At 46.6% G+C, this 144,179-nt stretch overlaps 1 protein-coding gene across 1 annotated transcript; it reads right to left on the minus strand.

Annotated features, from left to right (window-relative positions):
* Positions 1-36,846: 36,846 nt before the first annotated feature.
* Positions 36,847-100,430, minus strand: MYL7 (myosin light chain 7). Its single transcript, XM_069618955.1, has 7 exons — positions 100,351-100,430; positions 97,438-97,542; positions 94,926-95,001; positions 62,613-62,717; positions 51,015-51,093; positions 39,546-39,594; positions 36,847-37,276 (listed from the first exon to the last, which is right to left on the minus strand). Exons 1-7 carry the CDS (start codon positions 100,351-100,353, stop codon positions 37,172-37,174), a joined length of 522 nt encoding a protein of 173 aa, XP_069475056.1. The 5' UTR covers positions 100,354-100,430; the 3' UTR covers positions 36,847-37,171.
* Positions 100,431-144,179: the final 43,749 nt, after the last annotated feature.

The raw sequence follows: 144,179 nt of genomic DNA on the forward strand, positions 1-144,179 counted from the left end.
AATATGTATAATACATTCCAGTAACAGTCCTGTGTTGATCAAACAATATTCACTTCATACTGTTTTACAGCAATTTCATCAACACATCATACGACGCGTTTCGGGGTCCTTAGCCCCCTTCTTCAGGTATGGATGTTACTTTCAAATCTCCCTTATCTGTTAACAGAGATAAAGGGTTTCAATCAATAATGTATCCAAGTTACATCCCTTTCCAAGACCAAGTGCACTTGCAGCATTAAAAACGTAACTAACCTTGTAACTCAAACCCCTCCCAATGGAATCTGTTTGGGACCTTGAGTCGAGTTCACCAAAATCGGTGGACAATGGTCCAAAGGAAATATATGTAAGATTCTAGACCTGTGTATAAGGCATGTAATATAATAATACAACCAACATGACACTAAAGGAAATAATCAACTCAGGTGCTACCTACTTGAAGAAATCTCCAAAAACTTCCTACTGAATGGTCTCCAAAGGTTTCAGACTGAACGCAGCTGCTTAGCAACCCAAGTCGATCTAAAATAGAAATCACCAATGTGCCATGAGACCAACTGTCAAAAAGTATACACCCAAACAATTTATATCCTGTTTAATCTGTTATTCCCAAACTCAAAAGAACTCAAAGAAAAAACTAATAAACAATAACAAATAAATACAAAAATGTATTTTTTTTAATTAACCCAAAGACAATACCCATCCATATTCTGTTAGCACTCACCAATCTCTGAATTTGTTCAAAAACCGAGGGCCGGGAACGGGGGGAACAGCTGCATAAGCAGCCTCCCATCCCGGGCCTCGCTTATATCTGTTTCCTAAACTAGGTCACGTGATCGCCTTTCAGATCACGTGATACATGAACATCACGTTACACCTGAGAGTAAGGAAGTCAGCATTCGTGAAAGATAGTAAGTTCGATGTTTTATGTTTGTTTAAATACAATCCCTATAACAGCGAATCTTTCTGTTGCGAGCCAAAAATGCTCCGTTATAATTTATATAATTTAGGAAAAATTGTCGCATGATCGCTCCCCCGATCACGGGACTGCTGGAATTGCAAGTCACGTGATGCTTGTCCCCATTAGGAGATCTAGACTTTTATAGTCACGATATACGTGACTATAGCTATTCTACTAGTCAGATGTCAGCATTTGTTAAATGCTGTTAACGTTCATGGCGCATCAATCCTCAGCGCTGTTTCCGCCTACAATTTCCACACACAAAGTTGAGTATTAGGTATATGGAGTCACGTGATCACAATGTTGGTCACGTGACTCAAGAATTAAATCCATAACAAATATTCTCTTTCAGATAATTGGCCCCACCAATGTCTGGGTATTACAGATTGTTTACTAAATAAATAATGTTTATAAATTATGCCAGTTTAACACTGAACAATGAACAACATATTAAAAATACTGACACAAATAAAAATGTGTCAATTTCATAATGTTTTCATTTAAGGGTTTTATGTTGGTATTAAGAAACCTATAAGGTAAAAAAAAGTTTTTTTTATGCTGCATGAAGTGCTGGTGGTACTTGGTAATGGGAAGACAGCATGAAAAACAATTACTAATACAGTCCTGCTAGAGCCTGTATAAGTACAATATTGTAATCACATTTCAATTTTTATTTCATGTTCAATCACCACTGAAAAAAATCAAAACAGAAATACATTCCATATTGGTCACTTCATTGAAGGCAGGAAAAAAGATATACACAAAACCATAACTAAATATAACATGTTAAATCAAACTCATTATTCATCCCTCTAGGTTCCAATGAATCGAGCCTATCGGTCCATTCAATTTCCTTCTGTCTCAAGAGTGACTTCATGTCTCCTCCTCGTTTTGGGGTTTTAATATGTTCCCAAATGATTAATTTCTTCTGAGCTATGGTATGATTATGAGAATTAAAGTGTTGTGGTACTGGTGAATGAATAGACTTATTTCTTGTATTTGATTTGTGTTCTGTCCACCTTATTTTGACGTTCCTGGATGTTAGACCTACGTAAAAGATGCCACAAGGGCATCTGATACCGTAAATCACATTCAATATATCACAAGTACTTGTGTGATTCAAGGAAATTGGTTTGCCTGTGTACGGGTGGTTAATGGTTGAGCCTATGATAACATTATGGCAATGCTGACAATTGTTGCAAGGCAACGTACCTTTGTATTGCTTTACTCCTTTATGCATTTTGTATTCTGCTTTAACCAAAACATCTTTCATGCATTTACTCTTCCTATAAGCAAAGGTTGGAGGATCTTCAAACAATTGTGCCAAAACTGGATCAATTTTCAACATCTCCCAGTTCCTCATAAGGATCTTTTTGATCTTATAACTTTGCTCTGAATATGTGGTCACATAAACAAGTGATTCCTGGTCAGATTTTTCTGCTGGTACTAGGCGTTGGTCCCTTGACAATAATGAGGCCTTAGTTCTTGAGTTAAGTAATAGGTCTTGTGAATAACCTCTTTCGATACATTTTTTGTGAAGTTTTGCTGCTTGAATCTCATATTCATCTGGTTCTGAGATGATTGTTTTGTAACGGAAAAATTGACTGTATGGTATGCTGTCTATGGTGGTTTTAGGATGAAAGCTGGATGCCAATAATAAACTGTTTCTGTCCGTTGATTTATTGTAAATAGTAGTATGCAATTGTCTGTTCTTGCTGTAAATTTCCACATCTAAGAACTGTATATGGCTATTACACTGGGACATGCCAGTACCCTTTTGTTAAGTCTAGAGTTGATAGAAAAGTGGCATTTCAGAGTTTATCAATTAGGTCATCGATGCGTGGCATGGGATAAGCATTGAAGTCGGAAATTACATAAACTTGGCGGAAATCTATGTAAAACCTCCAGGAATGGTCAGGTTTGGTGACCAATGCGAGAGGGGAGGATCATGGGCTTGAAGAGGGTTCGATAATGTTCGCTCTTAACATTTTATTCACCTTCTCAACCACTATCTGTTTGTGGGTTTCCGGGAGTCTACAGGGTTTCAGATTAACTACTTTTCCCTTAGGTGTTCTAATGTAGTGATTGGTGCCTTTCACTTTTCCTGGTTTCTCTGAAAATACTTCGGGGAATGAGATAGTTCAATTTTTTAAATCTTCTTGTTGTTGAGGAATTAAGTCAAAGTTGTCTACCTCTTCTGGCACCAAACAGGATAGTATTGTGGCATTGGTGGCAGATAGGTTTCCCTTCAACTCTTTTAAGAGATGTACATGATATAGATGAACCTTCTGTTTGTTGTCAAGGTGTGCTTCCTCATAAGTACAGGTTCCTGTTCATTCCAGTATTTCACATGGCCCATGCCACTTAGAGACAAGCTTGTTATCCCAGGTAGGCAAGAAGACCAATAATGTGTGTCCTACAAAAACGATCTTAAGCTCACCTTTTTGTCATCGGAAGTTTTTGCTCGATTTGGGCCTTTTCCATATGGCTATAGACTAGATTTTGAATAAGTCTCATATGTTCTCGCAGTCTGGTAGCGGTCTGTCAAATGGGAATGGATGCCTCTTCTTGTTCTTCCCAGGTTTCCCAGAGCATGTCCAGGACATCTCTAGGTTCTCTACCATAGAGTAGCTCAAAAGGAGAGAATCCAGTAGATGCCTGAGGGGGTTTTCTCACTGCAAACAGTTCCCATGTGATCATACGGTCCCAGTCCTTCCCATCCTTATCTACCAACTTTCTTAGGATCATTGTAAGCATTTTATTGAATCTCTCTAACAAGCCATCTGTTTGGGGATCGTACACGGAAGTTCGCAAGTTGGTTATTTGGAGTTGTTCCTTGACTTCCTCCATGAGCTCTGGTATTAGTCCGGTGTTGCTCACAGTGAATTGCCCATGAGAAAGTGTTTGTATCGGAAAAGGGGTAGGGGATTAAATTCCTACGTATACTAGCTGGTAGGATGGGGAAACAGAGTTATTGGGAAGGGGATTCGCGTCTCACCCTCAGGTGTCCCACTTATACTCCCAGAGGACCCCTCATCCAGGTGATCCTCCCACACTGGTCCACCCCCAGGAATTGGATCCAAAAGTGATGGCCGTGTCCTGGCCACCTGGATGACAGATCCCCGGGGACTATCGGGTAAGACATCTTCAGGTTTGTCACACTGGTAGTTGTGAGTAGCACCCGTGAGGTGGGAGCGGGAGGCGGGTCTCTTGCGGCTTCGGTGAAGTCCTGTGAGATAAGCAGGCTGCCGGAAAGGTGGTTGGCAGGAAGCAGCGCAGCGCACCGTGAGTAATAAAGTGAGCGGTGTGTGGACCCTGCGCAAGCCAACAGCGAGTCAAAGACGATCTTGTGACCCAAAGCAGGAACGAGAAAGGTTCTCTCCTCAAGGGAGGTTCTGGAAATCCAAACCAAGTGTAAAGAGCAACATAATGTATCAGCATGCCGGGAAGGAGTCTTGCTTTCCTTCGACCTGGGGGAATTACAGGCAGCAGCAGCAAAATTAGAAAGGCAGCACCATAGAGGAAGGCAGTGGGAATCCAACACGGGTGGCAGAAGATGAGGTAGATGACAGCAAATATGAAGCAAAAGGGGAGCAGGTGGGCCTCCAAGGGTTCAGCTCATTGTCATTCTGAAGTGAAGGACATCCAGGAACTCAGGTAAGATTTTCATAAGTATTTATTTCCAATAATGCAGGCCCTCCTCTATCACAGATGAATCTGTCTCTGTACAGGTGAGCAGCCATATATATATATATATATATATATATATATATATATATATATATATATATATGCACACTACATTGGAATTCTGTCATTCTGTCACGTTCCATGTGACCCTGGTAACAACATAACACATTGATTTTACATTTTCTGACAGACTGACACCAGGTTAAACAAAACATGCATGACCATGGCAACATAAATAACATGTTTATGGATGTTGTCCCAACTGCCTGACAACATGTTTATTTACTACAGTTGGTGTATATGTTTGTTTATTACAGTTGACAAAACATGTTTGTTTATTACAATTGGTTCCCTACATGACCTTATATGGTCTCACATGTGATTTTATATGTTTATTTAATATACTGATGCAATGTACAATTGTTTTTCAAATAATTGTGATTACTAAGTTTGACTAAATAACACTTTCTTTCCCTTTCAGGTATTGGGGATGAATGGTATTCTTTGTATTGACTAACAGTGACTGTATATATGTATTATATTAGCAGTATTGTGTGATAGTATTACCTGCTCTGTTAATTTTTATAGTGTGTTCTTTGGTCAATAATAAATATAGTATGTGTGTACTTACTAAGCGTAATCTTTGACTGCTTCACTATGTGGACTCATTGTGGACTCCTGACCCCACTCACCTCTCCTGAGACTTAGCCTTGACAACTCCCCATGCTACCTTGATTGGTTTGTCTACAGTTCCCAGAGTTTGCCCTGTTCACTACAACTAGGGTGGACTCCTAAACTCTGTCCACCAGGCTAGAGTTTAGAAATCCATCTTAACAGTGCACGGTGATATTGGCAGGTAGAATTATTAAATGGGAGTCTGATTATCAGATCTCCCTTTCAGAAACAGACTTTCCTGCATCATTTTATTTTTAAAATAAAAAAAATCACCCTGCCCTCACCAGATGATGTTCTGTCACACAAATACCACTTGACAGGAATCTAGCAGCTACTCTGTTATGGGGCCCATAACTTTGAGTACACTGACTTACCAAAATAAGTAATGTAAAAAAGCCAAAAATGCCTTTCCGCATAGGATCATTGGGCTTGATGCCCAAGGCTGGAGACCCACACACCACAAGACAAGACCTACAGTGACTGTTGGCTTGCACTTTCCACCAAGATATGCAATAAGTCATGACCATGCTCACGGAGCAAGGCCCTTCCAAGGGGGATCGGCTGGTGTCAAAAGGGGAGGCAGAATATCAGGTATGGCTAGATCAAGCAAAGCAAATGTTGAAAGGCTAAAAGGCCACGGATGTCAAAATGAGGCAATTCAAGTATAGCCTAGATGGAGCAGCATTAACGGGCATATGGTTTTTACACTCCACGTAACCACACCATACCACAGAAGATCTTATGAACACACAGACAGTGTTTTTCTGAAGAACATAATCAGGAACCAAGGAATTCCACACCATCCACCTGGAAAAAGGAGAGAAACATTCTGCATTTGTCAGCTGCATCAACTAGCTGGTGCAATTAGTGTACCAAAGGTCGTACAAGGCATCAACCCATAATGCCTGCTGTAGATCCTGAGAGGGGCCGTAGCAACCCTGATGATGCCCTAGCAACTTAAGTTGAAAGATAAACCTGATAGTCTGATGACACTAAAGGTAATGGTGAAAGATCAGAATATTAGAGAGTGAAATGAATGAGGGACAGTCACCCCCTGCAGTAGTGTAGCCATGGAAACCATCTAGGGAAGCTCAGTCAGCTCTGACTAACAGCAAAATGCAACAGGAACTACACTGGCTATGGCTGGAGCTTGCTGCCAAAGAAACAGTTTTGTCCATGTCTTACAGAGGAAGAGGTGAATTCCCACCATCTTGAGATAGAAGACTCCTACAATTAAATAAGGTACATGAGCCTTGAGTCCCATACACCATAGGACGCAGTACACTTTTGTTTACTTTGACACTGGGGGTTAGTCACTGCAGAGAAGTGGACACCTGGAGTAGACCAGGAACAAAAAGGGGCCCTAGAAATAATTTTCAAAGTGGTCCTATATCACACATTTTCAACAAGACCAACCCTTATTCTAGGAGAACATTTGGACATAAAATAGGTTATCATAAAAAAGAGGCCCCGGGTGCACAGGCTTACCAGAAAATCTCTTGAGTTCCCTTTAGGCCAGTCCACACCCGTGAATACACTTTAAGAATGTGCTAGAATTAAGTCAATTACGAAAGATTTACAGAAAGGTTTGCTGCTTTAACCACAGGACAGTTTTGGGAACACAAGCAAGGTCTAGAGCAGGGAGCCGCTGGAAAATCAAATGCAGTGAGCTCCAGCACAGCTCCACAATCCATGGAAAAGCACCAGGTTGCTCCCTGACGAAATCCTGAACACCACCAGCGAGCTGAGTGCCAGCAACCCCAACCAAGTACCAAGTCCCAATGTTCCTATGGTGCTGTGCACCAATTTCTCTACGTTTGGAGAAGGGCTCCATTACTTACGTATATTCAAACGGTTTGGGACCCCCTCTACAGAGAACGAACATAGCCAAAAAAAACTAATGTATGGCTAGGCTACCACTCAGGAGGGTCTACAATCACTGTAGCTTTCACAGAGGATAAATATCTATTTGCATATTAGTCTGGGCCCAAATGACTCGGCAGTCCAGCACCGAAATGCTAAGCAAGTCTCCTCTGAACAAGAGTACCAACAGCAACCCCAGACACGTGTTCCAGCCTTGTTGGGCCTCATCAGTGAGGTGAAATTCTGGCTCTTTATGCACAGTGAGCAAAGGGTCCACATCTGGATTACCCAGGGTAATTTAGGGTGACATTCCAAGTCCCTAAACATATATGCAAAAGATCTGGGAGCCTCTCTAGCGAGTTCGAACACAGAATAATGACCTGTTCTATGGGTAGGTACACACTCAGGAAGCTCCATTACTTATGGTCATTACTTACACCCTCAGATTGAGGTATTAATGACATCCCTGACGTGTATTTATAACATTGCATTCTGGCGCCTGTGGGTCATGTACCCCAATCATGGTTCCTTCCATCATACTAAAGTCTATCAATATCCTATATGACCATAAGCCATCCATACATTTATGGTTATCATCACTACAGGAAAAGGCTCAACATTCTATACATATAGATGCGAAAGCTCGATCCGGTCCAAAAGGGAGTGAAAAAGCATTTTAAAGGGGTACTTCATTAATTATTTTATTTTAAAAAATTGAAGTAATTACCAGTACCTCCATAGAGAACACAAACAGACTTGTTAAAATGCAAAATAGCACCAAAAATGTACCGTCAATGTGGTTTACAGGGGCAGCCATCTTTCCCACTTGTCAAATGGTGCCATGGCTACGGCATCGAAATATTAATAATACACTTGACTGACACTTTCTACAACAATTAGAGGCAATGGTTACTGTGAGATAGTATCAGTAATAAACTTTCAACATTGAAACACTAACATACAATTCTGAAATCGACATGCAAAATGCTAAAATGCAACAATATTCTGATCTACTTTACAAGTTAACGTTATTTTGTTCTTTTCTGTTTTGCATTTATTTCTTTATTTATTTCTTCATTTGTGGAAATTACAGGTGAAGCAATGCATTTTTGGCATAAAAAATACTTACAAAAGTTTTAACATTGATTTACAGAGCAGAGGTCCTTTGTCCTTAGCAATGGGTGAGAGGGTGTGGATATACGAACAGATGATGCAGGGGAGGTAGAAACATGAACTGAACCAGTAGAGCATTATAACTGAATGGGATAGTGGAGGAAGTGCTATGTTTAGAATTATAGGGTGTGGTCTAAGTGCCATAGGATTGTTATAGAGAGGTGGCGGGGAGGACAGGAAGATGTTGTGGCGTAATTGCTATGAAAGTGGTTTTTCAGAAAGGAGGAGAACTAGGAGGTTGGATTTAAATATTGATAGAGTCTGAGTATTGCAGAGAGGGAGAGGAGGAACATTCCATATTAAGAGAGCGAGCAAAGGGAGAGAGAGCAGAAACGAGAGGGAGTGCAAGGGACACGAGAGATGGCAAGGAGATGAACCAAGGTTGATTGCATGGAGTGGGGGGGAGATTAGTGAGTGAGATGGGCTGATAGGTAGTGTGGGGCAAGTCCATGTATAGTTTTGAAGATGATGAGAATGAGTTCACACTTTGCCCACTGTCTCATAGATAGCCAGTCTAACTGGCAACATGCTGGGCAGCTGGAGGTGAAGCAGGAAACGTTGAAGAGTGTACGGACAGCAAAGTTGAGGACTTTGTCGCAAGGTGATAAAGCATAGTTGTGAGGCCATAATGGGGCTGGCACAGTAGTCAGGTTGAGAGATTGCTAAAGAGGAGATTAGGTGCTTAGCAGTGATGAAGGGGAGGAGAAGTTTTATATATCGGATGTTGAGGAGATTAAGTCTGGCTGCAATGGTATATTTGGAGATGAAGAACGAGAAGTTGTGAGACGGGGTTGACGACACCAAGGTTAGAAGCAAAGTAGAGAAGGTGGTCAATAGGGAAGAATAGAAGAGAGCGAGAGGAAGAGATAGACTGTTTGGATAGAAAGTAGAGAACGTCAGTCTTAGTGGAGTTGAGCATGAGCGTGTGAGATGCCATCCAGTATTTGATGGTGGAGAGACAGTTAGACATTTTTGATCGAAACTCATCAGATAAGGATGGAAATGAGAAGAAGATCTGAGTGTCATCATCAAAGAGTTGACAGGAAAAGCTGTAGGAGGAGATCAATGTGCCAAGAGCAGAGGTATAGAGTGAAGAGAAGTGGACCCAGGATTTACAGTTGGGGAACACCAACAGTAAGGGGAGCGAGTGGGGAGGAAAGGTTGTGCCAGGACATCTGGAAGTGTCTCGGGGTAATATATGATGCAAACCAAGGGATGGCCTTATCCCTGCTTCCTAGAAGACATAGTGCTGAGAGAGGGTCTGAGCCGTTGACAGTATCGAAGGCAGCAGGAGGTTTGAATTGAAGATTAAGAAAGATAAACAGTTAGCATGATGAGTGGAAGAGATGTAGTTGATGACATTGAGCATTGAGAAGAGCTGACTGAAAAGAGTGTAGAGGTCGGAAAGGCAGATTGAAGAGAATCCCGGTGGTTGTGTGTGTCAAGGAACTCAGTGATGTAGAAGTGAGATAGGACAAAAGTTGGCAGGACAGTTAAGATCTAGGCCAGGTTTCTTAAGGATAGGAATGATAGTAGCGGACTTGTAGGATGATGGCAAAGTGGGACTATCAAGAGAAATGTTGAAGAGGGAAAGAAGATACAGAGCAACACTGGGAGATATCATTTCCACTATGTGCGGGGATAGAGAGTTGATGGGGGCATATGAAGGGTTAGCCTTGAGGGGAAGGGGAAGAATCTCATCTGGGTTAGTGGGGGCAAAGGAAGACATTGTCGCAGGAAAGGAGGGAAGAGGTGATGGAGAAAAGAGAACAGGTGGTGGATAAAAGGTAATTTGCAAGGGTATTTCGAATGTTTAAAATTTTAGAAGCAAAGCAGAGAGAAAGATTGTTATCAGAATGATTAGAGGAGATGGAGGAGGGCTTGGGAGGTGTGAAAATTGAGTTTAGCAATTTGTGGCAGTGTCTAGGTTGAGAGGATTGAGACAAAATGAGAGAGAGATAGAAGTCACATTTGGCAGAGTCGAGAGAAGAGTAGTAGTTCTAAAGAGCAGTCAAGTAGAGTTGGAGATCAGAGGAGTGTCTAGATCGTTGCCAAGAGCAAAGGATTTTCCTCATTGTTTTTTTAAGGGTGCAATCCAAGGCTATGGAGGGGAGGGTTTAGGAGTGAGTGTAGTAAGAGGGAAGTGAGAGGAGAAGGGAGCGTTAAGAGCAGCGTTAATCAGTGGATGGAAAGGTGAATTTTGCATTGGAGGCGAGATAGTGGTGTAGTTCAGAGAGCTAGATAGGGAATTTGGAGGAGGGAAACTTGCTCTTGGTAACAGAAGTGGTAGATGATGGAATGATCAGAGGGAGAAGTAGCAGCGGAGATGTTGTAGTCAGAGAGTTGAGAGGAGATGAGGAGAATAAGGTCATGGGAGTTACCGTTTGAATGTGTGGGCAGACAGTGGACAGAAGAGACCGAGTCGTTAAGGAGAAGAGAGCTAAAGTCAGTGGATAGAGGAGTGGAGCAAGAGGGGAGGTTAGTCACCAGTGAAGATGAGGTGATGGTCGGGAGACAGGGAGTCCATTCGTTGGGAGAGGTGGTCAACAAATAGACCAGCGGGACCAGGTGGCCAAAAGAATATATAACATTAATGCCAAATGGGGCAGTGATTTCTCTTGTGCATTCAAAAGAGCGAGAAATTGTTGGAGGTAGGAGAGTATGAGAGATAGGAAGTTTGGAAGATGAGAACAGTCCTCCACCACCACCCCTGCCAGTTGGGCGGGGAGAGTGGTTGAAGTTGTTAGCAGGTTCGTGAAGGGTTGAACGGGTTACAGAGTCTGAGGGAGAAATGCAGGTGTCTGAAAGTGAAATGAGGTCAAGAGCAATATAAAGAGAGTGAGATGTAGAAGCATAGCAATGTTGAGTCTGTAAAGTAAAGAGGTGCTGTGAGAAGGGGAAGAGTGATTAAAGTTACGGTTGGAGGGTTTTGTGAATGGAGAGTATATATGAGAGCGGACAGGGGGAGACGTTGAGGAAAAGAGATGAAAGGTAAGGGGAGAGATTTTAAATTTTTTCAGCCGAGGAGAATGAAGAAAGAAGTAGAAGAGAATGGAAGAGATAGTAAGAGCAGTGCATGGTGGGAGTAAGTACCAGGACACAGCAAAGCAATAGCTCATAGGCAAAGAGGCTGGAGGAAATGCTGGAGGTTTTCCCTTAGGTATATGATCTTTGCAGTGTTGCACCGGGCTGGGCCACCCCCAAGCAAGGATTAAAGTGGTGGTTTGGAGTCAAAGGTCACCCAAGCAATCCATACAAGGACCCTGGAGGCATCTTCCAGGTCCTCTGACCTCTGCAGGCAGCCTCAGGCAGATGGAATGAGTGCCTCCGATGGTGTCCTGATGAGCTCTGTGTTGCTCTCAGCCCAGCTGAAGCCCCTTCTGGGGACGGTAAGACCTTTAAAAGATGGTGGTTTTGCAGTCAGAGGTCACCTAAGCAGCCCGAACATCGAACCTTGTTTGTTTCCTTCCTTCATTTTCATATATACTTTGTTTTCCTTTCTTAGATTTTGTTCCTTCCCTTTATATCTTATTCCATCTTTCCATTTTCTTCCTTCCTTTTTTGTCTTTCTTTTTCTGTTATGTTGCTTTCTTTCCTTACAATTCTACATTCCTCCATTCTGTATGTGTTTCTTATTTCTTTCCATCTTCCTTCCATTCCTCATCTCTTCATATGTGTCTGTGAGATCAAAACTCTGAGGGCTCATTAGGAGTTGGGTGATAAATTGGCGCAATTACCGCCGGGTGAAAATAGCGTTACCGCCGGGTCATACGGCGATATCTACGGTGCATCACAACCTGGTGTAATTGCACCGAAATAAGAGCTACCGCTAGGGAAAAAAACAGCGGTATTAGCATTATCGCCCACGAGCCCCGCGCTAATAGCGCCAGCGGAAATTGCTTCACCGCCAGAGCAGAAAGCATTGCGGTGGCCATTTTGGAAAGCACAATCCTTTAAAATCGACACTTCCTGCAGCCATCCAGCAGTGTACATTACAGAAAATGTCACAGGGGAGGCTTCGAGGCAATGGGCCTGAACATTGGCTAAGAAAGCCCATGTTCAGTGAGGGCGAGCTAGTGGTACTGGCAGATAAAGTGGTGGGGCACAGCAACAAGCTCCATGGGCCTAGGCAGAGGAAGACCAGTGGGCAGCGGCGCGCAGCCATATGGAGCAGCATTTCCCAAAAGGTCTCAGCTGTGTCCAGTGTACTTCATGATGGTGAGGACTGCTGGAAATGGTGGAACGACCTGAGGGTGCGGGTGTGGGGACTGCTTGCCCAACACTGCTGGGAGTCCCGGGCAACTGGAGGAGGCACTGCCCAGCCACTGGTCCTCACATCATGGGAGGAAACCTCAAGGGCATCGAGGGAGACAGTAGTGCTGAGGCAGAGCCAGCAGCCAAGAGGCTGGAGGTGAGTAACCCCCCCACCCCCTCCGAATGCATACACAATGCAACCTCCCATACACATGCAACCTCCCATGGCCAAACATGCACATTTGCCCACATGTCTGAGGTCACACTCTGTACCAAAGCAATCATGTAATGTAGGCCAATACACGTGGTGGAACCATACCTGACTCCCCCACAGGCACACATGCATCGCAAGAGGCCCCAGAGGAGGAGGAGGGAGGAGGCAGCAGGGACATCAGGCATTCCTCCTCAGGCAGATATTATGCGGCATGGCACAACCAAACACGATTTTACCCACTTTCTCTGGTGCATACATCATGGCTCCATTAGTACGATCAGGGCAGCGGAACCGTGCCTTCAGGAGTCCAAAGGTACGCTCGATGCACACACCAGTCCTGCCGTGTGTTTGGTTTGTAGGCAATATCCTGCAGTGTTTGTGGATCACGCACAAGGGTCATCAGCCAGGGTAGCTGTGGGTATCCGGAGTATCCTGCATGGGCAGAGGCACAGCCCTTAGACATGGATGTAAGATGTGGGGGTGGTCGTACTCAACATCTGTTCACTGTGTTACCTGTGCATGCACATGGGCCTTCATTGCATGGCATTCCAGGTCTGTGCATACTGTGAGACTTGTTTCATGCATTGCTGCTGTTTCCCAGACACCCTGTCAATTTGTAGCATGTGTTATGTTAGCTGGATGTGGCTGACATGTGCTGGAGACATGGTGGCTGCCATGTGTGGGTGTATTTACTCATGCCTGTGGCATGCTGGGTACCCCATAGGCCCTCCCTGTGCATCTGGTGGCGATGCGTGTGCATTGTAGGCTAGAGACACATAGGAAAATGGCAGTGGAACCGGCAGGGTTGTTATGTGTGGTATATGGCCGTTTCCAGCATTGATTTGGTATGTGCTGTTGCATTATGGTACCTGGAGTCATGTTGGTGTAGATGGTTGGTACTGTATGTGTGTTACTGCCTCTCCATGCAGTTAAGTCTGACATGTGCATGCTCCATGGCCTGTAATGTTATGTTGGTGTGGGGGGAAATTATGTACATGTTTTACATTCACTTATCATGCCATCATTTATGTAGTCAGGGGTCAAGTCCTAAAAACAAAAGTGGGGGACTCAATAACAAACGCAGTGGGGTGTGTCGTTGCCAGAAATTAGCATATCAAGGTGAAATATGCACATTTCATTAAAATGGCTTTGCATAACCACCCTATTTGCACAGGACGAATGGCATTTGCCTTTCATGAAATCAACACACACACACACAAAACCAAGAGAGGAGATATTCTTCTAATAGTATTTTTTAAAACGCGGAAAGGTGTGCATGTTTTAAACGCCAATAACCAATACTAATGTTTTCACTGGGACATGCAGTACCGAAATGGGACATTTCACCTTTACTTGTTTGTTATTTTTCATCAGGTTATATAGTGCAGTGGTGAAGTGTACAGCCTGCAAACCTGACGTCTGCCACCCAAGATTGCTTTAATTCAGACATGCAAAGAAGACTTTCAATGTTTCTCATTTTAGCTGGGGAGGGGGCTGAGTCCACTCTTTGAAAAAAGTGGGTGCACTCCGCCAACCCCCGTGTAACCTCGACTTGAGCCCTGTATGTAGTCATTTGTACCTGCCCCACCTCCCCCCATTTGGGCATGTGCTCCGCGGAGCATGTGTACTGTCTTTTCTCCTCACACACTATCCAGGTCCATTGGCCTCTGTGCCTCTCCATGTATCCTGGCCTGGTAGTGTGCTGTTCTGTAGGACCATGGCATCGTCGGTGGAACCAGGGTAGGGGGCACAGCAGTGGTTGATAGTGCAGGTGACCTGCGACCCCATCCTCATCTTCAGGGAATGGTAGTGCTTGTGGTTTCGGTACACAGCTTTGTGGCCCTGGGGGGCCACCAGCGCAACATGGGTGCAGTCCAGGGCGGCAATCACATTTGGCATTTGGGCAATGGCATGAAACTATTCCTTCATGGCATTGACCTGTGCTGGGGTGGTGGGCAGTGCAATGTGGCCTTGCACTTGCCACAGGAGGGCTTCAAGCACCTGTCCCAGCAATGCGCTGAATGTTGTCTGTGCCATGCCACGCATCATGACCACAGAGAGCTGGAAGGTGCCAGTGCCAAGGAACTGTTGGACGGACATTAGCTACAGCAATGGGGGCACAGCTGTGCGGATGTTGATCCTGCTGCCTATGTTATTCTGTGTTGTGGTGAGCAGCTCTGTTATGGTCTCCCTGTTGAGGCAGAAGAGGCTGACCAACAGGCTATTGGTGAGGGTCCAGGGTGAGGGCCTAACCCTTGGATCGGTGCAGGCCTCACCTGGGCTCTCCTCATTCTCCGGAAACCTGGAGATAACTGCACTGTTTTCGGCACTATTTGCACCGGTTTTTGGTGCAAATACCGCCGGAAATGGACTTGTGATGCGGTTGTTGTGCGCCTCCTGTGGGCGGCTGTGAGAGTGTTGGCTGTATTTGCGCTGCTGTAATAGCGGGTCTGTTTTTGAAGCTAGTGGCATTTGCACCGGCTCATGACCCGGCAGAACGGTAATGGCGGTCTCATTACCATTACCACCGCTTTTAAGGGCTACCGCCCAACTCCTGATGAGGCTCTGAGTCCTCACTTTGGAACCTACATGAGGGGAAGATGTAATCATTAATTGGAGAACCAGTCTACCAGCTAGGGTTTCCTCTGCCATGGCCTGTCTGGTAGGTGTGTGGTGAAATCTCCCTGCTAAAGGTTGGAGAAGATTGACTCCATTTCCAGCAACGGAAGCGTCCGTGTGCGCTACACTCTATGTGTGTGCTCACGGTGCAGCTTTCTGCTGAGTGTGCTGTTGAACAGGCTGGTGTCCAGGGCCACTTATATGAGGACGCAAAAGGACTGCTGATATCAAGGGCATATCAATGGGACCCAACGCGAATGAGGAGCTGCAGGAGGGCCTGTGATCCCTTTGCGAATAAACTGTAAGCTGTTTAAGCCATTAAGCAATGAAGTTGTAAAATAATGATTAATTCTGCAGTTGAGCAGACAGATGCCTCTGTATCGTGCAAACAACTTCACCGCTTAAACTGGATATTTGTCCTTTTGAAAAGCGGCACGTGTGAAGTAGAGAAGTGGAAATAATAAAAGTGCTGATTTGATATTTTGGAATGAATATGGCGTCCCCCCAACCCCCTGGGAGAATGGTCCCTGATGTTGCGTGGGGGTCTAGTTGTTGTGGGCAACGTGAGCGCCGTGACTGTGTCATGACGCTCACGTGCCCAGTTAATAAAAGGGGCTCTGCTGGCGCTGCGAGGGCAGAGCAGCAGAGCCCCAGGAAGTGGCAACTTGTGTCTGTTTTATGTGTGTCTGTGGGCCTGAGGTTTGCCACTTGGTCGTGGCCTTGTGTGTGCAGCGCGGCCCGAGTGCCCTCGGAGCTGCAGCTGCTGGTGAGCGGGGGTGACACCCCCGTACTTCTGACACTGCTCCCGGTGTCCCGGGCGCTGTAGGGTGCAAACCTACAGAGGATTCGCCGGTTGCCCACCGGGGTGTGAATCCAGTCGGGTGATCCCGACATCAGCTGTGGGCTGCCCCGAGGACCGGGGACAGCCCACAACACTGGCGACGAGGAAGTCGCGCCCGCCGGTTGGTGCTTGCGGCGGGCGAATTTGAGGACCCGCGCACACGGCCGCAGTCGGCGGCCGTGTAAAGGTGCACTGAGCGGCCCTCCATTAGGAAGGAGGCGGGGCCTGGAGCTCCGGCCCGCGGCGACGCGGTACAGAGCGGGGAGAACACCCGCTGAGCACCCGGGCTGCCACGGGTGAAAACTTTGGTGTTCTATAAAAAAAAAAAAAAAAGGGAGAGAGGTTTCATTTTCCTCGCAGAGCGGAAAGGGGGCGTGGCCTGGAGTTCCCGCTCACGGCTCATGTGCAGGGCCTCATCAAGGGCCTGTTTTTCCCCAAGCACCGACGGGGAGGAGCGGAAGGAGGCGTGGCCTACTTGCGAGCCCCGCGAACGGAAAAGCAGCAGTGAACGGCCTAGTCACCAGCAAAGGAAAGCCCATCAACATCCGGGCCTACAAAAAAAACATTTCTCAAAAGTGGATCTCGGGGCTGGCTGGGCGGCCCAGAAAGGGAGAAAACTCTCTGTGGGAAGAGGGGGGGAAGGGTCCAAGAAACGGGACAAAAACCCCTCCACAGGCCGCATTTGTGCCAAGCCCGAGGGTAGCGGCTCCACCCGGAGTGCTTGTGCGCCCTCTAGGGTTCCAGAAGAGGAAGGCCATTAAACAAGGGTGTGGCCACCGGGAAACGGGCAGTGCCCCTCCACAAGCCGAACCTGTGTCAAGCCCTGGGGATGCGGCTCCACCGGCAGTGCTCATGCGCCCCTGGGCAGGAAGAACGCCAGGCACCCATCGACAGCTACCTGAGCCCGGTAACGGCAAGCGCACATCAACACTGGTGATTGGCAGATGACGTCCTCACCTGCCAGCAGCATGTCGGACGACGAAGGGATATGTAGGGGTCAGCTGGCACCAATACCCCATTTTGATGTCCTGGGTGCGCCGGCAAGCCTGGGGGCCCGGTGGGTGGCCTGGGTGGAGAACCTGGAGTTGTATTTCGAGGCAATGGAGATCAAAGACGCAGCCAAACGCCTGACACTCCTATACTCTGCCGGGTTGGCCGTCCAGAGACTATTCAAGACATTAAAGCCCCGAGATCAATCGTACGGCGCAGCCGTCGCAGCCCTGAATGAATACTTCAGACCCATGGTCAACAGGGACTATGAGAGGTTCAGGATGAGGTGTGCGAAGCAGGAGGAAGCGGAAAGCCTCGATGCATTCCATGGGAAGCTGCGCGGCATTGCATTGGCCTGTGACCTGGGGTACTTCAAGGAGGATGAGATCCGGGCGCAAATCATCTATGGCTGCAGCTCCACCAAACTGCGCAAGCAGGTTCTGAGGGACCCAGCGCTGACCCTCGATCGAATACTGGAGCTTGGCCGGGCCCAGGAACTGGCGGAGGTGCGGGCCTCGGTCATGGACTCCTCCAGACACCAGCTAAAGATGGAGGTCCCCATGCAGCTGGTGAAGGTTGAGGAGGTCGCGGCTGTTGGCAGGTGGCCAGGAGGAAGAGTAATGAGGGGAGACTGGCCGAGGAGAGACCCCAATGCCGCAATATGTCATCAGTGTGGGTGGGATCTTCCACACCCACAGGACTGCCCCGCGATAGGACAAATTTGTGGAAGGTGCGGGAAAGGAGATCACTTCGCACGAGTGTGTCTCGCTCCAGCTCCAGACAGCGTGGTGGGGGCATCAGGGGGGAATGAGGTGAAGGGGAGAAAGACCCCCAAGGTGGCGGCGTTCCGGGTGGCGGAGAGTCCCCGTGAAGCACTGTATGACATGGGGGAGGGGGAGTACGAAGAGAACATATTCTTCCTGTCCTGCAGTGGCACCGGGGGCCAGTTTGATCCCAGGATTTTCTGAGTTGGAGGACCATGTGATAGGGGCCCGTGGTGTGAGGACTGGAACACACCTGTTTTGTCGTGCAGTGTTAAAGATGTTTGAGATTTAGTAGCTGTTAGCTGGTGCACGGACTGGAATGCACCAAATGTTTGTGGTGGGGTGTTATTTGATTTTGTTTGTTTATAATAAAGGAGGGATGTTGCGTGGGGGTCTAGTTGTTGTGGGCAACGTGAGCGCCGTGACTTTGTCATGACGCTCACGTGTCCAGTTAATAAAAGGGGCTCTGCTGGCGCTGCGAGGGCAGAGCAGCAGAGCCCCTGGAAGTGGCAACTTGTGTCTGTTTTATGTGTGTCTGTGGGCCTGAGGTTTGCCACGTGGTCGTGGCCTTGTGTGTGCAGCGCGGCCCGAGTGCCCTCGGAGCCGCAGCTGCTGGTGAGCGGGGGTGACACCCCCGTACTTCTGACACTGCGCCGGTGTCCTGGGCGCTGTAGGGTGCAACCCTACAGAGGATTTGCTGGTTGCCCACCGGGGTGTGAATCCAGTCGGGCGATCCCGACATCAGCTGTGGGCTGCCCCGAGGACCGGGGACAGCCCACAACACCTCCCAGGGCTTGTGCCAAAGTCACATGTTGTGACCATGTGACGAGACGACAGTAAAAGAGATGGGCCTTTTCCCGCTTGTCAGTCAATGCAACCTGACTCCTGCCTGCTGTGTGTCCTTGGATGCAGCGCCATGCTGGCTCTGCAAAGTAGGAAGAGGGCCTGCTTCTGCGTAGTAGGAAGAGGGCCTGCTACTGCTGGGCCCTCCATCCTGAGAGTGTCCCTGCCGGGCAACGCTGTCTCTGATCCCCACCCCATGTCAGCAGAGCCCATCCTGGGCAACTCTACATCCCCTTGTTCGCAGAGGCACTGCCGGGCAACTCTGCATGGAGGTGCCGGCGCCCCTTCTGGGCAATTCCATCACCATGTCTGGTGTTAGCCTGGGTGCCCCCAGGCCATGGAAGAGCCCATGTGCTCAGGGGCTGACAGGGTGCCCCCTGACCCCAGATGTTCGCTGGGTGCTCCCAGCATGTTGACTGGGTGCCCCCAGCTTTGGTCTGCCTGGCCTGCGTCAACACAGGCCAGGACATAACAATGGCGACGAGGAGGTTGGGCGCCTGTGCCCTGGTGTGAAAGCAGAATCTGCAGCTGTGTGGTGTAGGAGCCTGTGCGACCGGTGCGGCTGTCCGGCTTTCCCTTGGCCTTGCGAGGGGTCTGCACTGGGCTCCGTGTGGGGGCAGGTGTCCACAGTGGAGAAACAGAGCCGTGCTATGGCTGTTGCATGCCCAGGCCCGCCTGGTGGTGAGTGTGCAGCCTGCTCCATGTCAGAGGCATTGAGAGTAGAGGCCCACTGCAAAGAAGGAAAGATCCCGGAGCTGGTGCTACAGGGAACTCTGTTTCCCCCTGCCCAGAGTGAAGGCTGTACAGCATCTGGCAAACCCTCAATGGCTGTCGGCCACAGCAACATTGTTCCTGACTCTCACCAGCAGGCGAGAACAGAGGACGATGGCCCTCTCAAGATCCCGGATCCAACTGGCGGTGAGTGCAAATGAAACTAGAAAAAAAACAAAAGTAAAGCAATCCGTGCCGGCACATCGCTTCATGCTGGGGCAAGAGGAAAATTGTAAATGGTTCTCTGCAATTCCCGGGGCAGCTGCCGGTGTTGCGGAAGGATGGGGACCTTGATAAGAATAGGAACAAAGGAACACACCATGTCGTGCTCCTATTTGGGGCTGTCGCATCCGAAAATGAAGGGGGTTCTGGTTGCAAGCTCCAGGAAGGAGCGATATTATGCGCATTAAAGAAAGTGCGTGGCTGCCCATGCCCACCACAGTACCAAGCCCCACGCCAGTGTGCACCTGCAATGCTGGTGCCATCCCGGGGCCAGGTGGCGGTGACTGCAAAGAAGAAAGGAAAAAGGAAATGAGCGGAAGAGGGTTGCAGCTTTCGCGAGTGCTTGTGCGCCCTCTGCCATTAGAAGTGTCCTGCCAGCAGCCCCTGTGTGGAAGGGGAAGTGAAATGAGTAGCCTGTCATCCCGCCACCAGTACCCTGCCACTGCTTGCCCCCACTATCTATGGACTAGGCCGATGTGGCCCCTGGTGCCCCCCGGTGCGGCGTTGCCGCCCCTGAACTGTGAACTAAACTATCCTGAACAGATGCTAACAGAAGTTGGACTGGTCTCCTGCAGCACCGCGATTGCTTAATATAGACTCAGTAGTCATCTCTATGAAGGCGGGGAGCCTGCAGACCCTGGACATGCTTAAAATGGCCACAGTCAAGTTGCTATGTGAAGCTGTGATCCTGCGTATTGTGGACATGCTTTTAATGGTGCCAGGTGCTAACGATGGTGTCATTCAGTGGTTTAAGTTCCACTCACCCAGTTTAATAAAGGGTTTGTTTAAATGTGGAATGTCCAACGTGTCACCAGCAATCCACCAAACCTGTCACACCACATGTATGCCAAGGCTCAGTTTATGTGTTATGTTTTCGGTGGCACTGATTGTCCCAACCTGAGTTCCTATGTACATGAATATTATCAAATATACCAAAGCCAATCTGATCGACGAAAGGCAAACCGGATTCACAAAAGGAGTGGGAGTGGAATTAAATCTACTCCTTCTCAATATGGTAAAGCTGGACGCCTTGAACTGTAAGAAAAGGTTGTTTCTTGCGTTTGTTGATCTCAAACAGGCCTTTGACACCATCAACCGACAACTGACATGGTCAAAACTCAAGGCCTGGGGCTGTCCATCACAACTATTGTCGCCCCTAATGGCACTTCATTCAAACACTACCATCCGTGTGCGCACAAACGCAGAGGGAGACTTAACTGACGAAATTGTAACAACAAAAGGCGTGAAACAGGGATGCCCGTTAGCCGCATTACTTTTTAAATTGTTCATCTCAGATCTTCCAGCCGCTTTGTCCCAAACAAGGTCGTTTCCACCGAAGGCGAATGGCAAACAGCTCAGATGGTTAATCTATGCTGATGACATAGTCTTACTCGATTCTACCGAAATCGGCCTACAAAGACTTTTGACAGCTTTACAAGTCCATGTAACTCAAAATCACCTGGCAATAAACGTCATGAAATCAAAAGTTATTGTCTTCGGCCAAAACATGCGGACCAAGAAGCCAGTCTTCACCTGGAAAGTGAATAACCAAGCGTTAGCAAAAACTGTGGTAATTCGTTATCTAGGAGTGTTGTTTAACACCTCAATCAGAGAATGGAGTTGGACTCTTGATGTTCTATCCCGTATGAAGATTTTCGCTCAACGAGGCTCGAAACTACATGCAAAGTATGGTAAATTTACTCTGCATCCTTTAATAATCTTTTTCATGCAAAAGGTAGCCCCTGCCGTAACTTTTGGTAGCGAGGCAGGATGGAACATAAATGCTGAATTTTGGACTCAAATCGAGGGGTTATTTTGGCGAAAAGTTCTGAAATTACCACGATGCATCTCAATGGTTGCAATTAGATATGAACTGGGCCTTGAGTCGCTCTACAACCAATTGGTTTGGAAGTCGCTTTCAGCGCTTCGAAAAATGCGTCATTCATCTCCTGAAAAAAGCCTATGAGATCCTATCTGCACAATCCAACGATCCATCAGCAGGCCTATTGAATAAATGGGAAGCAAAACTGAAGTTAATCCTACTCGACGCCGATATCAACATAAATATGTTGTTGTTGATGCCGCAGATAGCAAAAAAAAAATTCCATCAATGGAATTGGATAACTAATATGAACAAACAAAATGCTCTCACCTCATCATTAGATCTGGGAGTCTCATCAATGAGGCTTGGGGATTTGCCAAGATACCTTAAGAAATTTCCCTCTAGATATCATAGAAATCAATTTCTAAGATTACGTCTTAACCTTTATAAAACTCGGGAGGTGTTGACGCAAAGGAAAGATCCATATACATCAAGTAAGATCTGCCGGTTCTGTGCAAAAGATGTGGAAACGAGCAAACATTTGATAACAGAGTGCCCAGCAATCGTTGCCCAACGCTCTTTGCATTTGGAACATTTTGCACCCAAAAACGGCAATATGCAGGACTGGTGGAGTTACTTAATATCAGGGATAAACACCAAACTATCTTGTGCCACCATTAATTTCATGGATTCGATTTTTCCAAACCTCGATGTGTCATATGACATTTAGTGTCAGACTTAGCATATTCCCGTGTGCTCGTCTGTCTCCACACCTCCGTCTGTTTCATTCATCTTATTTCGATCCTTCCATTTTCTTTTGTAAGGATAGTACTATGTAAATATTGGAAAGAATGACAAAAAAGTTTTTTTTTTTACAAAACCAATGTCAATAAAAAATAAAAAAAAATAAAAAATTTGCACCTGGATTCCAAGCATTGCTGGTTGTGACTGTTGATTGAATTAATGTCCATTGGTGCTTCCCATTTGTTTGTTCTTTATGGAAAAGCAGGAGTGTGCTGTGTCACCCCTCTTGTGAGAATGGTCCCTCCCAGGGCTCATTTTGTGACCATGTAACGAGATGACCATAAAAGAGACGGGCCGATTCTGGCCCGTCAGTCAATGTAACCTGACTCCTGCCTGCTGTGTATCCTTGGCTGCAGCGCGATGCTGGCGCTGCGTAGTAGGAAGAGGGCCTGCTACTGCCGTGCCCTCTACCCCGACAGTGTCTCTACCGGGCAACACTGTCTTTGATGCCCACCCCCATGTCAGCAGAGCCCCTGCTGGGCAACTCTGCATCCCCTTGTTCGCAGAGGCCCTGCCGGGCATCTCTGCATGGAGGTGCCGGTGCCCCTGCTGGGCAACTCCGTCACTGTGTCTGGTGTTAGCCTGGGTGCCCCCAGGCCATGTAAGAGCCCATGTGGTCATGGGCTGACAGGTTGCCCCCTGTCCACGGATGTTCGCTGGGTGCTCCCAGCATGTCGGCTGGGTGCCCCCAGCCTTGGTCTGAGGAAATAACAGTGAAGTTTGTAAATGCACCACAGAAGCTGCACAGCTGTAAGATTTTTTTTAGCTTGTGTGCACGCGTTTTTCGTATCCGTTCTCAGACAAGCCTTTTTTTCTTTTCTCCTTGAGGTTTGAACCTCAAAACTAGATATTACCTTCCCTCTCCCCTACAGTCATAGTTTTGTCGGGCATAACAGCAGTTCTCTATCCTTTTAGCTAAACAATTTAAATATGCTTTTTGCTTTTTTATGTGGATTGTAAGCAACAAGAAAAGCTAAATGCCTAAGGGAGCCCTTGAACGAAAACTCGTAGCATATGTCACCAACATGAATTAAATGGAAACAAAACTGAAGGCTTCCAGTGTAGGGGCATTTGTGTAGAAATGCTTTTTGTTGCTAAATGTGTAACTATGAAAAATATCACTCGTTCAAAATGCCTTGAAACGTCCCTTGCAACGGTTCTGTGTTATCTGTTCCACCAATGTGGGAACATTCCTCCAATGAAAGAGCAGATGATTATAAGGAGAGGCCTGATTACACTTCATGGCCTTTGCACAGAGAACCGTAAAGTAAAATATCTGATATAGCCCAAAAGGCTTACAAGATCGCTGTATTTTTTGAGAAAACATCAATGATGAGAAGCTCAATTCGCCTTCAAGATGTTTAGCTCAGAAGCACGACGAGAAGGAAGCTCATTGAAGCAGTCAAAAGTGAGGTTGATTTATCCAATCCCGAGCCTCAAATTGTTTCAAGAGCCAAAGGGGTTGGCCAGTTAGCTTTGTCCGTGGCACCCCTATGCATTCAGTGTACTACAACAAATTCAGCAGGAGAAAGATGCAAATGACTCAGTTGGTCACTCATCTGTTGCTGAAATGCCTATTGTGAGTGGCAAACAATGGAGTTCCAGTCTGACAAATCCTTCTAATAAGGATGCAAAAATCCAACATTGCAATGGACTGGTCTCTAACAAAAGATATCCCTGGTAACAAAAATACATATATTACACCCTTACATGGGGCTGTGCCACTCTGTGCTACATATTTTGATTTAGTGGCCCCAGTAGCGGAACAAAAGGATGACATTGGGCTGATTAGAGGTGAATAAGTAGCCCTGGCAAATAAAGTTAACACAGAGCCTGAGGGGTAAATCAAAGTAAATTGTTCTTCTCAAACAAGTTGGACATTAGACCACGGCCAGCAGAAAACCTCACCTAATCTCCGTCTACCCAGGATAGCCAGCGAGTCGATCAATGTTAATACTGCAAAAATTAAGCAAGTTCTATGAAGGGAATTCATGCTGGTACAATCACCACAGCCAAATACCAATCTGCTGTATCCCAAAAATCATAAGGTAAGAAGGATTGTCTGCAACCTTCCCAAATATGTCCTATACTGAATGAGAGAGTCCCAGATGACTCAGTTTTTAAGTTCAACTCGGATAGTAACCCGGTCCCAAATATGGATACCATTATCAGATGGAAGCACAACATGCTAGCAATTGGGGATAAGACTATACTGGCACACGTAAAGGAAGAAAGAAATAGTATTATGAGTACTTTTTCCAGATTAACAAAGTATGAGCCATGGGAAGCCCTCCGCAGCAAAGTCCTGGTGTGATTAAATCAAAATAACAACCCTTGAACTGTTCGACTTTAAAAATGCTCAAACTAGTCCATATCCCGGAATGGTCCATTAACATAATGGATTATCATAGAATGTGGGCAAACCAGTTTGCCATAATATCTACAGAGGAACAATGAACTGAGGGGAAAGGTTTCTTTTCCTAAAATCATTTTAGCTCCTACCAACTTCAGATCAGCAAGGACGTTCTCTCAAATAGCAATGACTCATTGACTATTTGACAGATTTTATGTTATTGTTTTTTTTTCTGAATTACTTCCTTCTGTGTGTTTTGTGACTTGAATTGCTATGAACATTGATGTTTGTATACTGTGTTTGTATCATGCCTGGCACCAAAGGACATTTGGCCGAAGCGTTAAAGTAAATTGATTCCCTGCTACAGGTTGGACATATGGTTCACATGTCTTTCTTGAGGTAGACTTTCCGACATAGCCATTGCACACTCAGGGTTTTGGCATACTGTGCACCGGCCGAGTTGTGCCAAGTCCCCAAACAGTGGTCAAAAATTCAAAGTGCAAATGTCAGGGATGGCACTGAAAACACTCAGTTTCAAGGACAGTTCAAGGGTTTTTATTGATATGTTTGGGGTGCTAGGTTTGTGCCTCTCTCTCTCTCTCTCTCTCTCTCTCTCTCTCTCTCTCTCTCTCTCTCTCCCCCTCCCCCTCCCTCCCTCCCTCCCTCTCTCTCTCTCTCTCTCTCTCTCTCTCCCTCTCACCCTCTCACCCTCTCTGTCTCTCTCCCCCTCCCCCTCCCTCCCTCCCTCCCTCTCTCTCTCTCTCTCTCTCTCTCTCTCTCTCTCTCTCCCTCTCCCTCCTCTCTCTCTCTCTCTCTCTCTCTCTCTCTCCTCCCTTGGGATGTCCTGCATCCATGACCTAAGGTAAGTGCCACTAAACGGTAATCCCCAACTGCCTAAGTTCTTCTCTTATACTCGAGAGGATGCTCCAAACACAGGCCATCTTGCCTCACTCAGGGAGTGTCTAACTTTCTCTACTCTAACCAAGGTAAGTGTTGCACTTGCATGGGGCTTTCTAGACCATATGGTTCATGCCCAGTGTCCTCTGCTTCTCTACTCTTACTTCTCACCCTTCCACCTACTCCTCCCACCAATACTTCATTCCTCTGATCTTTCATTCCCCCTAACTCTTACTCCTCGCCTCTATCCAATAAAAACGAAATCAAATTGTTATTGCGCCTAGAAAGCATGAGACATTCTAGAATTGCGAGAATATTATTCGGTTCAACAACAAAAGGCAACAATGAACTCTGTTAGATAGTGAGTGAACAATTCGGAAAGAGAAAGGAAACTTCCAAATTTCTCTAAAACTTATCTGAATGACGAAACATTGTGAAATAAATCCCACACAATAAATACTTATTATATTTACTTTCCAAAAAGCCAGAAACAAAGTTGTAAAGATAAAGGCACGATTCTTAAACATGTGTGCAAACAAAAAAGCACAGAGGATGCGCTTTTTTGATTTGGGCTCATTGCTCATTCTCAAAGGTGACTTGTGCATTTCAGGAGGGGCTGCATAGGATCGCAAAGAAGTCTTGTCCCATCCCCTTGCAGACCTTAGTGTCATGACAGGGATCCAGCAACGAGCGCGTTTCACAGAGACGGGCCTTTCAAAAACCTGTCTCTATAAAATGAAGGGGAAAAGCATTTGCATCCCTGTTTGGAGATGGAAGAGCAAGGGTGATAGATGCTGCTCTTTCACTTAAAGAAAAAATCATGATAGGGCAAGAAATGATCCTGCCCTGATTTCCTCCTCCCCGTGCGCCTGTTCCCAACAGGGCCAGGGGCACGGACCTCATTTCTGCACATTTAAAAGCACATTCTATTTGTGAATTCGGGTTGTGGTTTTTAATGCTCAGCAACACCCCCTTATTTGCACAAATGTTCAAAATGAGGAAAAAGGGATTTCATTCCGATGACCTTTGTGAAATGGGCTGCTCCTTCTTTTGGCACAAGTGATGAGATTCACTAGCTCATGTCTTCACTTGCGCCCAAAAATGTTTTGAACATTTGGCCCACAGTGTAGCCCTAGATGCTTCAGTCCATTAGAAGTGTGGATCGTCTTGAGGGGCAATTAATAGTATCTGGTGTCTACACATAATGGGTTTATGAAGCTACCAACTCTTATTGGGGTAAAAAAAAATAACAATGCAGTAATTGAATGGTATTGAGGATACCAAAGGTCTGACACAGACAGATGGCTCCTGGAACAAGAATATCCAAAATATTTCTAAAAAGAAAGTGGAAGTTTTGAATGTTTACGAATTGAGAGAATCTTTCATTGTGCATGCTCGTGTCTGCCTCATGCTGTATTGCTGCTTCTTTTAGAGTCTGTTTCTACCATTTGGGCATTTGCTTTGTTATGCAATATATACTTATTCACCCTCCCAGTTCTTTTTGTCAATCGGGCAGAGGCGGCATATTTGGCTAAGATGTACTTGTCTATTTAGTGATTGGGTCATAATAACAGATGCTGAGGACCCTGCAATGTACTAATGGAAAGTCCCCCCCAAAGTAATGTGTAAAGCATTTGTAACAGCAGAGTTAGAGGGTCTTGTTTGTAGCTTAGATGGCAGTTTCTGTGCAAGATGTCTTCATTTTGTTTTGCAAACTTTTATTGGCTTTTCCCATTCTGTGAGGGGTCAGAAATGTGAGGCGGATTACTTTGTGAAGATTTTTCAAACGAAGCAACTTTATTAACTCAAAAGGTTGGATCCCTACTCTGACGAGGATTTCCTCGCCTAAAAAAAATGAAAGGAAAGACTCTACCAAAAGGTTTCTGTCACTCACACTTAAACATGCACCAACTTAATTAGGTAATATATGGCTTTTTTAACAACAACAAACATAACAGTTAAATTCACATCAAAACAATGGTTTCTCCTTCTAGTCTGGGTGAATTCCTCTTCCCCAGATTTAAGCAGGATTTTGTTTAACAGTTCCAAAAAGGTTAAGGAAATCCTGTCTTGGAACAAAGTTCCACTTCAGCTTTCTTTTTGGTTCCAACTAGATTACACAAAGTTCCAATTTGTATTCAACCAACAGTTCACAAGTATTCAACAAAGTGTCCTCTTACTTGCGATAAAGATCTTAAAACAACTTATTTTCATCACTACAGAATATTGCCTTACTTCATTGGTTTAAAAAAAAAGGTTGTCAGGATATTTCTGCATCAGTTCACAAAACCACTTGTTTGACAATATTAAATACTTCTGCAGCTGTTCACACAACACTTGCTTCAGTGATATTAATTTGTCAGGATGATTCTGGATTAATTAACCAAAATACATTAGTGATTCTTTTACTTCTTCTTCAAGGTTTTGAACCACACCACACTACTTCAATAGCTTCCACCTGGTCTATGCACCTGCAAGGCCTACTGGGGCAAAGCTCTCTGCTCTGGTGTACTCTCCTGCCAGTACAGATCAAAATACTACAACATTCTCTGACCTGGTGTGCTCTCCTCCAGGCCAGAATAAACAACTACTTGCAAGTACTTCTGTGGTAAATGTTAAGCTCAAATAGATTAGCAATGTCTTTTTCTCCACAACATGAAGTATAAGAAACTCTTCAAGAGAATCAAGAACCACACCGGTGCTGTTTGTTACAACTGTGTTATTGCCACACCCTTTGCAGGTTATGCTCCACTCCTTCTGAATATCTTCTTTCAGAAAGCCAGCCTTCCTGCCACTCCTGTATCTGAACGTTCGCATTAACCACTTGCTGATAAGGATGCTGTTTTACTTTTACACTTCTTTGGCTATGGCAATGTGATATGATATGGCATTTATAACGCGCCTATACACAAGTGTTTCAAGGCGCGACGAGGCCAGGAAGGGGGAACAGAGGGAAGACAGAGACAACGATCTTACTAGGCCAGGTGACATTGAGCTCACGCAAGTGCAGGGGGAAAGGGAAAGTGCGGGGGTCGGGGGTAAGCGGGAGGGAGCAGTGCGGTACATAGGATCATCAGTAATAATAAATAAATAAAAGAATAGGTAAAAAGTGGGGCCAGCTTTTAGCAAGTGCAGGGGTAAGTGCAGACATCAAGTGGCAGGGGCTGTAGGGATACAGAAACAGCCCCCAAGTGCAGGGCTTGCCTCGGAGGCAGTGCAGGTGTGCAGCTGGTGGGTGAGGGGACCTAGGCCAGAGATCAGAGGGTAAAATGGTGACCAGTGCAGTTTCAGTCAGGGATTCAGCAGGGGAGAGGAGGAGAGAAAGCAGAAGCAAAGAGGAAGGTATTGAGGTGCTTCCAGAATCAAAGATGGTTCTCCTCAAGTTTCCGGGAGGCAGGGAGGCTTTTCCAGAGGGAGGCCCCAGCCGAAGAAAGAGTTCTACCGCCCACTCATTGCTTGGAGAAGCGACTGACCTGAGGGAGTTGGAGGCGGATGAGCAAAGAGCTCGAAAGGGAAGATACTTAGGAAAAGAGAGTTGTAGGTATTGAGGCCCCAGGCCCCAGAAGGCCTTGTTGACAATGCAGAGGGTTTAGAACTTAATCCTCGCAGCCACTAGGAGCCAGTGCAGAGATTTCAGTCCTGGAGAGATACAATCCCTGGGCTTGTGGTCAAGGAAAAGTCTTGCAGTCCGGTTCTGGATGTGGGTTTAAGCCATTTTTTCTTAGGACCTCCTTTTCATATGGGCAATAGTTTTTAACAATACTGACATTCTCGACTGCCTTCTTTTGGTTTGGGAAATTCAGGTTCTTTTTTAATTGCCTAGATATATTTCTCTTTTGGCTTCGGCAATGATGGTTTGTTTTATCTCCTATGGATATTGCCCTTTCTTATTTCTGACTCTTATTTTGCCCCATAATGTCACAATCACACTCTTCTGGTATGATAATCCAGTTCTTATTCTGTCATCTGAACATTTTCAAATCAGCTTGGTTCACAACAGAAGAATGAACCTGCTTTACATTAGTTTGGTATTCAAAAGGTTTCCTCCTCTTTAGCATTACTTTGCTACTCTAATTTATGAGGTTCAGATCCCTGGACTTGGCCAGCGGGCAGTTACGGAGTGCTCTGGGGTCACAATGTAACAGTGAACTCACTGGGTTTGGCGTGCGTGTCCATTCCCTGTGCGGCCCAGCAACCTCTCCTTCGCGGCTTCCAGCAGCCCACGTCTGTCATTATCAGAGCTTTCCTGACTCCCACAGCTGTCTGAAGCTCGCCTGCTACTGGTGCGTGTCTGACAGTGGGAAAAACTGCTAAATGGTATGCTTTCCGCTGCGCAACCTCTGCAGCTGAAAACGCGAGCACAGGAGACCCTCTCTGAACCGGCATTCAATTTACACACCACTTTGGTCCCAGTGTCTTGGCTCACATCCGATTTATGCTGCCACGTGGAGGTAGGAAAAATCCTCTACCTTCTGCAAACTGCTCTTCTCTATGGCTTGCACCTGAGGGGGCTTTTTATGCATCCCTGTCCTCCTCAGGTGTGTGTTTATCTTTCCTTATTGAGTGCAACTTGCAGTCTTGTGCCTCTGCAGTCCTCTTCTTAGTCCCAGAATTTAGGGAATTGTGGGACTTGAAGCCCACAACGTCAAGTTCATATTTCTCAATGAAATTATCATTACCAAGTTCACTACTCGCCTTATACACAGTCCTTAAAAGATTCCATGAAGTATTTGGCTTTACAGAAGAATGGGGTCTTTCAGGATTTAAGTTGGTAACATTTAAAGACTCCTCTTCCTGATATCTCTGGGGTTCATAGAGGCTTTCATGACTATGAATGTCAGTGACTTTGCAAGGTTTTTACTTACTCCCAGTACATGACTGCTTGTAATTATCTTCACCCATATTCCGACAGTTCGTTTGAGAAAATAAAAGCTCTTTCTGACAGCAAGCCATTACATATTCCGGTATCAACGATGCTTGCTTCCTTGAGTAAGACAAATACATCCCACAAAGTCCTCCTGTTCCCCAGGGGCCTGTCTCCTCCCAAGTGATCCTCCCGGCTAATACCATCCCCAGAATCAGGAAGTGTCTGCCTTTCCCTGGCCACCTGGGAGGAGGGTTTTTGTGAGGACTATGCAGGATTCATTACAATTCCCACAAAGGGGTTACCTTTAATGCTTAAAATTGAAGCAAGTGGGGCCCTGAATCTATAATGAGCCATACGTTCTCCCTTCTGAAAAGGGATGACAACTAAAGATAGTCTCCAAATTCCCACTCCAAATTCTATCGAAGCATCCAGAGAAATAAAGGTATTTCACAAAGTGTAATGGTTTCATCCATTACAAAGCGCTACATGTACAGTTTGGTTACTTTGCTACCTTCCGATGTGGCGTTACAAGCAAGTCACAGTAACGGACTAGTGGCTAACGCTGCGGAAGAGACGTTGCGTACGGAGGTAGCCACGCCCACCACGGAAGGAGCTCACAGTATTAATGGATGGAAGACGAACATCACAGCGCGTAGCTACTCTTCAGGAGTTTGCAAGACGCTCCGTGAGTTTCGCTTCAGGGTATTCCTATATTGAGCATTTCCTTCTGGCTTCTGCCTTTCTTTTCTAACTCGGCTTTCTTTTCTTTGATCCTTAGAAAGCAGTACTCGCTCTTGCATGAAATCCAGTTACAGGAACCGTTCGGTGGTTCGGCCCATAGCTGTCTCGAAGTCTCCGTCCCTGAACCTGTTAGTTGCTTTCCGGTCCTTCTTTGGTGATCAGGAAATCACTCTGAGCCTTAATAGTCGACCTGTTTCAGCGGAATAGAACCACTTGTCTGCTTTCTTCAGGACTGGTTCCTGACTACACTAGTCAAGGTATGACATTCTTATAAAAAAGACTTCTGTGTCTCATATGGATAATGAGTTGCTGGATAGACGATCGCTCTGGCTTTGGTGCTACAGACCTTCTTCTTTCGTAAGAGAGTTGTGTTCCTCTCGGCTGCGTCGCATGAGCGCTTCCCCCATTTATGAATCGACTACCCAGACCTCACCTGAACATCCCACACGCTCTGCGGTCTTCATGGGTTTTTTATTCCCATGTCTTCCTGGTTTTGCCCTACCCTCTTTTTGGCTATGTGCTCCACCTGACAAATTCAACAGAATCTGTGATGGCTCCCTCTGAAAATTGGGCCGGCGTCTTGCTGGTTCTCTGCTGCATTGTGTGTGCTCCTTTTTCATGAAAGGCGCTTGTTTATTGGAGTCCATCAGAAAGGTGTTTGTTTTCTTATGCAGCTTGCTGCGTTCGGTTGATCTGGCAATGCATTTTGGTCCAATAGCTCTGAAAGGAAACATAACATACTCGGGCCAGAATGGAGCGTGCATGGCATTGGGTGATATGAAAGTGGTACTACTCATCAAATGTATGGCTTGTACAGGGGGGAGGGTGCAGGAATTGGGCCCTCCTAACTCTCAAACCCCATCTCCGGGGTAGGACTGGCTCTGGCATTCACTCTACTAAGCCTCCTACCTCAGGCTGGTAGGGGTCCCTGTTCCCTCCTGACAGGGTGAAACCCCTGAGTCTATCACAGACAGAATAGAAAGAGGACTAGGAGGCCAGACGTTCTTCCTCCCTTACACCACAATTAAAACCTACTGATATGACAAACTGATGAAAAGCCAATACGCCTGGGGATATCACGAGGTCCCCTGTCAGATAAGGAGGGACATGGATGGAGGTCCCTGGTCTTAAGCATAACCTCCTGGGAGAAAGTACACCTAGTGTGTAAGTGTACTGTGGCTTTTAGAACCTGGACTCTGTGTCCAGAGAGAAGAGGTAAGAAGGGATGTATTTTCGGAGCTTCCTCACTGTACTCGGGCTACACAAGCATAGACATCAAGTGTGTTAATCGACTGTTAATCTTGGACAGATTCAGAGATCATGATACGAGCCTTAGTAGATTCTGTGAGCAGGTGGGTTTTTCATTGAGTGGGCCCCTCAGCACTATCTCTCTTGTGGAAAGAGACCATCCCCCAAGTAAAGGAACTTGTAGACAGAACACCAATACTCTCGGCTCCGGCCATGGACCAGACCACACCACACCACTTCAGATAGCATTCAGTGAAACCCTGAGACTTGTTGGACCTTGTAATTACACCTTGCTACCTTGGTTACAAATGGCACAACACTTGTATTCATTGCTTTCCATGGGGTCTCTGTTCTGTAGCAAATGCTGTCTGCATTGTGCCAGTTCGAGGGACGATAACTCCAAGTGAATCAGTTGTAAAATAAAGGATCCAGGAGGGCCATCATCAATGTACAAGAAAAAGGCCAAACCTATCTAGATATCTTCTCTGCAGTCTTGCATAAGGAGGTGCCATCCCAAAAGAGACTGCGTCAGCATCTTTGATTTGACTCTCAAGGCCAGCAACTGCTTTGGGTGAATATACATTTTGTCAGAACCTGAAAAGCACCCCTATGACAGTGTTTACACATGTTAAGGACTGTTGTTCTGTAACTAAGGAGGACGCTACTGAGCTATACCCTTGCGCAGACTGGCATTGATGTAATGGGGCTATGGTGAGAAATCACTACTATGTACCCTTGATTTCTAACAACTTAGATTTACAGGGAACAATGGTCTTCACAAAACTAGACTGGTCTGGCATCTACCACCTCATCCAGGTAAAAGTAAGAGGCCCTCACACTTTTTGCACAACAGAAAAATGGAACTGTGCCTTTCAGGCAATTTAATGCTCCTTCCATTTCGCAGAAAGGTATGGATCATATCTTCTCTGATGATATATTATTGAATAGCTGGATGATATTCTCATATGTTCTGCCTCCAGGAAACAACACAAAATCTGTGCATGCAAGCACCTGCATCACCATTGCAAGAACAGAAAAATGGACCTTTGCAAATATTACCTTGTGTTGACATTAATGTGGGTGATTTAGTAAAGCATAGAGACATATACCGCTACAATCGTACAACTGCTCGAGAAAGAACAAAAATGTGTTTGAACAGAGCAACCCCAAAAGGTATTCTAGTGCTTAGAGCGTCTATTTTCTCAATCACCTATCTTAAGCCATCCAGATATAGTCAAAGCCGATGCATCAGTCACAGCAATTGAAGTACTTACACTACACACTCGGGAAGACTCAGGGAATCATCTTATTGCTCATTTGTCCAGAAAACGGATGAAAGCAAAACAGAAAGGCTTTGATTTGGAAGAAGAGATGTTACCAATCTGGGAGGAGGCTTGTCTCAAAAGTGGGATCACCTTCCATTAGGAGCCACGTTGCCTATGAATATAAGCACTGACCATAGCAATTTGAGAAATCTACAGCAGAGGCATGCCCGCAGCAGCCGTCAATACTGTTCTGTGCATTGATGTCAATACAGTTTCTACGTCACCCGTTTCCTGAAATGTGTATCTGTTTGCTAACAGTCAATGTGGACCTTATTTATTTATTTATTGTTTATTTATACAGCGCTTATACACAGGTGGAGTGCTTCCAAGTGCGTCAAGGCAGGAAGGGGACAAGGAAATACAGTAATCATTCTTAGGTCTTGAAGTTTCCGAATGATCTAATGAAAAAACGAACATAATCGGCTTGACAGCATTTCTCCTAGTGCAAGTGCATGAAGTGTTACAGTAGCGACCAAGCTAGGGAGGGGGGGGGCAGAAGGGGGCACAGGACAGATGAACTAACTAGTCCTGGTACATTTAGTTCATGCATGCGTACAGACGGAGGTGCAAGGAAGGGGGCGGGGACAAGCGAGTCCAGTCCAGCAGGGTCCTGGTCTAAGTGCAGAGGTGTTGCCCCGCTCATGGAGCGTAAGATGAAAGCGCAGTAATGCTGAACATAGTGCGGCAGCCCGGAGGCAAGTGCTAAAGACTGGCGGGGAAGCCTGGGACCTGCACTGGCATCAAACCATGCTGAGGAACAGCCAGAATTGAGTCTAGGGTAACAGATCTTTGTCTTTGTAGTAGACTTTTTCACCAAGTAAAAAACAAAACTTATAGTTTTAGCACCAAATAATTCCCAAAGTCTGCAAAGGAGAGTCAACATCTTTTGAGATGGTTTTGTGTTCTATCAAAACTGACTCTAGTTAACCTCCATCCACAAACCACTGTGTACTGGTGCCACAACTCAATGGTAGCTGGACATGAGGATTTGTGTCAGTGTAAGCTAAGGCACTGAACAGCTGAAGCATACACCGAACAAAAGAATCACTGTAAAGTAGTTGATATGGAAGTTCTTTTTGGACCCTATCAAGCCATTTATAAGGATGTAATTGTCCATTTGCCATCATCTGAAGGAAATCCAACCATTACCTTGAGCCTCTCTCCCGCTCCTTCATTTTGAAACTCTCCTTATAACACCCCTGAATGTAGCGTACCTTCAGAATCTCCACATATACTCACGCTACATTCAATCGGACCCTAAAGACTCTTCTCTGGTCATGTAGGGCCGCCCATTACGCAGTGATGGCACTGCATCGCTCTCCCTCCCAGGCCGCCTTACCTTTCTTTCACCATGTTCCCCCATCATGATCCTTTGCCTCCCCACACCTGCTTTTCTCTGCGTCACTGCTGAGCACTGCCCTTTTTAGTTCTATGTCTTCACCCATCTTTGGGGTCCGTTTAGCAACCCCTCCATTTTCTTTCAGTCTTTTTTCCCCCAATCATCCTCACTTTTCTCCCTATTAAATCTAGCATATCCTCACTAACCCCAATACTTGCACTCATCTCATATTTCCGAGCAAATACGCTTACACCTGCCCTTTTGCCATTATTATACTTTATTCACAGCCCTATGCATGCTCCTTACATCAATCCATCTGTATATGGCTTCCACTTGCATTGCCGTCAGCTGCTTCTCCCCACAGTGAGTTGGGAAAGGCCCTTGGGAAGGAATACCAATATTTGCCAGTAGGCTCCCTTCATTTCCCCCTGCAGGCACTTTTCTTTCTTTTCCCCACCAGACACCCTTCTTTTCCCCAGCAGACACCCTTCTTGTGAATCTTTTCCCATAGACCATGCTTACCTCTGGCCAAGCAAGTCCCAATCCCTTATCCCCATCCTCTGTCCAGTTATGGGCCCCACTGCCTCCGATCTCATGTGCCATCTTTTTTATAGTCTCCATGCCACAGAAATACATCAATGTATGCAGCCCACCCCACTTTCCCACCGACCTACCTGTTGTCTCCTTTGGTGCTGTAATCCCTTGGCTGGTTCAACTTTGGGAGAAACCAATAGTTCTCCTTCCCTCTACTGGCACTCATGTCTGCTGAGTTCCTACTAGGAGTTTCTTGCACCTTACTGGGTGAGGTACGCTGTCCTCGTCCCCCTTTGTCAGCTGTCCGGGAAGGGATGGCACATGCTGCATTCCTGCCAACCTCCTTCTGTCGAGCTGTCTTGGACTGTGGACTTTGGGCTGGCTTCTGCTTGTGCCATGACCAATGACTTTCTTATGGTATGGAATGCTTTGTGCTCTGCCTCCATTTACAAGTGTGTGTAGCTTGCATCAGGCCCTCTCTCCAACTTCTTAGGGTAAGGTTCCTGCATCCTGTACTGTTAAGCCTGGTAAAGATACACCGCCATCTATTGAAATGTTCTCAACTCAACTCTACTTCACCGCCTAATCGTCTTTTGTTTCTGTGTTCTGGCACATATTTTTCTGGTTTTACCCAAACTCTCCATGCAGAGAATTATGGGAGAGTAAGGTGGGTGGATTCCACATCATCGGTTCTTTTACCTTGTTCCTCTCCTGCAAGTCACTAGCTTTCCATGCTACCACTTCCCTTATGTGCTAGTGGGGGATCTGTGAAGCCAGGACTGCAATTGGACACCTGTTGTGTCTGCATTCCTGGCCATGACAACCCTTGCTCAGTCCTCATGGCCGTTGGGCGACGGAGGCTAGTTCCGCATGGCTTTCAAATTACCCTCAGCACTTCTGCAACATCATTCCACTCACCACCACAAACATTTTATTTTACCTTTGCATCTGAGGGATTCCCATCCCCATTAAAGCAGGATGCAGGACATATTTTTCAGGAGTTGGAATTACCATATTCACTTTACAAGCAAAGCCCTCACTGTTAAGTTTCAGTGCTTTTATTTGGTGTTCAAGCTGAATTGTTGTGCATGTCTGTGGAGCCAGACGGAGTTCTGTTCCAGGGGGGCAACATGGTTCCTGATACCAACATTTTTAAAACAATTGTTGTCCAGTATTTGTATAAAGAGCCTTGTGGCAAGCTTTACAAATGCAGCATCTCCTGGTGGAACATTAATGCTACGATTATACACTGCGGTCTGCATCTACTGTGACAGAAAATCTATCTACAGAACATGGCTCCCACTAGTCAAAATGGAGATCTTTGCAGAACGACCCATCATTGCCCCCAGACTTTTTCATCTTTCTCGCTAAGCATCTTCCTTCTCATCTCCGTGGGTGATAATGTAACACAGTGACTTGTAGTCAATGTTTCCCGCCACATCGATTGGCGTTACAGCAAACATCTGCTCCACCTGTGGGGAAGGGAAGAGACAGCGAAGATTAGTTCAGAATTCTAAATAGGAAATGCTTTTTTCATCATTTTGGTTTGTCCTGCAGCCTGAAAGCATGAGTTAGAAATCATCTGTCACCAGTTGTCATGAAAAGGTAATCTACAGAAAACTCATAACTTACAGTTGAGGTGCGGTCTATGGGAATGGTTTGTCTACAGGAAATTGGAAATGATGAGAGTACGTGTACAATAACATGAGTCAAGATTGTGTATGAGAAGTGTGACTTTCAGGAGGAGGTGTGAACTGAGGAAAAGGGCCTGGACAGGATCCATCACCCACGGAATACCCCATCTGTCTTAACAGTACCTCCTCAGATAAGCCTCACCTCCTTCCGTATGTCATACCCCTCCCATAGACCACACAGTTTCTTAAACATTACACCTCTTCCCACAGACCACACGACATTCCAGCCACTACACCCCCCCCAAGAGCAAACCTTCTCCCACCAATCACACATCTTCCTACAGACCACAGCACTTTACAAAGACCACACCCAACCTATAGACCAAATCCCATCAATAAACAAGACATTCTCATTATCTTTTCTGTGGACCACATCTCTTCCACAGACCGCCCCTTCCAGATACAACACGTAATCACACTACTTCCCTTCATTTCACAGAACAAACCAACTCCAACAGACCACACATCCTCCGACAGACCACAGTTCTAACAAAATACATTTTCTGCCATCGCCCACACAACCTCCCAAGACCACAACTTCTCCCACAGACCAACACAAGTTCTTACTAAGGCTACACCTTCCACCACAAAGCATATTCACAAGTGACCACTCATGTAGGCCACATCTCCTTCCACAGACCACAACGTAAATGCTATGTCTCCTACTCCTTTCTATAGATCACCTGTCCTGTCACAAACTAAAATTACTCTCACAGACTGCACGATACATAGACATCTGTTCTTCCACATAGCACATGCCCTCCTCCCACAAACCTCTCCTCCTCCCACAGAGCACCACTTCAAGGAGACTCCAACTCCACCATAGACCACCACAATATGCCAGGACTCCTCACATTCCTTCCATAGACTACACCTCCTACAATAGTCCACACCCCCGCCATAGACCACACCTTCTTCTATATAGCACACATCCACTCAGAAATCACACCATCGCCATTAGAACTCACCTCAGTTGACCACACCATATTTCATAGAACACACCTCTTTCCATTGACCAAACCTTCTTTCATTGACCACATCGCCCTGCATAGACCTTTCTGTCTCCCACACCTCCACCCACAGATTACCCCCACATGCTGCACCTTCATAAACAACTTGTTTTGACTACACTGCAAATATTCAATATCTCTTTTTCCAGACCACACCTCCTCCAACCGATCACTCCCAAAACCATACAACCGCCCATAGATCTCACTTACTATGGACCTCATCCCTATATGCAGTCCACATTTCCCGCTATAGACCACCCCATGCCACAACTCCACCTATACACCACATCCCTCCTATAGATCACAGCTCCTCCAATAGAGTATGCCTTCTTCCATAGATGACAGCTCCTCTCACAGACCACAGCTACTCACAATTACAACTCCTCCTTCTCCAAATGACACTGTCTCTGATGGACCACACTTCCTCCCAGAGACAACAGTCCCACTGACCACACCTTCTGCCAAAGAACAAATATCTTCTTGTATATTGCACCTCATTCCAGAAGCCCCATCCTGTGCCATAGATGCTACCTCTTATCACAGATACACTACCCACTCTTATACACGGCACCTCTTTCCCATAGAACACTGCCACGAGGTAGAAAGGCAAATGACGTGTGCCACTCATGCTATTTTGTAGGCAGCTGCCACATTTAATAGAATCCTCTGGTAGTGTGGGGTTATGGTTAGGACTGAGGGAGGTAAAAGCACTACTGACTGCTCTAGCACAGGTCAATGACAACCGGCCTTCACTGGACCAGAAGCATGTTCCTAGTTTGTAGGTCCTTAAAGAATTGGGGGTTGTTCTATGGAGCTGCAATGATCCTCTGATATTTTCAGGGTGGAAGGATGCTATAACTTTAGAGGTCACCTGGGGAGGGAGCAGGGGCACAGGAAAGGTGCTGGTGGGACAGATTTACCCAAAGAGACGTAGTTGACTAGTCAAATTCTGTGCCCGAGGTCCACATCAAAGCATTGCGCGGTGCTGGGATTTTTGGCAACTAAGTTAAATTCAATGCTTTCTTGCACACCCTCACCTCTTCGTCTGAGAACTTGTCAGCTTGGGTCATCAGGAGTAGTTTCAACCTAGGAATAAAGTTGAAAGTAATGTTCAGAACTGTCAGTTGCAAATAAATTGAATTCATAAGCCCTTCCACCCCTTCTAGGGGGTCACCAGACCAAGTAGGCTGTAGAAAATCTGGATGTGCCCAAGGCCACTGCATCCAGTTTATATGCTATCCTGCCAAGTCCTATAGACTGCATGTCTGCTGGGTAGACTTCTGGGCACTTATAGAAGAAGAACACTGAGACTAGTTTTGGCACGAAGTTTGATTCACATTAAATCAGGAAAATTATATTTTTCAGATGCTTCCAAAATGGCAGGTGGTTTTCCATCATCCGAAGAGACGAATTCCATAGGGGAAATTTCAAACCAGATGGACCGCCCATCAAAATATAAAAACATTTGAAGGTTACTTCACAAACCAGTGCCTCTGAAAGGCCAATAGATCACTGAAGAGTAAATCGAATGTCAGACTCACCTGGAAAAAATCGGTATGGCTGGAGCAGAGTCAGTCTCATGTCAGGCCAGTGCTTGTGAAAGGTCAATAGTGCTGGGAAAGAGTCAGTTTCATGTCAGTGTCATCTATGAAAAGCTGACAGGAAGGAGGGTTTTCTGAGGCTCGTCCTGCCCAGTTGGCCTTCCGAGGGCAATGATCTGTTGTGAAATCCCACAAGCCCGCTGGTGGCCAGTCTGCCTCTGGGTGCACGAGGGAGAGAGAGGATGCAAGGACGGTCACTAAAGAAAAAGAGGAGAAGAGAGGGAGCTGGTTGCTGCATGGGGGAATGCTATGCTTCCCTCTGCTTCTCTGAAATCAAATGGGTGAGGGGTGGGAATCGCCAATGACTGTCCTCTTTTGGGTTAGGAAACCACTTCTATGGGATGCTCATGTCCTCCCCATATTTTTCCGGCCCACAAATCAGTAAATGTGTTTCCTTAATCTGGTCTGAGTTTTCCTTTGGTACAAGAGAGGGTTTGTAGGAGTTGGAGTTGCAGCCTGTGGGCTGCATACTTGGCCCCTAAAGGACATCTAGAAATATACCAGGGTGCATAAATAAAACACATTATTTAGTGTAGTCTTTGAGTGTGTTTTGCATGGTAACCTACTTCGACTGATCCATCCAGCCCACCATGGTAAGGAAAAAAAGAACAATAAGGAACAGAACTCCACTGCACTAGAAGCGGGCTATGCAGGGGAGAAGATTTTAGGGAGAAGATTCTAAAGAGAAGTTTCAAAGTCAAAAAGACCATTAGGAACGGAACCATTAAAGGGGAACTCAGGAGAAGGAAGAAACTGTTGGCCCTCTGTGTGGCCCCGCAGGCCCTGATCTTTACCGTGGGCCCAGACTGCATGCCCGGAGCAGCCCGGTTCACCACAGGGCCCTGGTGAGAGTCGGCTCATCCAGGGGCCAGACTGGACGGGCCCCTCCTTAATGGTCCGGGGCCGCGGGTTGAAAAGAGAGGCTGAGGGAAGTCCTAGGCAGCTACGTCAGGCAGCCTGGGTAAAGCAGGGAGCTCCAGCATGCCGACTAGAGTTCCAGAAGATCTGTGGCACGCCACCTGTCCAAGATGACATGTTTGTAATGAAGTATTTTTATTAAAGGAAAGAATGTCTCTTCTATACCCATTTCTATGATGAGTTCTCTAATCTTCAAAGAAAACAACAAACTAGTGCTCGTCATGATGTCTTACAGAAATTCTTTCCTCTGCCCCGATCTAATCTAACCCGTCATCTGTCCCTACCACTACTACAAAAAGATAACAAATCTAAGCTAGGAAATAATTACTCCCCCTTTTCTGTCTAGTGGGCTAGTTTTCTGACCCCCACCCAAAGTGTTCTCAGTGCTCTCTCAGGCCCCAGGCCTCTCGCTATTGTTCAAATGTCTTTTAGTCTCTCTCTTTTCCTGGTGATGTTTGATCTGGTGTCAACCCAAGTGTTCTTATTCTTTCTCCCAGACAATTCACCTGAACAGGCCGTTCAAACAGCTCTAACTCCAAGTCTATCCAGTGTCTCTGGATGTGTGCTCCTCGTCGCAGACAACAGGGTCTAAAGGTCTGGGTTTGCCAGTATTTTTGTAACTGTAATGATCTTTCACCCCAGCTCGGAGTATCTTGTGTCTCACTACATTTCGGGTGTTTTTCTTGCACACCCCTGCATGGGTTCTGGGATTTCTTAGCCCCTCGAGGGGTAATTTGTGTTTTAGCCCTAGCCCTGCTTTGTTTCCTGGTTTTCTCACCCCCTCGTGTAGTATCTTGATTCTCAGCCCAGAGTGGACTATTTGGCTTCTTGGCCCTCTTTCGGTTATAGGTTTTCTCACCCCCTCATGGTAACCCAGCCTGGCATGAGCTATGTTGTGGTCTCACCGCACTCCACCCACTCCTTGGTCTATGCTGAATACCTGCTCTTCGGTGACTATGCTCGTTGGGGGAGGTGGTCTCTCCTGCTAGCACAGAATCGTGCCTTCACCTTTGCTCTGGGCCTTGTTGTCAGGTCCCCTGTGTCAGTTCTTTCCAGGTTGGACTGACAGGACCTCAGCATCGGTTTAGGGAGGTACTGCACTGGCTTTGGAGTGGCTTTGGTTCGTTTCTCGTTAACGGCTCCGAGCTCCTTGACTCTCGCCTTCCTGGAATTGGCAGCAGCTTCCCTGTTCCTCCACCCACAATGCTGTCTGTGTGGCTCTGCCTCCAGGCTCCTCGTGAGAGGAACACGTTCGCTCCTCTGTGCTGCTATGCAGGCCTGCTTCACTTGACCTTTGGCTGGTCCTCTCTCCTTAGGTCAGGGTACCTGGACCTTTATGTTTTTCGTGCAAGGGTAGCAACAAATATAGGCCAGAAGCCAAACCATCTACTTAAAGGGTCCTGTTCATTACTGCCCTGCTCAATCCCTATATAATAAACAAATACTTGGGATTCTATGTTAAAGGGGGTGTTAAGCGAAGGGGGTTGCACCTCCCTGGTCCCAAAGGTGAGGCTCCCCCCTTGGGAGAAGGGACGAATTCCATGCATTGGTCACAATGTTTTATATGATATTGTTGTATTTGTTGTTATTGTTGGTGTATATGTATGTACATGTTTAGAGTTATAGGGGTCACAGTTATGTTTATAAATGAATGTTAATAGTTAAGTACGGGAGATGTTTTTGAAAGGAATAGTGGCTTAGAAAGAGGGGACGAAATAGGAAAAATGAAAGGGGAATGTGCACCCTGGCATGAGGGAGTGAATTGGCGGCCTGACAAAGGCCACCTGGGGGGGTGGGGTGGGCTACTAAGGCCCTCCTCTGCCATCGCTCCCCAGTGGGTGCTGCCAGGTGTAGGTGCGGAGTCTGTTACATCAGTTCCACCCTAGGGGTCTCCCTGTGACCCATCGAAGTATGGGTGGCCTCAAACGGCAGATCCCTTTAGAAAGAACTTCTGAGAGTTGAAATTATAATGTGATTAGAAGGGTAAGAATGTTCAATATGAAAAGCTTGTGTTTTTATAAATAAACAGGGTTCCCTAAAAAATCCACCTTGGCGTCTGTCTCATGAAGGATTAAGGAGTAAGGTAAGGACTCAGGGCGTAGCCCATCTCCTGTCCTGTTAACAGCAATATTGTTTTGCAGCTACTGCGCCCCTGTCTATCCAGCTGGCTTAGGGGCAAGGGTTGGTTTCCATGGGGACCATCCCTGGCCTGGGGTGAAGGAAATGTACACCCTTATCCCCGGCTGGGCCGGAAAACAGGGGCTACATAGTCCGTTCTAAGTCTGTTGGCTGATTCCAGGTAACTTGGGTTAGTGACATATTCTCTGGCTTTCTTCTTGACTTCAAAGAGTTGGTTAGGGTTTCCCAATGGTCTTTCTTCTCCCAGCTCTACATTTGGCTCTCCTGGAATGTGGAGCGTTCTGTTGAGCTTTTCCCTCTGACCAAAGGAGGAATTCTGACTGTTGGGCATTTAGAAATGGCCGGTGTGACTTCCCCAAGTCATAAATCTGGTCTACAGATCGCAACATGTAATTTCCAGGTCCATGTTACGATGACTACAAGGTCACTTCATCACAATTTCCAGATGGGCCAATTTCAGTAAACAATTCTCAGAAGAAATATGATTGCCTCGGCTTGGCGAATGAAAAGTCGATCAGAAGGATGGAAGCATGTTTTGTGGAGTAGTCTAGTTGTAACATAAACATTTTAAATTTTACCTTTTTTTAAAAACAAATTTAGATATTTAGATGTTTTAAAAAATACATCTTTGTGAAATCACAATGCTGTTAATAATTCAGGCACATCATTGCCTCCATAGAGTAGAACATATAAATAACCCAATTAATCTAACAAGTGAAGCTAAGTAATAAAATAGATCTGCCAGGGCTCCCTTTTTCATTTTTGTCCAACAAAGTTTACTCCATGAGATGAAGGGAATGTCCATGCAAGTAATCAAATACTTATTGTATTTTAGTTAATAACACAAATCACATTTTAAATGGTATACATTGAAATAACTACATTGGAATAACATAAATCAAGGTGAAAAGCACATTTTAACCAAATTAACTCTACACAACTGTGAAAAAAGAATTGCATTCCAGTTTGAAAAGTTGCTAATCATTCTATCATTAACATTTGGGTAATTTGTTTCCAGAACTTCATTCATCTGGTGTGATATCTGAACTCCTAGATACCTGATACATGACAATAAGTCCTACAATTTTGTGGGTTGTTCGCACTTACAGTATATTATAATTGTAACTTCTTTAAGTAGTTTAGGATATTTGTCTTCTTTCCAGCAGTATGAAAAGAGTTTTAATTGGTATTTAGTGACTTCGAAAGAGTTTATAAAGTTCCCCTTGGAGTCCATCTGGTATATACGCTTTTATGGTTTCATATTTCACAAAGTTTCTTTAAGCTCATTCACTTCTATGTCTCATTGTAGGGAAGCCATTTAATAAGAACAGACAATACCCTTAAGGAACTCTTTCCAGATCCCCCCATGATGGCATACAAACGGGGTAGAGACATCAGAGATCAACTTATCAGAGCAGAAAAACCAAAAAGAACAACACAGACCACTCTCACTAAACAGAAAACAGGAACATTTGCCTGTCTACATTGCCAACATTGCAATAATATCATAAAAGGAGACCATGTGAGACATCCAAACACAGGCAAAAAAATAACTTTGAGAGATTATGCAACATGCGATACAAAAAATGTGGTTTATGCGATCTGCTGTCTCTGTGGAATGTACTACGTCGGAAAAACCAATCGGAAAGTGAAAGAAAGGTGGACGGAACATAAGTCCAACATAAGAACAAAGAATGTGAAGTCACCTGCCTACAGACATTACCGAGACCAAAAACACAATATCTCACAAATGAGAATGGTAGTCTTGGAAGTAGTCCATCCACTACAAAGAGGAGGTGATCTTAAAAACTTTTAGCACAAAGAGAACTTTATTGGATCCATAAATTAAATGCTATGTTCCCCCTGGGGCTAAATGAGGAGTACTACTTAGGCCCATTTCTGTAGACATGTCTCTAAGCATAGCAAGTGATCCCCTCTTTAGTGACTATCCTATGTTTTAATTCAAATCAGATTTATGACTAAACTATTTGTTTTTTGACCAGTCAAGATTAAAACCCCACATGAATATCCTTGATAATAGATTTACAAGGGATACACAAGAAATCAACCAATCTCATGACTAGGCGATAAGAATGTACACCCCTTAGTGGGTTAGACAAAAGTTATACATTTTACTGTATGCACAGCCCATGCTATTGTCTTAATGCTATTGTTTTTAATGCATGGGAGCCTCTTGTGGTTTTATGACAAACAGCCTTATAATATTATAACTGTGTTTCCCTTAGAAATGTTTCTTTTGATTTACCCTAACTACCTTTCAGCTACTTTTTGAGAGCCTCTTTTGGTTTTTTGACAAACAGCCTTAGATTTTTTCAATTGTGTTTCCCATAGTAATTTTTCTTTTCTGTTTCCTTTATCTTCTTTTTAGCTAAACCATTTATTCGTTTTTATCAGCTTTTATCTTCTCTCATTTCATGGCTCAGTGTACAGTTAGATCTGACACATACAGCTAATCTACATTAGCCCACATCATCAGATCAGACATTAATCATTCTCATTTACATGTAAAATGGCCAAACATCCATACTGTTGATACACAGTCAACTTAAATTGGCATTTACTATCCAGTTAGACTCCTTCACCCTATGGTCGCGAGTCATGAATAATGGCCAGATACCTTATTTACATTCTTTGACATACGCGAATACAGATAAACATACAAAATGGCCACGATGTGACGTCATCACGCGCATGTGCGGGTGACGTCACCCGCGACCATTCACATATTTACAACGTTAAACATTATCTATGGCCGCAATGTGATGTCATCACGCGCATGCGTGGGTGACATCACCCGCGACCATAAATACTCGATCCGCTTTCGTTTCTCAATCGGAAGCGGATCGAGTGTCTCCTGCCACATCTGGGAGTTCTGCAAATCCTTTTTCCACGTAAGTAGGGCCGCCCAGCCACCACATTGTGCTTCTTAGCCAATGTTTATCCCATTTTCAAAAAATGTTTTCTCTTTCTTTTTTAAACTACCAGAAAGGGACATTCTATCCACAGAGATGCAGTAGATGCCTGCCTGTGGAGCCAATCATTACTTTTTCAAGTAAGTTCCATACCATCTACCATACCATTCAACGCTTGCACTAGTCATTTTTATTGCACCACCCTAATTCTAGTATTTATCACAGGTTATTAAGAATTAGAATTCTCCACATCTCTGTCACCCATGTTTGAAGTGAACCTTCCAAACTGTGGAATCTTTTTCTACATCTTTTAAGTAAATGCTTTTTCAATTCCTCATATAACAGAGACTACTGAGTCCAGTAGATTAGTATTTTTCCACAATAACTAATACAGGATACGATTCCAGCCATTTTCCAAAATGTCGCCACCAATAGGAACCATTGGAGCTTTTTAAACCTGTTATATCCACTATGAGATCTGTTTGTCTTTCACCTTTATAGGCTCCTAGCATTAGCCAGCTTCTTTAATGAAACTGATCCTGAGTTCAAAGAATGTATTAATGATGTATATAGAAACATCTATATGTGCTTCTTACTTGTCATTGAAGAACTTTGTTTGCCTTACATGCACATATGAATATCAATATAAATATAAGATGATTAATTTAATTAATTTTTTCTCCAGTGTTTAAAACTTTATACTAAGAATACAGAACACATTGCCCCTGATGAAGAGTGAAAATAGATACTCGAAACGAGTTGGGTCAGATCATATTTTGAATGCATTTTGTTAAAAATGTTGAATAAATTACTGTCTTTTCGATAAACAGATGAATTGTCAAGTATTAATTGTGAGACTCCAGAATATTTTGCGGTCATAGCAAAGCAAACAAAATTACTGAAATAGATAACTAATTATTGTGAAAATAAATAAGGTTACTACTTGTACCCTAAAAAATAACATACGGGCCACGGTCCTTGTTGATAGTGTGCAGGGGACAGGGGTTTCCTCAATCAGGCAACCATTTTCCCTATGTATATTTCCCAGCCTAGATACCAAGGCTGAGCACTTCTCCCCTGCACCTCAAATAGTACACTACTTTCAAACTAATTACTCAGAGTTATATTTTCCTATATTCAAAAATACAAATATGAAACAGGTGTGCATGTTGATTATCAATTATTTCCGGGAAGCCATTTAATTGTCATAATTCAGTAATTAGTTAACCCTATAGCCTTATCCTATATCTTCCACCCTGAAAGCCATAGATAGCTCCAAGGCCACACTTCGGCATCCTTGAAACATGCTAATTTTCCTTCCTCAAGCACGGTGCTGACTTTTCCGCTCACAAGAGTAGATGGATGAACGCATGTGTGTGTACAACAGCCAATATGGCGTTAGGTTGTGATATCAGAAAGAGCATACTGGCCTCTGGCCATTTGTACTGTGTATCTTTGTGCTGGAAATATGGGGCCAAGATCAATTTGATGTATTGTCACAAGGGCTCAAAAACACAACGATGTGGTAATCACCAGAAACAATTATTTCTCCCTAACTACAGATCGCTCACAAAAGAACTCGACTGCACCTGCCTGAAGGTGCCTAGCCTTAGGTCTTGCTGTTGTGCTGCCTATCTAAAAGGGGGGACAGTATAGAAGCGAAACATTCCCTATCTACAACTACACATCGGTTAAAGAAACTTCCAATATGCAATAGGGAAATTATTCTATTCATCCACAGATGCCTGCCCAGAAGGAGAGTCTAGTAAAACTATAGATACAAAATGAATATGTATTATATCAGGTAAAAAAAAACTTGAAATCATGTAACAGTATCTCCATTTATTTAGAAATTGCAAGTCACAGCAAGGTCGACCAGTTTCAGCGTTATGTCTAGCTGCACCGCCTTTTTCAGGACCAGAACAGCCTTTTCCGTGGCATTCTATTCCCAATCAAATACTGCCAGACCTTTATCTGGTTGCTCAGATCATTGCACCAATTTGTAGGGGCTGTTAATGGTGAGCAAAGTATTTAGTCACTTTCGTACACCATACACCAGCCAACCACCATTGATTCTTCTGGATTTGTTTTCCTTTTGATTCAGATTAGACCTCATAGCCACAGGGATAGACCTGCTTGACTTGCAATGGTGAATCTTCGATTTATTTTTGAAGAATTGGAGAGGCTTTTACATTCTGGAAAAAGACTTGCATTTTCAGATGTCTCAGTTGCGTGACGAGGATGAAGCAGAGCGCCAGTAGGGTCCCTTTCTCAGATGGGAACTAACACACTACCTGCCTACTGCTGGAAATATGAGGCTAAGTGTCATGAGGACAGGGCGATGGAAGTGTTGGACACGGTGGAAGCGCCATTAATACACCCTTCGCGGCGCCCTTGCAGCGTTCTAGCTGTTATGTTCTGTGCTCTTCATATTGAGGTTAGCCACGCCCCCTCCTTGCGTTGCAACTGTTTCCTGTTCTTCGCTACACTGGTGCCTTTGGTTCCCGTGCCCCCTGTGTATTTTCCTCTCGACTGGAATTCTCTCTTCTATAGCGTCCTTGTTCCTGATCCTTATTTTTCCGCCTTTATCGGTGCTACTCTCGGCATCTTTCTCTTTCTGTTTATTTCCTCCGTTTCTCTGCCTGCGCTCGGGCTTTCACTTTCTGGTAACTCTGCCTCCTTTTCTCAGCATTTTCGGACTGCTTTTCCTCCGGGGCATCTTTACTTTTACACTGCCATTTTCACAGCTCCTTCTAGCCTCTGGTTTTTTCACTTTGCATTCCTCTCCGAGTTTCTTTTTGATGCTACTTTCTTTTTCTCCTCGTAAACGTTTGGGTGAGTTCATCTGGATTCTGCCTTTCCCTTTTTTCTATACTTATGGTCCGCTTCTCTGTTTCTATTCATTCTTGTCTTTGCTGCATCACGTCTAGTTTCACGGCTTCTGTTTTTAGTTTCTTTGGTCCTTCTCCAGTTTTCCCTTACACCCTACCTGCAGCCTATCCTTTATTGGATGGATGAAAGGACTTGGTTTTGCGGCCTTCTTCTGTCAGATACTGAAGCTGGACCTGTTACCTTGCACTTACCGGATATCCTGCTGCGGACCCCCTTGTCCTTATTTCCTTGTGGCGCTTACTCTAGCGCGCCTCAGTGACTGTATTCTTCCCAGAACTGAAAGATCTTTGGACTTCCATCCAGCCCTGTGCACATTCAAATAATTCAGGGTTTTTTTCTGCCACTGGCTTTTTCCCCTCAACAGGCTGTGCAGGGAATCCTCCGCCTTGGTTGATGTCTGCCTTCTTACACAACCACTGTGGCGAGTTCCCGGAACAGACCGTATCTCTTCTCTAAAAAAAAAGACTCCGGACCGGACTACGGCATCTGCTGAGGCTGAAATATCTGCCTGCGAATCTGACACCAAATCACAGGTGAGCCCCACTATTGACACTAAGATCAATTTGATGTATTGTCACATGGGCTCCCCAGTCGATCATGGTCTCCTCACTTGTCTTTCTGTGTTCTGTAAACTATTCCCCTGTGTGATGCACAAGGCTTAGGTGACAGAAATGTCCTGTAGCCAGGATCTTCTCCACTTCTTTGCATTGCTTGTTATTGCCAGGGCCTCGGTTTGAACTGAAATTGCTAAATGTTGTCTAAGTCGAAATGGCCCTGAACTTTGCACAACTCGGATTGGTTCCTACGGCTCGAGGGAGGCTGCAATGGGAGCCTGAACCATTTAACTCACGCTCATTCTCTGACAGGATAAAGCAAATGGCATTTGAGAATTGTAGCAGGGACATGACTGGCCAATGCTGGCAGTGGCACGACTGGCCAATGCTGCCAGGCCCAGGATGGGCCTGATTTCTTTTTCAGAAGGGGAGGAGAAATTCTGCTATCTTATGTCATGTTATGAACGTTATTAAATCGCATACACCACCATGGCCTCTAACCTATACAACGTATGCCATTTGACATCTTTACAATTGGAACCCGGAGCGGGCGGCTTTTACAAGAAAACCTTTAACCACTGCTGGGGATCCCAGGAACCCTGTCTAGCCCTGTGTGAATTAAAAACCCTAATCCTACCCTGAGGACTGCACATCTGGATACTGCTACAAGAAGATCAGTGTTTAGAATTAATATTATTTGGTACATTTACATGGTAGACACCCGTGTTACTAATATATTACACAGTACTCCGATTATTCCTTCTTTTGCCTTTCTGCAACATAGAGGGGCTAACTTTGTAAGCCCCCGAAGTATTAAATCCTTTGTAAAAACTATGCATAAAGGATGTACGCCTGTTGTTGCACCTGATTTAACACTGTGGGGGAAGTGTCCCCTTTTTGGCAGCATGAGAGGGTGCACGTTTCTCCCCCATCCACTCCACCTGCCAAAAATGTAAGCATTTACCTCAAAAATCTGATTCTGATGCTGGCCCAAGTGCATTGGATACCCGTGGAATCCGGCCAGTTTAGAGCAGCTGCTAACAGCAAGCGGAATCCGTAGAAATCCATGTTAATGCACTCCTGCATTACACAGAGAAAACTTCAGTGCACATAAGTGTAAGTGCAGACGTGTGTGGTCCAGTCCGTGCACTGCACATGTTTTAGAGAATGGGAGCCAATGTGATCTAGACTATATTTTGATGTAGCCCGTGTCCATCTCCCTATACTACAGACTCTCTTCTCCCTTGAAGCATAAATATTGTTCCTAAAGTCTTGCTGATGAGGCTAGTTTGGAATCTGGCACAAAGGAACCCAAAGAACTCCCTCTTGTTTATCTGTGGAATCGAGAAAGTTGGCCAGCAGTATCTGTCCTCTGTTATCTCACATCATTTGTAGTAGGCAGAGTCTTTCACATATCCCAGTGTACATATCCTGTTGCACATTACTTGTGATAAGATATAAATACTCACTCATCTTTTTTAACATTTCCAGTGCCATTGGGGTCTAACAACTTGAAGGCAGCGACGATGGAGTCTTCGGGATCCGAACCTGTGGGGGGAAAAAAGTAGAAATCAGAGATCTAGGCACTGCATCCAGGCACACATCTTACTCACCCTGGCAGTGGTGGACGGGTCCCCGCTGATGAGCGTAGGAACTTCAACCCCTCTAACAATCCAACATGCACCATTACTGACCCAGGAAGATGGCTCTACGCAGGGCCGGCTTTAGGCCCGGGGGACATGGGCGGTCGCCCGGGGCGCCACACTAGCCCCCCACCGCACCAATTCGGGGAGTCTAAATAAAGCGCCACTGCTAAGTCCCCCTCCTACCCTGGTCCATGACCGGGGGAGTGGGGTGGACAGGCACCACATTTATTTGTGTGATTGGATCTGCCATGGGTTTGTAAACTGACATTTCTTCTTTCCAATCTTGAGCTTCACAGATCAATGCAGCAGGGATAGTTTGGCTTGTTAAATGATGAGCCTGTAACACTATTAAACCTGGAGGAAATATCTGTTATATCCTATGCCTGTAAGATGTCTGTATCTTGAGGGATATTTCTGCAGGTCCAGAGCATACAGAATCTGTGTAGCGAGGGCGTGGCGCTTCTATCTAAAGCCGGAGACTGTAAAATGTGGGTAACTTAAGGGAAAGCTTTATTATCAGAAGCCTGCACCTGTAAGTACTCCAATAAGGAATCATTTGCATCTTCCAGAACATGCCCCAGAACATTTTTAATAATTTTTAATTTTGTAATAATCCTAGTACTTCAAAAAAATCTTCATTTTTTAAAAAAAATAATTTGTAACAAAATTGAAAAACTAGGTAAGGGAGTACCCGCAGAGAATTAAAGACCTCTGGGCTATTGGCATTTTCAGAGGCAGTTGGCTCCGCGCACCTAGGAAGTTCTGCTCCCAGGGAAACTCCTCAATTGTGTCTTCCTCTCTGTGACACTTGAGTACTTTTCTTCAGTCGGTCATTCCTTTGCTCTGCTTCAGTGTTTTTTAAAGACTTACTGCTGGTTTTACTGAGGTAAATTTATCTTTTCGTAGGCTGAGCTTTTTGATTTTTCACCCTTGTTTTCCTTTATATGTGGTTCGGTCTGGCAGCTTCCTGTAGCCATAGCTTCAAATGCTGTCTGCGGGATGGACGATGCACTGCGAGTGGAAGGGTTCCACCAGAATCCTGAACTCAATGCAGCTCGAGTGGCATTGGAGAGTGTGTGTCTGTCTGACGATGGCTCACCATGTGGCCATTTCGACAGCCCAAGGAAGTATTCTCAGTGCAATCCAAGGGCTGCTCTCCCCAAAAACCGTTTCTAAGAAGTAGAGACGTTTTTCCGTTTGGTGTGAACCACACGCTATGCACCTGCTATCAATCAGTGCTCAGCAAGGGCTCACCTATTTCCTGTCCTTGGCAGAGAGGGGGCTTTCCAAGCTATTTCATAGAAGTACATCTGGCGACCATCAACAGATGTTCTTATGGTGTCTTTGCCTTTCTCTGTTTGCCAGTACCCTGATTTAACCCTTCACTCGATGGCCGTACTACCTGTCAGGCACTTGAATGGATAGTGAAAGTACCTGCGTTGTCTAGGCAACGCCTTGAGCTTTGTTAGCCATGACTTCTTCTCGGATAGTATGCACGTTACAGCCGTTTTCTTGGCAACTACCTTTCTCACAACTGTTTAGAGTCAAAGTTGTCTTGCAGGAGCACCCATAGTTTGTTCCTGAGGTGTCTGTAGAATTGCATAACAACCAATCAACTTGCGTTACATGTGCTAAACATGCCATATGGGCACAGTAGTAAAATGTTAAGGTACTACACACACACAAAAGAAATGACTTAAGCTCTTGGACTCTCCGTTTAGAGTCAACTGCTGTCAAAACAAAATGTAACATGCTAGGTCATACCATGCTTAGGTCTGTGCCATGTCAGGGCACTAACGCCTTTACCTGGTGCAGTTATTGCTCTTGTGGACTGAGGCCCACCAGAATTCCTGGCGGTGACGCCAACTCTAAATGCTAACATTACTGGAGAGTTTGCACCTGGGAAAAGTCGCTTACCATCATGCAGCATGACTGCCTTGATACAGGTTCAAGGCTCGAATTGCAAGTAGTGCAGGCCATTTCATTGAAGTTGTTCCAGTAAGCCAAGGCCACAGTGCCCTGCCTTCTCAAGTAAACACTGCTGTGTACTTGATTCAAGCATGGGTCTCCATCAAAGATTCAGTGCTGGGAAAGGAAATGCTGCTTACCAGTAAACGCAGTTCCCCAAGGTTTGTGTTTTTCATAGATTCACATGAGACGCCCTCTTCTCCCCACATGAGGCATCATGTATGGAAGGGAAGTCTCTGTGCTCAGGAATCTGTATTGCCGGGTCAGTGACTGAGGCCTTGTGGTTAAGATGGACACCTGTAGAAACAGCACTTGTTGATATCCTCTTTAATATTGCCGCCATTCGATGAATCCTCATAAAACCTTCCATAAAGACACAACTCTGAAAGTTTTGTGAGGTCCCGCCTCATGGGGCAACGTTATAGTGGGGTCCCAAATCGTGCATTTCCTATGGAATTTCTCATAAGGAAAATGTTTCTATCACCTCCAGCCTGAACTGCTGGACAGATTTGCGCCAAATTTTTAAGAGGGGTGGGTATCTGGTCATGAAAGGGTGCTTTTGCTGGTTTCCTGCAAATCCACCCAGCAGTTTGTTTTAAATCTGAGCCAAAATGGTCAGAATCCTCTTAGCGATGTATGTGAGTGTTTGCCGGATGATTTGTGAATGGCCCATGGACAGACCAGGTCATTTTCTGGGTCCTGATTGGCTGATTGGGCAATTTGCATTCATGGACCCGCAATGGGTCTGCAAAATGTAGTGCAGGTCAAGCAGATTGGCTAGTTCAAAAACAGTCAATGTGATTGCTTTGGTGCATGGAAACAGTATCCAAACGGCAGCTACTACTTATTATGCACACTTTGTTCAGGGTGCCGTGAAACCTGCTTTGGAAAAATTTGGAAATGGGGACATTGCAGCTCTCTCTGCCAACCATGTGGACAGTGGCGGGTAGTGTGGCCAAGAGGTGTGGAATATATAAATACAATTAAACACTTTTTATTTAGCACTCGCAGACTAGGTCCATGGGTCCAGCAAAATAAATGGCATTTGATAGCCCTTTGCCCCTACTCTAGAGAGGCAAGAGAGACCCTACAGGGCTGTAACATGGCAAACACTGAAAAATAGGTCAGCAGTTCTTTTTCCATATTTGCCACTCAGTGGTCCGCCTCACCCTCCCCACAGTGCTGGGAGCCCAGAGAGTTCAAACCTTACTTGAACACTCTCAAACCTGTGGACCCTGCTCAAACCTTCAGATCAGGATGCATTAGATGGACATTTTTTAGATGGTCACATTTCGATGGAATGGTATTAGATGCAATGGTTTTAGATGAAATGACCATAAACCGGATGGCTGACCCAATCTGTGGGGTTAGTGCTAGCCTGCAGATGGACTCTGGGGGTGCACAGGTTCTGAATGAACCCCATTCCCGGACAAAGTGGCTTCTTGGCATGGTGGCAGGCCAAGCCCAGTGGCCTCTGCGGGTTGAATGGCAATGCCTAAGAAAAAGGGGCACTGGGTTTAGCGGAAGGCCTTGCACAATGACTACACCAATTAGCAGGGCAGTGCCTTTTTTGTTATTATTAGGATGTTTAGTGAGCACAGACCTAGCTTCGGGAAGCAATGCAGCACTTTAAAATCATAGGGGGAAGAACACAGTGACGGAAGCAGAGAAAAAAAGGAAAGGGGAACTAATAGGGGCATGGGCAATTGGCAGCATTTTAATGTAATTGTAATGGGTTATTTATAACACGCTTAATACCGAGAGGTTTCTAAGCGTGGACCCAGGGATCGAACCTTTGCTGCTCCGCATCGTCTTGCTTCCAAGACGAGTACGTTGCCCCTGAGCTATCCTCCCGAGCGATGGGCGAAGACAGTGGGGAGCAGATCACAGTCTCGGGTAGGGTGTGGAGTGCAGGGTGTGTGGACCTAGGTGTTAAGGAGGAGCCATTCCTTGAAGAGGAAGGTCTTGAGCTATTTCCTGAACTGTAAAAGTGATGGGGAAAGTCTGATGCTGAGGGGGAGGATGTTCCAGAGTCTTGGAGTATAGACAGAGAAGGCCTGTCTCTGGTTCTTTCCTTCCTGCATAGTCATAATTTAAGCCTGCACATTTCCTTACTTCCGGCGGATCACAGGCCTCCAGAGATGCAGAGTTTCTCTTGACACAACCAATGATCCTTTTTCCAGGCAATGTGGCAACTGGACATGGTGGTTGACTATGCCTGGCGGCCTCTGCAGGTGGCATGGCAATGCCTGAGGAAAGGGGCCACCAGACTTAGTGGCAGGCGTTGCCTAATGACCATAGCAATTAGCAAGCGTTTCCTTGAGACAGGCAATGATCCTTTCACAGCCAATGTGGCCACTGGGCATGGTGGTTGGCTATGCCCGGTGGGCACAGTAGGTAGCTTGGCATGCTATGCCATGGGCAAAGTAAATACTGCTCATGGCTAGAGCCCATGAAGAGTGAAGTCTGACCATTCCCTCAGCCAAAGTGGCCTCATTTTGCGGCTTGGAGGGATTTGGGGCATGCCCGAAGGCCAACACGTTCAATTGCCATAGTCACAGGCTATCAGGGGGCAATTCTGGATGGGCTGGGGCATGGCCAAAGGTATGACCTAGGCAAAGTGCTTAATGTTTATAGCCACAGGCAAGTGGCTACTCCATGTGGTGTTGGGGGGTTCCTGGGGTATGGCTGATGGTATGCTTGGGCGTATATTTACACATTACAGATTCAATGATAGATACTGCAGATATGGTTACATTAGACTCTCCTGCAAAAAGGACACTTTTTGGTTAGTTTATCCGTTTCTTGTCGTTCAGGGAATCGTCCAGAAATTGATATAGATAAGACTGTTATTATTTTGGAACATACCATGCAGCTTCAAGAAGGGGGGCAAAGTTACTGGTCCAAAACGCTTGTTTTCACATTGCTTTGCCATTGTGGAAATATTGCTCTCATCTACAGCCCGAACAACTGGATGGATTTGCTCCAAGCCTTCATGATGTCCGCCCGTCTGGTGTGACTCACAATCCTGCTTTGGTTTATTGCAAATCAGTCAGCGGTTTCTTTTAAAACTGCCCAAACATTGCCAAAAATCAATTTCTGATATCCCAGTTCACCATTCAAGGATCTACATATCTGCATGGCAATTTTCTGGCTATCCGATCGCCTAACTGGGTCCGCTGGCCCTCTTCCGGGTAGACCCGGGCCTGCAAACCGGCTGGCGCATGAATGCAAGCCAGCCTGATGGATTCCCAGGATGGGCAGCATTTGTAAGGGGGGCTTCATTCTGACCCACACATTTTTACCAGGGTTCGTTTGGACCCCAAGCTGAAGCAATTACAGCAAGCATGGTGTTGGCGTTGTTCATTCATTTTCACCAATGCAATAACCCATTATCCCATGCTGCTGGGAAACAGTCCGTGATCGAGTAACGGTGCTGCCATTTGCAGTGTGATGGACGTGGCTTGAATCAGAGAAGTATTTCATTTATTATTCATTTATTATTTGACTGAGTGTTTGCACCGTAATGCTGGCTCTCCCAATATCTGTAGGCTTTATCCTTTTATGGGTGGTAACTAGAACTCTTTTGTAAAACCTTGTTTTTTCCACTGATAAATATATTTATAATGGATTCTCTGCATGGCAGGTATTTAACAAGCATATGTTTCAGTGAAAGATAGCAAGTCCGGATCCTTGTCGCAACAGGAAAGTAACTTTTCCTTATGAAAGACCTTCTAGTGTGGACACTAATCTCCTTCTAATAGGTGCTGGAAATGGATGGCTCGCATCTGCCATTATCATCATGAGCATCTGTAAATTCGGGAAGAACAGGCCTACTGCGATCAGGATAACTTTCCACGCGAGAGAACCTGGCGTGGGCACTGTGTTCTCAAGAACGGTCCATCTCACAGAACATCAACTTCCCTGACACCAGATCTAAGCCGGCCCCTAAAAGCTGGATTGCGCTGCTTCTCCAATGGAGGTTGTGCCAATCGTTCTCTACTTTTAAGAAGGATCTGAAAACCAGGCTGTTTGGATGAACCCCAGTCTAACTACAGCGCCCCAGCCAGGCTTGGCATCTGGGCTGTCTGCCCTTTCCTAGGCATAGTCCCTGTTTTTATATGTTATGTTTATATGTTGTACATCCTTTTAGCACTGGCTGTTATGCCCCCGGGCAGACCTCAGAATTTCACCCCACACCATGAAATTGCTCAATTTAACAGCTTGGTTCTTGATTTCCGCCAATCTCGATATTTGAATTTACCAAACGGTGGCATGGAATGAGTGGCTAAAAGTCCTTGCACCAAGGCCGGTTATGTCCTCAGGTAGAAAAGATATTTCTTTAATGTACGATCAGCAGGTATGATCCACAGGCCTGCCAGAGGGAAGGCTTTGCCACGTGCCCAATGCTCTTGTCATGACCAAGTTCAACATCCAAGGAACAGCTTCAAGGATGTCTCCCCTCCAGGTGTTCTTCAGAATCCCTCTCATTCATGATTATTTAGAGAGCTTCAAAAGTTAATTTGGACCAATTTATACTTCCGATGGACATGTTTGAACTGGCGCAAAAGTCAGATCTAAATGTTCTCAGTTGGCATGTTGTCTTTTGATGGCTACCACCTCGGCGAGACAGGCTAGTGAGGCAAGATGAGTCTTAATCATAACCCTTCCTTTTTGCTGAAAGTAGTATCAGAATTCCAAATCACATGAACATTCTTTGCTACTCCCACAGCATCCGCAGAGCAGTCCCTGCACATCTTGGATGCAAAAAGAGCTCTAAGCAAATACTTGGGAAGAATTCATCATTTTAGACCTCCAGGCATCTTTGCGCTGTATGCCTTTCACAATAAGGTCCACGCTGTGCCTGAGCAGGTCATACACAGGTGCATCGTGGCCCGTATGAAATTGTGCGACAAGGCAGTCAATAGAGTCGTTGCAGATCACCCAAAGGTGCTTTCAAAAGAGCGGGGCCTCCACATTATTTGGAAATATCATTGAAATGTTAAAGTCCATCAAAAGTTGCGTGTTCCATATTGTCTTGATTTAGCCACCAGAGCTGAGGCGCAGTTGCATAATGCAATAGCGGGGTGAAGCTCGCCCCCTGGACTCCCATCTCCTTCTCCGGGAGTAGTCTTGTAAAAGCATTCAACTGCTAAGTCACCCGGGCAGGAGTCTTTTGCTGGAGAAGGAAACGCTACCTACCCAGAGGGAGTAGTACCTACCCCGGATTCAAAAGGACCCTCTGTCTGAACACAGAGACTGGGGGGGGGGGTCCCCTGGCGCAGAGCATTCTGGGATTCCTGATTCACTACCCCTGGCAGTGCAAGGGGACAGAGTCGTTTCTCTCTGTTAGCGCCCTGCTATGCATTGTGTTTATCTTTCGTTTGAAATATTTTCCTTATGTAGATGTTTGTATTCATTTAATTTACATAAATAAATGAACAAAGGAAGGAAAGCTGTTCTGATATCCTGCCTGGCATTTTTTCTATCTGGGCAAGTTACCCTTGCTGCAGAACCACCTCTGTAACTTTTCCACCAGGGTGACTCGAGGGACAGCTCTGCTGTATGGAAAATAGGTGTAACATGAAGGATAACTCAACGTTGTGTACCTGCAACATGTATGTAACCTGAGGGAAAGGCATACTGTCTGAGGCCTGCGATTGTGGGAATACTGATTCCAAATACACAGCTCTGCTGCCTGAGCTGTGCCCTTGTAAGATCTGTATGTCACCCATGGAGTGGGTCTGTGGTCAGGGCCCTTCACTTGTAAAATGGACGCTGAGAGATGTATCCTCTGGCTGAGTCTGCAGCATTGATGTAGCGTGAGGGTTGCCTCTACTGAATGAGGCCCGAGAATGCAAAGGTCTGTGTGATCCAGGGAATAGCTCTGCTGTCTGAAGCCTGAGAATACAAGATATATGTAGCCTGGGGATAGCTCTGCTGTCTGAAGCCTGAGAATACAAGACATATGTACCCTGGGGATAGCTCTGCTGTCTGAAGCCTGAGAACACAAGAGATATGTAACCTGGGGATATCTCTGCTGTCTGAAGCCTGAGAACACAAGAGATTTGTAACCTGGGGATAGCTCTGCTGTCTGATGCCTGAAAATACAAGAGATATTTAACCTGGGATAGCTCTGCTGTCTGATGCCTGAAAATACAAGACATGTGTACCCCGGGGATAGCTCTGCTGTCTGAAGCCTGAGAACATGAGATATGTAACCTGGGAATATCTCTGCTATCTGAAGCCTGAGAACACAAGAGATATGTAACCTGGGGGTCTGAAGCCTGAGAACACAAGAGATATGTAACCTGGGGATAGCTCTGCTGTCTGATGCCTGAAAATACAAGAGATATTTAACCCGGGGATAGCTCTGCTGTCTGATGCCTGAAAATACAAGAGATATTTAACCTGGGGATAGCTCTGCTGTCCGAAGCCTGAGAATACAAGAGATATGTAACCTGGGGATAGCTCTGCTGTCTGATGCCTGAAAATACAAGAGATATTTAACATGGGGATAGCTCTGCTGTCCGAAGCCTGAAAATACAAGAGATATTTAACCTGGGGATAGCTCTGCTGTCCGAAGCCTGAGAATACAAGAGATATGTAACCTGGGGATACCTCTGCTGTCTGATCCCTGAAAATACAAGAGATATTTAACCTGGGGATAGCTCTGCTGTCCGAAGCCTGAGAATACAAGAGATATGCAACCTGGGATAGCTCTGCTGTCGGAAGCCTGTGGACACAATAGATATGTAACCTGGGGATAGCTCTGCTGTCTGATGCCTTAGAAGACAAAAGATATTTAACCTGGGTATAGCTCTGCTGTCCGAAGCCTGAGAACACAAGGGATATGTAACCTGGGTATAGCTCTGCTGTCCGAAGCCTGACAATACAAGAGATATGTAACCTGGGGATAGCTCTGCGTTCTGAAGCCTGCGAATACAAGAAATATTTTACCTGGGGATAGCTCTGCTGTCTGATGCCTGAGAACACACGAGATATGTAACCTGGGGATAGCTCTGCTGTCCCAAGCCAGAGAACACAAGAGATATGTACCCTGGGGATAGCTCTGCTATCTGAAGCCTGGGAATACAAGAAATATGTAACCTGGGGATAGCTCTGCTGTCTGAAGCCTGAGAACACAAGAGAAATGTAACCTGGGAATAGCTCTGCTGTCTGAAGCCTGAGAACACAAGCTATATGTAACCTGGGAATAGCTCTGCTGTCTGAAGCCTGAGAACACAAGAGAAATGTAACCTGGGGATAGCTCTGCTGTCTGAAGCCTGAGAACACAAGGGATATGTACCCTGGGGATAGCTCTGCTGTCTGAAGCATGTAACCTGGGGATAGCTCTGCTGTCTGATGCCTGAGAATACAAGAGAAATGTAACCTGGGGATAGCTCTGCTGTCGGAAGCCTGTGGACACAATAGATATGTAACCTGGGGATAGCTCTGCTGTCTGATCCCTGACAATACAAGAGATATTTAACCTGGGGATAGCTCTGCCGTCCGAAGCCTGAGAATACAAGAGATATGCAACCTGGGGATAGCTCTGCTGTCGGAAGCCTGTGGACACAATAGATATGTAACCTGGGTATAGCTCTGCTGTCCGAAGCCTGAGAACACAAGGGATATGTAACCTGGGTATAGCTCTGCTGTCCGAAGCCTGACAATACAAGAGATATGTAACCTGGGGATAGCTCTGCGTTCTGAAGCCTGAGAATACAAGAAATATTTTACCTGGGGATAGCTCTGCTGTCTGATGCCTGAGAACACACGAGATATGTAACCTGGGGATAGCTCTGCTGTCCGTAGCCCGAGAACACAAGAGATATGTACCCTGGGGATAGCTCTGCTATCTGAAGCCTGGGAATACAAGAAATATGTAACCTGGGGATAGCTCTGCTGTCTGAAGCCTGAGAACACAAGAGAAATGTAACCTGGGAATAGCTCTGCTGTCTGATGCCTGAGAATACAAGAGAAATGTAACCTGGGGATAGATGTGCTGTCTGATGCCTGAGAACACAAGAGATACGTAACCTGGGGATAGCTCTGCTGTCCGAAGCCTGGGAACACAAGAGATATGTAACCTGGGGATAGCTCTGTTGTCTGAAGCCTGAGAACACAAGAGATATGTAACTTGGGAATAGCTCTGCTGTCCGAAGCCTGGGAACACAAGAGATGTGTAACCTGGGGATAGCTCTGCTGTCCGAAGCCTGAGAACACAAGAGATATGTAACCTGGGGATAGCTCTGCTGTCTGAAGCCTGGGAACACAAGAGATATGTAACCTGGGAATAGCTCTGCTGTCTGAAGCCTGAGAACACAAGAGATATGTAACCTGGGAATAGCTCTGCTGTCTGAAGTCTGAGAACACAAGAGATATGTAACCTGGCGATAGCTCTGCTATCTGAAGCCTGAGAACACAAGAGATATGTAACCTGGGGGTAGCTCTGCTGTCTGATGCCTGTGTATACACGGTCTGGCTTCAATGACAGTGTTAGGTTAGGAAGGAGGCCATGAAATAATTATAAAATATATCCGTCCCCCACCCCATGTCTTCAAGGGAATGCCATACTGTACCCACCTCCCCACATCACTACGCGGCCATGGGACTTTCGCTCTTTGCTGCTCACTGTGGTACCGGTCTTCACCCACTCTGCGACGGGTGTGAACCTACCTCTGCCCTAGTTCACATGCAATACTCACCCTAGTCCACACTCTATACTGCACCTGACTGGTGCCTGGGAACCCACGAAAAACAGTCAAAGCAACTACGTGTGGCCGCTTATGTCTCACTTCAGCCTCTGCTAACCCCATCGACCGACCACTCAAATGTCCATGCTCGACCAACTGAGCTACTTAGTCACCGCTTACTTATTATCCCTCTCGCCATACAGCAGACAACAGAAAATGAAATCTCTACGTCAACATCCTTCAGCCCCGGCCAATGCGTTCTAGCCTCATAGGCGCATGCAGTCTCCTTTCTGGACTAGAGCCCCTTAGTGCTCTTAAAACAAGACACAGTGTAACACTCACGCACATAGCGCTCAGGGTATCAACCTAAAGGCAGAGCACCGTTGCCTTTTTCCCTCTCATCCCGACTAACCAAACCCCACCAGAGCACCTGGAGACCATGCAGATGGAAGTGGTGCATGGTGTAAGTCCTCATAACATATGGCGGCTCTGCTGGCGCAAGGACCATTTGCTTATGCATCCACCATGAGTATCTGTTGCCATCCCGCTCACTGTCCATGCACGCCATCTGGGTCCGAACTGCAAATACCTTGCACCAGAGCAATGCACTGTTTGCAACAGTTCCATAATGTCATTAAACTGCACATATTTGCAGTGGTGAAAAAATGACAATGTCCCAGTGTAGTGTTTGAGTAGTAGGGTCCTGGTACCACTATCCCACAATCCCCCAATGTGTCAATAGATCCGGGCTTACCATTAAGCTTCTCGCCGAATAGCGACAGGAAGACCGTAAAGTTGATGGGACCTTTTCCCTCCTTTAGCATCTCCTCCAGTTCCTCGTCCTTCACATTGACTTTGCCTGCAAGGAAAGCCCACACAGCACCCAATGAGGAACACTGATCACTATTAGTGACGCGCAACCTTTCATGCATATACGTTTGTTTGTTTACTGTGTTGTCAAGCTTGAATAAGATCATTGGTCGTATGGAGTTCAGGTTCCATGGCAACAGTGACACCGTTTGAGAGGCCACCAATGGTACGGCAATGTCTGATCACATCCCGATGTGCACCACTCCAAATTTCCAATGGGAAGGCGCATTCATAATGGTGAATGACGCCAGACTGTGAAGTAGTGTTCATTGAACGTTGGAAAGGTAAGTTTAACAGCAGTGGATGAGAGCCCCCGGTGCTCACTGCTCCCATATTTGGAAGTCCTAAACCAAACGTGAGTAGAGAAGGAACCCAGCAGTGGAATGCAATGAACCAAAAGAAAATCACATTAAAAAAACGTCCCCAAAGCACTTTGGGGATCCTTATGAGTTTGGCGGTATACTGTAAAAGTGATGGTAACGGAATCACTTCTTAAACCAGAGAAGGAACACCAGGATAAATCACAAGGTTGTGCCTGGTATGTCAATACAAAACGCCCATTGTGAAACCTTGTATAGTCATATATGCAAAATTATTCGTAATGTAGGTTACATCGACATTCAAGAGAGTAAAAGAATTCAGTTTACTCTATCTGTACACTAGACAAATATTCAATTAATTGTTAAATAAAACACGGACGCAATCATAAAATAACTCATTATTTGTACTACACAAGTGTTAAAGTGTACCCCAAAAAGTGACTAGTGCTTACTAAAACTATACAACATCCATCATATAAATGTGAAAACATAAATGTAAACAGCAAGTGTGACATCTCCAATCTGCCTGTCTTCCAGATTACTATAGTTGAAGACTATTGCCACTTAAAATGACCATACTTTAGACATCCTATATAGTGAGGATGTAGATGTTAACGGAATTACAGACACATTTACCGTTCCACCAAATTATGAGTCAGCGGTAATAAAGTTGACGGTAATTCCCCTGACTGTAATAGAGTTGGGGGAATTACCGTAGTCGGAAGTACCACCTAGAACACAAAAGCTGTATTACAGTCCCTTTACAATTTGGGACATGGCGGTAATGCTGCCAAAATGCAGCAGTAATGCATTGAAAACATAGCACAGTCACCTGCAGACAGGTGCCACAAATGAAGCCAGAGGTGCACCCAATCCACTGAAGACTGCTACATAAAGCACACGCCATCCCCAAACACACTTTCCAATACCATGCTGCCATAGCCATTGCGACCTGGGATATACAGCTGTTCACTCTGCGCATGGACCTAGATAGGCATGAAAATCAGCCCAGGGCACAAGATGCAGCGAGGAGGAGGAGATGCCATGGAAGGTGAGCGGCCTTACGCAGGCCCTTACCATAGACCCTCACTGACAACCAGCTGGTCACCTTGTACCAGCTGACCATGGAGTCCATAGTTGAGCTGCTCACCTTGATCCAAGAAGACCAAGAGAGCATGATAAACATCAGGACAGCCGTGCCCCCGCTGCTGAAGCTAGAGTCTTTTCTGCAATACCTGGAACTGGCACCTTCCAGCACTCCATGGCCATGCTGCTTGGCATTGCACAGCCCACATTTTCGAAGGTGCTTGTGCAGGTACTGAAAGCCCATCTACGCCATGTTCCCCAGTACCAATGGCAGAGTGTGCCCAGTTCGCCTCCGCAGTGTCCTGTTGGTGCCTGAATAGCCGCCCCCCTGGCACCAAAAACTGCCTCCGCTGCTGCCTAGTCCCTCTCCCTGCACACCACTCCGGGAAAATGAGTTTTTCATGAAGGAACGGTTTTATGCAGAAGCCCACATGCCCAACGTGATTGCTGCCCTGGACTGTACCCATGTCGCGTTGGTGGGCCTCCAGGCACGTGGAGAGGGATACCGCAACAGGAAGCAGTATCACTCCCTCAATGTCCAGATCACCTGCGAGCCTGACCTCTTTATTACACACTGCTGCGCCTGCTTCCTTGGGTCCACCCATGATGCCATGGTCTTGTGCAAAAGCACACTGCCTGGAAACATTGAGAGGCACAGAGAGCATCGGACGTGAATACTGTTTGAGTACAAGTGCCATCACACAAATTTATCTTGCAGCGCTACAGAAAAGCAATATGAAGGGTTCTGGGGGTGCATAGCCACATCAAAAAAATGCATGCTGTGGTTTACATTTTTTATTTATTGGATATTTGGTGTTTCAAGGCACCACAAGACAGAAAGGGGGGGCAGGGAGAAAGATAACAATAATGGTCCCACTAGGCCTTGTGACATTCGGATCGTGCAAGTACAGTAACAAGAGGTGCGGGTAGGAGTGCTGGTAAGGCGAAGTGCTAGGGTGGTAAGGGAAGTGCAGGGTAAAGAGAAGAGAGTGAAAGGAGAGAATGGGGGCAGAGGGGCTCAGAGCATGCTAAGGTTAGGCCAGGAGGGCAAGTGCCAGGGATTGTGTGGGGTGCAAGGGGTGAGGGTCCACATGCTAATTGTGAGAAGGGGGGTGCACTGGGTGGGGGTGGGCCTGGTGCCCTGTAGATCTCAGAGGGAACCAGGCAGCCAGTCACTGCGTTAGACAGGGGTGTTAGCAGGGGAGGGGGAGAGGGAAGGAAGGAGAGAAAAGGAGGGTTTTCAGGAGCTTCCGGAAGTTACAGAGATCTGGCTCAAGCCTGAGAGGGGCAGGGAGACCATTCTAGAGGGAGGCTTCTGCAGAAGAGAGAGATTGACCCACCCCCACACTCTTTATTTATTTATTCATTCATTAGAATGTATAGAGCGCACAGCAGCCCTAAGGCATCAGACTTGCTGGTTACAAAGAAAGCTGAGGAGCATAGTGGTTAAATTACATGGCTTAGCTTAGTGGTTACAGGGTAGCTTCGATATGGTTACAAGACATAGTAGAATGGTGTTTACAATGGTACAGAGGATATTGGATACAGGTTTAGTAACAACATAGGAAGCATATGTTGAAGACATATATGGCATAGTGGTTAATAGGGAGAAGGAGGGGTAGTTAAGGATTAAGTTGGGAGTGCAAGCAGAGTTAGATGAACAGTGTAGTTTTGAGTGTTTTGCGAAAGATGGTGAGAGAAGGCTCTGCTCTAAGCTAGCTGGGGAGAGTATTCCAAAGTTTGGGAGCTATGTGGGGAAGCCTAGACCTCCGGTGCTGACTCTTTTGATTTGTGGGACTTGTAGTTGGTTGTCATGTTGACTTCTTTTAGGGCGGGTAGTGTTGACTCTGTTGATGGTGTCAGTTATGTAGGTTGGAGCAGTGCTACTCATGCATTTATGCGTGATGGTTAGGATTTTGAATTGGACTCGCTCTTTAACAGGTAGCTATTGAGCAGCTCGCCTGGCTTGAGTGATGTGCTCTCTTTTGAGAATGCTGAGAGCTGCTCGCAGAGCATTGTTTTGCACTATTTGGAGCCTGTTGAGATTTTTGGCTGAGGTGCCTGCAAGGATGGCTTTGCAGTAGTCCAGTTTAGCACTGAAGAGAAGCATCTGATCTGCAGAGAGTTGGAGCTAGAAGACTGAAGGGCTCTAGCAGGGAGGTATTTAGGGAGAGAGAGTTGGATGTAGCAGGGTCTCAGGGCCCAGAAAACATTGTGGATGATACAGAGGGTCTCGGACTTGATCCTAGCAGCAACCGGGAGCCAGTGGAGAGATTTTAGGGCTGAAGAGATGCGGTCTCTGGGCTTGAAACCAAGGATAAGTCTTGCAGTCCTATTTTGGATTAGTTGAAGGGGATGAAGGAAGGACAAAGGAAGATTGCGGAAGAGGCTGTTGCAGTAGTCCAGCTTAGAGAGGAACAGAGCTCTGGAGACACGGAGCTTCTGGGGGACGGTGAGGAAAGGGAAAATGCATCTGAGGAGGTGCAGCTGATAGTCGGCCTTCTTGGCAAGGACCGTGAAGTGAGGAGAGAAGGAGAGAGAAGAGTCAAAAGATGACACCAAGGTTTGTTGCCTCACAAGAGGGTGGGGAGTGGGGACCCATAGAAGGTTGCCAGCGGGTAGGAGTGAAAGAGGGAGCTGGGGTCCCAATGAGAAGGTTCTCAGTGTTACTGGCATTAAGACAGAGATCATTAGTAGCACACCATGCCTGAATAGCATTCAGAGAGTCAGGGACGAGAGAGGAGGAAAAAGAGGCGGTAGGGGGAAGCTTGAAGGAGAGCTGCATGTTGTCTACATAACACTGGAAGTGTGGAGAGAAGGAGGAGATTAGATGGGCCAGGGCGACAAGGTAGATGTTGAAGAGCCAAGGGTAGAGGATAGATCATTGAGGTACCCCACAGGTGGAGAGGTTGATGGGGAGAGAAATTGGCCCAGATGAACCTGTGAAAGTCGTTTGGAGAGGAATGAGGTCAACCAGTCCAGTGCCAGGGCCGTGATGCCAGGGGTGTCATGGAGCCCATTTGTCAGGGTGGCATAATTGACAGCGTCGAAGGCAGAGGAAATATCCAGAAGGATAATAACGGATGGAGAGTTGGAATCGAGATTTGAGAGCAAGTCTTCACAGGTGTTCAGTAGAGTAGTTTCCGTGCCTCTGACTGCTCTGAAGCCAAACTGGTGGTTATGGAGACAACCAACAGATTCAGTATGTTGGATCAGTTGGGAGATGACCAGCTTCTACAGGAGTTTGCCCAGGAAGGGGGTAATGGAGAGAGGGTGGTAGTTAGCCAAACAGGAGAGGTCGACACAGGACTTTTTGATGAGAGAATGCACAAAGGAGTGCTTGAGGGGTAGCAGGAAGGAGTCAGTGACAAAGGAATAATTACAGAAATCGGACAAGGCTGGAGCAAGGGAGGCAATGTTGTCCTTGATAGTTCTAGAGGAGCAGGGCAGCACCTGTTTGGAGTAGATTTTCATAGAGAGGACTTGTCTAGAAACCTCATTCGGTGCTATGGGTGAGAAAGAGGAGAGTAGGAGGGAAGAGGATAGGGGGGCAAAGGGAGGCCTGAAGCGCTGGAAAGGGAAGAGGGAGGGGAGTGCTGGTGAGTAAGGAGATCGAGGAAAGAATGTCCTCAGTTTTGGTTAAAAAGTGGGAGGCCAGTAAAGTACAGACGGTCAGGGATGGCAGGGGAGAAGTGGAGACTGCAGTAGGATTGGCAAGTTCCTTGCAGATTTTAAACAGTTTGCCCATATTGTTAGTGGCACCAGAGATGTGGGCTTGGCAATGGGCCCTCTTCGTCAAGCGGGTGAAGAGTCTGTATTGCATTTGGAGCAGGTGGCAGGCCACTCTGTCAGAGGCTGTACCTGAAGCCCACCACATACGCTCAGCAACTATGCACCTGCGTTTCGCAGAGGCTAGGTCGGAGTGATACCAGGTGTTGCACTTGGAGGCATGCTTCTTGCATACCTTCAGGAAAGGGGCAAGGATGTCCAGGTGTTGGTGATAGAGAGGTGAAGATCAGCAAGGGCAGAGTCAGTGGGGGAGTCAGTCGCAGGAATGGGAGGGAGAATGAAAGTGGCGGCAAATGCTGCAACTGACACACGCTTCATTGGTCGAATGAAAGAAACAGAGACTGGCAGTGCAGGCAGAGGTTTAGCTGAAGACCTAAGAGATCCAGGTGAGAGAACAGGAGAGCATGGCCAGACCAGGAGAGAGGTGTGGTGAGAGGGTTGGAGATGGGGATGTCTGCTGAGATGAGATCATCCAAGGTATGTCCGGATGAGTGTGTTGGACCCGAGGGATGAATGGAGAAGGAAAGAAAGACACAGAGGCTACGGGAGAGTCCAGTGCCCGGATCAGGAGAGTCAAGGTGAATGTTGAAGTCTCAGAGGAAGAGAAGCTTGGAGGTGGAGGCAAGAAGAGAAGAGGTGAGGGCAGACCACTCTGAGAGGAAGAGGGAGACCAGACCAGTGGTCCTGTAGATGGTGGTGAGAGTCAACGAGAGGGTTGGAGAGACACCAAGCCTGCAGACGAGGCATTCAAAGGAAGAGTAGGTCTGAGTGGGAATGATGGTAGCAGGAACCCATTCAGGGAAGATCAAGGCCACTCTGCCTCCAGACCAGTTACGCCTGGGCTTAGAGATGATCTTTTAGCCCTCAGGGGGGAGTGTTTCAAAAGCAGTAACAGAGATGGCAGTGAGCCACATCTCAGTGAGAGCGAAAGGTCAAGGTCAAAGTCTTCAAGAAGGAGACAGATTTCAGAGGAGTGTTTAACAGCAGAGCGAGAGTTGAGGGTAGCAAGGTGAAGCTGGTTGCCACTTTAAGGCCCTGTAAATGCAAAACCTGCCCTCTCACCACAACGACAGCCTACAACCTAGAGGACTTAGACAGGTTAGGCAATGCTGTAGTAAATCGCCAATGCATATTGCCTCATTAGAACAACAAAGTTCAACACTGCACCAAAGGAATGCAACACTGGCAGCAGTAATGCAATGTAGCCATAATAATGCGTCTTTGAAGCACTTTTTTGACATCCATAGACCTCTTTGATTGAATTCAGGACAGCTGGCTGTGGCCTTCACCATTAGGCTTCGGCCTTTCACAGTAGGGAGAGTGGGGGGGGGCTTCGCTTGTTGACATTCTCCTTCATTAGAGAATCCCTTTTCCTATTGTTCCCTTTTATTCCCCTTGTCTGGTTGCTACTTTTCTACGACCTCATAATGGAGAGAACTCCATTTAAATGTTGCCCTTCCTGTGATAGGAGGTTTCCTTGAAGGGACACTCACAAAGAGTGTAACAACTGTTTGCCATGTGCCCACGGCAAGGAGTGTTGCAAGGTCTGTCAACGATTTAAGCCTAAAACACTAAGCGGTATGCAGTCTACGCAATGTAGGCCGAATCCCATTCCCCCATTGGTGCTGTCGCATTGGACAAGGAACCCTGCAGCAGCCATGGCTCCAGATCAGAGGCTGAAGACATTGTTGCGGAGTCCAGCAAATCCTGCGTGCCCATCCTCAGCCCCACTCGGCAGGCCGAATGCACTGCTACGGGGGTCTCACCCACTGGCGACAGGGGTGCACACGCTTACACCAAGGCGAAGCACACAACCCCCCGGGCATCCCTCTACGGTACCGTCGAAGAAGCCGACTGCACCCGCAGGCCTGTCGAAATCTTCAGCGAAACCTGTGGAACCTTCTGGTTTTTCGAGCCGCTGTGCTTTCACCTCGGCGCTTAGTGCATGGTTCAAAGTCATTGACTTTCCAGGGTGCTCCCCCTAAATCTTCGAAGGCTGTTTCAGACACATCGAAAGACACGTCGAAATGCTTATCAACAGTTAAAACTCACCCTAAATTAAGGGAGAAGTTGTCCAAAATGCTTAAACAACTTGATTCCCATAGTTCTGGCACCCAGGCCCCTTCAGGTTTACCTCAGGGGTAAGTTCAGGCCTCTTCTGCCGTATCCTAGTCCTTACAAGGCCACCACAGTCCTGTTCACGAGGAGGTCATTTTTCCACTCCCTGAAACCCCAGCTACAGTGACTTGGACAAGGGAAAGGTTTGAGGAGTGTATGGACAAGTTGTCTGGGTTTCTTTCTTTCTCAGACAGGTTCCCTAAGAGAACCCTTGCTCTTGATGAGTACTCTAGGCCTTTCAAGTCACCTAGATTTCAGCGCCCAGTTTTCCTCACTACCTCTTCCTTAACTAAACAAACAGATGCTTCAGGGAATATATTTCAAGATGATCAATATGAAGAAATATATTATGGCCCAGACCAGGGAGACGACTCCCAAAATCCTACCTCCCAGGACCCAGTCACATTGCTTGATGTCACTGATGACCAGGGGTGTTGGCCCACTACTCCCACTCATGAGGCAGAGCCTGAAAACATTTTTGTAGACGACACACCTGTCCTGCTGTCCCAAGACTCTTCTATTGACAATCAGGTGCTATTACATAATATTCTTACAAAGGCAGCAGATCATTTTAAAATACTCACTCAAGAAGCAGCGCCTAATTCTGACTTTGTGGAGGATATCCTCAAAGAGAAAAAGCTTGTGAGTCAATCAATCCCCCTGCTTAATTACGGGCCAGTGCTCACCTGCTTCTTGTCCTCCTCCCCTTGGTAATGGCCACATCCCTCCTTGTAATTGCCTATGTATGACCTAGGAAGTGACCACAAAATGATGCAGGTAGCCAATTACGCTCAAATCACTGCCGCTGAAATGCTTGCAGCAGTGAACTTGCCGCTTCCTCCCTCTTCTGGGGAGGGACCCTGCTCCCTGTTGGAGGGTGAGAGATTGATTCCTTCACCCCTTGTGCATAATGATGCTCAGGGGACAAGCTAAACGTCAGGCAGATAACATATTTTTTTGCGCCGGTTCCAGAGGCTGCAGTTAAGGCTGTGGGAAGTAGTCTGCCTATCCCACAGTAAGGTATTACACCTGTGGAGTTAACAGCCTCTTGTGATCAGGTCTCTAGAAGATCTGAGGGGAGTACTGTTGACTCTGGGTCACTGTCCTCCCCTTTCATCACTCACGTTGCTCATAATGCTCTGAGTCCAGTGGATGCACCCCCGGATTTGAGCTTTGTGAACAATCTACCAGATTTGGAATGGCGTCATTCGCCAGACTTCGATTCCTCCATATCTTCATCTGACTTATGTCCGGCCCCATTGCCTCCTCAAAGGTTTTCATCTGCTCTCAGAAAGAAATCGGTGAGAGAAGCGGAATGTCGAGATGGGAGTCTAGTTGAAATTAATCCAATGCTATGTATTTTAGTTTTCCTGTTTTAGGGTCTCCAAAGGGAAACTAAGTCTAATTATGTTCTCCTACAATCCTTGTTGTTCAAGTTCGGCAACATTAATCTGCATGTTTCTGCAAAAGAATTTCTATTTAATCAGAGGTATCATGAATCTGAGGCCAACAACAGATGAATGATCCCCCAGATGTGGCAAAAGATCAGAGGGGAGAGGTTCGACCAGTGGAGATCGAAACGGGCACAACCACTGGGAATGCACCTTATGTAGGTGCAATGAGCTTGCAACCTACCAGCGAGCCTATCAGCACTCTTGATATGCAAACTGTTTTGTATTTTTTTTGTATTTATTTGGCATTTATTGAGCGCTTTACTGCAAAACGCTATACATTAAAAAAACAATAGTACAATAAAATGAGGATTGATTCAGTTACAAAACATTTTGTGTATAGGCGCTATATAAATAAACTATCATATCATATCATATCAAAGAAGCATTAGGATTGAAGAAGATAGTTCTTTAGAAAAGAACGGAAAGAAGGATATGAAGAAGTAGAGCGAAGAGAGAAAGAAAGAGAATTCCAGTGATAAGGAGCAAGAAGACAAAATGAACACAATCGGGATTGGGCACAAGGAGGACGAGGGACTGATAATAGCAACTGGGATTGCGAACAAAGGGACCGAGTGGGGGACCGAGTGGGGGTGTAGATGGAAACCAAGGATGACAAAGGATGACAAATAACTGGGAGCAAGATCGTAGAGGGACTTAAACATAATACAAAGAAAATGAAATTTGAGCCGGGAAGAAAAAGACAGCCAGGCAAGCGAAAAGAGCGATTGCGAGATGGAATCACGGGGAGATGACTGTTAGAGAAGGTGGATAGAAGCATAAAAAATGGATGCGGGGGGGGGGGCAAATGACAAAGAGGAATACCAAAGAGAATGGTAGAACAGTAAAAAAGGAGAGAAAATATAAGAGATGAAATCAGGAGTTTGGTTGCACCGAAAGTCAGGAAAAAGGAGCTTTACAGATATTAGAGAGATGGAAACGACAAGATCAGCAAATAGTAGAAATGTGAAGAGAAAAGGAGAAGTCAGTATCCTGGTAGAGGCCGAGATTACTAGCAAAGCTGGAAAAAGGTAGACGGAGGAAGGGAAAGTGACAAAGGAGGGAGGGGGAGGAATCGTGATGGCAGGGAAGAAGACAACTTCAGTTTTCAATGAATTTAGAACAAGAAAGTGATCTGACGTCCAAGGTTTTATAGCAAGTAAACAGGAAGATAGATTATCGTGAATTGCCAGAGTAAATGAGGAGAAAGAGTTGCGTGTCATCGGCATACAAGTGGAGGGAAATCCCAAAGGATGAGATAATTGCGGCCAGAGGGAGAGAAGAAAGTGATCAAGAACAAGAGCCTTGGGGGACGCCATGATGAAGGGGAAGGGTTTGAGAAGAGGAACCAGCCCAGGAGACAGACATGTGTGGTTAGAGAGGTAAGAGCTAAACCAAGCAAGAACAGAACCAGCAGACCCGAAACAAGCGTAAGAGGACAAAAGCAAAGTGTGATCAAGTGTGTCGAAAGCAGAGGACAGATCTAACAGTATGAGAAGAGGAGTGCTTAGTGTAGCGAGCAGACAGAGAGTAGAGCATTCTCACTTGAGTGACAGAGACAGAAGCCAGACTGGAAAGAGGGTAGAATAGAGTTATTGTTGACAAAGGTAGAAACCTGAGTATAGACTAGCCTCTCAAGTTATTTAGAGAGATAGGTAAGAAGAGAAATTGGATGGAAATTAGAAGGAAGAGAGGGGTCGAGAGATGCCTCCTTATGCATAGGGAGATGAGAAGCATGATGAAGGCAGGAAGGAAAGATCAATGAGAAGAGAGATGTTAAGAAGAGTGGTAGCATAGGAGAAAAGAGAAGGATAGACTTTAGGAATTAGAGAGGATGGGATAGGATCAGAAGGTGAACCAGTAGGATGGGAGCGAGGGATAAGAGAAGAGGTCTCCAGATTAGTAATGGGGGAAAAGGAAGAGATTAGGAAGGAGGGAGAAGAAGGAACAAGAGAGCAGGTTGAAGGAACAACAGCAACATGCAGAGGCGACTTTAGTAGAAAAATATATTTCAATGTCAGAGGCAGTAAGAGTAGAGTGGAGATAATTATCAGGGGTAGGCGGTGTTAAAAGACGAGAGAGAGAATGAAACAAATGCCAGGATGTGCAGATTGGGCATGAAGAAGGTCAGAGTAATAATTACACTTGGCTGCAAGAAGAGCCTCGTTGTAGAGAGAGTGATAGGATGGAAAGGAGAGCGAGTCAGACTCAGAGAAGGACTTGCACCCACTACGTTCGAGATGACGAAGAACTCGCTGCATTGAGCGGAGGTGAGGAGAGAGCCAGGGTTGTGGGGGTTTACGAGAGGGAGAAAATGAATAAGCAAGCTAGAGGGTACCAAGAGAGGAGGAGAGAGAAGAAGAAGCAGAAGAAGCAGCATCATCAGCAGAGAGGGCAGAGAATGTGGGATGAGGCAGAAGAGCAGTAATGCAAGATTAAATTAAAAGAGGGGTATGAAAAGCACAATAATCACAGCAGAGATAAGTGGTAGCCTCAGTGCTGGCTAAAGGAAGTGAGATAGGAGGAGGAACAATAGAGAAAGAGAGAAGACGATTATCAGAAGAATAGATGGCCAGAGCAGAGAAGGTTGAGCACAGTAAAGAGGAAACCAATCTAAGGTCCAAGCTGGTGCCAGAGAGACATGGGAAGAGGTGTGGGAAGAGCAGAGAGGTGGTAAAAATCAAGGATAGAAAGAAATGAAAGTGAGGAATGGATGGATGAAAGATGGAGATTGAAATCGCCCAAGAGTATGGTTGGAGTAGAAGAAGATAGAACAGCTGAGAGCACGACATCAATATCTTCACAAAAGGTAGCAATCGAACCCACAGTGCGATACACCAGTACGAAAGAGAGAGGATATGGTTTTATAAAAGTAGATAGAGAATATTCAAAAGACAGAAATGGGGGAAGAGAAGGAGAGGAAGAGATAAAGGATGAGGAGTAGAGAATACCCATACCACCTCTACGTTCCGCAGGACGGGGAGTGTGCACAAACGAAGTAGCAGGCGTAGAGAGAGAAGCAGGAATCAAGGTGTTAAAAGATGAGAGCCAAGTTTCAGTGATACACATGAAATGAAGATTAAGATGAAGAAAAATGTTAAGAACAGATAGAGATTTATTGCACCAAGAACTAGCATTCCAAAGGGCGGGATTAATAGAGGAAGAATATGGGGAAACAGGGAAGATAGGTAAGAGTATTTATATCGTGGGCAGAAGAACAAGAAACAGAGGAATTAAATATGCAGCTAGTAGAAATGGGGAAAGCAGCATCAGACATGATATAGGAAGAAGGAAAAGCAGATTGCAGCAGAGAAAATGTAACCAGCGCTTAGATGGAACACGTTCTGAAAGCAGCCACTGGACGTGCTGGGTGCGCAGTGCTTGGAGAAGCCAGGAAGTCAAAGTGTCCCCACAGATGAAACATTGAGTCAAAGCCCCTTGAGCAGGTAGGGCTGATATCAAGGCCATAGGGGCAGTGGGAGCAGATGTTATAGCAAATGTAGAGAAAGGTAGTCCTGGCAGCTTAGAACACGGAGAGCAGGTGATCAGCCTCACACCGGGGAGCAGAATGCTGTAGAGTGCGGAGTCAATTGTATAGAACACGTCGCATATGTCCATCCAATGGGTGTTGAAGAAGTCATATGGCAATACCACTGCTGACCCAGCACACACCCTATCTCAGTATCACAGCAGTGTGAGGACTGCCCTGGCTACGCCGAGGATATCACCCAGGCGTGGTGTTGAGAAGGCATGGGCTGATGAAAAGGTAAAGAGAGGGGGGCATGGGCAGGGCTCGAGGTGGCTGGTAGGTGGTAACCGATAACTGGAGTCGAATCCCAAGGAGCAGATGATCAGCGCCCACACCGGGGAGCAGACTGCTGTAGAGTGCAGAGTCAGTTGTATAGAACATGTCGCATATGTCCATCCAATGGGTGTTGAAGAAGTCATATGGCAATACCACCGCTGACCCAGCACACACCCTATCTCAGTATCACAGTAGTGTGAGGATTGCCCGGCTATGCTGAGGATATCAGCCAGGTGTGGTGTTGAGAAGACAGGGCCGATGAAAAGATAAAGAGAGGGGGGCATGGGCAGGGCTCGAGGTGGCTGATAGGTGGTAACCGATAACTGGAGTCGAATACCAAGGAGCAAATGATCAGTGCCCACACCGGGCAAGGCAGATGCTGCAGGGTCAGCTGAGCAGCACATACCTGTCACGATCCTACTCAACCTGCCACCCAGCACTGCTACATGCGCCTCTGTCTTTCTTTCCTTGTTTTACAGCTGCAGTTTTGGACTAATCTAATTGCATGTTCCATTCCGGCTTTTGGGTTAACCAGCAGATGGATTCTGGGACATGTATGCTGTCTAAAAGGCAGAAGGCTGAAGGGGGCATATTAAATACATTTGTTTGCAGCAAGCTACTAAGAGCTGCAGAGGGCCTGATTGCATTCACCTGTTCCAAGCTACTGCAGGCTAGGCTGCAGGGAGCTGGAGAGCACTTGATTAGAAACCACTGCTGCTACTGCTGCAGGCTACTGAAGCCAGGGCTGGGCTTAAATGAACACAGCTGCCAGAGTCTGCAATCAGCTTCACCCTGCTGGCTTGCTGCCTGGGAGGGCCTTTATAAGCTCACTTTGAACAGAAGCAGTTGTCAGTCAACTACTTTCTCTGGGAGTTTGTGCTGGTGCTCCTGTTACCAGTTTTTGACCTTTCCTGGAAATCCTGTTCCTGTTGATGCTTGCAGCTCCCTCTCCAGTCTGTTGCAGCCTTCTGCCCTGCTCCTCTGGACTCCCACCGCTGCCTTCTGCCCTGCTCCTCTGGGCTCCCACCTGACAGCTCTGCCACACTCCGCTGCCTTCTGCCGTGCTCCTCTGGGCTCCCACCTGGCGGCTCTGCCGCACTCTGCTTCCTTCTGCCCTGCTCCTCTGGGCTGTCACCTGATGGCTCTGCCGCACTGAGCTGCCTTCCGCCCTGCTCCTCTGGGCTCCCACCTGACGGCTCTGCCGCACACCGCTGCCTTCCGCCCTGCTCCTCTGGGCTCCCGCCTGACGTCTCTGCCGCACTCCGCTGCCTTCCGCCGTGCTCCTCTGGGCTCCCGCCTGACGTCTCTGCCGCACTCCGCTGCCTTCCGTCCTGCTCCTCTGGGCTCCTTGCCTTGCTTCCAAACTGTTCCAACTTCTGATATCCTATCCTGTCCTGTACCTGGTTATTTCTTTCAACGCTGCTTTCTACTTGTATACATCTTGGTCCACTGTGGTGTCTCCACTTGAATCAGTGTTACAGTGTGACCCTGGGTTAGTCTCCGTTCAGATCATATAAGGGAAGACTTCTGATGCCTTCACCTAGTCCGTTGAAGTCGTACCTGCCTCAGTATATGGTCTTTCAGTTTTACCCTTGCACTGAGTACAACAGATTCCTCGGCACGCCTAAGTCATGACGTTGCTGTATGACTGTTGTTAAGAGTAATCTGCTGGTACCTATCCCAAGCGCTTTCCTTAATCCCTGGAGACCCATTATCATATTCCAGTACATCCTTATTTCTGATCCCTCCAAGGTGCCCAGCGTACTTCCTTGTCTTTGCCTTTTCTCTGTCTCTTTGTTTACAGCCTGCTCCTGCAGTTCCTGTGAATACCTGTTTCAACTAACATCTTGGTGTGTACCTTTAATCTGTTATATTCTAGCATTGTCTCTGGAATCTCCCTTAATCTACTTGCATACAGTGAGAGATAGCCTCTGCCCTGTACTCTCCGCCTAGACTTGTGACAACACCCGTGGAACAAAAAGGTAGTGAGCCCAAACACCAACACACCTCGCCTCACCAAGTGCCTCAGGATAAGTGGGCAAAAAAGTCCAAAGGGAGATGGGAGGTGGAAGTGGAGTCTCGCGGCCTTCTGCTCTTCTGAAGCCCTCGAATCCCCTCCAGAGGGCCATCATAATCTGGTCACAGAGCCAGGAGCTGGAGCCAGGAGCTGACAACAGGCTCTTGTGTGAGCATGTGTGAGCCTGCAGGAGCTGTTATTGCAGTCAACATTCTACAGTAAAGCAGTGCTGATGGAGCTTGCTGCCATAGAGGAAAGAACCCTACAGCATCAGGCGTCAGGCGCAAGCCGCACTGCGCTCAGCTGCCCGCTTCTGATGCATGTGTTATGAAAGCAGTAAATATTATGTCCAGCTATTCCAATCCTCACTAGAGAAGTGACTTGTGCTATTCCTGCACCTAATGAGTCTATTGGCACATCTAGCTCCCTTGTGCTAACTAATAAGGTGGTATTACCGCCTAAAGTGGGGCCCATCTTAACCTCTGAAGTCATCTGTGTGGACGACATTGGCCATCCGCATACAAGTCACAGCACTGCCTTACAAACGCATGAGGGAGCCTCTTGTTAACTTAAACCTCTCATTGGACAAAAGAAACTGGGCGCCGAGCTGAAGAAGTCTAAGAATCGTCCACCACAGTGGTTGAATAAACAAGCATCCCATACATTTTTACACACCCTTTTCACTCAGCCAATTGTAAAAGCTGTCCAGGCCTTAACTCCAATGGATCCCTCACTGGCAAAATCGAGTGAAGTCATTGTTGTTGAATCTGCATCAGGTATTAGCCATGTGCCTGTAACCAATGAGGTGCCTCCATCAACTATTGCGCAGACTGTATTGGGGGGGGGGGGGTAGTGAAATCAGCTGAAGCCTCAAGGGTGATAAATGTGTCGGAGAGCCCCCTTAAGGGGAGGGCCAGTATGGTCACCCTTGCACCAGGAGGTAACGTTGCAGTACAAAGTAAAGTCACAAGTCTGTTATCAAATCTTGATGGACCAGCAGAGAGCTCTGCCCCTCCAGAGAACCCACCTAGTTTTGGTACGGGGCTGCGTCTCAGCAAGTAAATCTGACCTATCCTAATGGTATATCCAATGTATCAAAGGGCTCTAATTGTGTGGGTCACTCGGACGGTGGTCTCTATGATCGTATCACTTTGGGCCCTAAGGCATTTCGAAAATCATGTCATCAAGGCAGTGGAACTAGACAGGATAATCACTTTTCTGATAATCTATTCAGGATTTTAATAGAAAGTGTTATTCCTGACACTAAATCCTTGGTGCAGAATCGGAGGAATATTCTCTGTCACCTAGGTGAGATTCCCGCTCTGGCTGATATTTCTTCAAGTGACTTTGTGACTTACAAAGGATTGACTTTATTGTTTTGTACAGGATTGATTGTTCTGTTATCTATGTCAATTCTAAAATTGTGTTTGACACTATCCGTAGGTAACTGGATAATCTTAGAGTGCTGGGATTTGACTTATTACCATATTGTGAGAAAATGAGGTCTGGTGATGTGTACCCTATACATTTGAGGTGTTTGGTAGCCTTAGATTCATCCCTAGGGCCAGGGGGTGTGCCGGGACTATTGAGGAAGACATTTTGACATTAAAATGGAGGAGCAAAGCCTCTGAGGAGAGTAGGGCATGGTCATGGTTGTGGAGTGTGACAAACCAGGTACAATTTACAACCTCTCTTTCTCCCCCACCCACTCCCACACCCGAGCAACCAGCTTAAGTTTTTGCAGTCTGCTCCCCGGTGTGGGCGCTGAGTGGATGACAGAGAAAGAAAGAAAGTCTATCCTTTATTGTAATTGCGATGAGGTGTTATGAGTATTTATTTCTTTCATCGCTAGCTCTATTTGCTTCGCCATTGCCACTGCCCAATTCGTTTTCTCTCCTGAGATTAGTCTATCCCACCACTCGTCGGGCTCCAAGATCCAGGCGTTGTCTAGCAAAGGGCGAAGGTAAGCTATTCTGTTTTCTCTGGTCATTGGACAGTTAATCACAAGGTGCTTGACGGATTCAATCGTATCCAGGTTTTTGCAGAGACGGCAGGACTTTGTGGTCTTAGGGTCGCGAATGGCCATGATCTCCCGCGTGGGGAGTAAGTTCAATCTTGCTTTCAATAGAAGGTTTCTCAGTTTTTTATCCGGGAATTTTTGACAGTATTTTAGCGGCGTTTTTAATTTGTTGAAGGTCGGAGGTAGGGTGGCTAAAAGTTTGTTTTTAGTTGCCTTTTCCACTGTGGTGGTCCAATCCCACTCTTCCATTTTGCGTTTGACATGGTCTGGATTTTCCTTCAGGTCTTGTTCGGAGCAGGCTATTTGTGCTAGGTCGTTTCCTCTTTTCTCTGCCCAGTTGGATAAGGCAGAGCATTTCCCTTTTTTCTTTTCATTCCTCAGAATTTCATATAATCGCAGGGAGTCAGACATGATGATTTTTCTAAATAGCCTCATTGCGCTTTGATCCACCATGGATGTCAGTGAAACTAGGCCCAATTCACGCCTGATTGCCGGCATGGAGGTCGATTTGGGTAAACCTAGAACTGTTTTCCATACGTAACCCTCCAATTTGGGCCATAGCTTATGTGGTAAACACAGCGATGACTCGGCACCATATAGTATTGATGGGACCACCTTTGTTTTGTAGAAGGTTATGGCTGGGATGAGTGAGAATTTGCCATATTTTCTGTCCACTGCTCTTATTTGGGCGGTCAGCCGCTTTGTTTTCTCCCATAGTTGAAGTTGCCAGGCCCTGTCCACTCCAGAACAGTCCATCAATACCCCTAGGTATTTGATGGTTTTTACGGTTTCGATTTCAGTGTTCTCCAGAAACCATGTCTGCTGTTTTGTTCTTTTTTTTGCTTTTTTCGAAGACCAAGATCTTGGTTTTTGACTCGTTGATCTCCAGGTTATTTTCTCTCATATACTTTGCCAGATTAGTCAGTTTGCGCTGAAGACCAACTGGAGTTTGGTCGATTAGTATGACATCATCGGCGTACAACAGGCGAGGGATCTCCGTATTTCCTATTTTTGGTGGAAATGTTCTAATTTTGCTTTCTGACTGGCCATAATCTCCCAAAAATGCATTGAACAGGGCGGGGGCCAGTGGACAGCCCTGTTTGACGCCTCTATAGACTTCAATCTCTTCAGATAATGTACCCTGTTGATTCAGTTTGACCTTGATTTTTGTCTTCTCGTGGAGGGCTTTTATTGGCTCCAACACCTCTTCCGGACATTTCCAGTGGTGTAATTTTGACCATAACTTGTTACGATCAATCTTTTCGAAGGCCTTCGATAGATCCACGAAAGCCAAAAAAATCCTGGGCGCCCCATCCTTGACCTTGGTTTTCAGGATGTTGAGGATTAGGATGTTTATTGATGTACTCACGTTTTTTGGAAACCTGTTTGTAGGAAGTCCCTCGACGGGCTGTTTTGTTCCAATGATTTAAAGTGGGTCAATAGCAATGTCGCAAAGATCTTATAATGTCCAAAAGAGCGATGGGTCTATAGCTTACTGGCTCATTTCGGGCTCCCTTTTTGTAAATGGGGACGATGATCGCAGTTCGCCATGTTTCGGGGATCATCTTTTTTCTGCCACACTCCTGAAAGATTTTACTGATCAATTCTGACCATTTTTCCGGGTACCGCTTAAGGTCCATATTAGTAAGACCATCCGGACCAGGGGCTCTTGATGTTTTTAGTTTGGTAATTGATGCTTCTATTTCACTGGGGTTGGATACATCGATCCAGGATGAATTCGACCGATTTATCTCTGTGTACACTTCGCCGTCTGGTCTCTTGAATTCTCTGGTCAGATAAGCAATCCAGCTGGATTCGGCCACCGCATTTGTCTGCGCTGAGCCTGGAGTGTTTGTCATTTCTTTTATAAGGCCCCAAAATTCACTGGATTTTTTTGTCTGTAATTTGGACATCATAAGCTCTGCATCTAATTGCAGTTGGGAAGCTCTCTGCTGTTTTAGCCAGTTTTTGTACCCTTTTGTTTCTTGCTTCCATTTCTCCCAATCGGCGGAGGCATTTGTTTTTTTCGCTATTCTTTTTCGTTTGCGCACCTCTTTTCTTTTGTCAACCAGTGCTTTGTTAAATGCATGTCTTCCGGTACCGAGTGTCTTAGTGGACTTTTTAGCCTGGATCTCGTAGGCCAGTAACAGGGGTAAATAGTTTGGTCGTTTATCGCGGTTTGATTCCTGAAATTTATCAACCTTTTCGACCCAACCTTGCTTGATTTTAGCGATGTCCCCTTCGCTTATCTTAAGCCTTGTTCTTTGGGAGTTTAAGTCGAGCGTTGTTCCATATGTTTCTTTAGACGGTTTACTGCCTTGCCAAACACAAGTAAGCAGGTTATGATCACTGTGCTCTGTTTTTAATACTTTAAAGCTTGTGATACCTGCTGTAAGGCCATCAGAGATAAAGATGTAATCAAGTGTCGCGTTTGCGGAGTTTCGTTCCCATGTTGGGAGATTTACTTGTAAGGGGAACAGATTGGCAACGTTTTGGATATTTCTTGCTTTAATAACTTGGTTCAAGGCTTTCCCTCGTTCGTAAGCTGCTTCTCTTGATCTGTTCCCTTTTTCATTACCCAAACCAGTGGGCCTTAGGACACTGCATTTTGCGTTAAAGTCACCGCATATTATGATGTCGATCGAGTCAAAGTTCTCGTACAATTTATCGATGGTGCCCCTCATGTTGTCACAGAATGTTTTCATAGACATCCGTTGAGGGTTCCAGTAACAATTTATAATTGCTACATTTTTTGTAGAGCTGATTTCATTTTTATCGCTTATCTGTTTCCACGAGGTCAACACCACCAATACTTCGTATGCCTCCTTCCATTTAATTGGAGCCGATAACCCTTGGCCCGTTTTAATCGCCACCAACAGGCCAGACGATGGTCTGCCTAGTAAGCCTTTCACTGCCGGTGAAATTTCAACTGTGTAGCCGTCCAATGCAGGTTTATCCATCAGCCATGTCTCTTGGAGACATAGCATATCGTAAAACCCCAGGTTTACTTCACCGACCTTTGTCAAGTGGGCATGCCCTCTTGTGTTCCACGAGCACAGAGTGAAGGTCTCTATTTCAGGCCGTTCCTCATCGTAGCAGAGTGTAAAATCGCCAACGTCGAACGGCCCCGGTCATTGCTATTTTTTGTTGTTTTTATTCCATTTTTGAGTGAACCATTTCCAGGGGCCTGATTCCTGGTTTACAGATTTTACACCATTTCTGGGGTCTGGAGAACTGTTTTTGTCGTCTCTCCTCCTTGCTTCAATGCCAACCTCACTCTGTTGCTCTGGTTTTCTTCCTCGAGGCGGACTACTTTCAGAGCGACTATAAACCCTATCCCGCTGATCACTTCTGTAACGTCGCCAGATTTCGTCACGAGTGTCGTGATATCTCTTTCGTGTGGTTTTCTTTATCTCCTTGTCCCAGTGGTGGTCACGGAAGGGCCCTCTTAGTCCATCCTTCTCTACTGCCTCTTGTCTGCGGTTTTGGCGATACATGTCTTCCGTCCTTGATTTATAGTGCACTGATCTAATGGCGATATCAGCCTTTTTCTTACTCGACAATATTTGCTCCGTTGGCTTTGTGATCTCAGTCAGGGTGAAACCCAATGATTTTAATTCTTCGTGCGCCAGTTGGTCAATCCGCTCAGTTTCTCCTGCTTTAATGTGAACATAGGCCTTGGCCCTTTTCTCTCTGTGGTATGGTTCTACTAACACCACATCTGCTGGTCTGATTTTGTATAAAGATTTCGTTTTGTTCATAATCTTCATGATTGTACATCTGTTCAAAATCAGGTGGCCGCTCTCTATCTCTCTTTGCTCAAGCTTGAACACTCTTAGTGCGTCTTTATTCATTTTATGATCTCCTCTTTCTCCCCTTTGGGCTCTTAATTTCACTGGGCTGTTTTTTTCATTGAGTCCTTTAGGCTTGGTACTTGCCTTTTCTGAAGCTGGCTTAAGTCTCTCTTTAGGGACGACGACTCCTCGGTTTTGTTGCGGTGTCGCCGTGGCCTCTTTATTTCCATTTTCCATTTCGACCCCTCTATTGTCCCCTTTTTCATCCTTTTGATGTAACTGTAGTCCGACAATTGGCCCTATCTGCTCTATGTCTCTGCTTTTCTCTATTTGCTCGTTTTCTTCATAGATCGACATATTCATTAGGTCAGACTGTAGCATAAACTCTTCTGCCGTTTGCGGTGATTTGGGAGAGGTTACCTTCTTTATGCAACTTTGTTGGCTGTTTAAGTTTACTTTTTCTTGCAGGTGTGCCTTCGTTTTTTTGCTGTTTATTAGGACTTGGGACTGGTTTTCGTCTTTAGGTGGACTTCTTAAATCGACTGACTGGTGTTGGATTTCGTCAAGCCTTTTGGATGTGGATTTGTTAAACGCCAACAGCGTTTGAGTGGTATTTCCTATCAGTTTAGGCTGCGGCTGTGATAACTGAATTTGTGGTTTTTGGCTGTTTAGTTGAGCCCACTGCTCGTTGTTTATTTGTTCCATAATTTCTATCTTTTTCTCGAGTTTACTGATTTTACTTTCCCAATTGCGATAAGGGGAGGTAGCACAATTTTCTATGGCTGTGATATAGCTTTCAACGTGAGACATTTTGTTTATCATGTTGGATAAAATTGCGGTGTTGTCTTTCACCTCTTCTTTGATCGCCTCATATAATTTGCAAAATGGGGCCAGCACAATAGTCATAGCCGACATGATAGCGATCATGTCTGGTTTTTTACTCGGCGACTCTTTTTGCATTGCTGCTGCTATGTCACTTAAACGTCTCTTTTTTGGAGATGCCAGGATTTGTTCTTTTCTTCGTGTAGTTGCCTGGAGGTCATTATATGAGGAGTCTCGTCGAGGGCTATGGCCGTTTTCATTTAGCATGGTTTGATTACTTCGCCCCTCATTCGCTAAAACCTGGTCCCAAAGGGTTTTGGGCAAGTCCCTTACCTCTGAGACTGGTTTGCTTTGAGAGACCAGCGACAGGTGTGGTCTTGTCCAAGCCACCTGCTGCTCCCCATCACCTGCTTGGTTTTTCTCTGAGTTTGCGTTGCTAATAATCTGCCCTTCTACTTCCTTAACCACCTCCGATCCCTTGCTCGGGTTTTCTGCTTGGCTTTTCATCTCTTGAATTACTTTCTTTGGGTAGGAAGTAGGTTGGCTAATTAAAGAGGCCGTCAGTTTTTCCCTCGCGCCTTGATTCGTAATCTCGGCTGTTATATTGTTTCTTAATAGCTCTTCCGTGTCTTTTAGACTTTGTACTTTTGCATTTTCGTTTTGCTGCTCCTGTCTCTGGATGTCATTTGCGTCGAAAACAGATTTTCTCGCTTTAAGAGCTTGTGGGAGATCCCCTACTGCTTCCAACATGTCTGCGTCCGATACTTCGTCATCTGTTAGAATTTTTCTTTTTTGGTGTTGAGTGAAGAAGGCCTTCAAGAAGTTTTGATTTGGGGGGATGGAGGGCCCCTTTAGTTGCACGTCTTTTCTAGTTCGTACTTTTTTGCTCGTTTGTTCTGGTGTCTCTGATACGAACTTTGATCTTTTGTGACCAGTTTTTTTGCTTTCTTGGAGTACCCTCTTTCTTCCTATTTTTAAGAAGGTGTGGTCGGTTGAGCTTTTAATTTCCCCTTTTTCCAAGATTTCTGAATTTGATGCAACCTTTGATTTCTTTATCAGGTCAGCCGATTCTGTAGTTTCGGTATCTGAGTCCACTTCGATCGCTGCCTCATGGTGTCTTATCAGTTCTTCTGTCTCTGAAGTTAAGTCCGTATCTAGGTCTGAGTCCGTTTCGCTGCTGTTTGTCTCCGAGCAGCGCTTTCGTTCGTTTGATCGTCTTTTAGGATGTTTACTCGCTTTTTTTGTTTGTTTTAAAGTGGGTGACGCAGCACTAGGATTTCCGTGGATCAATGCCGTTACCTGAGTGACCTTATAGCTGCCATCTAGGCCATCTTTTTGTGGTACATTGAGCGGGGGTTGTTGTGGATTTAGGGTTTCCCCCTTCGCTCCTTCACCACTCTCAGAATTTGTATCAGCGTACTGTGTACTCATTTTTGCATGTGGGGCGCCCCCGGATTTATGGCTTGGTTCGCGAGTGCACGCCCGCAGGTTTTCTTTTTCCTTTAGCATTTGGAGCTCCTTCATGTCAGTTGTCTCCCTTTGACCCGCCACTCCATGGCTCTCGGTGGTCCGCGTGCCGGGCGTCCCCTTTTCACCCGTAGCGTTTTCCCACCTCACCTTACCAGTGGTCTCCAGACGCATCCTAACGGTGTCCCCTGGACTCACGGAAGAGGTTGGGTTGAGGGTCCTAGGATCCAGAAGGCCCACTCTTCCTGAGGACTCGGCTAGGGACTGGGCTTCCAAAGGTGGAAATGTGTCAGCATCGGTATCGATATCACGTTTGCCTTGTGTTTTCTTAGGGTCACCCGGGGTGGGGGACGGCACCATAATAGAAGTACATACAGGTGGAGACGTGGCACTATGCTTGCTCGACCCTTGATTTGACCTCTCTGGCCGAGCCTCGGGAGCACCTTCAGAAAAAGTTTCACTCGTAGAGGGGGGTGAAGGTGGAGTGGGGGAGTTTAAGATGACAGATTCACTCACCGTCCTCTCTGAAGGCAGGTCCTTTTGGATCGCTGTCAGGATTTCCATCCGCTCCGTGCTCCTTTGCACTGCGCCAGTTCTTGCCGGTTTCACGGCCGGTTCGGATTTCGTTCTTAGTTTCTTTCCCACGGGGGGTGACCACGCGTGGGAAACTGGATGCGGTCTCACATCGGGCTCCATCCTGCTACGACTCCGCGTATACAGCGGACTGCAGCAGATGCTCCCAACTCAGCTCGCAACTCCGCTCCGCTCCGTGGTGTTTTCGGTGCAGTTAACCACTTCCTGGACACAACGATGTGGTCAGAACACAGGACTGCAGCAGACTGCTCCCAACTCAGCTCGCAACTCCGCTCCGCAGTGTTTTCGGTGCAGTTAACCACTTCCTGGACACAACGATGTGGTCAGAACACAGGACTGCAGCAGACTGCTCCTGTAGGTTTCATAACCATGATCCCCGATTTCGGGAGCAACAGCTACCGTGCATCAATCTGCCAAATGCTACAGCCTGAACCTATATCCTACTACAGCATCTTCAACTCTGGGGAAGAAATTCTGGGTGAATTGGTAAATGGCAGACTGGTTATTGGAGAAACATGGTATGTCAGTAAACGACCTCATGCTAAAGTGCATTCAACATCTATCTTTTTGGAGTGAGTATAATTCCTTCTATATAGCTTCTATTGATGTTACGGCTGCTTTCGATGCCGTTGATCGCAATTTATTGTGGTCTAAATTTAGCATGTGGGGCATCCCAAACTGTTATTAAGATTGATCATCGGACTTTATGAGAATTCTAACATCCAAGTCCATTTAAACCAACACAGGTTCCTCTCCAAATCCCCACTTTTCGGGGTGTTAGGCAGGGTTGCTTATTATCCCCCTGTCAATTTAATTTATACATGGCTGATATAGGTCAGTACTTGGAGCCTGTGGCATTTGTTACCCCTACGTTGCACAAAATGAGGCCACTTTGGTTGGCTTATACCGACGATTTAAAAAATGTTTATTATACTCCGATAGGACTTCAACGCCTACTTTATGGTTGCTCTAACTTTGTGGATTTACATTCTTTAAAGATCTATCTGGCAAAGACCTTATCTGGGCTTCTTGGTTACCTCTAAACCAAGCAAAGTCAAACTATAGTCTTGGCTGAAAACTCTAAAATGCTATTTCCCTCATAAATGAATAGAGCCGGGTGGATTCGCATTTTGGCAAAATTCTTTCTGTTGCCTTGAATTCAATATTACGAGAGAAAAACTGTTGCAAAGATCTCATAAGGGATGGAAGTATACACCTTAACCATTCTGGATTATTTACCTTTGCTTGAAGACTTGATTTGGAGAAAAGATTTGCGTATACCAGGCTCTGTCCCTTTGTACGCCATACAATATGGGCTTGGTTTTGCTTCTATGACAGCAAGAGCATACTGGAAGTGTCTTTCTCTTTTTGGGAAATTCATGTGTCTGATTGAAGGCTACTTATTAGCAGACCTAAAAGTATCATTGTTGCAGAAAGGAAGTGGACTACTGCAAGAGCTTAATGAGTTCTGATGTGAGCTTCTTGTTAAATCCGGTTGCTTTGTGAGTGATTTGGTCGAGAATCAGAAGCTGGGTTTAGCTAGCAATTTATCCTGATAAGTGTACCAGGCGACTTTCTTCATTTTTGATGGAACATTGTGCTTACTAAGGGATCTTGGTTACATTTGGCATGTTAAAGGCTGGCCTTGCTTCATGCAGGTTTTGTCAAGAGAAAGACCAACGTGAAACCCTCAAACATCTTTTGGTCTACTGCCCCACGGTGCAAGGCTTAAGGTGGAACACCCTGAAAAAGTTCTCAGGTCTGTTCTCCTTGGGTGAGAATTCATTAATTTGGAAATATTGTTTGGCTGGTCATACTAAATCCACAGTAGTGGCAGTAAACTTTTAAAAAGCTCTGAATATTGACCCCATGAAGGGTATGACATCCGCTTCAACTAGTGCTGCCACTGTTTCTACTATGTAATCATACTATATGAGAGTGGTTCTGGTATAATTTGCATAGTGAAATAATGTGTTGGATTGTATTACTTGTATGAATAATTTTTTTCATTTTCAGAATTTTGAACTTATTTTTTCCTTTTCATTTAGTAGTCTCTTATTTTGTTGTGATGTTGTGTTGATGTACTGTTTTATGTTTTATTGATTGTCTTTCTTTTGCTGTCCGTTTTTGTATTCTGTTTTATACAAATGTTAATTTTTTTAACCAAATAACAATTAAAAATAAAAGGGAGAAACCTACTTTTTAGAACTAATTCTCATTAATTTCCATACCGACTATTCATATATAAATGGTTAATATGGTAAACTAATTAAAGGGAGAACAAACAGGATAAAAAGAATAAAAGAGAAAAGAGGAAGGGGAATAAAGTGGTAGGAAAGGCTGGTATCGAACTGAAACCCCTGTCACCATTAAGAAAAAGCAATAAGAAAATAGAAAAAAGAAAATGCAATTTTCCTCTTTTTTTCAGGGAGCCCCAAAAATAACAAGGCCCGAAATTGGCCTATAAACGCTTATATGCTATACGTTTAAAAAGTGTCCAGTGCACATATTGGACAAAATATAGTTAAACTGGCACAAACATGGTTAAAAGCCTTGGTGTGGCGTTGATGCTCATAAACCACTTATTCGTGTGTGCTAAAGTTAGCCATTCTTAGCTTTACAGTACGAAAAGCTGACTCATGGGCCAAACACATAATGCTAGTGTTCCTCGACCCGACCGTTTGTAAGGGGCCCCAGCTTATTATTCTTGGTGATTGATTATCACTGTGCTTGAAAGGTCTTGAGTGTACGAACATTGCCTCACTGGAATCAAAAATTAGTATTGTGTTACTTTCATGGGGAGATAAATATTTTCAGGGCAAGGAAATTCTGAATAATTTTTTACAAAATGGTTGTCGATATACCTTGATTTAAGTGGGTTAGAGGCTCATTAAGAAAGCGAACAATTACTTGTACTTTATATAGTTGCTAGCATGTATGATTAATGCGGCAGAGTATCTGACTAGGTACTATGGAAACCGTTTGCGAATTTACAAATGTGCTCCACTTTCCTTGTTAGTGCCCAGGTCTCCTTTTTTTCCAGTCTGAACCTGAAAGTAAAGCGCATAATGTTTGAGAAATTTTTTGTCGAGGGTAAATTTAAAAAATAGATGTCGCTTTTGCTTAAAGTTATATGTGTTTGTACTGTGACAGACTCATAGTAGTACTTAATGATGTAAGTCAAAGCATCGTGTTTAATGGTTTTGTGTATACAGAAAACTGGATGTGTTGTCATATGATCTGAAACTCCAGTCTTTGTCTTCGAGTGATCACAACTTTTCTCACCCACAATGCGCTTTCGGACTCTGGACCGCAAGCCCCACAGTATGGGGTTTCTCTGGGCTTTCATTAGTTCATCGCCTCTTGGAACTTTGGACTTCAAGTCCAACTGGTTAATGTTTCTCTTCACTCTTACTAGTTCGGTGTCTCTTGGCGCCTGGGACTTCAGGTCCCAGTGTGCACAGATTTATGTGAACAGTCACCTGTTAATGTCTCTTCGGACCATTGAAGACTTCATGTCCAGGTGTACAATGCTTTGTGTAGCAGTCACTTGCTCACATCCCTGTCCAGAATAGATGTGAGTTTCCAGCACCTTTACACTGCGATACCGATAGGTCCTCTTCTTGCTTGGTGATATAGTAAGCCTCTTACCATGGGTGCCATGACAATTGTCATGATACCATTGTTCTTTTTTGCCTTTCTGGCTGTTGAATCAAATCCAGTGATGGAAGCTTCCCAAAACTTCTGTTACTCAGTAAGGCCCATTTCATTGGACAAGCAACTTGTTATCACCGGTGAGCAAAAATATCAATGCTTGATCACTGACCTTGAAAGTCTGGAAGCAGGCTTTTCTTTTTTTGTGGACTTTTGATTTTTTGGAGTCCTCGCTAGGCTCTTCTTCACAAAGTATGCACGAGCCTCAATCTGTCCAGCGTGCTATGGATAAACTCTGTCAGGTTGGAAGTGGGTTTTTTCTGATCTTCCCATTTTTCTTCAATCATGTCAACTACAACCCAATGGCTTCTCTGATGTGCTAGATCAAATGGGGCAAAATCAAGTGAAGGCTTCAGGGCTCTTTCATCTAGCAAATCAAACCTAAGATAGAAGAACATCCCAATTGCACCCATCCCAGGGGTTTAAGTGGGCCGGGCTGCAAAGGGCAGAGCACCAGTTGTCTCCAGTGCGGATCCCTGCCAAGGTTGCCCCACTACTGGTTGATCCTGAAATCATTCTGCGGGCAGTCTTCCGTCGCTATCATGTGGCAAATACATGAATTGTGTGTTGGGGGAGCAGCAGCCCGATGTGAGGGAAACCTGCACTGTGCGGAGGCAAAGATCATGAATCTTTCTTGGCTTTCCAAGCCCACAGTGATTAACTACAAGCTGTAGGAGACAGAGACGAGTCCTCCGTGTTGTAATGGGGAGCCATTAACACATTAGAATGAAATCTCCGACCTTCCGTCTCGCTCCGTTAGCTGAAGAGGCTGCATATACACTTGTATGCAGTTCGCTTCCTCACAGCATCTGCTAGCAGGTGGGGATTTCATTCGGACATGTTAATGCCCACTCTCCATTATAACGCTGAGGTTAATGCTTTTTCGCCCTGCTAGCTGCAGTAAATCACTGTGGGCTGGGCCAACAAAGACAGATTGATGACCTTTACCTCTACACATTGCAGACTGTCCTCCCCCATCGACCTGCCCCCCACCCATTATGCTACGCCCAGAAATTAGGCCATGCCTCTTTGTTAGCGTTTCCCCTCGATTTGTCATCCCACTTAAAGCGCTGACCTCTCCTTATTGACCGTCTTTCTCAAAAGGTGTTTTAAAGATGTATTAAACCACTCAATGATTCCATCTGCTTATGGGTGAAAGCTGGAAACAATGTCTTAGTTTCTAGCAGGGTCCTAACCTCTTCCAAAATCTTGGACACAAATGGTGTTTCCTAGTTGATATTTATCATGCACAAGAACCCCACTCGGGTGTAGCATGTTAATAAGACCTGTAATACGTTAAGATTAGTGATAGTCTTAGCTCGGAATGCAGCTTTGACCTAGTCTACCAGGACTAATATGAAGCAGAATCCACTCTTAGGGTCCAACATTGGCCATAGCAAATCTTTCAGATGTTATGTCTATCACTGGCGGTGGTTGTAAATTGTAAGTTGTAAGTTTACTGCTATTATTTTAGCAAAGTGCACACATCTAAGACTTCTGTGTCAGAACGCTATACACTTCTGGCCAATAAAGGTAGTTCAAATCTGGTCTTGGGTTTTTGACACATAAGGTGCACAAAAGCAAGATCTCATACTTATTTTGGGAATTAGTAGTTGGGTCAGTCCACATCCTTTTGGATCCTTGCTCTTGGTGAAAAAGACTCTATCTTGACCGAGTTCTTCCTCAAAGATGGTTCGTGGAGAAGAGGCATTATGGGCGGTAGTAGAGTCAGGGGGCCTTGGCGGCTCACTTGGTATGGGGGGTCTGATAGGTCCCATGAATTCCGCAGGCGCTTGCAACCTGTCGTGAGTTTCACTAAAAGACAGGTCACTGGCTCAAAACCCCCTGGATCCTGTCTTGTCAGTTGCGGGTGCTTGGTGGGTGTCTGACTGAATTGTATCCTCACCCAGTGTACATCTGAGAGAAACATTGGTTGGAATATTTGTGAGGTGTCCGTGGGCATTAATAAGGGTCAGCCCCCAGTCAATTCACAAGCTCTGAAGTTCAGCAGGCTGGCAAGTCTAATCTGATTTAGCCTGACATTGCATAATAATGTAGCCTACAAAGGGATATCAAGGTGTTAACGGGCACAGTTTACACCAAAGCAAGGTATGGAAAGATTAACAGCCTTCATGACATCATGCTGTGCCCTGCTAGATTATGCACTGGCCAATGAGAAGGCATCTTTTCAGTTCTCCCTAACAGCACAGTGTGTTCTGCTTTGATCAATGGGGTGAGAGTGAAGGGAGTAGATTTAGCAACATTTGATGACATCACATTGTACTTTGGTATTTGACCAATTAGAATAGTGCATTATCAGTGCTTGGTCAAATTGTGCTCTGCAAAGCTAGATATTAACCAATGAGAACGCAGCTTTAGCAGCGATTAATGTCATCCAACTGTGTGTCTCTGGACTAATCATTGATTGGCCAAGCAGAAGCCAGCTTTAACAGGCCTTAACAAGCCATTGCTCGGAGGGACCAGGCTCAGACTAATGAGAAGGTCGACATAATATTGAGATCTGCTAGACTTCACATTGACCGATGAGGAGGCAGTTTTGTAGCATGCTATGACATAAATCTGACACTAAAAGTCACAATGTCTAATTAAACATATGAAAGCTTGTTGGTAGATCTTAATTGTAGGTTCTAGTGTTGTTGAAATATATGTATGGGTCATTAATATGTTCTGCTATGTGAATGTATACCGTGCACTGCTACCACCCAAGGGCAGTCTCCAGGAGCTCAAGTGGGTCTGCAAGAAATAGGATTGGGTTGGTAAGTGAGGGAAGGCTGATAGGACAGATCCAGAACCAGGAGAAACTGGCATCTGTGTGTGTTGGTGTGCAGATGGTAGGTTGGGTGCACTGGCTTGTTGTATCTGTACGGGTAAGGTCCAATGCCTGGGATGTTTTTTGCGTGGCTGTTTGTTGTGTTGGGGTGTGTCTGCGTGTTTTATGTGCAGATTGCTGGTATTTAGGGTTGTGCGCACTGGTTTGTATCTGTACGGGTAAGATCCAATGTCTGGGATGTTTCTATCTGACTGTTATGTTGGGGTGTGTATGTGTGTTTTATGTGTAGACTAGCAGGTGTTTAAGGTTGTGCGCACTGTCTTGTTGTGTCCGTATGGGTAAAGTTCTGTGTACAGGTTTGTTTCTTGTAAGTGTGTGTTGCTTGTATTGGGTGTGTGTTAGGGTATAGGTTGGCTAGGCCAGTTGGTGCTTATGTTCGGGTGGTGTGTTTGAGGAAGTAAAGCGGGGTAGTTAGTCCTTTGCCTACGCGATACGTTGTTCTATGTGACTAATCTACACAGTCCAATCTGTTGTGACAAATGGCTAATCTTCACAATTCTCTCTAAGTGCGATGCGTGGTTAATCTTCTGAATTCTACGTCTGGCGCATGTTTAAACTTTATAATTCTTTAAGTGTGATGCATGGTTAATCTTCACAGCTCTATCTAGAAGTGACGCATGGTTAATCTTCTGAATTCTAAGTCTGGCACATGGCTAAACTTCATAATAATAATAATAATAATGATTCATAATAATAATACATATAATAATAATTAATAATACTTATTAATAATAATAATAATAATTTAGCGTTTATATATCGCTACAAACCCTCAGGTATCTGAGCACTGCTTATTATTACCCACGGTGTGGGTAATAGTTCTTTAAGTGTGATGCATGGTTAATCTTCTGAATTCTAAGTCTGACACATGGCTAAACTTCATAATAATAATAATTATAATAATTATAATAATAATCATTAATAATACTTATTAATAATAATAATGTAGCGTTTATATAGTGCTACGAACCCTCAGGTATCTGAGCGCTGCTTATTATTACCCACGGTGTGGGTAATAATACTTTAAGTGTGATGCATGGTTAATCTTCACAGCTCTATCTAGAAGTGACGCATGGTTGGACTTCACAATTCTATGTAAGTGTGATGCATGCATAGTCTTCAGTAGCAGAAGTACCAATTTCAGGTTGTGCCCAAAAGATGTGAGTACGCTGTGGGTACTAGAGAACACATTGCGGTCATGTGTCTCACACCAGACTCCAACCTTCTCAACATCCATTGGTTGTTTGGGCAATGGTACTAACTAATTCGAATCAGTGTTAGACTGAACTGACTTCCAAATGTTCCTCCCATCTGGTCATAGCCGGCTTAAATAACCTTTTGTCACCCACTAAAAATATGTCAAACTTTTCTGCCCAGGCACATAATGTAACTGTGTTTATAACTGTTGCCTGGAGACCAATCTCCCAAATGCTGGTAACCATCTTTGCACATCTGCTTACTCCTACTTGTGTGACTTCCTAAGATTGTGTATATTTCTTAGCCTGTTGTGTAACTCTATAAAGTGGTAATACTTTCCCCATTATATCTGCGCTACAGAAATGTGATCATAAATGCGTTTCATTTTGGGGGACCGATTGCAATGAAGTGTTGCTATGGAATCCGCCTCTGAGCTTCATTGTTTTTATTGGGGTTCCCTGCAAGAACTGTGATGTTTTTGAAGAGGAATGTGCCGCACACACGGCACTAAGGCCAGGGGCAGAGGTGGGCGCCTGGTGCTGCAATGGGCTACGTTGTGTTATTTTAGGCGGTATTTATAATGTGCAACATTTCCCATTTGCGTGGCTTCTTGGCACTGGCGCCTGTCACGGATGCTACGGGTTGCTAGGCACGCGTGGATTGGGGTGCCCCCAGGGAAGATTTCCTCAGTAGGGCCCAGCAGCTGGGACAACATCCTGACACCTCGGAATATGATGTCAATATGTATTTGGCTCAGGAGTGGTATGGCTTGGAGATATGTTTCCCAACGTGTAGGCGTCAGTGGTAGTGTGGGTGTGGTTTCAAGTTTTCACGTCTTAGTTCCCCGCACTTAGTGGGGTGTAGGGGCGGGCTGAGTGCGTGACAGAGTAAAGATGCCTAGATGCCTCCAGGTTCAGTGCACTATATAAATGTCAAAATAAATAAATAAATAATCTGGATCACTAAATTGGCCTATGGGACCTTTTAAACAACAATAAATAACCAAGTGATCCTTTTTTTGGGGCTTGACATCGATCCAACATCGGGGAGATGCTTCACCATTCACAGGCCCTCCCTTAGATTCAAGGCGGTCTTCGGACCCTTCACGCCTTCAGTCAGCCCAGTGACCCCCAGACTGTTCAGTTCACTCACCCAACTGCATGTAGGTCTCCTTCAGGTCAGATTTGGTGATGATGCCGTCCCGGTTCTGGTCGATGCAGCTGAAAGCCTACAACGCATCATAAAAAGGCTACTGTTATGTGGGTTTCTGTAGCAGTCAAGCTATGGGTGAGTGGGCACTGCTTATGTTCATATAATCTGTAATTATGTTCATTCACAATGTGTTATCGATAGTCATAAATTGGGGTGCATACCCCTAAATAAGTGTCTCCACACTGGGCATTGCAGAATAAGCAGCAATGTGGACCAAGGCCTAGAAACCCACAGTGTTGGTTGCACACCCTTAATCTAGATCAAAGTCTAGAAAAACATTACATTTTAGGTATGACTACCTTGTTCCGTTATTAATCTGTTATAAATAACGTTGCCAACTCTAATAACGTGCTAGGGTGTACTGATTCCAAACATTCCAAAACGCTACTTCTTTTCACAAGTACACTACCGGCGTAGCTCGCATGTCGTTGCTGGCATGTCGACAACGACATGCAAGCTACACCGCTAGTGTACTTGTGAAAGGAACCCGGGTTTTTTACCAGTGACACCAGCCACTCATTTGGTTGAGATAGAACTTAATAATACTGAAGCCCCATCTGCCACCAAAACAAGGAGAAAGGTATGGACACATCACTGGTGTGAACGTGAATGGAGGATAGCACAGGGGCAACGCGCTGGTCTTGGAAGCACGACCACGCACAGCAACAGAGGTTTGAATCCTGGATCCCCGAAACCAAACTTAGGTATGTATTAAGACGTTCCGGCATTCCTCTAAAGCAACGATGATCTATAGGTTTGGAATAAGTACATTTTAGAAGACTACTGACTGATAATTCAGAGTGAAGGCGTTCCAGTACTCCTCTAAAAGCAATGATGGTCCAAATGTTTGGAATCTGTACATCCTAGCACGTCCTGGACTAACAATTCAAGTTATATAGCTATTTGCCCAGATGATGGGTGAGTTGTCCAAAATGCATCGGCGTTTTTTGGCAAAGGCTGCCGAGTGGAGTCTTTAATGAAAACAAATATCGCTGTTTTTTTCATGAGATATTAGAGTTAGCAACGTAATTTATAACAGATGAACTAATAACGGAACAAGGTTGCAATACCTAAAATGTAATGTTTTTCTAGACTTTGATCAAGATTAAGGGTGTGCAACCGGAAAATTGGGCTTCTAGGCCTTGGTCCTTGCTGCGTTTTCTGAAGTGTGCTCACCAAGCAGAGCCATCAGAAGCAGCATGTATTGCCCAATTTAAATAAGCTGGCAAAGAAGCTGATAAAGCACATTGCTGAGTTTGGGGGCACTATGGCAGGGGGAGACGCGTGGCTTTGAGCGGGGCAAGCTGGGACAAGAACCCCAATACTATTTTTGGTTGCACAGGGAGCAGTGTAACCACTAGCCTTGCAGGTGGCATCTCACTTTAGCCACTCTAACCGGGGGTCCCAAATCTCCAGAGCACGATGGACACCAGCACATGAGGGCAAAATGAAACTGGCCTTTAGAGACATGTTGCACTACGTCCTGCGGGTGGCAAGGGCATCTGTTAGGCCCGCCCAGGGACGTCATTTAGGGTTCGCCAGAGGTTGCAACTGCGACCTCTGAGGTCTCCCTTGCTACCTCTAGAAAAAACATTTTTTTTTGTTGTAATGCAAGCTCCTGGGCTGTGGCCAGCACCATGTGGCTCTTTAGTTCTGGAGTGGCTGGCTTTCTTGTTCATGCCTCTTTAAAAAAAGAAGAAAAAGAAGAAAAGGAGTGACACAAATCTAACACTTTCAGCACTGACCCTAAATAAGAAAGATTAGGAATACCAAATAATGTGTCTTTCTGGAATTCTATACAATAATTGCTAGACTCATTAAAGATTTATTTCAGGCACACTTCAGGAGGTGAGTCACTGATTTAGTCTGTTCTTAAACGCCTCAACTCAGCCTTTCATCCTTCTGAGGTCGATAAATGAGTACCAACACAGGTTGGTTGATATTGGGTGTATATTTTTTCTATATAAAGCGCTTAGGTGTAAGGGCTATATAATAACACATCATTATCATTTGGCCATGGACGTCTGCTTGAATTCACAGTCATTTGTTAATATGGGCCTATACACACTGATCTTAACAATACATATGGGTATCCATTCTTGTATGAAATGTACATCACATTATAGCGATCTCGTAAGCATATTTTTTGTAGTGTACAATGCTATGTGATAGCACTTCCTGTTTTGTCAACGGGTGAAAGGTTGCGTTCCATCGCATCCTGTGATATCACTTTGGGGTGGGGTCAAATGACATCACTTCCTGTGATGTCACTAGGGGGTCAAGGGTCATGTGATGTCACTTCCGCTACCCCTGGCATTTTGGTGAAATGACGTCCCTGGGCCCGCCTAAGAGCCCATCCACCCGGGAAAGCTTGCAGGCGGCCCTAAGCCCCCACACTAACCTAAGAATGCGTTTCTCGGCACTCTGCCTCGGTCCCAACACCCCATCTTACCTCCTTGAATTCTTGGATCTGCGACTGCTCGAACATGGAGAAGACATTGGAGGAGCCCCTCTTCTTGGCCGCCGCCTTGCTCCTCGTCCCGGCTTTCCTGCTGGCCTGTCGAGGAAACAACGTATTGCACGTTTTAAAGGAGTGTGGCGCGAGTGGCCACACAAGCTTTCTAGGTGCACATGCCACCCACACGCCGACTTGCCACACTAGCGATGTGCCCTCAGGTCCACAGCTGCCCGTTTCCCCATTCCTCTTCCCCACGCCCCAATCAGCCACTCCCAGTCAGCGTTTTGACTCAGCCCAGTCCCAGCCTGTAACAGTTTGGTTTTTGTGTTGTAAAAAAGCTACACAATCCATTTCGTAACTGCTCCCATACGTCAAGGTGTCACTTCAGCAAATCAGCCTATCACACAACCACACCCACCTCCCTTGTACTTACAAACACCTGCCAGAAACAGAGACCAACCACCGGCTCACCAAGATCATGCTACTTCCTCATTAACCTCTCTCCCATGATGCACCGCTGCGGAGAGCCCACACATCCAAGCGGGAGCACGCATGATGCCCCGTCCAGCTCACCTGCCTAAATACCCTCCGCTCCACTTCCCCAATCCCCTTTCTATCAGCGCAGATCCAGCTCTAGTTGACCCAGGCGTGGGCCCTATACACACTATGGGAAAGCCCTGGCACTGGTAGACCACTGTGGTGGTAGCTGGCATAGGGAAAGTGGCTGTTTACTTGCCGGTCCAGTTTTCTGTCATGTAGAAAGACCATTCTCTCCCAAAAAGACCTAATGGGAGGACCACGACACGTCCTGCCGCAGCATCACACCTGGGACCGGTTCACGGGCCCCCTGCTATGGCCATCGTCCTATTTTCAGAGGCAAACAGCAACTCAGATCACGCATTCCAGACCATATGAGGACCTCCTGAATCCCTCAGTCATTCTCCCCACTCACCGGTTTTCATTCCTATTGTCAACATCTCACTGAGGTGTCAGACTTTAAGAATGAGGGCTGAGGAGTGTATAGCGCCTCGATGCCCATGGGCTGTTGGCGCGCTATATAAATCTAAATAAATAAATAAAATAAAGTGTGAAGTGGAAGCGAGGGGGAGAAACGAGGATCTCTTGCTCACGTCTTAGTCATCCATCTCGCTCATCAGTCTTCATTCGTATTCCTAACATCTCACTCCTGTTCACATATCACTCATCTGCATGAAGACACGCGAGAAGCATACCTCTGGGATGTAAGAAAGAAAGAAAGAAAGAAAGAAAGAAAGAAAGAAAGAAAGAAAGAAAGAAAGAAGTCCAACACAACTCAATGCTTCCTCGCGCTGCAAAGGCACGAAACACACGAAGGACGAACACCAACGCAACCCATTCACATGTGTGTATTTGACGTATGTGAGTCCAAATACTATGTCCAGTTTCGGGAAAACAGAACATTAATGCGAGGCGCATCAGAAAGAAGTCCGGGTGGGTCCCAAAAGGGGAGCAGGGACTGACTCGCAAGTGAGGTTCAGTGGCTGGTAACAGTGTGGACGTGGCTGGTGTCGCACATGCAGTGGCCAGACACCCATGCAGTAATGCACCTGACTCCCTCCCAGAATCCCCCTCCTCCCCTCCGCCCCCAGCGGCTATTTCAAGGCCAGCCCTCTTTGCAGTGGCTGCCTCTGCTATGGCGGTCACGCTGCTTTGCTGTGCACAGGGTAGATGGCAGATGTGTTCTGGCATTCTGGTGTGGGCTGCTTGACATGTGTCCCTAGAAACAATAACGAACGTGTGATACGTTGAGAGGCTGGTTCCTCTGAAATTCTTGCAGTGCGTGGGGCTGAGGCGGCCATCTGCCAGTCACCCCTAGAAAGCTGGCACTAGAACAGGTGCAGTGTTCGTGGCATGGCTGGATCGCCTCAGACTCGTAGTCCTGGCGGAGATTCCGGCAAGATGTCCGGCCAGTGCTTCCCAAGCGGGGCTCCAACTACAAGACGACTCCCTATCAAAGGGAACAACGTGCTTTCACATTTGTGTCCCAGGCGGTATATATTGCTTTCTGGGAGTTGTAGTCTCGGTTCCCGTTAACTGGATGAACTACTAGATGAAAGTACCCTCACGCCTGGAGCACGTCGGCGCGCATTGGTGCAAGGGGCCAGATAGCAGACCTTCTCGGGGGTGCTGGCAGGGCTGGGGCAGATGCATTCATCGTAGGCCATGGCCATTCCTCTGAAAGACCAGCAGAGCGGTACTGGATGTGCCGGAATGGCTCCCCCAGCGGTGAGTATTAGACACACATATGCGGGCGGCTGAGTGGCATCCAGCCTCCCTCACTCACTGCGGGCTGCCCACTCCCGAGCCACGCTCAGCTTCCTCTTTCCTCGCACACTCCATCCACTCTGCTGGGGACGTCCCAGTGTGTTTTCCGTTCTGCCTCGGCATTCCTGTTGCAATAATATTTCATGCACACACCACCATTTGTGCGGACAACACACCTTCTGTATATTACTTGTGTGCCTGCCACCAACAGGTCTTCCTTACTTCGTAAGTGCCCACAAACGAATCGTGGACCCACACCGCCTCGACTACATGCATACTGCCGGGTTCTTGTCTCCTCTAATGTGCCCACAGCCCTCCAATGTGTACTGATTTCTGATACCCCCGGGCCCCGTCTCCATGGTACTTCATCTTGGCTCTGGGGTAGTTCCATCTCTCTAGACATAGACATGTCTCTCTCAAGTCAGCCTCGCTGTTTAAACCCCTTTATTGACCCCCCCACCGCCTCGCCCCCACGCACTTCATCTATTACCATACTCCAAATACTATTTGAGCGCCAAACTGAACATACATCTTCTACATGGACAATACAGGCTATATCCGACGAACCCCTGCCATTCACCCGAGGCCCACCCGTGCGCTCACCATCTCTGCGTCCGTCCGTCCGTCTAGGGTCACCTCCGAGATGCGAGTCCACAGGGGGGTGAAATGGTTTTATATCATTCCTTATCTCATTCAGTGTTAAAATAGCTCCCTGGCCGGGCGGCACCACCAAACATGGCAGTCTGGGCGCAGGGAGGTCTGGCGAGATAAGCGACACTCCATCGACCGGATTCCATTGTAAGCCCATGGAGGGGGCTGCTGGGCAGACCCTCGCCCTCCCTCTCAGCCCCGCCGCAGTCTGTGTGTCTTTACCGCTGTCTTTGGCTATCTGCCCCCCACCCCACCCCACCTCCCTTCTGCTGTCCTGTGCGTTTATAGAAGTCTCTTCTTCTGCCTGTCCCTTTATGTCACTATACCTGGCCTTCTCTGTTTTGTGTACGCCTCAGCCTGTTGCCGCCCAGCCCACCTAACCGCTTGCTACCTTTTTTTTCTGCCTCTCGGCCTGTGTCTCTGGGTGCCCACACCCCTGCCTTTTTCCTTCACGCCATCTACCTGCACATCTGTTTGCCCCGCCCCATGCATCTCAATCACTCTCTGCCTGAGGGTTTGTCCTGAGTCTGTACCACTCTCTTTCGTTCCCTAGACCTGCCGCTCACCTTTTTTTCTCTTCGTTCCTTCTCGCCTCTTTCTCCAACGCTCACTTTCTCGCTCTGAACTCTCAAATCTCTTGTAAAAAATATATCAATGGGTGTGTGGCTTAGCCATGTTAACCCACACTAGGACCATGTTAATACACCTACGCTCATTAACCCACACTAGGGCCATGCGCCTAATACCCCGCGCTCATCATCCACACTAGGGCCATGCGCCTAATACCCCCGCGCTCATCATCCACACTAGGGCCATGCACGTACTGCACCCAGGCTCATCAGCCACACTAGGGCCATGCGCCTAATACACCCGGGCTCATCAGCCACACTAGGGCCATGCGCCTAATACCCCCACGCTCATCATCCACACTAGGGCCATGCGCCTAATACACCCGGGCTCATCAGCCACACTAGGGCCATGCGCCTAATACACCCGGGCTCATCAGCCACACTAGGGCCATGCGCCTAATACCCCCACGCTCATCATCCACACTAGGGCCATGCGCCTAATACCCCCACGCTCATCATTCACACTAGGGCCATGCGCCTAATACACCCAGGCTCATCAGCCACACTAGGGCCATGCGCCTAATACACCCAGGCTCATCAGCCACACTAGGGCCATGCGCCTAATACACCCGGGCTCATCAGCCACACTAGGGCCATGCGCCTAATACACCCAGGCTCATCAGCCACACTAGGGCCATGCGCCTAATACCCCCACGCTCATCATCCACACTAGGGCCATGCGCCTAATACACCCGGGCTCATCAGCCACACTAGGGCCATGCGCCTAATACCCCCACGCTCATCATCCACACTAGGGCCATGCGCCTAATACACCCGGGCTCATCAGCCACACTAGGGCCATGCGCCTAATACCCCCACGCTCATCATCCACACTAGGGCCATGCGCCTAATACACCCGGGCTCATCAGCCACACTAGGGCCATGCGCCTAATACCCCCACGCTCATCATCCACACTAGGGCCATGCGCCTAATACACCCGGGCTCATCAGCCACACTAGGGCCATGCGCCTAATACACCCGGACTCATCATCCACACTAGGGCCATGCGCCTAATACCCCCACGCTCATCATCCACACTAGGGCCATGCGCCTAATACACCCGGGCTCATCAGCCACACTAGGGCCATGCGCCTAATACACCCGGACTCATCATCCACACTAGGGCCATGTGCCTAATACACGTGCGCTCATCATCCACACTAGTTAATGTTAATGTTAAAGGATATTTATACCGCACACTATCACCACCGGAGTGGTCCCCTGGCGCTCTGGCGGCTCTGAAAGAGGAAGGGAGGGTGAGTTAGTGGGAGGAAGCTGGAAAAGTGCAAGAAAGCAGTGATGTGCTGTTGGCAGCCTCAGCCCGGTGGGTCCGTTGGCTGGGCCTGGTGTGTTTTCGGCCGGTAGTCGTCGTGTACTGTTGTGCTAATCTATGTGTGTTTTTTTTGTTTTGTTTTGTTGTTGCAGTGTAGTGAAGTTTGTGCGGTTTGTTGTGCTGGAGATTTGTGGTTATGCTTGGTTTGGAATTTGAGAGGTGTATGCAGAGAGGGGAAATTGTTAGTGGAATTGGTTAGTTGTCATCTCTATCCTGAATTGGCGTGTTGGGGTAGCGTAATCCCACCAGATGGGACGGTGGCGCCCCATGCTTCTGTCGCGATCTGGGCCCGTCTGGCATTCAATGTCCTTTTCATATCTCGCTCCCACCTCCACCAGCCTCCCTCACAACCTCATCTGTCTTTCCTACCCACTTAAGTGAGCAGCACACCTGCCAACGTCCAAAGCTCAGTTGGATGGGGTGATTGGTAATATCCCGATTAATCCACAACAGTGTGGTACCTAGTAGCAACTAAGGGGCGGGTGAAGATGTTGGATGGGAATGGCTGGGTTTGTTAACTCCGTCTCTATGGGTGTCACCTCTGTTCCATTCTACCCGACGTCACCCGTCCAGGTGCCATGGGTGATTCTCAGTCGGCTCTGGGAGCTTGTCCTTTCCGGTTTAGTCTTTCTTTTCTGTTTCAGTTTTCAGTTTTAGTCTATGGTGTTGAAGAGCCATGTTTTTAGCAATTTTCTGAATTTTAGGTGATCTTTGGTGTTTTTTATTTCTTTTGGGATGCTGTTCCAGGTTTTTGCAGCTAAGTGGTAGAAGGAGGTGCCTCCAAGTTTTTTCTTAAGGTACGGTTTTTGTTCCAGGCAGATTTCGTTGTTTGACCTGAGGAGTCTTGTTGGCTTGTAGATGGTTATTTTCTTTTGTAGGAATTGTGCTGCGTGTCCAGAGATTGCCCTGTGCGTTATGCACATTGTTTTGAAGGTGATGCAATGTTTTACTGGAAGCCATTGTAGTGTTTTTAGTGCAGGAGTGACGTGGTCTCTTCTGGGTAGTTTGTGGAGTAGTTTGGCTGCTGAGTTTTGGATCTTTTGTATTTTCTTTAGGAGGTATTCTGGTATTCCGAGGTAGAGGCTGTTTGCATAGTCGATTCTTGACATGATGAGGGGGACAATAGTGAGTGTTTTGTGTGTGAAGGAGAGGAAAGGTAGGATTCTTCTTGCCGTGTGGAGGAGGAAGAAACATTTCTTGACTGTTGCATTTATTTGTGGTTCTAAGGTTAGGGTGTTGTCCATCAGGACTCCCAGATTTTTTACTACCTTAGATGGTGATGGTGTGGTTCCCACTTCCGTTGGCCACGGGATGGTAATTTCGTTCTCTAGGTCATTGGATATGATCATGATTTCTGTTTTCCCTGGGTTGATTTTCAGGTTTTTTTTTTTTGTTTTGTTTTGCAAAGGTAGCGGGCGCCCCTCTCTCGAAAGAACAGACTTGATAACCTGTTCAGTGGTTATTAACCACTTGAGAGTTCGCAGCCACTGCTTTTACTCACTGTGCCTTTCACAGATGGGAAATATCCATTTGCATATCAGTCTTTGTCCTGCCCAGGGGCAGTCCAGCACCGAAATGCAATGGCAATTCCAACCTGAACGAGAGTACCACCAGCAACCCCATACACGTGTTTCACCCTTGTTGGGGATCATCAGTGAGGTGAAGCTGATGCCTCTCTAAGCACAGTGAGAGGGAGACCACGTCTGGTTGCCCCCAGGAGACCTAGGGTTACCAATCCCAGGTTCCTTGAAAAATAGTTTTGCAAAGGTAGCGGGCGCCCCTCTCTCGAAAGAACAGACTTGATAACCTGTTCAGTGGTTATTAACCACTTGAGAGTTCGCAGCCACTGCTTTTACTCACTGTGCCTTTCACAGATGGGAAATATCCATTTGCATATCAGTCTTTGTCCTGCCCAGGGGCAGTCCAGCACCGAAATGCAATGGCAATTCCAACCTGAACGAGAGTACCACCAGCAACCCCATACACGTGTTTCACCCTTGTTGGGGATCATCAGTGAGGTGAAGCTGATGCCTCTCTAAGCACAGTGAGAGGGAGACCACGTCTGGTTGCCCCCAGGAGACCTAGGGTTACCAATCCCAGGTTCCTTGAAAAATAGTTTTGCAAAGGTAGCGGGCGCCCCTCTCTCGAAAGAACAGACTTGATAACCTGTTCAGTGGTTATTAACCACTTGAGAGTTCGCAGCCACTGCTTTTACTCACTGTGCCTTTCACAGATGGGAAATATCCATTTGCATATCAGTCTTTGTCCTGCCCAGGGGCAGTCCAGCACCGAAATGCAATGGCAATTCCAACCTGAACGAGAGTACCACCAGCAACCCCATACACGTGTTTCACCCTTGTTGGGGATCATCAGTGAGGTGAAGCTGATGCCTCTCTAAGCACAGTGAGAGGGAGACCACGTCTGGTTGCCCCCAGGAGACCTAGGGTTACCAATCCCAGGTTCCTTGAAAAATAGTTTTGCAAAGGTAGCGGGCGGGGTGATTTTCAGGTTGTTGACATTCCTCCAGTTGAAGACTTCTTTTAGGCAGTCGATTAGTGTTGAAGGATCGAGTTGGGTGTCTTTGAATTTGTAGATGATTTGAGTATCATCTGCGTAATTGTAGCATGTAATGTTGTATAACTGGTGTCTGGTAGATGTTGAAGTAGAGTGGTGATAGTGAGGATCCATGTGGCACTCCACAGTCGTTAACTCATGGGGTGGACTGGAAGGGTTTAATCCATACTGTTTCTGTTCTGTCTGCTAGGAATGATTTAGTCCAGCTTAGTGCTGTGTCTGCTATGCCTATGTCTTCTAGTCTTTTGGTTAAGTAAAAAGACTAAGGTAACATACATACAATTTCAAGTGAGTGTGCTGATTTGATGGTGTAGTGTGAGTTCGAATTGATATATAGTGAGATGGACTTTGCTCGAGTTTCATTTGTAGGCTTTACATTTATTTCCTTTGGGCTCAGTGTTTGTAGCTTAACGTTAGCATTCCCAACGTGTGTGAAGTTCACCTTTTTATGGGTAGTAACTATAACTCCTTTTAAAAGATATTTGTTCCAGTTGTTCCAACTTTTTATGTGTGTGTGTGTGTGTGTCTGTGCTTTCATTTTCTGAGCATATTGTCGAAGCTTATGTATACCTTGAGCATTGTTTATGTGCATATTGAAGATTGTGTGTAGGTGCATTCAGAGCACATTGTTGTGGTCTCTTAAGATCCACGGGCAGTGTGCTAAAATACATTCCATGGCACCTCTGGACTGGTGTGCCTTCTGAGAGTGCATACTCTAAGCTTATTTTATATGCGTTCAGTGCTTGTGCATATTTATTTTTTATTGTGCATTTTAATTGAATTTACAAAACTTTAAGCACATCCAGAAAATGTATAAAAGAACAATAATTCACACATATATATAAACACTCACATACATACATACAAACATTGTATATAGAAATTCCATGACTGATTTTCAATTTAATTAAAATATTTACCTAATACTACAATCATGTTTGCATCACCTCCATTTTTTGCCATTTCTTTCCATATTCCAAAAGCAGCTGCATTCATAACTATTGATTGGGCTCCACGTAACATTGACCAAAACTGGTCATAGAGGATACTATCCGTGTTATTTACATAATTTGAATAGCCTTTAATATAGCATTCAAACAAATTAGGGCAGCCAGTTAAGATTTGGCGATATGTTTCAATTTCTCGATGCCACCGTCTGCAACGGTTGTCGTGATCAATGGAGGATTTTTTTGCCTGCCACATTCCAACATATTCGTTAGTGGGAAGGAGGTTCAGTCTTAAATACTCGAAATAAACAGAAGATAGAAAGCTCTACTCAACAATTATCAACATTAAACACATAACTGTTCAGAAAATAATCAGTCATAATTTATTGAATTATAAAAATACAAGTTATTAAAACTTCAACATTTATAAAACACTGTATAAAAAATACAATTCGAAAAATGTGACAAACAGTGCCTTTTGAAATAGGCTTCGATCCTAATTGATCGTGGATCAATAAAGCTAGAGAGGCTCAGATTAATATCTCTTGAACACCTTCATCAGTTGGTTGACCTGTGACTGTTATCAATGGAGAAAACATATAAACCATTGTCATTTGCTCAACATGTTTCAGTCCTCTAGAAGTTATTAAAGGGACCTTCGTCAGGAGTAGTGTCACTAATAATTCTATAAAAACAATTACAAAATCTACTAGTAGTGTAGATAGCTGTATTACTAATACAGCTACTTGAAAAACAGTGTGGCTGTAGATCTCTTCATACAGTAACCGTTGTAGCTGTTGAAAAAATAGCAAAAGAGAAAATCAGCCCTGTGTGCTTGATAGAATCTCTTAAAGACAATCAAATGCCTAGAACTAGCCTAGGGTAAAAGTACCTGGTTCGTTCTGTGGAGAGGATTGAAGAAGTAGCCTTGAATATAGCAAGAAATGTCTTCTCTTGGGTAGAAAATCCCTCTATAAGTAGAGATAAATCACCTGTAAAGCAAAACTATTGCTAATCAGATCCTGGGGGTCTAGGACTGACCGGGGCCAACATAGGAAACATACATGCTCGTTTATAGAAGCATGTCTATTTCTAAATAAAGTATATTGTCATACAAATATTTTTGACTCTAAATAACACCAGAGGTGTCTGTACCTGTAGCGGGTGGTCGGAGTTTCTAGTCTCCTTCGTCTAGCTCTCTGGAGTGAAGAGAGGTTGCGGGCTTCAGAACATCTACCTCGCTTATTATAGTTCAAATACTCAGAACCTCCGCCTGTAGGGAGTTTTAAGAAAAAGTAATCCTAAATTTAGTAGGTTACTAAGTGTTTAGGCTAGAAAGGGTATCGAGTCAAAGGATATGATAGAAATCTCTTACCTTGAACTTGTGTATCGTTCTGTTAGTAGGGAGTAAATTGCAAAACTGCAATCAAAGATAAGCCTTTTGTTATATCCCGTTCAGTCTCTCTCGGGTCTAAATGTAAACAGAGAGGACGAAGATATTACATATCTATTTAAAAAGGTTCCACAAGACCTCTGCTGTGTGAACTCCCGTATCTTTAGGACACATAGTGGTATCCCGTTCTGTCTATTTAGGAATTCTTACCTTAAATGATATAATCTTCAGGTCGGCATATGTAGTGGTGACCGCTAGGTGCAAGCCGCCGAACAGGTAGCTTTAAAATGCTTCCTGGATCGTGGCTGCCATATTGAGTGGGCTTAATAAAGGCACAAGCGTCCTTTTTTAGTGTTTATTCAAACCCGGGCCCTAACATCTAGTAAATGATATGGAGCAAATCCCCTGCGAGCTATTCATCATTAATGTCAGGGAATCCCATCTTTACTGAATGAATAACACCTAGTCAGACTTGTATGTCTTAGGTACATTAACCCTCGATTAACATAATCAAATCATGGATGGATCTATACGTGACTCTGATGAACTAGTATGTCTCAGTATTGGAAAAATAGATACTCAAAGTAAGCAAAGTTATGGCTATAGTTTATGCCATTCAACGGCCTCATTGAGCCGGACTTGGTCACTTTTAGTAAGAAAAATTAATCTTTGTTCTTTTTCAATTAGGGTTTTTTTTCTTTTTAGCAATGTCAGGGCCAGTTATGGTAAACAGAACAGTCCATGTGATATCTTCTGCTCTGTGTTGGTTATCTGTATAATGCTTAACCATCGGTGCTGTTAAGACTTTATTGTTAATACAACTCCGATGTTCAATAATTCTTGTTTTAATTTTCCTGTTGGTCTTGCCTATGTATCTTCTGCCACATGGGCAGATGATCATGTATATCACAAATTCAGTGTTACAGTTAGAGAATTTTGTCTGTTTCCATTTCTTTTCTAATCCTATATCTATTTCTTTGGATTTAGTGGTGTATTTGCATACACTACAGTGTCCACAAGGGTAATGTCCTTTCACTGGGCCTAAACCCCAATTTTCTGTGAGAGTAGTGTTTTGTTTCTGAGTGGTTTTAAGTTTACTACTACTGATATGATTCCCTATGGTAGTGGATTTTCTGTAAGCAAAAAGGGGGCATGGAATTTGCACCGTGGCTTTGTCAAAGATGTTCCATTGTTTCCTGACTATGTTAGTAATAGTTAAACTCAGGTTAGTAAAAGTGTTACCACTAACAATACGATCTTCTGGTGGCTTTTTAACTTTGTCTTCCAACAGTGATTCCCTGTTATTATTGAATGCTCGTTTAGCTGCTTTCCGTATTAATTTCTTGGGGTATTCTCTGTATTTGAGTTTGCCGGAAAGTATCTTAGCGTCTGTCTCGTATGCTTCCTTTTGACTGCTATTCCGTTTTAACCTTAGGAATTGGCCGTAAGGGAGGTTATCTTTTAGATGTTTAACATGGTGGCTATTATAATACAACATGAATCGTTCAATGGAGCCGATCTTGGTCAAGTAGCTACAGGGTCTTATGTATATTCTGTGGCACCTGTGTGCTTAAGTGAGTTCTTAAGCGGTTGGATGTGTGTATGTGGTTGCATACCTTTCCCGGCACCTCTGTGCTTACGTGCATTCTGAGTAGGTTCTATGTGTATCTTTTTAATTATTTATTTGAATTTGTATAGCGCACTACAGCCCAAAGGCATCGATGCGCTGTTGCAAGAATATTACTTTGGGCCTCATTACGACCTTGGCGGTCCCGTAATGAACGGTGCCGGTACGGGACCGGCACCGTTCATTACCGGATGCCTAATGTAGGGGAGGACTGGTCCAAAAGACCCCCCTCGCCTGCATCTCCTCCCCCGGTGAGGGTCATGGCTCGTCAGGGGTCCCCTCCTTACCACCAGGGCCCAGGTGGTGGATGGCTCACCTGCCGAAGACATTGACCAAACCTGCTGAATTTAGCTAAGCCTCGGAAACCATTTTGTCTAATGAAGATGGTGTGAGCCCGGCGCACTGCAGCGCGGCCCCCACCTTTGGAGAGTTTCAATTATCCCTGTGGCCGCAGCTCCCTGGCAGATCCGCTGTAAGCCTGTTCCCACGAACAAGACGGACATGAGCTAGTGTAAGATACCAACATTGTAACATTTCACCTTCCGCAGTGTATCACTGCTCCCAGCATGACCCAGCCAGCAGGGCCTGGGTGGAAAAAGAACTGTAAAATGGTACTTTGATAAAAGCAAAGTTCCTAAATACTAATGAGAAAACTACCTGCAATGGAAGCGCTCTCTCCACAAACCTCTCTGACTAAAAAACCTGTAAAATGTATAAATATGGCAGAATGTGTGCTCATATGACGTTAGGAATGAAGCACCCACATCACTGCAGTTATACACAAATAGTAAAAGAGTCCCGGTTTTTTTTGTTGTTGTGTGTGTCATTGAAACGATTACACCCCACGGTCCCGCGCCATAATCGAACTAATGCTGCTAGAGTGCAAAGAAAGACAAATGCAACCATGTTCAGGGCTCGTGTGAAGGGTGCACTAAAATGCACCCCATGTGTGTGTGTGTCCAAGCCCACTATGTGCCACTGCCGTCAGCCTCAGTGGCGAGTTGTTTCTATGTGCTCCACCAACCTTACTACTACCTCACTTACCACGAATGTATAAGCATATAACAAAATGTTGTAGTTGTTAAAAACATAGTGTGCAAGGAATGTGCTCGGATTGGCTATATGAGAAGCATTGGCAATATTAAAACATGAGCTTTGGAATGACTCAATTAGTATTGTATATTATTTGAATGTTCATGCTACTTTCACTTAAAATCGGCAACACACGAGGAAAATACCTTTGTGAGCGTATGCAAGGCCATTCCCCCTCCCTCCCAGCGAAGCCTGCCAGACGAGAACGCAGAGGCCTGTGCCACGCTGCCACCACCTCCCCCAACTCGGCTGGAGCCGCTTCAAAGATTTGCAGTTCCCTCTGCAGCACCCAAGGCCACGGCCCGCCACCTGTATTATTTACAACCCAGCAGTAAACCTCAGCCTGAAAACACAAGTCCAGAGGCGCCCTTTCTTAAGCCCCACGACCCACCGGCTCACCTCAGGTTAATGGCCCCTGTAAAATTAGGACATCCAATATTATGGCAACATTACAGCAACACATCCATAATGACTTCTAACAAGACATGATGACATGTACCGCCTGTCCCATGCCCTGAGACCCAACCCCACGACCTATGGTACCCGGTCAACAGGACGCTGGTAACCATGTACTGATGAATCGCCATCAAACCACGCTCTAGGTGCATTCCTCCTGTGTTGCATTAACCTGTAGAATAACCTATTGGAAGATTTACTAAAGATAATATTGCAAATGACTGAATGACTGCGGTGTGCATGGCCTAGGGCAAAGAAGTCAGGAAAAGGCATTCATCTCCGACACTGGCCACAGTGGCACAACGACACCGCCCGGATGAACCCAGCTGACCCGCCAGGCCCAGCCCAACCCACGAGGCTGACCAGTGACGTCCTCCAGCCACGGCCAACCACATCACAGCAGCACCTATAGCTAGTCGTCGCCACCCAATCCCACTGAACTTGTGCCCCCTATAGTATGTAGGTTCTGATGATGTTTTTTGTAAATATATACGCCTGTCTTTGCTATTGTCAGACAGAGCGCTCTCGGAGTTTGCAGAGTTCTTTGCATGCCCTATTCTGATTGATAAACTCCCATTTACGCTCACCCGCACTTTGTCTTGGCCTTATTCCCATCCTGGGAGAGTCCATCATTGTCTCTCATTGCGGGGAGGATCCTGCTGGTTGGGGACGCTTGCCTTCAGTGGTGACCCCGAAAGCGTGATTATTATTTTTCTCCCAACATATCCCTACTGTCCCCTTTGGCACGAAAATCTCCGGTCGAAAAGGGATACGCATGGTGCGCTGGCTCCGGGAGGCTGCCCGCCAACGACGACCGGTACGCTCAGAAGTGCGCACTCAACAGAGAGAGGGTACGGGATCCCGGTTGAAAAATCCCCTTTGAGTACCGCTCGCCGGAGCCGGGGCTGACTGTTGAGTGTACGGCAACACTGCCTGGACGGACCCAGTTTCGGAGACTCTCGGTTCAAGACGGGCACGTGAGTATTGAGTGCGAGCGATCATAAAGGGAGTAGAGGAGGAAATTTAGGACAGGGAACGAGGCGGGGTAAAGAGGGGCACTTTGGGTCTACTAAGGACCATCTTAAACTTTCTTTGCTTTTTTCTTTGCATATGGCCATTAGGATTAAGAGGTGAATAAGAGATAAAGTGACGGGAACCTAGCTCCGTGAGGGGGTGGAAGGCGGCGCCGCATCTTGACTAGTACTGGGAATATATGAAGAAGTGGAAAATGAGATAAAGGTGTCTGGTAAAGGAAGACACGGAGAATATATTAGTGACCGCTATTCTTTCTATTCTTTTCTTTAGGTTTATGGGAAAAATAAAAGAGGGTTAGTACAAAACAAAGAGATAAACTAAAGAGAAAGAGAGTTTTACTCTAAAATTGAGGAACAAAACACATATATATATATCAGAATAAGACGGACAGGGACAGCCGGCTAGGGAGGAAAGGGTTGACAAATTGAACTATGAATAGAGGGCTGCATATGGGTGTGTGAACATCGTATGTGTCAGAACATAATTTGGTATAATGGTTGTGTAAAAGTGGTCAGAAACGTATAGCTATGGAGTGGTCATGGTAAGTGTGACCAGACGAAATATCATAAGGACGAAAGTAATGTGGTGAAGTGAGTGTTTATCTTTTTTGATTTGTGGGGTAACATTGTCGAGATTACTGACAGTTTGCTCTTGTACGTGCCCCCAAAGAGGATAAGAATAGAGGCTGTGCGCAGCCGTTTTTATGGTGTGAAGGTGGAGGGAGAAATACGCAGGTCCCCACGATTCAGTAAGACATAAATACGCGAACTCACATGGTGATACGTTTATATTGAGATATCGAGATATATAGAGATACATAAGTGTCAGGTGAGCACGAAGTATGGGGGCAGAAACACCCTTATCACATATTTGTAAGAACCTACCTGGGTACGCAGAACGGATTAAGAAATATCATGACCAATGGATCACAGAGTTGAAGGGGGAGGGGTTACCTCAGATATGGCCCGAAGGGGGTTCATTTGACAAGAGTGTCCTACATATGGTAGCCTCATGCATTTGTTTGAAATACAAGGGGAAGCAGTTGCATAATAGGAGAGAAATATTAGACCTTTGGAGGCTGTTTGAAGAGATACCCCCGCCTAAGACAAGGGAATTAGATCCTGATCTACCATCCACCACTGACAATCCACTAATGATACAAAAAGATGATAAAGTATTGCCAGAAGAAGAGCCACCGATAGAGGTAACTAGGTTGTACCCAATACTAAACAAGCCAGTGCCCGTGGAGGGATACAGTGACCCAACTTATGTGCCCCCACCGACAACTATCACCACTCAAGGGCCAACAGCACCCCCGCCATACGAGAGTCATAGGGAGCGAGCACAGGTGAGCACACCAAGGGTGGACATAGAAAAATTAACAGACGATTTAGAATCAAGGCTCTCTATAGCCAAAGATGAGCTCTCGAGGATAAAAAGCATATGTGAGCGGACTACACTCACTATCTAGTGCAGCTAGATCAGAGCATGCATCCAGAGCGCAGAGCGAGAGTAGAACATTTGAAGAAGGGTGGAAAAAAGGCGAGATACTGTTTAGAATACAGGAAGAACCAACACGAATAATTGAACTAGAGGAAAGAGAGGGATGTACTGATAACGAAGAGAGGCCCACAGGAGGCAGAGAGGAGCTACTATGTGATATAAGGGATGATTTAGAAGAAAGTGAAAGGCTAAGTATGGCAATGGGAGGGGGAAGCGAAGGGTTGGATGGTGCATGCTCAATGAGAACGATGGATGATGAGTGGACAGGGCGATTAAGGAACAGGTTGGGAAAAATGGCATCGTTGGGAAAATCAGGAATGAAGGTGAGTACAGATACAACGACGAAGGGAAAGTTGCAGCTCCCACTAATACACAGGGGAGGAGGGAGGCCGAATTACATACCCTGGGCCAGTTTACTAAAGTTATTACCCCCGCTATCAGGAGGGGCGAGCAAGTGGATATATGCTTTTGAAAAACACACAGCCGGGGTACCTCTAGCGATAGGGGACGTGAAAAGTTTGCTAGTATCAGCGGTTGGGGATCAGGCTGACAGAGTATGGGTCAAAGCTGGCTTCCCGGGAGTAACGTTAGACTGCGATCGCCATGATGGTGCCTCTTTCAACACAGTGCGTGCAAGGGTGTGGGATGCTTTGCAGGAAACATTTCCAGATACCCCAGATTTGCAGTCAGTAATGCAATGCATAATGAATGATGGGGAAGATGCTATGGATTACATTTTTCGGGTCCAAGAGATGTGGAGAGCAGAAACGGGCACGCCCTGGTATCAATCGACATCATTATTTTACTTCATAATAAAGAGGGGGCTCCCAAAAGAGGTGCAAAAGGCGCTCGACAAAATAGCAGGTATTGAAGCGAAAGGATGGCCTGAAATTCAGAGCATAATAGTGCACCACTGTAAGCGAATAAAAGAGAGGGAGAAGGAGGTGGCGCAGAGAAGATTGGCAGACAAAGCGAAACTAGTACAAACAAAGTTGGTGAAGGTCGCAGCAGCAGTAGCCGCGCTCCCACACAGCAGGGAGGGAGATGAGGAAGAGGAGGGGCTGGTAGCAATACAAGGAAGGATGGCAACTAATTGGGCAGGAGCAGGGCAGCGGCAGTGGAACGAGCAGGAGCAGAGTGGAGGTCCGCAGTGGCAAGAGTGGGCCCCTCGAGGGGGACGAGGTGGGTACAGGGGCCGAAGAGGAGGTGGACAAGGGTACGGAGAAATGGGAGGAAATGGATGGCAGGTTCCCAGAGGTGCGCAAGGGAGTTGTTGGAACTGCGGGAGGTGGGGACACTACTCTAGGGAGTGCAGAAGCAGACCAAACAGCGGATTTCCAGAGGTAGAACACTATGGCCATCCCCATCCGGGGAGCCCATATGGTCTCCCAATGGGACAACAACAAAGGAACCCAGGGCAGGGGCACCATGAGCAACAGCAGGGACACCAATACAGAACACAGAATCACCCACAGAACAATGACACTATGCACTACATGCCAGGCAACCCTTTTGCGACAACAACAAACGGAGCCCCAGCACCAGCCCCCTATAGTGGCATGTCAGTGGTTTCAGGGAGTGTGTTCAACCAAGGGGGGGCAATGAGACACCCTGCATAGAACAGCCCACAGAGAACACCTGCGTGTCCTGTTCTATCTACCACCTACGATGCAGCAGAGGAACCATTGGTAGGGGCGCAGATAGGAGACAAGCAGTTCATATTCATGGTGGATTCGGGAGCGGAGAAATCATGTATTAGGGAGGGCCGGTTCCCGTTATCTAACCGGAAGTTAGAGACGCAGGGGTTCTCTAGGGCTGTAATTGAAGTTCCTTACACAGAAGCTTTGGATGTGACAGTAGGGGGTAAAACTGTAAAAATACCCTTACTGTATTATGAACATTCGCCAATAAATTTACTAGGGAGGGATCTTCTTAGCAAACTCAACATGACGATATCATTCACTGAGAGAGGTATAGTGTGTTCAACACCAGGAATATGCCCATTACATGTAATGCTGGTAGTACAGGCTCACACAACTGCACCGGAAATACGTGGCTTGCCAGTGGACGAGAGAATGTTTATTGAAGGATTAAAGACGCTGGCCCACATAGTTCCTGAGCTGAAAAGGATGGATTGGAGAATACCGGCGGAGTTCCTCTTCCGCCCAATAGTGCACCCTGACATAGCACCAGGATCAGTGGTATCATTAGACTTGCATGCTGTACAGGTATCTGCAAAAAGGATCTCTGTGATTGGAATGGACATAGACAGATGTGAATGGCGCACAGTACTGTGTGCCAATGCCGATATTGCCCTGCGAGACTTAACTGATGAAGATCTCTTTTTGGATTTAGAAAGCAATGGCGAAATAATAATGGAAATAGCAATGCCCTGTGACATTTTGATTCAGGCTAGAGAGATTCCTGTCCAGTTGATGGCAGTGGTGGGAGCACCACTGTCATTTTTTGATGATGACATGAGACTAGTACCAAACAATTTGTGGACAGCAGGCCCCCATGACGTAGGGTTGTTGCATGGAGTACCACCAGTGATAATAAAGCTCAAACAAGGGGCGATTCTACCCCGAGTGAAACAATATCCATTGTCCCGCGAAGCTGAAGAAGGGATAAAAGAGACAATCAATGCACTACTAGCACAAGGGATAATAGTGCCTTCATACTCCCCATGTAACACATGTATTTACCCGATCAAAAAAGCAAAGGGAGGGGCTTGGAGGATGATCCAGGATTTACGCCCCCTAAATGATGTAATACAGAAAGAGTTCCCTTTGGTCCCGAACCCTGCATCAATATTATGCAGTATCCCAAAAACGGCATCACATTTCACAGTGGTCGATTTGAAAAATGCATTCTTCTCCATCCCCTTGGCAGAAGAAAGCAGATACCTGACAGCATTTACACTAGGGGGAAAGAGATATGAACATTGCAGATTACCACAGGGATACTGTGAGAGCCCAAGCATATTCAACCGCATACTACATGAAGACTTAGGAAACTCATCAGTTGAAAGCACAATCATTCAGTACGTAGACGATTTACTCGTCTGCGTATAGAATGAAGAGACATGCAGAAAAGATTTGGTAACACTCCTGACCCTGTTGGCAAATAAGGGGTATAAAGTAAACAAGGAAAAGCTACAATATTGTCAGACAGAAGTATTATACTTGGGACAGCTAATATCAAAAGACGGAAAAAGAATAATCCCTGACAGGGTAGACGCAATAAGATCAGTAAGAGAACCCACAACAGTGAAGGAGATGCAGAAATTCCTGGGAATGTGCAACTATTGTAGAGCATGGATATTAGATTATGCAGCATACACCAGACCCTTAATGCGAGCGCTCAAGGAGGCCCAACAAGAGAACAAGAAAATAGAATGGTCAGAAGAAATGAGCGCCTCATTCAAATCGTTAAAAGAGTTGATTTCGAGTGCTCCAGTACTCGCTAATCCTGATTATGAACGCAAATCTTACTTGTTCTCACATAGCAAGGGGACACTCATGACAGCTGTACTGACACAAAAGACCTCCCTAGGACACAAACCGTTGGCTTACTATAGTGGCACCTTGGATGCGGTGATGCAAGGACACTTCGCGTGCGAGCAATCTCTCGCTGCAGCCGCGTTCGCAATTGAGCAAAGTGCCACAATAGTAATGGGATGCCCTGTCACATTGTTTGGAGAGCATTCGTTATTTGCAATACTTGAGAGATCAAAAAGTACGCTGACCACACAGCGAGCAACTGCCTATGAAATAATATTGTCCAGCGCCAATATCCATGTGGTACGATGCAGGACAGTGAATCCAGCAACATTCATTACAGAAGCATGCACCCTAGAGGACATGCAGGAACACGATTGTGCAACTTACGCAGGGGAAAGAGGGGAAGACACAGTGGTGTGCGAGAATGCCCTGAGTGAGGGGGAAGTGTACTTTGTAGACGGGTCAGCATCGATTGACATGGACACAGGAGAAAAACATGTGGGGTTGGCAGTGGCAGTGGTGAGATTAGAAGACGGTGAGTATGAGACACTAGTGCAGTACCGCCTTCCATCACATTTCTCGGCACAAGCAGCAGAACTCATTGCCCTAATAGAAGCATTACATGCAGCTAAAGGGTGCGCAGTGACAATTTACACAGATTCAGCTTACATGACGACAACAGTACATGGAGGACTGGCCAGATGGGGGCGGAGGGGGTTTTGACGAGCAGATGGGACTCCAGTGCAACATGCAGAATTGCTGAAGGAGTTAATTGAGGCCCTACGAGATCCCAAAGTGGTAGCAATAGTGAAGTGCCAAGCACATACGTCCAACACAGACGTTGTGTCTTTGGGAAACGCGGCAGCGGACGCTGCTGCCAAAGAAGCCTCATACTTTGAGAAACATGAAGTAGGTGAGTACATGCTGCGGCACAAGACAAACGAGGAGCTTCCAGAAGGGTACAATACGATGCCTATATCACAAATACTAGAGTTACAGGAAGGAGCAAGTGAAGATGAAAAGATGATGTGGGTGAAACGAGGGTGCAGCCAATCAGCAACAGACTTACTCTGGCGACAAAATAACTCAGGAAAAGTGGTAATGCCAGTAAAGTTATTAGAAATAGCGTTTCAACAACTACACTTCCCAGCACACAACACGAAACAACACATTGCAGCAGAAATACAAGAAGAGTGGTTCGTGCCCTGTCTTCAGGAGCACATATCTAGATTGACAATGGAGTGCACAACATGCCAGATATACAGCTCAGGAATGACATTACGTACACTCAGGGGAACAATTCCAAAACCGATTGGGCCATTCAGAGAACTACACATTGACTACGCAGACATGGGAGAAAGGTGTAATGGGGCACGTTACATGATTGTGGTTGTATGCCCGTTTTCGAGATGGGTAGAAGCAGGCCCATGTACACGACCTGATGCTAAAAGTGCCGCAAAGTTCCTAGTGAGGGAAGTATTTCCGCGCTGGGGAATTTGTGACGTGATTTGCTCAGACAATGGCACTCACTTTGTGAACGAGCTCTTCAAAGAAGTAACGACATTGTTGGGAATAAAACATAAATTGTGCTCGATTTATCATCCTCAAAGTAATGGCGTGGTAGAAAAAATTAACGGCCTGTTAAAAGGAAGATTATCGAAATTATGCTTCTCATTAAAGAAGAACTGGATTTACTGTTTGCCCCTTGCGCTGTTTGAGCTGAGAAATCAGCCAAGCAAGGACCACCATTTGTCCCCGCACGAAATCGTGACCGGGAGACGAATGCACACAGCACACTCCCCACTGCACGAACATTCAGATGCGCATAGAAGCGCTGCGATATTGGGAGATGAGTTCACAGAATACTTGAAAAAGCTAACAAGGGCAGCGCGCGCAATATCAAAACAGCTCTCACCACCATTCACAAGAGAAGAGGGGAACACAACAGGGTCCGTTACGGAACCTGAAACAGGTACAACTGATGCCGGGTGAATTCATCTATGTCCGGAGCTTTGTGCGCCGGTGGAATGCACCACGGTTCCATGGCCCATACGAAGTGGTGTTTTGCACCCCTATGGCTGTAAAAGTGAAGGGCCTTAAATACTGGATACATTTGACGGATGTACGAAGGGCATATAATAGTGTGCAGGAAGAGGTGGATAAGGGGGCACAGACAACAGCAAACAATGCAAATGAAAATAATGAGTGAATATGAACATGTGTGTGGCGGAAATGCACCTGATTGAGAAAGTTGTTGACCAGAATAATTACATTTAAGGGTATTTAATTTTATTTTTTTTTAAATGTGAACTTATATGTAAATAATAATGTGATAAAAATGTATAGTGTCTGCTCCCTTGTCTGTACATCCCCAACCCTACTGCCCTACCCACTTCCATTCCCTTTCAATATATCTTGGCACTGGTAGTGCCAACAAAATGTTTACATGCATGCACTTAATGTACTTTTATATCTCAAACAGGAGTTACCATGGCATCTAACGGGCAGCCTGCAACGGATAGATTTATTAGATATAGAGAATTGTTGGCTGAGAGATGTAGATATTCGTATGAGTGTGGATTATCTGTGTGCATTACATTGTTTTGTACAATTATGTTTTGCCTGGTTACGTATTGGTTAATAGCGTTAATCTCTATAGAGATGAACGAGGGGGGAGGGCTTAACAGGACTAATGTGACTAATGCAACAGCAATTCTAAATACTAAAGAAGGTGATTTTTTGGTATGGGATGGAACTAAACTTGTATGGGGATATTACACGACACCATCCAATGGCGTCATCTCGAAAAATGAAGGTCTGCAGGGAAAAATGCAAAACAACACAGTGTCCCCGGCAAAAATATCTAATTACAATGCCCGCAGTCTAAATGATCGAAACCCCTCTGCATATCCTGGTTGTATAACACCCCCACCAGCCAGCCCGCCCCCGTGACCAAAAACACACTGTTAGACAACATAAAGGAAGAAAATGAAAAAATGACAGCAACATATAAAATATTATATGATGTTTGGGCAAAGGGGGGCGAGAAGGAGAGAGGGGGGCCCACTTTGTCCATCGCCCATGAAGCCGGGAAATACATTAGGCAAAGAAATAACAGACGGAAACGGGAGGCGGGGAGGAGGAAGTATGATGAGTATTATGGGTTAGGACTAGACAAAATGGAAGACCCGCGACACCCCCACCAGACAAATAAATGGTATGCGGATAAGAGTGCAACAGCTAAGCAAACAACAAATGAAAGCTGTTATGTCTGCTCCCTCATTCCCCATGCTTCAGGCACGCCCAAAGTATTGCTACCCAAAGAGTTGCCTATTGTAGATGCCCAGTGTCTCCTTCATCTCACGTTGTGCAGAATTAAGAACACCTTCCAGGCACATGAAGTGACTTTTAGAATGCTGCAGAACGAGAAAACCTGCTATACAAAGACAGTAGGAGTGGTATGTCTGGAAGAGCCATTTTTTATAATACAAGGGACACTTTTTTCAGACAACAAGTGGAAGGACGAAGAAGTAATGTGTAAGACTGAAGCACTGAGGGGTGTGGCACCAGAGAAACTGCAATAGTTAGAAGAAACATGCACACCAGTATGGAAGGAACACATCTCAAAACTAACTTGGGTAACGGCCATTGAAAAACCCTTCAAGCTGCAGAAGGAAATAGACTATGAACTGTGTTTTAAAGGAGAGGGGAAAGTCTCCATGGGGGCAAACAAGAACTGTAACAAGACCCTCACCATCCCAGATCTAAGAAAAGGGACAGTGGCCCTCATGGACACGTATTGGGTATGTGGCAAACAGGCATACCTGCACCTCCCACAATCATGGAGTGGCAGCTGCTCGATGGGCACTCTGCACTCCGCACTAATGGTAATCCCGGAAAGCCACAATGATGGGAGCAAAAAGATGCGAGGGAACCCCCAACAGGGTGCAGCCCAGCCAACTGCAGAGCCACAAGTATATGTCCTGTCGTCCGGGAACAAGGAAGGGGTACTGTCCCGAAACAAACGATCATCGAACTATATATCAAAGGCACCATCAGAATTGCTGGCACAGATCCCGGATAGATATCGATTTTTCAGCTCTGCAGAAACATTCTTCGCCTCACTCATCCCAAGTATCCAGGCGCGAGCAAATGCAAAGTGGCTCCAAATCACACGTTGGGAGCTGATCCAGCTGGCAAATGACACTGAAGAAGGGTTTAACATAATAAAAGTGGAACTGAGAGCACTACGGCTGATGACCATGCAAAACAGGTATGTCCTGGACCTGTTGACAGCGATGGACGGAGGTGTTTGCCGAAGAATCGGAAGTGCCTGCTGCACTTTCGTACCTTCCGAAGACGCAGACAATGGCTCCCTGTCCCATGTGATCGAAGCAGTACATAATCTAGGAGAAAGAATGAGAATGGAAGGTGGAGCAGAAGAAAGCACGTGGTTCGACAATATCTTCTCCTGGCTGGGAATGACTGTGAAATGTTTGATGCCGGCTGTAGTATTCCTCCTCTTTATTTTTTGCCTGTGCCAGGTGGGTCTTCGATGTTGTGCTAACGCAGTACCGAATGGTGCAATGATGATGGTGACAATGGGCAACACCCGCGGTACAATACAAGCTATGCAGGAAGTACAGGTACAAACAGGAACAGATGACACACCGAGATATCAGCTAGTGCCTAGGTATCACGACAAGGATATAGTAGATAAATTGTGGCATACTACCATTAAAGAGCCCCGCATACTAGAATGGTACGAGGAGGTATGGGTAGACTTGGAAGCGGAGAGCGGATGTATATACCTGACTTGTACCCCAGATGAATATGCTAGGAGAGGTGAGAGCCTGAGAGGGGTGTACAGAGCATGGATGCCCATAAAAGGCACACCTGCATGGGATGACGCAGTAATTGACGAGGAAGAGTGCAGGAGATTGGAGGATTTAAAGAATTTGTTACTTAAGTAACGAAAGGGGGAACATGTAGGGGAGGACTGGTCCAAAAGACCGCCCTCGCCTGCATCCCCTCCCCCGGTGAGGGCCATGGCTCGTCAGGGGTCCCCTCCTTACCACCAAGGCCCAGGTGGTGGATGGCTCACCTGCCGAAGACATTGACCAAACCTGCTGAATTTAGCTAGGCCTCGGAAACCATTTTGTCTGATGAAGATGGTGTGAGCCCGGCGTACCGCAGCGCGGCCCCCACCTTTGGAGAGTTTCAATTATCCCTGTGGCCGCAGCTCCCTGGCAGATCCACTGTGAGCCCGTTCCCACGAACAAGACGGACATGAGCTAGTGTAAGATACCAACACTGTAACATTTCACCTTCCGCAGTGTATCACTGCTCCCAGCATGACCTGTCCAGCAGGGCCTGGGTGGAAAAAGAACTGTAAAATGGTCCTTTGATAAAAGCAAAGTACCTAAATACTAATGAGAAAACTACCTGCAATGGAAGCGCTCTCTCCACAAACCTCTCTGACTAAAAAACCTGTAAAATGTATAAATATGGCAGAATGTGTGCTCATATGACGTTAGGAATGAAGCACCCACATCACTGCAGTTATACACAAATAGTAAAAGCGTCCCAGGTTTTTTTTTGTTGTGTGTGTCATTGAAACGATTACACCCCACGGTCCCTCGCCATAATCGAACTAATGCTGCTAGAGTGCAAAGAAAGACAAATGCAACCATGTTGAGGGCTCGTGTGAAGGGTGCACTAAAATGCACCCCATGTGTGTGTGTGTCCAAGCCCACTATGTGCCACTGCCGTCATCCTCAGTGGCGAGTTGTTTCTATGTGCTCCACCAACCTTACTACTACCTCACTTACCACGAATGTATAAGCATATAACAAAATGTTGTAGTTGTTAAAAACATAGTGTGCAAGGAATGTGCTCGGATTGGCTATATGAGAAGCATTGGCAATATTAAAACATGAGCTTTGGAATGACTCAATTAGTTTTGTATATTATTTGAATGTTCATGCTACTTTCACTTAAAATCGGCAACACACGAGGAAAATACCTTTGTGAGCGTATGCAAGGCCATTCCCCCTCCCTCCCAGCGAAGCCTGCCAGACGAGAACGCAGAGGCCTGTGCCGCGCTGCCACCACCTCCCCCAACTCGGCTGGAGCCTCTTCAAAGATTTGCAGTTCCCTCTGCAGCACCCAAGGCCACGGCCCGCCACCTGTATTATTTACAACCGAGCAGTAAACCTCAGCCTGAAAACACAAGTCCAGAGGCGCCCTTTCTTAAGCCCCACGACCCACCGGCTCACCTCCGGTTAATGGCCCCTGTAAAATTAGGACATCCAATATTATGGCAACATTACAGCAACACATCCATAATGACTTCTAACAAGACATGATGACATGTACCGCCTGTCCCATGCCCTGAGACCCAACCCCAGGACCTATGGTACCCGGTCAACAGGTCGCTGGTAACCATGTACTGATGAATCGCCATCAAACCACGCTCTAGGTGCATTCCTCCTGTGTTGCATTAACCTGTAGAATAACCTATTGGAAGATTTACTAAAGAAGATAATATTGCAAATGACTGAATGACTGCGGTGTGCATGGCCTAGGGCAAAGAAGTCAGGAAAAGACATTCATCTCCGACACTGGCCACAGTGGCACAACGACACCGCCCGGATGAACCCAGCTGACCCGCCAGGCCCAGCCCAACCCACGAGGCTGACCAGTGACGTCCTCCAGCCACGGCCAACCACATCACAGCAGCACCTATAGCTAGTCGTCGCCACCCAATCCCACTGAACTTGTGCCCCCTATAGTATGTAGGTTCTGATGACGTTTTTTGTAAATATATACGCCTGTCTTTGCTATTGTCAGACAGAGCGCTCTCGGAGTTTGCAGAGTTCTTTGCATGCCCTATTCTGATTGATAAACTCCCATTTACGCTCACCCGCACTTTGTCTTAGCCTTATTCCCATCCTGGGAGAGTCCATCATTGTCTCTCATTGCGGGAGGATCGTGCTGGTTGGGGACGCTTGCCTTCACTGATTACGAGGTCCCCTAGCGGGACCCGGAACAGGCGTCTAGTAAAACCAGACATCCTTTCCGGGTCCCGCGAGGGGACCAAGGAGCTAATAACGGGCCCGTTCTTAACGGGCCCGTTATTAGCTCCCTCCCCATTCCCATTGAGCCCTATGGGGGCTCAAATGGGAATGGGGATGGGTTTTTCCAATGAGGATTTACCGGGTCCTCCATGATTGGAATAGCCCAGTAAATCCTCATTGGAGGAACCCGGTACTGGAACCCGGGATGGAGGCAGCCATGCCCCTATTAAGGGCATGGCTACCTCCATACTCGCAATGAGGCCCTTTGTTACAGGAAATGGATGATTACGAGATTACAGAACAAATTACATGTTCATATAGTTAATTAAGGCTTGTCTCGTGGTTACAGTGAGAACAGGCCTTGTGTTTGTGAGTACTGAGACAGGTAAATAGACACAATACAGTGGTTACACAAATAGAAGTGCCTTGATAGCTTTTCTGAAAGCTGTGTAAGAGCCAATGTTCCTGATGTGAGGAGGAAGCAGGTTCCAATTGGAGGCTGCAAAGACTGGAAAGCTGGTTCCTCCCGCTCTTGCTCTGAGTGTTTTGGGGATGGGGATCTTGTTTACATAGGCCATCCTGGTGGGTCGATCTGAGGAGGGTTTGGTAATCCTCTGAGATAGGTACAGGGGAGCGGTGTCGTGCAAACAGTTATGTGTAAGTGCCAGGGTTTTAAACAGGATACGTTCCCTAACGGGTAGCTAGTGGACAAGTTTTCTGGTTGCTGATATATGCTCACATTTGGCTATGCCCGTGGCAGCTCTCAGTGCATTATTCTGTACAGTCTGGAGTTTCCTAATGTTTCTAGCGGAGGTGCCAACCAGGAGTGCATTACAATAATCTAGCCTAGACCCCACAATTGCTCTGGCTATGCTAATGCAGTTGTCTCTTGTTAGGAATGGTCTGGCTGCTGTGATCAATTTTGAGTGGTAGGCTGCAGCGGAGGAGATATGTTTTTGTATTAATTAAATGCCGATGTATGTCAGGCCTTCCCTTTATTTTTGCATTCAGAATTTCAAAGCAGCACCAGGCCACTAACCATGACGTTTGGCCATGGCCAGTGGCCACAACCTTCATCCGTGTCCACTGCATGTGTTCTGCCATTATTTCGGGCCCACTAGGATGGGCCCTTGGCTCTGGCTCGTGAGCATGGGCAAAGGCTGTGCCCACTCTATATTTTAAAGCTATACTGGACACAAGTCCTGGCCCTTGGCTGTGGTCAATGGCCACAACCTTCAGCTGTGCCCACTCTATATTGTAAAGCAGTACCAGGCCGCTAGCCATGGGCTTCGACCGTGACCACTGTATATGTTCACCCAATATTTCAGGCCCTGTAGCCACTCTATGTTTTAAAGCAGTCTGTGGCCACTTTCCACCAGCCTCACTGTAGCTATAAAAAAAGTGTAACTTTTTTTTAAAAAAAAGTTTTTCTGCAGTTATAATTGCAATGTACTACAGATAGACGTTATTTGTAGTATCCTGATAACCGCAGGTATCGGGAAAAACAACAAAAATAAATGTTCCCCTGCCCACCAAGGCACTCCTCAACTGCTCCCCTCCTCCTAGCATGCTCCCCCACTGCCCTGAAGTCCTCCTTACCTCCTCAGTGCTCTCCCATTTTCTCACAACACGTGGTTTGCCTTAACGCACTTTCATTCCCAATCTCGTTTTCTTTGATAGCTGTGGTTATCCTGCCGACTAACCGCGACCACGAGAAAACATGCTCTTAAATTGGTCCCTAAACCCCCTCCAACACTCAAATTTCACATGGTACCCTCTCCCTCCCTCATCCCATCCCCCACAACACTGGCATCATGGTATTTCTTAGTTTTCTAACCCTGAAATTGCTTTTTTCTGCCTTTTTGTTTTCAGTTAGCCGCAGGTATACCCGCAGTGATCTCTTGCATCGAACAAAAAAAAATGCAGTGCGCCTAATAAACCCGGCTCATCATCCACACTAGGGCCATGCGCCTAATACACCCGCGCTCATCATCTACACTAGGGCCGTGTACCTAATACACCCGCGCTCATTAACCAACACTAGGGCCATGCGCCTAATACACATGCGCTCATCATCCACACTAGGGCCGTGCACCTAATACACCCGCGCTCATCATCCACAGTAGGGCCATGTGCCTAATACACCCGCGCTCATCATCCACACTAGGGCTGTGTGCCTAATACACGTGCGCTCATCATCCACACTAGGGCCATGTACCTAATACACTCGCGCTCATCATCCACACTAGGGCTGTGTGCCTAATACACGTGCGCTCATCATCCACACTAGGGCCATGTACCTGATACACTCGCGCTCATCATCCACACTAGAGCCGTGTGCCTAATACACCCGGGCTTATCAGCCACATTAGGGCCGTGTGCCTAATACACCCGCGCTCATCAGCCATTCTAGGGCCGCGTACCTAATACACCCTCGCTCATCATCCACACTAGGGCCGTGTGCTTAATACACCCGCGCTCATCATCCACACTATGGCCATGCGCCTAATACACCCACGCTCATCATCCACACTAGGCCATGTGCCTAATACACCTGCGCCCCTCATCCACACTAGGGCCATGCACGTAATACACCCGCTCTCATCATCCACACTAGGGCCATGTGCCTCATACACTCGCGCTCATCATCCACACTAGGGCCATGCGCCTAATACACCCGCGCTCATCATCCACACTAGGGCCATGCACCTAATACACCCGGGCTCATCATCCACACTAGGGCCGTGTGCCTCATACACCCGCGCTCATCATCCATACTACGGCCGTGTACCTTATACACCCACGCTCATGATCCACACCAGGGCCATGTGCCTAATACACCCGCACTCATCATCCACACTAGGGCCGTGTAGCTTATACACCTGCGCTCATCATCCACACTAGGGCCATGCCCCTAATACACCCGTGCTCATCATCCACACTAGGGCCATGCACGTAATACACCCGCGCTCATAATCCACACTAGCGCCATGTGCCTGATACACCCGCGCTCATCATCCACACTAGAGCTGTGTGCCTAATACACCCATGCTCATCATCCACATTAGGGCTGCGTGCCTAATACACCCGCGCTCATCAGCCACACGAGGGCCGCATGCCTAATACACCCGTGCTCATCATCCACACTAGGGTAGTATACCTAATGCACCAGCACTCATCATCCATACTAGGGCCGTGTACCTAATACACCAGCGCTCATCATCCACAGTAGGGCCATGCACCTAATCCACCCGTGCGCATGATCCACACTAGCCCCCAAGTGCCTAATACCCCCACGCTCAACATTCACACTAGGGCCATGCGCCTAATACACCCACACTCATCATCCACACTAGGGCTATGTGCCTAATGCACCCACGCTCATTAACCCACACTAGGGCCATGTGTTACGCTCCCCTGGTATCCACAGGGACGCCACCCAGCCGGGTTACTCACTGGTATGCTTCTCAGCTTTGTCCTGATGTGGTCTGCGGGGAAGGTTCTGCCTGAAGATACAGGAGGACTGTGTTCAAGACTGACCGACAGGGGTAAGTATCCTCCCTCCACCCCCGTATGATTTCAGTCCCTCTGACGCCCTCTCCTCACCTTGTGGTAGAATTAGGCGTGCTCTCCGTCCTGCCTTCTTTGCAGGGGCACGTTGTCTTTCATCGGCGAGTGCGGTCCAGTTAAGTCACTGACGCCGGCCCGTTTGATATTGTTCAGGTAGTGTCATGATTCCTGCCCCTCATGTCCCCAGCCCTCCAAGATGTCAGGCTGGAGCCAGGCCATGATCACCTACATGGCCCTCAAGGGCCTCTCCATCCCTGCAAAGACCCACTTGGAGTCAGACTTAGCGCTTGTGGCACCAGACTCACTCACTCCCATAGGATAACATTGGGGAATTGGACTTGTAGTGCATTGATGGGGACAAGATGGATGCCCCCACATATTTCGGTTCCCATAACTGCATGTGCAGTCTAGTCTTTTGGGTGTGGTTCAGCCCAGAGACACCTGGGATACCCAGAGACTATTTAAGCCACGCCCAGGCTGAGAAACATGGTTTGTGTTTTCTGCACCTGCAGCGTGACACTCACCGTGTTAGGATCGGTCTCCAGTAGGCCTGCATCTTTCTACTGCGCTCAACTCCTGCAAGAACAAGAACACCGTTAGGAACAGCCTTACCTTGCGGTGCTTCTGCCCATCATTCATCGCTCCTTCTGTTCTGCGGGCATCTTCGGCGGTGTCATTTCCATCCCCGCACGCCGCTTCCTAAGAAAAAGGGAAAAGAACAGAAAAAAGGCATTAGCAAGCATTCAGCAAATCTTTGCTTATTTTTAAAGACTGTATGAGCTTCAAACACTTCTGAATCCAGGCGCTGTGGGGGAACTCTGTCTCCTGAACCTCTCATCCATCTGCAAGAAGGAAAAGACACTCCAGGTTAGCGTGAAAACGTCTAGAGGCGCCGCATACTGCGCTTACTCACCGCATTTCTTCTTCATAACCGGCATCCACGCTGAAAACGTCACGGCACCTAAAAGACACAGAAAAAGAACTCAGTTCAATACAAATACGAAAGGGTCGTATCGCTCTCTCACTCACCTTCATCGCTACTCATCTCAGCAGCACGTCGTCATCCCCAGATGACGGCCATCATCTAAGGAAGGAAAGGAACGAAGTTAGAGAACTGTTCAAAAGACTCATTATACTTACCTGTCGGACTCTTGCCAGTGAAGTAACTAGGCAGCAATGAGCCCGCATCAATCAACGCGCCCCTGCGCTGAAAGCAGGACGGAGAGCACACTTTCCAAGAAAACAAGGTGAGCTGTGGATCAAAGGGAAGGGTTGGACCCCGGGGAAGAAGGGGTTCAAGCACACAGAGACAATAGGGAGTTAAACTCTACCAATCCTGTGTTTCAGGCCCAGTCTCCAGTCGAGTAGACTCCAGGGAAGGGTTCGAGGTCGTAAGAGTGACGTCCCCGTGGATACCAGGTGAGCGTTACAGAACACAAAGCCTCACATCAAAATCCACCTGGGCATCATGGAAACATCAGAAACCGACCAGTTAGCCCACATGTTGGGGCAGCTACGTTCCGAAGTACATGCAGCCAGGCAGGACACCAACACCCTGAGGAGAGAGCTGATAGTAGCCAAAGAACGCACTGATGATTTAAGCCGGCAACTTCTACAGACACAAGCAGGGCATACACCATTGCCGGGAAGCGTGCCCTCGATGCCAGCACCATCAGCCAATCCCGTTCAGATAACCCTTCCTGGGGCAGTTCCCTTGGCCCCGCCCGAAGGATTTACGGGGGATCGCAAGAGGTTTGCAACGTTCATGAACCAGTGCCGCCTGCACTTCCTTTGTAGACCAGGGGCCTTTCCGAATGACCAATCACGGGTCGCTTTTGTGCTATCCTACCTGAGTGGTAGCGCCGCGGACTGGTCTGTACCCTTTGTAGCCCAAGACGATCCTTTGCTGCATGACTTCAGGGGCTTTCAGCAGGAGATGGAAAAGCTGTTCGCCCGTCGTACTCATGGGCAGGCATTAGACAACGAACTTCTGTCCCTACGCCAAGGGAATCAAGACCTATTAACATACATAGCCACGTTCAATAGACTCGTAGTTGAAGCAGAATGGCCAGTGGAGAAGAGAACCACTTTATTTCATGAGGGGTTGCGGGGGGAGCTCAAGGATGTTCTTGCACAAGTAGTGAACCCCCCGAAAGACTTGTTGTTCAACTGGATCATAGTTTGCAGGACCGCAGAGCAGATCAAACCAGACCGGACCCTCGCCCTATGTATGTGCGTTCAAAGGACAATATTGCCCTCACAACGGAAGGTTCAGGAGAACCAATGCAAATCGGGGGGGGTCAGGTCCCCCTTGATGAAAGCGGAAAGTGATAAAAGGAGACAGCAGCAGTTATGTCTGTACTGTGGAAGGTCAGGTAATTTCCTTGAAGAGTGCCCTGTGAAGCCACCGAGGAGGACGGTAGGGGCCATGGACAAGGAAGATACCATCAAGGAATCGGAAAACTCCCCAGCCCGGCAAGTGTAGGGGTCCACTTGTCGAGCGAAGAAAGTGAACTACAGACCTCCCATTTTGCACTATCTGTGGTCTTGATCAATCACCAACAACCATCTCGGATGCACGCAGTAAGAGTGTACATTGACAGTGGAGCCGTTGGGAATTACATCTACCAGGATCTTGCGGCAAAGATGGGGCTTCCGTTACGCCCTAAATCAACCACCGACACTGTTACCACTGTCGACGGCACGGAAGTAGCTTCTGGTCCAGTATCCCAGTGCACTGCAGCTTTAACCCTTCTGTGCCAGGATGGACACCAAGAATCTATCGTTTTCAACCTCATTAAGGCACCAGAGTTCCGGTTGATTTTGGGAATGACATGGTTGGTAGCTCACAATCCTCGAATCGATTGGCGAGCAAAAGAATTGGCCTTTCCCGAGACTTGCGCCCACAGATGTTATCGCCGAGAGAAAGAACCAATAGACACCAGAACCTCCACGCTTGCGACTGTGGCAATCGGCACCCTACCAAGTGAATACCAGGACTTTCAAGTTGTCTTTCAGAAAGAACAGGCTAATACCCTGCCACCGCATAGACCATACGATTGCCAAATCGACCTGATACCCGGCGCACAAATCCCTTGTGGGCAAATTTACGTGCTCACGGAACCATAAAACCAGCACCTGAAGGTCTCTCTTGACCAATACCTGGCCAACATGTTCATCCGTCCCTCGAAGTCTCCAGCAGCCAGTCCTCTAATCTTCATACTGAAAAAGGAGGGGGACTTGAGAACGTGCCTCAACTATCGCGCACTGAACCAGATTACCGTAAAAAAATGCTACCCCCTGCCACTGATCCCTGAATTGCTTGATCAAGTCAAAGATGCCCAAATCTACACAAAACTAGACCTGAGGGGGGCATATCACCTTGTTCGCGTAAAACAGGGGGACGAATGGAAAACCGCTTTTTGCACCAAATACGGCTTGTACGAATATCAAATAATGCCCTTTGGCCTTTGCAACGCGCCTGCAGCATTACAATACTTCATGAACGATGTCCTACGAGAATTGATTGATGTCTGTGCTCTAGTGTACATGGACGATATTCTAGTATATTCTGCATCAAAGCAGGACCACGTTAAACACGTCCGATCCGTATTTGAAAAACTCTGTCAACACCAGCTCTACGCCAAGCTCGAAAAGTGCTCATTCCACGTCTCCGAGGTGGAATTCCTGGGCTTTATTCTCAGCCCGAATGGAATCCGAATGGATGTACACAAGGTAGATGCTATCCTGAACTGGCCATCGTCAAATTCATTCAAGGGGGTTCAAAGTATGCTGGGTTTTGCAAACTTCTACCACTGGTTCATCCCAGGATTTTCGCAAATCGTGCATCCCATCACGTCATTACTAAGGAAAAGCAACAAAAAGTTCCAGTGGACAACAGAAGCAGAGGAAGCTTTCCAGGAACTCAAAGCAAGATTCACATCTGCCCCAATCTTACACCACCCTCGCCCTGATCTCCGATACCTGGTAGAAACGGACGCCTCAAGCATGGCTATGGGAGCCGTCCTCTCACAAAATGACCCAGAAACGGGCCAGTTACACCCTGTTGCCTTCTGGTTGCGTAAATTCACACCCCCTGAACTCAATTACGCTATCACAAAGAACTCCTGGCCATTAAGTCAGCCTTTAAGGCATGGCGGCACTACCTCTTGGGCGCCAGACAAACAATCACCGTAATAACTGACCACCGGAACCTCCAGTACCTAAAAACGGCAAAGACCCAATCCTCACGACAACTACGTTGGGCTCTTTTTTTTGCTGAATATGACTATGGCCCTCATTACGACCCTGGCGGTAAGGGGTTTACGCCAGCGTTAGCTGCGCCGACCCCTTACCGCCAACTACGAGTTCCCAGAGCGCCATGGTCATTTTTCCGCCCGCTTTTTGCGGGCGTAAAAATCCATGGCGCTATGGGACCTCGGTGTTAATTACGCCACCGTAGTGTACGGTGGCGTAATTAACACCTTCCCCACTCCCATTGAGCCCTATGGGGCCGAAATGGGAATGGGGAAGGGTAAATGGGTCAATGGGGACTTACCGCCCCGCCGACCTCGGAATGGGGCGGTAAGTCCGCCATCCGCCATGGCGTAAAGGGACTTTGCGCCATGGCGGAAAAGTCCGCCGATGGCGGTAAAAATCCGCCAGGGTCGTAATGAGGGCCTATGTGATTAAATTTCATCCAGGGGTGAAAAACGGGAAGGCCGATGCCCTTTCCCGTATGTGGGTGGAAGAGCAAGGGTACAGACCCCTGACCCAATAGCAATCTTCCCGAGTGACAAGCTCCTAGGAATTACAGCAACCATAACTCAGAAAGAATTACATGAAGAAATCCACAACCTGATGAGTCCGGAGCAATTACAAGCATGGAGTGCACAAGGAGAACTTTACATGATAAAAGATCAGTTGCCCTACTTCAGGAATCATTTATTCTTACCAAACCAAGAACTACGAGAACAAGCCATGTCCGGTTATCATGATTCCTTGATCGAGTGCCACCCCGGAATTGCTAAAACCCTAGCGAAGGTAAAACGAAATTATTGGAGGCCCACGTGGCGAAAAGACATTATCCAATTCATCCTATCTTGTGGAGTGTGTGCTCAAAACAAGTCATCCAAGCAGAAACCGGCTGGGCTATTACAAACATTGGAAATCCCACCAGCACCCTGGCACACGTTGTCCCTCGATTTTATTACTGACTTACCATCCAGTCAAGGGTTTAACACTATTCTTGTGGTTGTGGACCTATTTTCAAAAATAGCACATTTCATTCCTCTTAAGGGGCTCCCAAATGCTTCCACTCTGGCAAAGGTATTTCTTGAAGGCATCTACGGCTCCATGGGTTTCCTTCAGTTTTGGTCTCAGACCGAGGTGCTCAATTCATATCTAACTTCTCGAGAAAATGCTGCTCTATGGCCCAGATCGACATCCGGCTATCCACCAGTCACCATCCCCAAACGGATGGTCAAACTGAGAGGACAAATCAGACGCTCGAGCAGTATCTGCGTTGCATGTTACACCAAGCTGAAGGAAGCTGGTTTGACCTATTATGGATAGCTGAATATGCTTATAATAATTCCCTACACACCAGCACTGGGCAGACACCCTTTTATACCATGTATGGCAGGCACCCACGTGCTTCTGAGTTGGACGTTCCTACAACCTTGGAAATGCCAGCAGTCAAAACCTTGCACACAACCATTTCTCAAACCTTTAAAAGGGCCGCTGAACACCTACTTCAAGCTAAGAATCGCCAAAAGAAGTTTGCTGATCAACACCGAGCAAAGGCCCCCAACTACCAAGTGGGAGAAAAAGTCTGGCTGGCGTCTAAACACGTATCCATTAAAGGAACCTGAACTTTCCGTCCAAGATACCTGGGTCCATTCATCATCACCTCCGTGATTAATCCTGTGGCGGTCAGACTAGCTTTGCCGTCAAACATGCAGATTCACCCTGTGTTCCACGGTCTCTCCTTAAACCTGTTCAACCTGGGACCCGGTTAGCAATGCCACCACAGCCAGTAGTAGTCGCCGGGGAGCCAGAATTCGAAGTCAAGGACATCCTGGACTCAAAGTTCGTCAGATCCAAATTACACTACTTAGTAGACTGGAAGGGGTATGGTCCACAAGACAGGACATGGGAGCCTTGTGAGTACATCCATGCACCTCACTTGCTTAGACGATTTCATCAAAACCATCCAAGCAAACCAGGACCAGACAGAAGAGCCACCTTGAGAGGGGCATTGGGGGAGTGCTGTAATGATTCCTGCCCCTCATGTCCCCAGCCCTCCAAGATGTCAGGCTGGAGCCAGGCCACGATCACCTACATGGCCCTCAAGGGCCTCTCCATCCCTCCAAAGACCCACTTGGAGTCAGACTTGGCGCTTGTGGCACCAGACTCACTCACTCCCATAGGATAACATTGGGGAATTGGACTTGTAGTGCATTGATGGGGACAAGATGGATGACCCCACATATTTTGGTTCCCAGAACTGCATGTGCAGTTTAGTCTTTTGGGTGTGGTTCGGCCCAGAGGCACCTAGGATACCCAGAGACTATTTAAGCCACGCCCAGGCTGAGAAACATGCTTTGTGTTTTCTGCACCTACAGCGTGACACTCACCGTGTTCGGATCGGTCTCCAGTAGGCCTGCATCTTTCTTCTGCGCTCAACTCCTGCAAGAACAAGAACACCGTTAGGAACAGCCTTATCTTGCGGCGCTTCTGCCCATCATTCATCGCTCCTTCTGTTCTGCGGGCATCTTCAGCGGTGTCATTTCCATCCCGGCACGCCGCTTCCTAAGAAAAAGGGAAAAGAACAGAAAAAAGGCATTGGTAAGCATTCAGCAAATCCTCGCTTATTTTTAAAGACTGTACGAGCTTCAAACGCTTACCCGAATCCAGGCGCTCTGGGGGAACTCTGTCTCCGGAACTTCTCATCCATCTGCAAGAAGGAAAAGACACTCCAGGTTAGCGTGAAAACGTCTAGAGGTGCCGCATACCGCGCTTATTCAACGCATTTCTTCTTCAGAACCGGCATCCACGCTGAAAACATTGCGGCACCTAAAAGACACAGAAAAAGAACTCAGTTCAATACAAATATGAAAGGGTCGTATCGCTCTCTCACTCACCTTCATCGCTACTCATCTCAGCAGCACGTCGCCATCCCCGGACGCCGGCCATCATCTAATGAAGGAAAGGAACGAAGTTAGAGAACTGTTCAAAAGACTCATTATACTTACCTGTCGGACTCTTGCCAGTGAAGTAACTAGGCAGCAATGAGCCTGCATCAATCAACATGCCCCTGCGCTGAAAGCAGGACGGAGAGCACACTTTCCAAGAAAACAAGGTGAGCTGTGGACCAAAGGGAAGGGTTGGACCCCGGGGAATAAGGGGTTCAAGCACATGGAGACAATAGGGAGTTAAACTCTACCAATCTTGTGTTTCAGGCCCAGTCTCCAGTCGAGTAGACTCCAGGGAAGGGTTCTAGGTCGTAAGAGGTCGGAACAGGCTGAGTAACGTCCCCGTGGATACCAGGTGAGCGTTACAGGTAGGTCTTATTGCTGTTCTTTAGTTTTTTTGCTATCTTGCATGCCTTTCTTTGTTTAAAATGTCTCTTTTTTTCTCCCTTAGGTATGCGGAGCTTCAGCGCAGCGAACTGGCTTGGTGGAGCTCCGCTGGTAAATGATGGCGCGTTAAGAGCGCAATGATGCGGTAAGTAAGCGCTATGCACAGCGCTGCGAAGTCTTGCCTTTGCTAACCTGTGTTTTCCTTCCTTGTAGGTTGTGGTGTTCTTCAGTGCGAGTGGAATGTCCGGAGTGGTGCCAGCCGAGAGGCGACCAGCCAGGTAAGCCTTTTGAGCAGTTCGTAATCTGTAAATGTCTCTACTGCTTTCTTTAATGTTGCCTCTATCTTCCTCTTTCAGGTCATTCTATCCGGGAGGCGTGCAGATTCGAGGAAGCTGTTCTCAGTAGCTGCTAGTGTTTAAAGATGAAGACTGCAGGTAAGATGCTGCTGCTAATGATGTTCCTTTTGTCTCCTTGCAGGTTCTGCTTCTCCGAGGTTCGAGGGAATAGCTGGACACGGTGAGCGTCACGTTGCAAGCTGCAAAGTAACGCGAAGCGTGTTGTCTTGCTCGTGTGTGGTTTAAATAGCCCCAACAAAATAGTCCAGATAAAGTAGTCCCTAGGCTACCACAGCCAAAACACTAGACCGCATAGCTTGGTTCTTAGGAACCAAGCTATGTGGATGCCTCTATGTTGGCTGACAATAGAATAAAGTAGTTCCCAAGCACATTGTTTTTTATGGTGTATGAGCCTGGCGCCATAGGCGCCAGGACTGGCCCCATGAGGGCTTTTGAAGAGGATGCCAGGCTCTAGAGGCCCGAGTCCTGACTCCACCTGACCAATGGGTTTGCCAGAGGGGGTTTTGGGCGAGGGTCATGACACCATGTGCCTAATACACCCGCGCTCATCATCCACACTAGGGCCATGCGCCTAATACACCCGCGCTCATTAACCCACACTAGGGCCATGTGCCTAATACACCTGCACTCATCATCCACACTACGGCCATGTACCTAATACACCCGCGCTCATCATCCACACTAGGGCCATGTACCTAATACATCCGCTCTCATCATCCACACTAGGGCCACGCGCCTGATACACCCAGGCTCATCATCCACACTAGGGCCGTGTGCCTCATACACCCACGCTCATCATCCACACTAGGGCCATGCACCTAATACACCCACGCTCATCATCCACACTAGGGCCATGCGCATAATACACCCGCACTCATCATCCACACTAGGCCATGTGCCTCATACACCCGCGCTCATCATCCACACTAGGGCCATGCGCCTAATACATCTGCGCTCATCATCCACACTAGGGCCATGCGCCTAATACACCCAGGCTCATCATCCACACTAGGGCCGTGTGGCGCATACACCCGTACTAATCATCCGTACTACGGCTGTGTACCTTATACACCCGCGCTAATCGTCCACACTAGGGCCATGCACCTAATACACCTGCGCTCATGATCCACACTAGGGCCATGTGCCTAATACACCCGCGCTCATCATCCACACTAGGGCCATGCGCCTAATACACCCGTGCTCATTAACCCACACTAGGGCCATGTGCCTAAAACACCCGCGCTCATCATCCACACTACGGCCATGTACCTAATACACCCGCGCTCATCATCCATACTAGGGCCATGTACCTAATACCCCCGCTCTCATCATCCACACTAGGGCCATGTGCCACATACACCCGCGCTCATCATCCACACTAGGGCCATGCGCCTAATACACCTGCGCTCATCATCCACACTAGGGCCATGCACGTACTGCACCCAGGCTCATCATCCACACTAGGGCCGTGTGCCTCATACACCCGCGCTCATCATCCATACTGCGGCTGTGTACCTTATACACCCGCGCTAATCATCCACACTAAGGCCATGCACCTAATACACCTGCGCTCATGATCCACACTAGGGCCATGTGCCTAATGCACCCGCACTCATCATCCACACTAGGGCCGTGTAGCTTATACACCTGCGCTCATCATCCACACTAGGGCCATGCATCTAATACACCCGCGATCATTATCCACACTAGGGCCATGCACGTAATACACCCGCGCTCATCATCCACACTACAGCCATGCGCCTAATAAACCCGGGCTCTTCAACCACACTAGGGCGATGTGCCTAATACACCCGCGCTCATCATCCACACTAGGGCCATGTGCCTAATACACCCGCGCTCATCATCCACACTAGGGCCATGCGCCTTATACACCTACACTCATCCACACTAAGGCTGTGTGCCTCATACACCCGGGCTCATTATCCACACTGGGGCCATGCACCTAATACAGGCGAGCTCATCATTCACACTAGAGCCGTGTACCTCATACACCCGCACTCATCATCCACACTAGGGCCGTGTGCCTATTACACCCGCGCTCATCATCCACACTAGGGCCATGCACCTAATACACCCGCGCTCATTAACCCACACTAGGGCCATGTGCCTATTACACCCGCACTCATCATCCACACTAGGGCCGTTTAGCTTATACACCTGCGCTCATCATCCACACTAGGGCCATGCACCTAATACACCCGCGCTCATCATCCACACTAGGGTCATGCACGTAATACACCCGCGCTCATCATCCACACTAGGGCCATGCGCCTTTTACATGTGCGCTCATCATCCACACTAGGGCCATGCGCCTAATACACCCGCACTCATCATCCACACTAGGGCCATGCGCCTTATACACGTGCGCTCATCATCCACACTAGGGCAATGTGCCTAATACACCCGCACTCATCATCCACACTAGGGCCGTGTAGCCTATACACCTGCGCTCATCATCCACACTAGGGCCATGCACCTAATACACCCGCGCTCATCATCCACACTAGGGTCATGCACGTAATACACCCGCGCTCATCATCCACACTACAGCCATGAGCCTAATAAACCCGGGCTCTTCAACCACATTAGGGCGATGCGCCTAATACACCCGTGCTCATCATCCACACTAGAGCTGGGTACCTGATACACCTGCGCTCATTAACCCACACTAGGGCCATGTTCCTAATACACCTGCGCTGCGCCCATCATCGACACTAGGGCCATGTGCCTAATACACTCGCGCTCATCATCCATACTAGGGCCATGCACGTAATACACCTGCGGTCATCATCCACACTAGGGCCATGCACGTAATACACCGCGCTCATTAACCCACACTAGGGCCATGCGCCTAATACCCCCACGCTCATCATCCACACTAGGGCAATGCGCCTAATACCCCCACGCTCATCATCCACACTAGGGCCATGCGCCTAATACCCCCACGCTCATCGTCCACACTAGGGCCATGCGCCTAATACCCCCACGCTCATCATCCACACTAGGGCAATGCGCCTAATACCCCCACGCTCATCATCCACACTAGGGCCATGCGCCTAATACCCCCACGCTCATCGTCCACACTAGGGCCATGCGCCTAATACCCCCACGCTCATCATCCACACTAGGGCCATGTGCCTAATACCCTCACGCTCATCATCCACACTAGGGCCAGGCGCCTAATACCCCCACGCTCATCATCCACACTAGGGCCATGCGCCTAATACCTCCACCCTCATCATCTACACTAGGGCCATGCGCCTAATACCCCCACGCTCATCGTCCACACTAGGGCCATGCGCCTAATACCCCCACGCTCATCATCCACACTAGGGCCATGTGCCTAATACCCTCACGCTCATCATCCACACTAGGGCCAGGCGCCTAATACCCCCACGCTCATCATCCACACTAGGGCCATGCGCCTAATACCTCCACCCTCATCATCCACACTAGGGCCATGCGCCTAATACCCTCATGCTCATCCTCCACACTAGGGCCATGCGCCTAATACCTCCACCCTCATCATCCACACTAGGGCCATGCGCCTAATACCTCCACCCTCATCATCTACACTAGGGCCATGCGCCTAATACCCTCATGCTCATCATCCACACTAGGGCCATGCGCCTAATACACCCGGGCTCATCAGCCACACTAGGGCCATGCGCCTAATACACCAATGCTCATCATCCACACCAGGGCCTACGCCCAGGCACAGCCTCCACCCTCTTTTTTCAGAGAGCGGGCGCTTTTCTCCTTGATGTTTTAGGAATAAAAAAACCACATTACATTCAGTACATCGTCTCCTCTCTGGGGTCCTGGGGACCTATTGTCCTGAGTCCATGCCCCGTTATAGAAGTTAAGATCCTGAGTGACCACACTGCGGACAGCATCCAAAAATGTCACCCAGAGACTCATAGTTTTTTAATGCCCCAGAAGACTTCCAGACTCTTGGTAGGGATTCAGTACTCTGAACTCTGGTCATCATAGTTTGTGCCTTGGCCTGGCATCGCTTCAGGAATGGTGAGATGACCACCAGGTCTTCCAGTTTCTCTGCTGGCTACGTGTGCAGGACCCACCCCCCACCTTCTTGGGTACTTTGGGTAGGATGTTCTACCTCCCCTACCTGAGTGCTCACTACAAGGCTCTTGGGGTTGGTCTGTTTGCCTAGTAGCTGGCACCTTTGTCTGATGTCCAACCCCTTCCTATTCAGCTTCCCTTGAGGTTCTCCTCCTGGTAATATAGCTCATCACTTGCTCCACCAATTCTAGGGGTGATAGCACCTAATTAGCTTTACTACCTCCTCTTGCTCAATCTGTCTGGCCCCTGTTAGTTTCTGAGGCCACGTCCTCGGCAGGCCACCTGTAGTAGCCTGCATTCCTAACCTGGCCTTTCTAAGACTGTGGCACCCTGGATACATCTACCTGCTTCTCTCTGGCTCTGCTCTAAGTGGAACATTGCTTATCTGGCCCATGCAGCCCCTCTACTCCACCCTCTACTCCTCATATCATTTCACCACTCTCACACTGGAATGCTTTCCGCTGGCCACCCAAGCAGGAGCTTTCTCACTTCTTTTATACTGTGGTAATTGGGGTAACAAAGCTCTGATTTGTGGACCTGTCCTTTCCCAGGATTCATATGTTCTGATTGGCATTGGCCCCTTTGCCCCACCTTTTTCTTGGGCTCCTTTTGTGACACTCCACGCATGGACCACCCACAATTCAGATCATTCAGAGCGTGTCCTGTTGTCTCCCCAGGGGCCAGTAAGTGACTGGGCACACGTTTTTCTGAGATAGTCTTCCCCATTGCTGCCCTGGGATCCCCTCTACTTGCTATTTGCTTCTCGTGTTGTCCGACGGTCGGGTTCTGGACTTTTCTGTTAGCTGAGTGAGGACTGGGTGAGCCTGGGGAGTTCTGTAACCAAAGGGGTCTCCCACCCACATATGAGGCGACCCTCGACAAAGCCGAAAAGGGTTGCTGCTAACCCGTCTGAGAAACCTGCTGCTAACACTCATCCAACCCTGCTTAAAAAACCGGTATTAGCAGACTTGATCGCAAACCAAATTGACCTTTTCAATTTGACCGATTTTTTTTCTTTCGTTTTTTGGGGGAATTTAGGTCAGTTTAAATTAAATATATATGTGGGGTGGAGTAAGGGAATAGGCTAAGGTGGGGGGAGTTGGGGAGCGGCGCAGGCATCTCCCCTGCATTTTTTAACAAAAAAAAGAAGGAAAAAAAAGTTGTTAAATTGGAAAAGGTCAATTCTTTAGGTCAAATAGACGTAAACCGAAAAACCAGTCCCAGCCTTGATGCAGAGGATTGATTTCGGCCAATAAGAATGTGAATTTGAAAGGCATAGTGACTTCCATTCTGCGAAGGCCCCACAAGTCAACGTATGCCAAAACCATGACTTGGTTCATACAATGCCACTCCCGGCCCTGCCTGTGGCTTGCAAGCTGGAGTTGTGGAACCTGAAAGGTGAAGATCAGTTCAGGAATACAAATTCTTACCAGAAACAACCGCAATGGCTGGGGTATCAAAAGACGACCCAGATCATGAAGTTCAAGGGTATTTACTGTAGAATCGAAATATGCCCAAAGGTTACGGAAAAAAGCAATTGGTAAAGTCAGGGCTAAGGAATGAATGACATTTCTAAGAGGATCAGTATATGCCAGTCCTTTTCGCTGTCTCTTTGACTTGGTAGCTGTCACCACCACCTTTGGTTTTTGGGTTTCTCCAGAGGTAAACCAGCTTTCAGGGTCTTTGCGAGCTTATTAGATTGTATTTCTTCTTCCTTTCTGTTGGAGTCTCTCTCATCCTTCTTCCCAATACATCTCCCTTCCTCTCCCACCTCATTCTTCTCCTGCTCCACCTCCTTCCTAATGCCTCTAACCTCCTTGCTGCAGCGCCAGGCAATCTACACCTTCCCTCGCGACCCAACTCCTAACTTCCCAACCTTATGTGAACTGGGTCTTTTTATGCATCTGCAGGCTTTGATGTATGAACAATAGTTGTGAGATTGTTGCTGATGTTATGGTCTGCATGAGCATGAGAAGTGCTTTGCTCTGGTCTGAAATGGCAATTGCCTAGCAAGTTGCAACTGCCTCCTACGCCAGAATGTGTCTGTCAAGGGCAGCGTCCCGCCAGCGTTTCGACCTGTTCTGGCGCTGTGATCCGTTGCGACGAGGTGCTGTCAGATGAGTTGCCTTTGTGATGTGGGGAATCAGCTTGGCAAGCCCCAGGATGATGGTACCTAGCGTTGCCAACCCAACTCCCCGCACCACGTGGAGACCTCCCCTTTATTTTTAAATGATGTAGGGATCATTTACATGATATAGGGAGAATGCTAGCACTGACAGGGGAGGCACAGAAGGAATAGCTGAATCTGATGGCGGGACACCTCTTGGCGAAGACATCAGCAGCTGAAGCGGGGAACTCTGTGGCCAAGCAAGAAGATGATAAGGGCAGGTAACCAGGCTGGCAGACAAACCGGCAGAGGAGGAAAGGACTGGTCAGCAGAAGGAAAGATGCAAGGGCAGGAGAAGAGAAGGCAAGGACCAAAAGAAGGAGGAAGGCAAGGCAGAACAAGAACACCAGGCAACTGGTGGAGAGCAAGGCAGGCAGAAAACGTAGGGAAGCAGCAGAAACCTAGTTTACCGCTGGAGCGCAATAAGAGGCACCCTACTGATGTGACTGTGGGCTTAAATAAGCCTGTGGCATGAAAGCGAGGCTCTCCTGTGTCTGGGCGGCAGATTTTGCCAACCATTGCCGCCACAGCAAGAGCCGGGCCCCAGCCCATGTGTGGTACGGTGGTCATGACGGCGACAATGTTAGTGCGACCACCGATTCCAGGATGGGGTATTCCACGCTGCAGGGACCAGAGCCAATGTGGATACAAGCGGCAAGAGACAGGACGCCGACAGGTTAGTGGGGGCACTATGCGTGGCCTGGGTGGGACGGTAAGGGGTGCAGTGGCACGCGTGTGGCATGGGTGCGTGACAGTGTCTCTGATGACTGAGGCTTCATTAATGGAGTCCACCATCTTGGATTTTATATGCTTTGTGGTGTAACAGCATTCGTTACCAGATACACTGGCACCTAGCTGAGATGCAGTGAGAAGGTTTGCATGCAAACACCAATGGCTTCAGTTCATGGATGCCTGTGGGTGCGGGTCCTGATGCCTAAGATTTCCTTTCAGCAAAACATTTTTTGTTCACATCGATAGCCTATTTATGGGGACACGCAGCCTCAGCCCCACAGGAGGTTCTCTGCAAAGAGTCAAAACATGTGGCAAAGCAATTTTTAGCCCCACCTCTGTGTAATGAATGGGTTGACTGTTGATTCTCTGCCAATAGGTGAAAGGCGGATGCTTTTTGGCACAACTGTCCTGTTCTTCTCATGCTCAGCTAACTGTGCTAATTTCTTGCAGGGTTGGGTACCTATGAATAATGGCCTGTGCCAGCCATTGGGAGCACTGACCACTTTCTTTCTAGAGGGTCTATCTCCAAATTCCCCCTCTGGTCAATGACTGGGGGTTTGGGGACCCACCATCCTTAAGGTCTTGGGATGTCTCACTCATGGGAGTTTAGGGATTTTGACCCTGGATGTAGTTCTTATGCTGGTGTGGTGCGTCAGAAGAAGGACAGGGACTGATATCGTCCTTTTCCAAGTATTCTATTAATTAAATTAAATTGTGCAAACTCCCAACTATCCCTAAACTATGGGTTTTCCCCGCCTAATACAAAACCAACTAGGATGCTCATCAGTCGTCGGGGAGCCCAAAAGGAAGATCCGTCCTCTGCCCAAAAACGAAGCTATTCTGTCCCTACCACTATCAAAAGGAACTTAGGAACAGGATAATGATTTCCTTCTCCTGTAGTCTGCTTTTCAGCACAGTCACTTTAGTAACTTATTTGCCGGTAATTTTTAGCAACTACTTTGAATAGTTTAGGTTTCTTACTTTTTCTTGACACAGTGTCCACTCTTTTCCCAGTTAGAAACACTCTCAAATGGATTCTAACTTTTCTCTATTTCTTTGGTTTTACTGTGACGAATAGGAAGTTTCCAGCAATGCTCTTCACATCTTTCCACCTCATTAGTTGTACTGGGACAAGTATGAATGTTCCAGTAATGACTATCACTTGGTTCCCACATTTTACTCTTAATTTAATAGTTTTTTTATAACGTGCCTAATACCATACCTGAGGTTGGTTTCAAAGCATGGATCCGCGATTCAAACCTATGTTGCGCTGCGTGGTCTTGCTTCCAAGCCCAGCGCGTTGCCCCTGTGCTGTCCTCCGTTTATCCTTACTGGGATGAGTGTGAATGTTCCAGTAATGACTCTCACTTGGTTTCCATTCTTTACCTTACTGGGACAAGTATGAATGTTCCAGTAATAATTCCCCTGACTCGTTCCTTATTGATACTTGTATCAGAGTCCACATAGTAATTCTCAGTCTTATCCATTATTTCATTTTCACTGAGACGATAATAATGCATACACTGGTTATATTTGTTATACCTCCCGGGTCTCCTACTTTCCCCTTAACTCTTTCCACTGGGGTTAGCGTCACCAAGCCTGCACTCAGGATGGGAAGCTTCTTTCGTATCATCAGGATGGCTATGAGCTTCTCTGCTTCACTTTCTCTCACTCAATATCCACTCTGTGATGCAAGCGGGGTCTGTGGTCTCAGCGTCATTGCAGGACTTAACAGTCCACAGACTCTCGGTCAGGCCACCACAGGATCGGTATCCTTGTTGGGGTTTCCTTTCCGCAGCTTCTCTTCCTTACAGCATTTCTCATGTCTTCGTCACACGCCAGCTTTCTTCCAGGTTTAAATGCTGTTCATCCCGGTCTCTCTCAGCTCTCGCTGCACCGCTGACTTGGAACTCCCGGGCTTCTCCTTCTAATAGAACTCCTCCTTCTGCTTTTATGATGCATTGCTGGGTCTTCCCCAGCAGAGCCTCATATGATATGATATGATAGTTTATTTATATTGCGCCTATACACAATGTGTTTCAAAGCGCTTCAAGGCAAGGGAGGGAAGAAGAGAGAATACAATGACATTCCTACATG

The sequence above is a fragment of the Ambystoma mexicanum genome, chromosome 10 (assembly GCF_040938575.1).
Source record: "Ambystoma mexicanum isolate Mex_15411 chromosome 10, UKY_AmexF1_1, whole genome shotgun sequence".
NCBI classification, from domain to species: domain Eukaryota; kingdom Metazoa; phylum Chordata; class Amphibia; order Caudata; family Ambystomatidae; genus Ambystoma; species Ambystoma mexicanum.

What these genes read in the sequence shown, in the direction of transcription:
- MYL7 (XM_069618955.1), bottom strand. An exon ending in GGAGACCTACATGCAGTTGG is followed by an intron (nt 62,718 to 94,925) that starts GTGAGTGAACTG and finishes CTTTCCTTGCAG; the next exon opens with GCAAAGTCAATGTGAAGGAC. An exon ending in ATTCGGCGAGAAGCTTAATG is followed by an intron (nt 51,094 to 62,612) that starts GTAAGCCCGGAT and finishes TTCCCCCCACAG; the next exon opens with GTTCGGATCCCGAAGACTCC.